This window comes from Pygocentrus nattereri, chromosome 12 (genome assembly GCF_015220715.1).
Source record: "Pygocentrus nattereri isolate fPygNat1 chromosome 12, fPygNat1.pri, whole genome shotgun sequence".
NCBI lineage: Eukaryota > Metazoa > Chordata > Actinopteri > Characiformes > Serrasalmidae > Pygocentrus > Pygocentrus nattereri.
The window spans coordinates 14,093,044-14,237,222 of NC_051222.1; the positions used below are offsets into that span (position 1 = coordinate 14,093,044).

At 38.9% G+C, this 144,179-nt stretch overlaps 5 protein-coding genes and 1 long non-coding RNA gene across 12 annotated transcripts; 3 read left to right on the forward strand and 3 right to left on the reverse strand.

Annotated features, from left to right (window-relative positions):
* Positions 1–508: 508 nt before the first annotated feature.
* Positions 509–1,720, reverse strand: LOC119264658 (keratin-associated protein 16-1). The gene has a single exon (XM_037543273.1). It carries the CDS (start codon positions 1,718–1,720, stop codon positions 509–511), a length of 1,212 nt encoding a protein of 403 aa, XP_037399170.1.
* Positions 1,721–9,105: 7,385 nt separating this feature from the next.
* LOC108429792 (DNA replication fork stabilization factor DONSON) lies at positions 9,106–15,419 on the forward strand. Its single transcript, XM_017701805.2, has 10 exons — positions 9,106–9,923; positions 10,284–10,361; positions 10,448–10,651; positions 11,297–11,475; positions 11,633–11,811; positions 12,346–12,451; positions 12,593–12,721; positions 13,053–13,251; positions 13,896–14,111; positions 14,613–15,419. The coding sequence occupies exons 1-10, from the start codon at positions 9,495–9,497 to the stop codon at positions 14,748–14,750; spliced, it is 1,857 nt and encodes a 618-aa protein (XP_017557294.1). The 5' UTR covers positions 9,106–9,494; the 3' UTR covers positions 14,751–15,419.
* A 1,381-nt stretch (positions 15,420–16,800) lies between these two features.
* On the forward strand, positions 16,801–28,465 carry LOC108429784. The gene is made up of 11 exons (XM_017701796.2): positions 16,801–17,033; positions 19,287–19,353; positions 19,470–19,811; positions 20,495–20,839; positions 22,658–22,795; positions 23,199–23,300; positions 23,390–23,491; positions 26,725–26,826; positions 26,916–27,017; positions 27,458–27,559; positions 28,338–28,465. Exons 2-11 carry the CDS (start codon positions 19,308–19,310, stop codon positions 28,463–28,465), a joined length of 1,509 nt encoding a protein of 502 aa, XP_017557285.1. The 5' UTR covers positions 16,801–17,033; positions 19,287–19,307.
* A 1,078-nt stretch (positions 28,466–29,543) lies between these two features.
* Positions 29,544–48,863, reverse strand: LOC108429860 (SON DNA and RNA binding protein). Of its 3 annotated transcripts, XM_017701914.2 has the most exons (13): positions 48,684–48,861; positions 47,297–47,400; positions 47,040–47,205; positions 45,086–46,719; positions 43,582–43,994; positions 43,337–43,471; positions 42,672–42,893; positions 42,475–42,585; positions 41,291–41,407; positions 36,803–36,950; positions 36,080–36,145; positions 31,795–31,910; positions 29,544–30,419 (listed from the first exon to the last, which is right to left on the reverse strand). In XM_017701914.2, the coding sequence occupies exons 1-13, from the start codon at positions 48,764–48,766 to the stop codon at positions 30,261–30,263; spliced, it is 3,474 nt and encodes a 1,157-aa protein (XP_017557403.1). In that variant the 5' UTR covers positions 48,767–48,861; the 3' UTR covers positions 29,544–30,260. The 3 variants fall into 3 exon arrangements, 2 of the variants coding, with proteins under 2 accessions (XP_017557403.1, XP_017557404.1); XR_001858041.2 differs by lacking the exons at positions 29,544–30,419; positions 31,795–31,910; positions 36,080–36,145 and adding an exon at positions 37,581–37,668 and having other exon boundaries at positions 36,813–36,950; positions 48,684–48,863; XM_017701915.2 differs by lacking the exons at positions 29,544–30,419; positions 31,795–31,910; positions 36,080–36,145 and having other exon boundaries at positions 36,922–37,668; positions 48,684–48,863.
* Positions 48,219–92,387, forward strand: LOC119264596. Of its 5 annotated transcripts, none has more exons than XR_005131147.1 (5): positions 48,219–48,452; positions 48,735–48,869; positions 58,169–58,224; positions 81,045–81,098; positions 92,112–92,387. It is a non-coding gene; the product is annotated as an uncharacterized LOC119264596 (long non-coding RNA). The 5 variants fall into 5 exon arrangements; XR_005131145.1 differs by lacking the exon at positions 92,112–92,387 and adding an exon at positions 82,742–83,352; XR_005131146.1 differs by lacking the exons at positions 81,045–81,098; positions 92,112–92,387 and adding exons at positions 58,751–58,834; positions 59,249–59,608.
* wu:fa56d06 (uncharacterized protein LOC795664 homolog) lies at positions 52,286–62,341 on the reverse strand. The gene is made up of 16 exons (XM_037543161.1): positions 62,227–62,341; positions 61,736–61,773; positions 60,814–61,032; positions 60,012–60,200; positions 59,339–59,464; positions 58,954–59,118; positions 58,350–58,475; positions 57,263–57,514; positions 56,608–56,733; positions 56,419–56,505; positions 56,272–56,331; positions 56,089–56,187; positions 55,275–55,363; positions 54,991–55,125; positions 52,937–53,048; positions 52,286–52,537 (listed from the first exon to the last, which is right to left on the reverse strand). Exons 2-16 carry the CDS (start codon positions 61,770–61,772, stop codon positions 52,464–52,466), a joined length of 1,896 nt encoding a protein of 631 aa, XP_037399058.1. The 5' UTR covers position 61,773; positions 62,227–62,341; the 3' UTR covers positions 52,286–52,463.
* Positions 92,388–144,179: the final 51,792 nt, after the last annotated feature.

The following is a 144,179-nucleotide window of genomic DNA, read 5'->3' on the forward strand; positions in this document are numbered from 1 at the left end:
TGATACTATTTCTCACCTGTCCTTACGCAAATAATATATCTTTAAATGAGCACATGAATACTGGATGTATTATGGGTATAATATGCATTTTGCATATCTCTATTTTGAGTGAGGGAAAAAAAAAACAGCGATTAGCACAGCCTGGCTGCAACTTCACTGTATCCACACTTCATTCACATGCTGGATATACAGTACACAGTATTTGTAGATGATGACAGGCTGATTGGCTCAAAAATCTCCCTATAACTTCTCTCCCTCATCAAACACAAACAGGAGTTTCGAAAACTGGAGATACAGAGAAAATGGGACTCCCAACAACAAGCTTTTATCTAAGAGAGATAGAAGAAAGTCAAGAGGAGGAAGGAGGAAGAATACAGCAGATGAGTAAAAGAGAAGAAAGAGGAGCACACAGCAGGAAAAAAGAAGGTGGAGAAGAAGAGTTGGAGAGAAGCAGGAGGAAGATTACAGTGGAAGAGCAGCAGAGTAGGAGGAGCACACAGCAGAGGAGTTATAGAGAAGCAGGAGGAGCACACAGAGGAGCATTAGAGAAGCATGAGGCATACAAAGCAGATGAGCAAAAGAGAAGAAGGAGGAGCACACAGCAGAGGAGCAGTAGAGAAGCAGGTGGAGCACACAGCAGTGGAGCAGTAGAGAAGTGGGAGGGGTACAAAGCAGAGGAGCAAAAGAGAAGAAGGAGGAGCACACAGCAGTGGAGCAGTAGAGAAGCAGGTGGAGAACACAGCAGTGGAGCAGTAGAGAAGCAGGTGGAGCACACAGCAGAGGAGCAGTAGAGAAGCAGGTGGAGCACACAGCAGTGGAGCAGTAGAGAAGCAGGTGGAGAACACAGCAGTGGAGCAGTAGAGAAGCAGGTGGAGAACACAGCAGAGGAGCAGTAGAGAAGCAGGTGGAGAACACAGCAGAGGAGCAGTAGAGAAGCAGGTGGAGAACACAGCAGTGGAGCAGTAGAGAAGCAGGTGGAGAACACAGCAGTGGAGCAGTAGAGAAGCAGGTGGAGCACACAGCAGTGGAGCAGTAGAGAAGCAGGTGGAGCACACAGCAGAGGAGCAGTAGAGAAGCAGGTGGAGCACACAGCAGAGGAGCAGTAGAGAAGCAGGTGGAGAACACAGCAGAGGAGCAGTAGAGAAGCAGGTGGAGAACACAGCAGAGGAGCAGTAGAGAAGCAGGTGGAGCACACAGCGGTGGAGCACACAGCAGAGGAGCAGTAGAGAAGCAGGTGGAGAACACAGCAGAGGAGCAGTAGAGAAGCAGGTGGAGAACACAGCAGTGGAGCAGTAGAGAAGCAGGTGGAGCACACAGCAGTGGAGCAGTAGAGAAGCAGGTGGAGCACACAGCAGAGGAGCAGTAGAGAAGCAGGTGGAGCACACAGCAGAGGAGCAGTAGAGAAGCAGGTGGAGAACACAGCAGAGGAGCAGTAGAGAAGCAGGTGGAGAACACAGCAGAGGAGCAGTAGAGAAGCAGGTGGAGCACACAGCGGTGGAGCACACAGCAGAGGAGCAGTAGAGAAGCAGGTGGAGAACACAGCAGTGGAGCAGTAGAGAAGCAGGTGGAGCACACAGCAGTGGAGCAGTAGAGAAGCAGGTGGAGCACACAGCAGAGGAGCAGTAGAGAAGCAGGTGGAGCACACAGCAGAGGAGCAGTAGAGAAGCAGGTGGAGAACACAGCAGAGGAGCAGTAGAGAAGCAGGTGGAGCACACAGCATTCTATGTGATATGTAGGGAGTTCATTAAGACCTCCGGCAGTGCTAAGTAAAACAACTTCTATTGTTAAAAACTAGAAGAGGGCACTTGCCACTTTCAGAAAAGAAGACAAACTGGACACACACAGAGACTTCATGACAGGATGCACCTCTTTTAAAGTTAGCAAGGTACAAGAATTTACCAAATTCTTCAGAAGCACCATATGCACTCAAATGGTACTTACTAGGACTATCAGATGGGATGAAATAATAGTAGATTCTTCGTATTTCTGTGATAATTTTTTGTTTATATGGGGAAATAATTCAACAGTAACAGTTTACAATCTGGAGGAAAAAGGGGTGGGAGTAGGGGGTAGCCTAAAGTTACAAATATATATACACTCACCAGCCACTTTAAGATAAAGATAAAGAAGGTCAAGATAAACCGAGCATCAGAACGGGGAAGAAAGGTGATCTATGTGACTCTGAGTGTGGCGTGGTTGTTGGTGCCAGACGGGCTGGTCTGAGTATTTCAGAAACTGCTGATCTGCTGGGATTTTTATACACAACCATCTCTAGGGTTCACAGAGAACGGTCTGAAAAAGAGAAAATATCCAGTGAGCGGTCAGGTGTGTGGATGAAAATGCCTTGTTGATGCGAGAGGTCAGAGGAGAATGGGCAGACTGGTTCCAGATGATAGAAAGGCAACAGTAACTCAAATAACCACTTGTTACAACCAAGGAATGCAGAATACCATCTCTGAATGCACAACACGTCGAACCTTGAAGAAGATGGGCTACAGCAGCAGAAGACCACACCGGGTGCCACTCCTGTCAGCTAAGAACAGGAAACTGAGATTACAATTCGCACAGGCTCACTGAAATTGGACAATAGAAGGCGGGAAAAATATTGTCTGGTTTGACGAGTCTCGATTTCAGCTGTGAGAGTCAGATGGTCAGAATTTGGCATAAACAACATGAAAGCATGGATCCATCCTGTGTTGTATCAGCGGTTCAGGCTGGTGGTTGTGGTGTGATGGTGTGGGGGATATTTTCTTGGCACACTTTGGGCCCCTTAGTACCAATTGAGCATAGTTTAAATGCCGCATCCTACCTGAGTATTGTTGCTGACCATGTCCATCCCTTTATGACCACAGTGTACCCATCTTCTGATGGCTACTTCTAGCAGGATAATGCACCATGTCACAAAGCTCATATCATCTCAAACTGGTTTCTTGAACATGACAATGAGTTCACTGTACTCCAGTGGCCTCCACAGTCACCAGATCTCAATCCAATAGAGCACCTTTGGGATGTGGTGGAACAGGAGATTCGCATCATAGATGTGCAGCCGACAAATCTGCAGCAACTGCGTGACGCTATCATGTCAATATGGACCAAAATCTCTGAGGAATGTTTCCAACACCTTGTTGAAAATATGCCACAAAGAATTAAGGCAATTCTCATGGCAAAAGGGGGTCCAGCCTTTTACGTGTGTGTGTGTATGTGTGTATATATATATATATATATATACACACATATACACACATATACATGTTGGTCGAGAAGGCCTGCCTCACAATTGTTGTTTCAGTGTATCGTAAACATGTTCAGTGCAGTTAAGGTCAGGGCTCTGTGCAGGCCACTACGGTTCTCACTACACCAAACTCGTCAAATATTTTCTTGACGGACTTTGCTTTGTGCACAGGAGCACAGTCATGCTGGAACAGGAAAAGGCCTTCCTCAAACCCTTGCTATAGTATTAACATTACCCTTTACTGGAACTAAGGGACCCAAACCCTTAAAAAACAGCTTAACTCTAGCCCCAGACCATTATCCCTCCTCCACCAAACCTTATGTTTGGCACAAAATATTCCAAAAGGTAGTGTTCTTCTGGCATCTGCAAACCCCAGGGTGTCCATCAAACTGCATCTTAGGCTTGTGTGCAGCTACTCAGCCATGGAAACCCACATTATGAAGCTCACAATACACAGTTCCTGTGCTGATGTTGCTTCCAGAGGCAATTTGGAACTGTATAGTGAGTGATGCAATAGATAATAGCCGATTTATACTATGTGCTTCAGCACTCGGCGGCCCAATTCTGTGAGAGTGTCATTTAAAGACACTGTGCTTTATTGGCAGTGTTTTTGCAAAGAAAATAAGTAAGCCAATTTACAAGCCACCTAAAAAAGAAAAGTAATTCTCAGCCTATTCTAACGTATCTCTGAGAAGGCCAGTAATATCTTATTGTCATTATAAGCTAAAGAGAGTGGTTTCTGTAAGTGGCGCAAGTGTCAACATCCAGAGTGTTGGCTTGTCAGAAAAGTCTACCGTCTGATGCAGCTCATTTGGTTACCTAACATGAGAACCTGCATGTTGTTTCAGCTTTTATCACTGGCTTTCTAGTATTTTATGTATGAATGTTTAGAGACTTCTTGTTAATTTGTACAGTGTAGTATTCTTCAACTTCTTACTTTGAGTCAAAGGTCTGTCAAACTTGTTAGCTGTCTGCAGAAACAAGCACTAAACCTTAGCCAACTCACTGTGTTCTGTCACTAAACTAGCATGGACTTTTGTGAGCAAAGCTAGAAGAGAAAAGATATCTACTGAATGTCACATAGTGTGCTGTAAAACTACACTGCTGTAATGTTCTCTGCAAGAATCAACAAAAAGGCAGACACCCTGAAGTCAGTGCTCAACTGCAACTCAGTACAACTGAGAAATCCATAGATTTGGCCCTCACAGAAGTTGAAACTGTGAAAAAAGTATAGCCGTTATCAAAACTACCAAAAGAGCTCAGTAGTTAATGTGGCTGACAGATGCCAATGCAGGTGAATCCTCAGAATACTTGGTGTCCCCAATAAAGCTATTATGTTCATACTGAAAATATTAATGTAACTAGCTAACATTACATCTTTCAGAAGTAAAGATGGGGAAGGGTTCACCACTTTGTGAAGGAATGCACAGGTTAAAGTGCAGCAATTTAAGAATAATTAAAAGATCACTATCATTAAAAGACTCTATGTAAGCAAAAGACAAGGCCAAAAACCAATATTGGCTGGCTGTGATCTTTGGGCCCTCAGACAGCACTGCATTAAAAAACAATTATGTAGTGGAAATCACTACATGGGCTCAGAAACTCTTCAGAAAAACCACTGTCTGTAAACGCGGTTAGTCACTGCATCCACAAATGCAAGTTAGAACTCTACCATCGTATCTGTTTAGTCCAAAGAAAGAAGCATAGAGAGACTAAAACAAGTTAAAAGCTACCGTACCCTGGAGTCTCTCCAGTACAGTGTAGCACAGAGTACAGTGCGCAGCTATAGCACATAGGAAGCATTGCAGAAAAGCATCACTATACATGAAGCTCAAGTTTAGGTGGCAAGGAGCTTAGGGGGTGTGTCCATACATACTGTGGGAGTGCGCCATATTTCTGGATGAAATGGTACTGCTGCTGCTGTTGTTGTTGTAGTTGTGTTTATCAGAGTAATTGTGTCTGAGGAGAGCAGGCATTGCCACTAGTGGTCAAAAATGTCTACCCTCCTCGGATCATGGCATGTCCCCCTGCGTTACCCTCTCCACTTGTTACATGTTGTGTTAGCGCTAGGCTGGGTATTTCGTGCTGTCTGTTGAAGTGCCACATTGTCTGAGTCAATGCTACATTATTTTACACCCTTCACTTATAAATCTAATGGAACAAAACATTCAGCATCATTTAGTGAATTTAATTTGGTGTCAGCTAAAAAAGTCTACACAAACTCATTCTTTTCCTGCTGAAAGGTATGAAGTGAAAGATGATGTGGCTAGGCTGATAAGATTCATTGAGGTGAAGACAGATGACCAAAATTTGCCTGTTTTAAAGACTTGACAGTTTTCTCTCTGTTGTTTCAAGCAGCCTGGGTCTTTAATACAGTAGAGTAATAATAAGGTGCTGAGTGGTGTCACTGTCTCTGGTCACTGTTTACTGACATGTCCATTGGTACAATAGCATGCAGCCTTTCTTATATAGTTTTTTGTTTTGTTTGTTTGTTTTGGGAGGGGGTTTATTACAAATTTTAATATCTAATTTCACTGAATTGCTAATGCCTGTTCAGAACATCTTAAGCTTCCAGTTCAAAGGTAACTGCTGCTGCAGCAAGCTGCATCCTTCCTTGAATATTTTATTGTATTTTCCTTTTACATGGTCTTTATATGTTGTCTTTCTTAGTGGCTGGGATTGAAGACAGCAGGTTAAACAAAACAACAACAAAAATCTTTTGTTTCTTTTAAGTATCACATTCAGCCTTAAATGACGCTGTTTGTTGGAAAGCACAATGGGGCAATGATGTGTTTTTTGCCCAATGGCTCAGGGAAAGCAGCTGGACCTGCCATATTAAATAGCTCAGTTAAAGCTCTGATACAGAACACAGTTTTGGCAGTAGTTGGGATCTTTTAGATATGACTGCTTAAGAAGAAGCTGAAGCTGAAGGAGCTTCTGTAAGATCAAGGAGAAGATGGTTGGAGGAAGGCAAGCAAAACGTATAAGCTCTTTTCTTTCTCTTGGAAAGATCCCAAACTAAAACCAATACATTTAGATGAAACACTGATGGAAAAGCTCCTGATGACTCAAAAAATTATAGCTAGTTATTCACATAAATATCCCAGAATGCAGTCCATTTGTCAATTTTTATAGCTTCCTCACAAAAACAAATTCAGAGAAAAGCTAAAATTAATTTATTCCAAAGCCTAAAAAGGTGGTGGCGGTGTAATTCTGTTTTTTCATTAAAAATTTGCACCCAATTTACCTTTAAAATAATGTAGTTCTTATTTTTCATGCATTAAAGGGATTACGCCTTGGTGAATATTTTTGTGGGCCGTATGGTGGTGCAGTAAGTAGCCCTGTCACTTCACAGGGCTGGGGTGTATGGAGTTTGCATGTTCTCCCTGTGCCTGTGTGGGTTTCTTCTGGGTGCTCCAGTTTCCTCCCACAGTCCAAAGACATGCCGTCAGGCCAACTGGAGACTCTAAATTGCCCCTAGGTGTGAGTGTGCGTGTATGTGAATGTATATGTCTGTGTTTACCCATGTGATGGACTGGCGACCTGTCCAGGGTTTTTCCTGCCTTCTGCCCAATGATCGCTGGGATAGGCTCCAGCTCCCGCTGTGTTCCATAAGGATAAGTGGCTTAGAAGATGGATGAATGAAAATTACTTCACTAAGACACGATTGTCCTATCTTACCATACCTTTCTTACTTGGCACTCGGTTGTTAACTGCCTTTGTAAAGCTTATAGATGCCACACTGTTTATAAAGGATGCCTGTCAGGTCTCTGTGGCTACTGATTTAATCCAGAAATGATTTAATGCATTCCAGCTGCATTTACTTGAATTGTTTGCTTAAAAAACAACACGTGAGATCTGTTTGCAGTGTACTGGTGAAAGACTCAAGTATGTTCCTGGGATTTCTTATTACTAAAGATACAGATATTAGATGTTTGGAAAATTTGAATCCTATAAAAGCCCCAGTATATTGCTGCAGTGGCTGTGAGGAAGGATTCTTTTGACTAAAACAGAGAGTTGGCTTATTTAAAGGTTTTGTCCCTTGATGTAAATAAGCAAATTTAAAAATACTATTAGACTAATATTCTGCTCTTGTATTTGTACAAATAGGCATCATTATATTAAGAAATCTGTGTTAATGGGGCAGTCGTGGGCTCGAGGTTAGGGAGCTGGCCCTGTGACCAGAAGGTTGCTGGTTCGCTCCCCAGGGCTGACAGTCCATGACTGAGGTGTCCTTGAGCAAGACACCTAACCCCCAACTGCTCCCCGGGTGCCGTGGATAGGGCTGCCCACCGCTCCGTGCAAGTGTGCTCACTGCCCCCTAGTGTGTGTGTTCACTAGTGTGTATGTGGTGTTTCACTTCACAGATGGGTTAAATGCGGAGGTGGAATTTCACCCGGTTGTGGGATCAAAAAAGTATCACTTAATCTTAATGAGCTCCTGTGAAAAGGGTGGCTTTCATTTCTTTGATTTTTCTACTTTCAGTAATGTTTTAAAATAAACAAGAGAAGACAGTTTTTTTTTTAAAAACCCAATCTCAATCTGGATCCCCCCCCCCCAAATTGGGAGGCCTTTTATTTCCTAAGTAACTATAACATTGAGAACATTCTGTTGAAATATTTGCATATATATTATATGTGGAATAATAGATGTAAATTTTATAAAAAGAACTCCTCATATTTTGAGAACAGGTTTTCCCAAAGTATTTGTCTAGCAGTTATTTAATTATAATGATTTCATAATGACATACTCATATGTTTTTAGGGATGTATAGTTAAAGGTGGGTGGTGTGGCAAAAACATCACAATACTTCAATACATTTTCATGCTACACAATATGAATCACAATATTTAGTTTTTCTTCTGGTGCTTGATAACAGACAATAGAGAAATAATAGTGCCATTGTTGTCAAAAACTTAGTAAACAATGATTTTTATTCAAGGTTTTACATATGGTGCCGCACAAAATTCAGTAAAACAGGACTAACTATGCTCTCTTTGTCATGAAACATGCAGCTGGCCAGTGCATTATGTTGCAACTGCATTGCAACATAATGCAACATAATTTATCACAATAGCAATAAATATTGTCATATTGCCCACCCCCACATGTAGTGTAGCGGTCGCTCCAACAGAGTTTGCTGTAGTTATTTGATGCATTCCCATCAGATGTTACTTTTTTTTCTCTTTTTTTTGTGACAGGAATCCGGCCTTAGAGACTTTAGCCTCTTGAATATGGACGTTATTCTAGAATAATGTAGTTTCTTATCTGTTAGAATAACTTTGTACGTGGCCTTAACTGGGAAAAAATTCTGAAATTTACCCTCAAAATACTTACTTGTCAACAAAATGAAGGATGTAAATACTGCAAAAGTTTTAGGCACCTGACAAAAATAGATTTAAAAGCTATTTATTTGATTTCTTTCATTTTAGCAAAATCCCAATTTATTATGCCTTATGGTGTTGGCCTGTAATATGATGCTCTCTCTATATGTGTGATTGTTGTTGTTAAGCTATAATAAAATAAAATTAAAAATACAAACTAACGTTTTCAATTTCTCACCTACTGTTGTCCGCATTCTCAGTTTCATTCAATTCATATTGAGGCGACAGGTTTTTGAATTATTATATCAGGGCGCCCCCTGCTGTTTGCATTCAAACGTAGACAGTTGTCAGTGCTACACATCTCAGGTTGTGCTACATAACCAGCCGTGTATTCCGTTATAGCTGACGGTATATTAATGTGATTAGATGTCATTAATAATTAAATTATAGTAAATGACAGAAACAAAGTTTTTACTAGTCTTTTTCCTAAACGGACTACAAAGGTTGTCGCGCTAATGATGTCACTATCACACATCTCAGGAAGCGTAACCGGCAAAGGCTCTTGGGATTTGTAGTTCAACTGTATTTAAGTCTCTGCAGTTATACTGCTTAGCCAAATGTTAATGGTAATACGTTCTGTAATATGCACTGTGCTTTTATGGTCGCACAGTGGCTCTTTCACAAATCTTTTTTTAAACCGTTGTCAAAATGTCTCTGCGTCGAAACAAATGGTGGTTCCAAAAAGTGTTGACCGTAACTTGCAGATGACGTATGTTTGCACGTCTGTCCCTCCACAGTCGACTGACGTACCGGCGTCGCGCGCGAAATTGGAACACGGACGAAACAAAACAAGAGGCTGTCGGTGTGTCTGAACCGCCATTTGACTCATTTAACCCATATATTTTGATAGCTGTAAATACTGTTTACGGGTTTTAACGATGTCGGAACAAGGCTGCTACTCCCCGAGCTTTAAGAAGCCGTCGGATGTTCTTCGCATGAGAAGGAAAAGGGTCCGGAGTGAGGGGGTTTGTGCGGGAACCTCGAGCCCCGCTTCTGGATCCTCTAACGCTAACGCAGCGTTAGCGGGGGTTCGGCCTTTTTCACCGGGTCCGCTGCTGAAGGGCCAGGGACGGTCAGGTGGAGTGAAGCGTAGAAATCCTTTCGCTAACATAGAAAATACATATAACAGCCCAAAGAAGAGAGCCGCGTCGTCCGCAGACGATGCTTCCGAGTGTAGGACGGCGTTAGCTGTACCGTTACTGTGCGACGGAGGAAGTTCGGCAGAACTAAACGCCAACCTTCGCGCTTCGTTCGGCGAACGTCTTCCCCACAACCTTAACGGGAAACAGAGCGACGACCAAAATAAGGTAAATTTAACTTTACTTAAAACTACATTGTGACTCCAGACGTGTTTGGCTTCAGTTAAAGCTCATCTTCGTTAGGTAGCTACCATAGCTAAGCTAACTACATAGCCAAGCTAGCTGTCAACATAGCTCGCTAACTAACCGTTAGCGTATTTGGCGCTGGCTGTTGTTTGCATGTTCACCGGTGCTGGTCTGTGACGTTCTAACGTTAATAGAGGTGAATATTATTTACCCAGTTCACAAGATCTCAAGAAAAACTGCTACGGCAGCATAATATTGCACTGTGTTTACTTATTAAAGGCGTCGTTTTTTCATCATACGTAGTGGAGTGAAATTGACTTTCTGTTCTACTCGAAACTATAGAAAGCGTCTTTTTCTGAAGAAGACTCTTTATTCGAAGAGGATTTATTTGCTACAGGAGAGGTCACCCCTATTTTGAAGGTAAAGGAACGTTTTGTTTGTGTTCTGTCCTTATTCAATTGTGTCAGGCTACAAAATCTTAATAGACGGCTTCTTTTTCTAACTAGAGTCCAGAGGCTCCTCAGATTTGTGGTGCACCTCCTACAGAAGTATGCAGAGAATATCCAGCAGACTGGAGTCTGAAGACCCGACTGCTCTTCACCTCTCCTCATTCTTTCTCCTGGGCTGAGCATCTGAAGGCTCAAGAAGAAGCGCAGGGGCTGAGTTTGCACTGTAGGGCAGAGTATGCTAGTCTGCCGCAAAATATCCAGGTAATTTTATAGTCTGCCATTGAATTGTGTTCGTTTTGCTTCGTTTGCTGTCGTGTGGTGATAATTGTACAAAACACTGTACAGCTTTACACCATATACACTCCTATAAAAATAACAAAAAAGCTCTTTTTCCTTTCTGATGATGATTTTGGCCTGATCAGCATCTAGATTTAAACCCCTTGTCTGGACTTGCATTTTAAATGCAAACTAACCTGGCAGTGTTTTGCGACTGTTTGAAGCCATCAGTGCTGAGTGGAAAAATATGGACTCTTCTTTCTGTAAAAGGTTGTTTGCAGGTTTACGTACAACACAACACTTCATCATTTGAAGAAATCAAAAGCAAAATCTCTCCCGAACTCTAGTTACTTTATTTAATCTTTTATATACATTTATTTGTTGGATAGTTTAAGACTGTTAAAAGATTGCTTTTCATGTTAGATAACCTGAAGAAGAGAAATCATGACAACACACATCAATCTTTGGAGCAAAGGCTCGATTTAAACTGGAATATATTCAGTAGTAATTAAATGCAGTGGTGGGTTTTGTTTTATACACCCTGACTTAGAAGACGGTTGCTGATGGTATTGCTCATTGGAGGACGATGTTGCTGACGTCAGTTTTCCCTATATTTCTCTTCTTTTCCAGGACCCTCGAAGCTGTACAGAGCTGCGCTGTGGTTTTCAGCAGTGTCTGCAGTACTGGCAGTATCCTTCTCTGCCCTGGCTGTCCCTGTTCCCCAGGATTGGAGCCGAGCGCAAGTTTGCAGGCAAGAACACACCATGGGCACAGGATGCTGCACTTCAGCAGAGCCTGATGAGCGAGTGGTGAGTGAGGAAGATAACTGTGAGCATGTTGCTGTACATGTAAGACTTACTACTATCAGTGTATCACAGATTTTTCTCTTTATGTTTGTGTGTAAAGTGTAATACATATTATGTGTATGTGTATATAAATAGAATTTTTTTTCTCCCAATTTCACAGGTCAGTGAGCCTCACCTCTCTGTACAGCCTGCTAAAAGCCAGACTCTGTCCGTACTTCTATGTTTGTTCATACCAGTTCACGGTGCTATTCAGAGCAGCAGGGCTAAGTGGAGCGAAAGGCATTACTGCACTACTTTCTCCCACCACCAGGGGTCTACGGGAGGCCATGAAGGCTGATGGTAAGAACAGCCCACTAAATACAATTGCATATGCCAGGCCTTGAGTGTTGGACTCATGCTGGCATATGTATGCAAAGATGAGCACTTGGCAAATAGGCCTGTCATCATTATTACATAATTGTCTCATCACTATTATTTTCCACAGTTCTTTTTCACAGAATGTGAAGTAGATACATTTTCATGCACTGTGTTAAGATCTAAATTATAAAAGGCAGAAACCACACACACATCACCTTACAAAAGCAGCAGAAGTTCTAACTTGATTTGGTGTTAAAACACATATTTAATGTCAATAGTGAGTAATGTTTATTTATTTCAGCTTGAGCTTTTTGTGTCATCATTGGGCACTATGGAGTATTGATGGCTAACAATCAGCTAATTTGGCTGCTTCATGGTAGAATTCTTATGCACCTGTTGTGTACTGCATAGTGTATTTTCCACCATATCACTGCGTCATGTTTATCTGTGTTACAGACTTCAAAGTTAGTTTTTCAGAGTATCCTTCACTTTCTTCGGATGTTGTGTTTGCTGTAGGGATAGAGTTCTCGCTCCCTCTACTGGAAGAGAAGAGGAAGAGCAAGGAGAGCTGCTCCCTTCAACTCAATGACAACTCTCAACTGACAGACCCAAGCGGTGCTGTGTGAGTACTTGGCTATTGTATGTGGTGCTACATGTACAGTACTGTGTTAGCTGCATGCACAGTAGCACAATATTTTAACTTGTGAGATTTTGGCATAACTGTACAACTGTACTACACTTTTCTCTCCTCCTTACACTCCAGGACTTCACAACTTTGTGATAAGGAAGATGATGAATATGATGATGAGGATGATGATGGTGGTTTGTCTTGGCTGCAAGACATGGGAATACAGGACAAGATTAAGAAGCCTGATGCCATCTCTATCAAGCTGTATGTTAAGAGTGCTTCTCTACTTTTGAAATAAGCTTAAAATGGGGCTTCATGGTTTTGTCAGTGTGAATTCATGAAACAGAATAATTCTAGGGAATATGCTGATCTTTAAATAATTATTTCCCTTTTTTTTAACTTATTGGTGTGTCTGCTGTTGAAGTTCTCTTTAAATACCTCAAGTAGACATACCAACTATGACATGCCTGATCCAAAGTTTGTTGGTTGTTCTATCTAATCCTTTGTTTATGCACTTAGACCTCCATCTCCTTCCTTCAACATTATAGCAGTCCAGTATATGTTTGTTATTGTAACATAAGTGCATTTCTACCAGGCGTAAAGAGCACAACGAGGTACGGCTGGATCACAGGCCAGAATCAGTGGTACTGGTGGAAGGCTCCAACACCTTCACCTTGATCAACTTCCTTATCAACTGTAAGAGTCTGGTGGCTGGTGCTGGCTCTCAGGCGGGGCTACCCCCAACCCTGCTTGCTCCCACTGCGTTCAGAGGAGCTACACTGCAGATGCTGAAGGTGAGCAGCGGCTCTGTGTGGTACCACAGCAACTTGTTCTATGTCTGACAGTAGTACACCTGCAAATCATGAATATTCCTGTAAAGCAGAATAATAGTACTCTGTAGATCAAACCATGTTTCCTTCTGTTGTTTCATTGTACTTTGTCCCCGCCACAGCGGCATCATGATTCACAGTTGCATCTCTGCAACAAGTGATTTCTTTTGTTACGGTGATGGGAAGTTCTACAAGAAAATGTGCAGTTTGTGGCCATCACTATAGCTGAAAGAAGAGAAATGTAGGAATGTTACGATAACACAGCTCTCTAAACAGCACAGTGCTCCTCTCCCATCTACTTCTCCCTCCATTCTACTGCTGAAGAGTACAAGCAAGTGTGCTGGATGTGTGAAAAGTGCAGTTGTTAAAATCTGTAGACATAAAATGCAGCCAGATGATAAAAATTAAGTGCTGGTTGATGTAAACAGGCTCTTTTAACTGGTTTACATTTCTGGCCATTTTGTAAACGAAGTAACATGACGTGTAGGAATAAAGGAAATAAAGTTAAGTGCAAAATGGCTGGTTGCTGTAGAATTTTTTTAAGTAGATTCTCCTGTGTGGTCTACATAACTGCTTGTGTGTAATGAGTGCGCTGATGTTTGCTGCAGGCACGAAGTGTGAATGTGAAGACCCAGGTGAGGACAGGCTATCAAGATGTGTGCAGTCTGGAGGTGACTGGCCCTATCATGCCCCATGCGCTACATGCACTCACTCAGCTCCTGAAACCGGCCCAGAAAGGAGGCTTCTCTGTGTCCCTGTACACACACGAGCCCAGCGTAGTTCTAAATGTACCTGTCACCAAGCTGTCCGAATCTGATCAGCAGGTATGTTGTAAACAGTACTGTAAAGGATAGATTAGTCTAAAGACGGTTTGCATTATTGCAAGTACTGTTTCTTCAGTTTTATTCATTTAATCATACATGGAAAAAACAGACTACAGTGACGCAGTGAAGTATCATAACACTGTAGAGAAGTGTAATTCTGTCATTATATCACTGTGAACCAGGCATTGGAGAAGGACATTGTATTAGAGTGGGAGCCATCAGGGATGTAAAAATTCTTGATTCAGCCGTCTGAACGTGCTATTTCAATTGCATCAATTTTGCAGTATTAGAATTGATGCACTGGCTTCTTAACTAAAATGTTAAATGTTGGAGAAAAAGCACTTCTTGTATTGTTTTTGTGTATTATAATACACATTATAATATTCTGTAAATAGTTTTCTCTTAGTTTCACCAGTCATGTTTCTGAATCGTTGTAAAGTCAAAGATTTACACCCTCTGTATTTATATTATCCATCATCACTTCACTTCTTTGTTCCCCAGAGCAACATACAGCAGGACCTGGTCAGGTGCGGTCTGCAGCAGAGCACAATACAGCAGCTGGTGGAGCCGGCTACACTGGGCAAGTCTGCTCTAAGGCAGCTCCACATGAGGGCCTTTTCCTACAGCTGGAGCTCATGAGAACCACCTGCTTCCTTTCAGCTCACCACAGTGCGCTACATATCTGGAAAAAAATGCTCTGTAAGTTCAGACATTTCTTTAGAAATTCACCCTGACAGTGACATTTAGTAATGGACATGTTCTATGTGGCCAGAGTTTGCCATGCCGAGGTTGTTTTATGCTGTCTTTTATAAGAACGACTGCATGAATTCGACAGCACATGGATATTTTCAGCCATGCACTGTGAATTATTTTACCTGCTGTGTTTAATTTGTTTTATTTATCTTCACTGTCCGTAGGTTTTAAACTAACTTTATATGATGCTGACATGAACAGTTCTTAAAAAAACAAAAATAAACAAATAGGCAGATTTTATTCAGGAATCTTCTGTTTAACACTACTTGAAGGACTTAAGTCCCATCGGTATTTGTCTAACAATATGCATGTGTATATATCTGCTTTTAGCTCAGTGTAAGAGTTTGGTGAAATGACATTTCTGTAATGCAGACATTTTAAAGGAGAAAGTTGTGGCACAAAACGTTGCTTTATATTGAGGGAGTGCATATTTCAAGCTTGATATTTTAACTTTTTGTATGAAATGTTATGACATTAAATGAATTGTTTGATGTGCCACTGTCTCTCACATGTTTCCTTCACAGAGTAGCAGTAAAAATAAATCTGGTGCAAATATTTATATCCATCAAGTTCATCAAAATGTGATATCAAATGTGTTTGAAATAACTTGGGTTTGAGATAAAGACATGGCTGGAAACTCCTCCCCCTCCTGCCTAACTTCCTATATATTTCTATCTACCTTCTATTTCCTGTGATGGAGATTTTTTGCCACCCAAGTTCTTTGAGTTTTGTCCTTTTACAACTGTACACTTTTCCCTCCCACTAGAACTGTATATTTAGGCTTATATTTGGCTTTCGGGGGAAATTTCAGGATGGACCTAAAATGCACTCTAACCTTTACAGGTGGTGAACTTAATGCGACCTTCTCTAAACTTCTGAATGTCCAGCTGTTCAGTGTTTCAGTACTTTTTGCAAAACTTGCTGTTCTCTAACAAGGAGCTTAACAGCAAGGTGGTGGTGTTACAGGGCAGGTGTGTCCAGTCAATACAGAACTGCCCTACACTTTGTGAATGGTACAGTGACAAGCCCATACTACTGGAATAACATCATTAATCCAGTCATTGTGCCTCGGCATGAACAACACAGGCCTAATTTCATCTTCATGGATGACAATGCTCCAGCTCATCGAGGCCGCGTCATTAGGGAACGGCTGCTGGAGACTGGGTACCTCAAATGGAGCGGCCTGCACTTTCTCCAGACCTGAATCCCATAGAAAACCAATGGGATCAGCTGATTCGCTGTGTAGAGGCTTGTAACTCTGTACCCCAGAACCTCAATGACCTGAGGGCAGCCCTTCATTAAGAGTGAGATGCCATGCCTCAGCAGACAATAAGTCGACTTGTGAACCGCATGAGACATCGCTGTCAAGCTGTAATTGATGCTCAAGGGCACATGAGTTATTGAGACGTTGACATTTTTTGTTGGGGTATACCCCACCACGGTCCTTGGATTTTCTTTCAATAAACCGTTGGAGATGAGGAAATCACCATCCCATGCTTCTACTCAAATGCCCTACTTCCATGATATATCATCACAGTAGCGTGAACTTTTTACGTTTTCCATTAATTTCACCCGAAAGCCAAATATCCCTAACTTTGTAGTTTATTTCCCTAAAGGATGTGATGCGCCAGAACCAACCATATGAATGATGAAGTAGCTCTGTGGAGGAGCGAAGATTGACAGTGATGTAATATGAGTGGTTGCCCACTACATTTCAGCTACTTGCCCGCTGGAACACCAAGAAGTGAAGTGGTCGAGAGTTCACAGAACCCTGCGCAGCTCTGCTGCCGCCGCCGTCTTGTGTTTCCGAGAAGCTGATCTGCCCAGCTAATATTAATAAGTATGATCTGCGCGTTACACACGTGCAAACAGATACACATGACAGACGAGGGAGAGAAATAGCACACACGCTGTCAGCAGGTCCAGACCTATACAATAACCGCTCAGTGTTTACAGCCGAACCTGTCCGCACAGTCCGGGGCCCACGGGCGATCTACATCTGCAGCACACTGGGCGCTCGCTGCAGCTCCAGGGTCTCATCACTGTAATTCAATGCGTTAGAATGAAAGGCGAGAGGTCACCAGACTGAGGGAGAACAGCTAAAAACAGCGGGTGTTCGACTAACCGGAGGAGCCTTCGGGCTGCGGATTCAGGAGCGACCGACCTCCGGTAAGTACCTCCGGCTTCCCGCTCACTGGGTTCCGAGTGACCGCCGCCGTCAGGACCTGTGGAGGCCCAAATCTGTTTATTTATTTTTTTTAATCGATTTTCTTTTGTATTTTAAATAAATTTGCCTTCAAGCCCGGAAATGAAACATGTTTTTTTATTTAATTATTTTTTGCTTGGCTGTTTCGAATATTTGAATGAATGAATGTGTGTTTGTTATTAGAAATGAACCTTTCTTACAAACAATGAATCCACCATTTTTTATGAATAGTCATGTACAACCAAAATATAAAGGGACACTCCGGCCGAAATTAAAAATATAGAGTGCCTAAGGGGCCGAGGTTAAAAAAACGAATGCCATTGCGTTCCCTCGCAGAAAATATGCGTTCCCTCGCAAATGTTTTACATTACGATCCAAATTGCAATCGCTTGTAAAAGCTGTGCTTTGCTTAAACTCAGAGCAGCTAATTGAATTTACGCTGATCTTGGATTGAAATATAAAGACATAGTGTTGCTTCTCAAGGCCAGACGTGACCACGCTGTTAGGGACTCGAACCTGAGACCCAGCGTCCTCCTTCAGCGCTGAATAAACTCAGCAGAGACAGAGAATGTTTTCTTAGCTTTTTTAGTGAAATACATCCTTCTTCTTTCTAAAATTAAACGAAGGTTCTGGACAAATGATTAGCTATTTTAACTTTTCGTTTTACCCGTTGAGCTCCATTTACTCTCAGTCCTGTTTTTGATATAAGAGAGGAAATAAGAAGTGGCCAGGCTCCTCATAAACAGCCTGCCTTTGTGTTACTGTTTGAACAATGCATGCTGGGTATTGTAGTGAGAGAATACTGATGGCTGAAAACACATTAAAGAGCTAAAAATGTTCAATTTTGTCAATGAGGCATATTAAACTAGTTTTTGGCCAGAATGCTCCTTTAATGCTTCAAGCAGCATTTGTTACTGATTTCAAACTGAACAAAAAAAAGTGCAAATGGATGTTGGGACTACGCTGATTGTTCATCCAGATGTCTCAAAACTCCAAAAATCTGTCAATTATATCTGAGAATACATAAAGAAAAAAAAACTTTAAAAAAGTCTAAAACCCTAAAACCAGCATTTTAAACATACTTTGCTTTTCTGCATGCATTTTAAATCATAGCCTGTGCTTTAATATTTATGATGACATTTAAACACCAATCTGGGCTACTTTGAGCTCAGTAATTATGTGAATGAGCCCACAGCAGTATGAGACAACGTGCTTCATACCTTTGATATGTGCATGGGCTACATGCCTATATGCTCAGAGTAATGTGGAAACTGCTGAATGTAGTTCAGTGGGGTGGTTCAGGCAGTGATCCAGTCCAACCAGCTGTTTTGCATCTCTAGTAATGAAGCTCATAGTAAAGGTCACATTACAAATCATTTGATACACACTGCACTGCTGCCATTCTATTAGGGTGTGTGGCCTCACGTGTCCTCAACATAGTGCCATCACTATGCCTCTTAAAGGGGCTGGACACTCAGGCTGGACTGCAAATATTAACACCACCTCTATGGTTTTACAGATTTGTAGATTAAAGATCATTAACCAATGTTAGATTTAAAAAAGCTCACCTAAATCATTTTTCAAATGGAGCAAAAGCTATAATAGTGTAACTGATCTCTGCCTGGTCAGGACTGTGTGGACTGCTCAGTGACTGAAAGAGCAAAGCAGAGATGAATGTTACTAACAGAAGTAGGAATCTGGCCAATCATCCCAACAGTATTAGCATTTTCTGCCTATGATAGAAAATGAATCATTAGAGCAATGTAATTGGTTGACAAGCTGCTTCCCAATGCTGGTTTAACTTGTCTGATATTAAGTATTTAGTCTTTCCTATTAAATACATGCGCTGCAGTAATTTCAACACATTTAAGGGATGTTTTTAAAACGGTCGCTACCTCAGTAGTAGTCAGTTTGGCTAGAGTGACTGGTTTATGTGTGAGGCAGAGCTGTAGAAAGGAGCTGCTGAAGAACAATCTGCCCATATTCTAACTAATGCCCTGATTAGTTTGAGGTGACATCGGCAGTGTCAGTGTAGTCTCAGTCAACAATGTGTACTTTCATGCAGCATTCAACCAACAAAATTAGTTGACGGCACATTAAATATGCAATTGAAGTGCAGCTGACAAAACTGTAATATCTCTCTGCTTTTTAGTTATTCTGGATATTTCTGTAGAATTCATTGTTTTACAGCTTTCTTCCTTGCTGTCTTATTGCAGTGAGAGACATTTCCTTGCAACATGCACATGCTTGGTCTTGCAGTAATCTTAGCATCAGTTCTAAAAGGTGAGTCAATCCAGATTGTGTAGCAAAGTAATGGCTGAAATATTGCATACGAACTACTTACATCACAGCAACCTTTCTTCTTCCAATCATTGTGCATCACCGGTACCACCTACAAGCCTGTCTCAGCACCAGTACCCCCTACAGACCACATGCTCAGATCGGCGAGATACAGGTGCAGATTGGGGGGACGGTGATCCTGCCCTGCAACAGCTCAGCCTACAGCAGAGGGGAACTGGATGTCCACTGGGAGGCTATGGGCAAAGACGTGGTCTTCTTCCAGAATGGCCAGCTTGGGGCTGGACAGGGGTATGAGGGCCGTGTAGAGCTCCAGTTATCAAAGGCTTTGGAGGGGGACTTCTCCTTGACTCTAACAAATGCAGTGATGAGCGACACAGACCTGTATGAATGTCTGTGGCAGGGCAAGAGGAGCATATCCACTGTTATACTGAATGTCTTACGTAAGTATTGCTGAAAAAACTGATTTTGATGATTGACAACTAAGAATGTGTTCTTTCCTCACTACTTTTGTGAGGTTGGGCTAGAATGCTGGCAAAAAAATCAACCAATCAACCTGAAGAAAAATTCACATTGTGCTATAATGGGAGCCACGATAATGACATCAAATCAAATAAAATGTGTTTGTATAGTGCTGCAACTGATGTTTGCAGTTCCAGGATGGAATACTTTTCTTGAGATTTCAAGGTAATAAAACTTTGTATTCTCGAAATAATGCTATAATTTTTTAAAAATCTCAGTAAAACGAATTACATACATGGTAACTGTACAAATGTAATACACTATACAAAAAACGGTGCATCTTGGTAGGAAAAACATTTCTTCTGAGATCTAAAATGAATTACGTCATTATCCTGTGAAAACAACATTTCGTTGTAGAGATCTTGAGAACATTATCATCAGGAAATTTGTCACATGATAATCACAAGCACCTTTTCAAGGAGATGTTCTCAAGGAAACAGAGTAAACCAGAGTAAATGACTGAATCCAGCACAGGATTAAAAACAGAAAACTCAAACGTTGTGTCTATCGCGTTTCATTTAGTTTACAGCAACTCAATGGTCAACAAGATGTTCAAAAAAAGCTAACAATGTTACATTAAGTCTCATTTTCTCTCTCCTTTTAGCCCCACCGTTTCCTGACCTGCATACCTCTGTGACAGAGGGTGAGGACGTCACGCTGTCCTGCTATGGTAGAATACCAAAAAATAAACCTTGGGAGAAAATGTTCATTCAGTGGTTGAAGGATGAAGAGGAAGTCCTGTTATTCAGCTCTGGCAAGATCACCACAAACACTGTCTACAGGGGCCTGTCATTACCACCCCAAGAGGAAATTAGTAAGGGCATCTATTCACTGACTATTGAGTCAGTAAGAGCCTCGTACCAGGGTATCTACAAATGCCGCTACAAGGCCAATGATTATGAAGCTCCACGAAGCGGATTTCCTGAAACATATAGCCTCAGCGTTTTAGGTAGAGTACACTGCTGTGGTCCGCAGTCCAGGTGATCGCATGCACAGCTTTGACTTTCCCTTGCTCTAACATGTATGACTCCACTCATGAAGGGCATATAAACTGGTGAGCTGGATAACACATGAAGCTTGCAGATCTCTGGTTAGCCATCTGTAAAATGAGCCACTTTGCATGGATGCTTAGTTTGGTGCAGATGCTCTCTTCAAGCCTATTATTTCTAGGCACTTCATAAACTGATAAACTTTTCCATAAACTAATGATATAACTGAAGCAATGTTCAAGATATGAATGTATTTTGAGTGTTGAGGTTTATTACTTTTGTAACACAATATTGTGTGTCAGATTTAGGATTAGACAAAACTGAACAATTACTTAGGTCTCCATGCAGTTACAACTGATGCGAATTGATTAGAAACATATATTTCACTCTTTTACAAATTGGAGCAAAATTCAGAGTATGCTGAATCTCCGTAGTCAAGTATTTGAAAATTTGAATGCTTAAAGATATTTTTAAGGTTTTGTATAATCACTTTTCACTGTCATTTATTGATTCATTCTATTGCACTTGGCTGTCTTACTATTTTTTTGCTGCATAGTTATTATTATTATTGCAGGATTGCTCTGCAAAATCAATGGAACTGAAAAAAAAAAACAATGAGCTCAGTAGGACATCCCAGATCACATAACTAAGACATTTTCTAGTTGCATACTATAAATTAATGGTAATTCTATTCTAACTGGAACAGATGGCGTATGTCATTTTCCTGGTTTGCATTATTTAAAAAAAGTCAGAATTTTATAATTGTCCAAAATTACTTGGAAAAGTTGTTACTAGGGATATTGAAACAATAAGCTGGTGCTTATTTCCAGCATTTTCCATGCTTTGTTCTGATAGCAGCATTTTTTAAAACAAATGTAGCAAGTCCTATATATAAAGTATGACAAATCATGGTAAATTAGGTCAGACTAGACACAGGACTAGGCAGAGGGAGAGTAACTGAGATGTAATTGGATCCCACAACCATGAAACAAAGAATGATAAGAGGTAATTAAAGCATCAACTAGAATACTGGCTGGAAAGATCATGAGTAACATAAACATACCAGCAGGACATCTCTTCTCTCATCAGCCCTTCTCAGCAATTGTATCCTTCTTGTACCCTTACATCATGCTTGGCATGCCCTTGTATCCCCACTCAGCAAGATCAGGTTCAGGGAGCCCCAGCTGTACCTTGGTGTGTGGAATGGGTCCTGATACACAGGCGAGCTAGGTATGTTAGCACAAATGTGAGCTCAAATGCTTTTTGCTCCCTTTCCATTAAAAAAACCTTATTAGGTTAGGGCTAGGGATTATCTATAGCCTATAGATCATTTCACTTTATTTATTTATTTGTTTATTTACTTTATTTTCCAGATCACTTTCACAATTAATTATTATTATTTTTTATTATTCTGTTGATGGAAATTTAGAAAATGGATCTGTTTGATGGCATAATTCAGAAGAGTCTTCAATCCAGGAGGTCTTACAGTTATTTAATGCACAGTGTATAGCACTAATAGGCTCCAGCACTGCCGCCACCCCCCCCACCGGGAACCTGAGGGAGAATCGGCTTAGAAAATGAGTGTGTGTGTGTGTGTGTGTGTGTGTGTATAGCACTATTGAGTTGTTTTGGGTGACTAGAGCTTTGCCATGCTAGAACTCTGCCTTGATATGCACCTGCATGACTTGAGTTCTAATCCCCCAGCATTATTTTTATAAGCATAGTTATATGTTAATTAATTGAAGCCTCTAAAAAGTGTGTTAATTTTTTTTGTCCAGTTTCCAAAGAACCTGATGCTACAGTGGAAGAAGCCAGTGATGTTACTGAGATGGCCAGTTTTAGTACAAGTACAGAACTTACTGGATTAATTGTTGGTGCCAGTGAAGACATCACTACAATGCAGGACACCACAAGAGGTATTTCATAACATTAAGAATAGCAGGGGTCAGAGGGCTGGCTCCAGACCAGGAACCTGAGCTTCAGTGGTACTGAATGGTTCCTGGCTTGCTGCATGTCTACAACAGCGCTTGTTTGATGAAATCTACAACGCTTGTTTGATGAAATCTACAACGCTTGTTTGATGAAATCTACAACGCTTGTTTGATGAAATCTACAACGCTTGTTTGATGAAATCTACAACGCTTGTTTGATGCTAGTGTCTAGCTCTTAAGACAAGTGAAGAATGGTACCACTTAGAATTATCCAAAAATTATCATATTTTTATTTGGAAAATGATGCCTGGGTATAGCATTGCATCTAGGTGTTGTTTTCATATGATGTTTTTGTTAACTGATATAAGTCAAATGTGTTTGCTTCTAGTGATCCCAGAGCTACTGCCACAGCCGAACACCACTACTGACACTACAGTGTTAATTGCTGATGCCAGTGCTGACAGCACTACTGTGCAAGATCCAGTGGGAGGTACTGCAATATGTACTTCACAGTTGCTGGATCGTACACAGATTTTGTGTTTTTGTTAAATGATCTAAGTACAATGTGTTTCCTTCCAGGAGTCTTACTGATGCAGCCACAGCCGAGCACGACTACTGACCTTTTTGGGTTACTTGCCAAATCAAGTGCCGAAAGTACTACTGGGCAGGACACCATGGAAGGTATAATAATGGATCACACCCAGTTGTTGACCTCAAACTAAATCCCAACTCCAAAAATGTTGGGATGCTGTGGCAAAGTAAACGTTAGGCTGGAAAAGTACAACCCCAATTCCAATGAAGTTGGGACATTGTGTTTAACATAAATAAAAACCGAATACAATGATTTGCAAATTCTTTTCAACATAAAACCCAATTGAATACACTACAAAGACAAGATATTTAATGTTCAAACGGATAAACTTTGTTTTTTGCAAATATTCACTCATTTTGAATTTGATGCCTGCAACACGTTCCAAAGAAGTTGGGACAGGGGCAACAAAAAACTGGGAAAGTTGAGGAATGCTCAAAAAAACACCTGTTTGGAACATTCGAACATTCCACAGGTGAACAGGTTAATTAGAAACAGGTGAGTGTCATGATTGGGTATAAAGGGAGCATCTCTGAAAGTCGTTCACAAGCAAGGATGGAGTGAGGTTCACCACTTTGCGAACAACTGCATGAGCAAATAGTCCAACGGTTTAAGAACAATGTTTCCCAACGTGCAATTGCAAGGAATTTAGGGATTTCATCATCTACAGTCCATAATATCATCAAAAGATTCAGAGAATCTGGAGAAATCTCTGCAAGTACGCAGCAAGAGAGAAGCCAGTTGAGGTGGTTTGGGCATCTGATCTGGATGCCCCCTGGACGCCTCCCGGTGGGGGTGTTCCAGGCACGGCCTACCGGGACAAGACCCCGGGGTCGCCCTAGGACCCGCTGGAGGGATTATGTCTCCAAGTTGGCCTGGGAGCGGCTTGGGGTCCCCGGGAATGAGCTGGAGGAAGTTGCGGGGGGACAGGGTCATCTGGGATTCTCTGCTCTCCCAACTGCTACCGCGACCCTGTTTGGACTAGGGGGCAATGACGATGAGTTCCCAAACGCTTATTGAGTGTTGTTAAAAGGAAAGGTGATGAAACACAGTGGTAAACATGCCCCTGTCCCAACTTCTTTGGAACGTGTTGCAGGCATCAAATTCAAAATGAGTGAATATTTGCAAAAAACAAAGTTTATCCGTTTGAACATTAAATATCTTGTCTTTGTAGTGTATTCAATTGAATATAGGTTGAAAAGGATTTGCAAATCATCGTATTCTGTTTTTATTTATGTTTTACACGTCCCAACTTCACTGGAATTGGGGTTGTAAGTGGTAAAAACAGCTGGAGGAGCAAATTGCAACTAACTCACATGACTGGGTATAAAAAGAACATTTTAGAGAGGCAGTTTCTCTCAGAAGCAAAGATGGGTAGAGGTTCACCAATCTGTGAAAATCTGACTACAGTACATAATATCATCAAAAGATTCAGAGAACCTGGAGAAATCCCTGTATGCCAGGGACAAGGCTGATGGTCAATATAGGATGCTATATAGGTCAATATAGGTGATCTTTGGGCCCTCAGGCAGCACTACATTGTAAATGATGATTCTGTACTAGAAATCAGTACATGGGCTCAGGAACACTTCCAGAAATCATTGTCTGTGAACACAGTTTGCTGTGCAATCCACAAATGCATGTTAAAGCTGTATCATGCAAAGATTGCCATATTTCAACATGATCCAGAAATGCTGCCATCTTCTCCGGGCCAAAGCTCATTTAAAATGGACTGAGGCAAAATGGAAAACACAATGTTCTGTGGTCAGATGAATCAAAATGTACATTTTTTTGGGAAACCATGGATGCCGTGTCCTGTGGCCTCGGGAAGAGGGACCATCCAGCTTGTTATCAGCGCACAGTACAAAAGCCTGTATCTTTGATGGTATGGAGTTCCATTAGTGCCTATGGGGTGGGCAGCTATCAAATCTGGAAAGGCACTATCAATGCTGAACAGCATACAGAGAACAACATATGCTACAATCCAAACAGCGTCTCTTTCAGGGAAGGCCTGCATCTTACTGCATCCATCATAACAGCATGGCTATGCAGAAGAAGAGCCCATTTGCTGAACTGGCCTGCCGGAAGTCCAGATCTACACCAACAGAAAACATTTGGTGTGTCATATAACGAAAAATCTGGCAAAGAAGACCCAGGACTGTTGAGCAGCTAGCATCTTACATCAGACAAGAATGGGACAACATTCCTCTCCCAAAACTCCAGCATTTGGTCTCCTCACTATCTAGACATTTACAGACTGTTGTTAAAAGAAGAGGAGATGCCACACAATGGTAGACGTGGCCCTGTCCCAACTTTTTTGAGATGCATCGCAGCCATCAAGGTCTAAGTGAGTTAATATTTTTCATGAAATATTAAAACGTCTCACTTTCAACATCTGATATGCGTTCTATGTTCTAATGTGAATAAAATATGGATCTATGAGATTTGCAAATCCATGCATTCTGTTTTACATTTATTTACATTTTGCACAGCATCCCAACTTTTTTGGAATTGGGGTACATTTTTTCAAAGCTATCACACTGCATGTCCTTATGGACATCTTTCCCAGTACATGGATCAAGGAACAATTTCCAGTGGTTTGTGCAGGTCTAGTGTCTATCACATAGCTCTCACTGCACAAGTCATGTTCCAGTTTATCTAAAGTCTGCCTGTGTTCCATCTCTCTTTAAGAACTAATCTTGCTACCTCTGTTTTAAATAACCATGGATTAATATGTCTAAGTTACGTTTTAGGTATAAAATGTTAGAGTATTCCAATATTTTATGAATGAAGGTGATCTTATGTCCTTATTTTCCAGAACTTGTCCAAGACCAAAAATGTGTCCAATTCTTTTTTTCAATTTGTCCAGAATTTCTGGGATGTGGCTTTGCTTTCTTGTTGACAATTGCTTGTCTGCCCTGTGCTGCCCTTCTGCCTATGGTGTTCTTTTTTTTGAAAACCAAATAAAGAGCCTATTTGAAGAGAATTCCAATCTGGAAACTCAAGCCAGAGCCAAAGATTCATGATAGATTGTTGTACGACAAATCTACAATTCTTGTTTGATGCTAGTGTCTAACTCTTAAGACCAAGTGAAGAATTGTACCACATTTAATTTTTGGTAATGATGGTAGATGTTTTATCAGGACTAAATCATTCTGGACTAAGAATATGGAAATGCGGCTATTGCATGTCCCATGTCTTCTGACCTTTGCCTGAGCAGAACAACAGGTTGTTCAAAGGTTGCTGCACAATGCTACCTGAGTATAGTGTTGCTTTCATATGATGTTTTTGTTAACTGATATAAGTCAAATGTGTTTGCTTCTAGTGATCCCAGAGCTACTGCCACAGCCGAACACCACTACTGACACTACAGTGTTAATTGCTGATGCCAGTGCTGACAGCACTACTGTGCAAGATCCAGTGGGAGGTACTGCAATATGTACTTCACAGTTGCTGGATCGTACACAGATTTTGTGTTTTTGTTAAATGATCTAAGTACAATGTGTTTCCTTCCAGGAGTCTTACTGATGCAGCCACAGCCGAGCACGACTACTGACCTTTTTGGGTTACTTGCCAAATCCAGTGCTGACAGTACTACTGGGCAGGACACCATGGAAGGTACTGTAATAGATAACACCCAGTTGCTGACCTTAATCCATTCAATTCTTTTAAAGCTGTCACACTTAAAATGGACAAAATAGAAATTCTGATTACCAGGCCTCAATCTTTTTCTGATTGTGCCTCAATTGGGTCTAATATAAGCTAATATAAGCTGTTAAAAGCTTGGCTTTAATGACTAAATTAAAAAACTAATATACTTGTGGACAACAATAAAAGAACTAATCTTATTTTCATCTGAGGAGGACTGCAAAGATTAGACTTTAATCTTTGGTGTCATGCTTTTATTTCATACCCGCTGGGGTATCACAATGCATTGTTTTCATGCTTGAGCCGTCACACTGCCGTCACTCTCCAGGTGGTACAAAACTCACGCTTAGTTACAGGGACCTAAATGCTGTTTTTGTTAAGTGACCTAAATACAGTGTGTTTCTTTCTAGTGATCCCAGAGCTACTGTGGCAGCCAAGCACAACTGCTGACTTCATTAAGTTCATTGCTGATTCCAGTGGCGACAGCACTACCGTGCAGGATGCTCTGGGAGGTACTGTAGTGGGTTCTAATGAAAACCTAAGAATGGGCCAGCCACTGCTGTATGTTGCTTAATGAATTCCACATCTGGAAACGGAAAATGAAAAACTAACGATTCTTAATATTAAGCCAGATTACATCAATTTATATAGACAAAAAGCAAGAAAGAACCTTTTTAAAAAAAAGATATATTTATATCAGTTCCTTGTTTTCACCCCTTGTGTTAGATTGTCACCTGTTAGGTTTTAGACTTTCACTTCGTGTATTGCTAGACAAAGTCTAGAAAGTGCAAGCTGCAATGCCTTCCTTCACTGCTCTTAAAGTGGTTCTAAATGGCATGAAGTATTATACGTACTGATTTGGTGTTTGTGATCTAGTTAAAATTTCTTTCCAGTGTTGAACAAAGTGGACAAATGTTATTTGACTAGTTGATCGAAGTGTCACTAATATTGTTACTTAAAATTGCACACAAGCAGGTCTAAGGTATGGTAAGTTATACTATCTTAAAGTCAGGTTACAGTTTCTTGCTTAAGTTTCCAACTGGTAATTATAACTCAGAGTGACACTTGAATCCACACTGCCAGTTGGAAGCTCTTAATTAGGCTATGGAAATTCTGGGGTGATCTAAACATGGCATGAGGCCAAATAAACACCTTTACAGTGTGACGTTCTAATCTAATATGCAAATACAGCAAAAAGAAAAAAAAAAGAGGCCATAGTGACATAATTCACAATAAGAAATTTGAGTTTGTCTTTGGATCCACAGTCATAACTTTTTTCCCCCCTGTCAGGTGAAGAAGATCCATTTGAATACCTTTGGGCTGAGGAGGTACCGTGGGTTCGCATTGGGATGATCAGTGTAGTACTGCTGGTCACTGCAGCATTCTTGGGCACACTAGTGGCACTAGGGAAGCTTTGACTGAGGCAGAACCTCAGTTCTTTCTAAATTATTTACATATATTTTATTCATCTTGTTTTGCAACAGTTCTATTTTCAAAGTATGTCTGCATGTATTGCACACCTCACAGACCTTGTTAATGACTTAAGCTGAAACGGCCAAATCACTTCCGTAATCAGAACAGTTGACCTACATTCTGAAGTTGGTGCTACATTCATTTTATCTCAGGTAATTTCGTGCAATATGGACCCAAAAAAAAATCAATTAGCAGTATTTTTTTTAATCAATGCATTTAGGGTCAACTGTGCCATCACCTATTTTTATCTGAATTATAACATGTAGCAGATATGTATATAACTTATGGACAGAATATCATACATTTATTTAGGTTTATGACCATCGCTAATGGCAATGGTAGTGTAAATTAGAATGAATAGAATTGTTCCGTCATGAAAAGTAAATTGCATGTGCTTCATAATTTATTACAAATATCCATCTTCATATCAAAACCTGAAGGTTGTTGGGATTTAGGTCCCAGTGAGTACTTTTTTCCACTATGTATAACTGAAAAAAGTTAACTGAGATCATCCAATGTGTTATAAAAAGGGGTTTGAACGCTCCACGTTCTTGCTTGAGAGTCAAGGTTTAAAAGGGATAGTGGAGCCATCAACATACAGGCCAAAAATGTAATGCAAGTTCAGTAATGATGAGAGAACAGCTTTAAAAACTGGGCTTCTTTCCTCACCAAAGCATTACAAGGGGGTATTTATTCTAGAGTAGTGGTAAAGGAGTAGTGAGAAGAGTCTTGAAAGGTTAAATATTTACATTCACAGTTAACCTATAATTTTATAGTTTCATTCTTATAACTGTCATTTTAGTACATATATGAAAGCCTGTGCTTTCATGTTCGAGGGAGACGATCTCATGTCACTGCACATTTTGACTCATATTTTCATACATGGCAAGCACGCTTTTTGGGCAGAGTATATATACTTATGCGTGAAACTTGGCAAAAAGGCTTAGCATTTCAGTCTACTCCTGCACTGCCCAGTGAAAGTGAAAACGTGTCTCTTCCATTCAAATAAAGTCATACAATGTGTTCTAGAGAGAAGTCATCCATTTATTTAATTGTACTACATAAAATCTCTCTTCTGTTAGCAACTCAAAACATGCTTTCAAAAGGAAGTAGTGCTTCAGTGGCGATGTTGGGAGTAGTCCAAACGACATAATGTGCAAAAAATACAAACCATATCAGACATAAGAGCAATCTTTGTTTAAGGAAAAGATAAAAGAGCACATCCTTTAACCAGTATTTATGCATGCACAAGCTTAAAACATCAAAAAGCAACAGGGGGACAATGTGCAATTTAAAAGAACAGTTCAGTCAAAATACAAAAGGCTTTAAGAACAGACACACAGGATTCTCACTTAGCTGGATGCTTAAGGCTGACTAGCTCTCTGTACATTTCTCACTTTTGGCTTAAGTTCTGTGGCTAACTGAAAAAATGTACCTTGTCTATGCCCTCCAGCTTACTACAAAATTGTATTCATTTTTTTCAGTCTTCTTATGCCCATGTTGCGAGGGCATATTTTAGCTTATTAGGTTAAAGTTTGTGATCTACCATGCTTACAGAAACAACCAAATGAAAGCCCAAAAAAATAAAAACTGTAAAAAGATGTGAAGCAATATACACACCCAGTTTACATATTACATATCCAGTCAGCTTCCCCTTTATCTACAAATTCCATAAAGAAATGATTTAGACTGAGGTGCAGTATGGGTTTCCCCACAATTAAGATGCTTTACGTGTGGTTATCAGGTGCTGGTGGCTGCTGTGAACACAGGTCCTGAATGGACTCCGTCCCCTGCTACCTCACCCATCGCCTGTAGAGCCACTGTGGCTGCCATGGCTTTGGCATGCTTTTTATTGGGACTGGCTGTCTGGGGCTGGTAATCACACCCATTCACCACCACCTGTAAACAGGGCAGAAGAAAAGAGAAAGAAAACATATTAGCCACGTTCCTACAGCTAAAAACCTGGAATCAAAAAACATAAACTCAACAGTTACCAAAGCCCAAAACCTATAGATGCGTAACCTATTATAATGTCTGCATTCAGCCATAGATTTAGCACTACAATAAGATTTAATATCTAATTCAGTTTAAGCAGACAAAATCATGTCAAATTCAATCAACCTTTATAGAGATTAGTTTCTTTTAACAGAAAGGGCAAAATGCTCCAGGAAAACTATAGTTTTATATTTTGAAAAGTACATTTGTTATTAATTTACCATGCATAAAAAATATTTAAGAAGGAACAGAAGCAAAAATCAAAACTGTGGAAAAAAATAAATACATAAAATAAGATGATAACATCTTAATTCTGTCCATTCATAAGCTCCACTTATGATTCAGTTGTAGTTCTACAATTTCAGACAGCAGTCCATCTGTTTCTCTGCAAACTTGGTAAGGACTTTTACCTTGTTCTTCTATGGTTAGGACCACCCAAGAGCAGGTATTACATTTACATTTACGGCATTTGGCTGACGCTCTTATCCAGAGCGACTTACAATTTGATCATTTTTTACGGTGTTAGGAGTCTTGCCCAAGGACTCTTATTGGTATAGTGTAGGGTGCTTACCCAGGTGGGGATTGAACCCCAGTCTACAGTGTAGAAGGCAGAGGTGTTACCCACTACACTAACCAACCACAACCGTGTTATTTGGGTAGAGGATCATTCTCAGCACTGCAGTGACCCTGAGGTTGTGGTGGTGTATTGGTGTGTGTTGGGTTGATTTAAACGGACCAGACAGCAGTTTTTAAAACACTGTGTCCACTCACTGTCCACTCTATTAGACACACCTGCCTCGTTGGTCCAACTTGTAGATGTAAACTTAAAGACATTAGCTCATTTGTTGCCGCACAGTTGGTCATCCTCTAGTCCTTCACCAGTGGTCACAGGACACTGTTGCCTGGATATTTTTGGTTGGTGGACTGTTCTCAATGACCCTGAGATGTTTAAAAATTCCAGCAACACTGCTTTGTCTGATCCGCTCGCACCCGCACAAAACACCAACGCCACCACCACATCAGTGTCACTGCAGTGCTAGGAATGATCAACCACCCAAATAATACCTGCTTTGCAGTGGTCCTGTGGGGGTCCTGACCACCCTGAAGAACAGGGTGAAAGGGGGCTAACAAAGTAGGCAGAGAAACAGATGGACAGTGGTGTGTAATTGCTGAATTACAAAGTGTACCTTCTAATAAGACTTTTGTATTAAAGTATTAATTTCATCCATTTCTTCAAAAGAAAAAAAAATACACATATACATAAAATTTGTTTACAAACCTTAAAGAGGAAGTTCTTCCGGTGGTCAGGGCCAGTGTGCAGCACCATGACAAACTCTGGCTGTGCCCACTTCTTCTTATTACACAGTTCCATTAAAGCAGACACTGGATGTTTCCCTGCAACACACGTGTGTTAGGATCAGGAGCCAAAGCAGACAAGGAGAAAACAAAGCTATTATTACAGAAAATCAAAAACACGTGGATACAGTCATGTGAAGAAATAAGTGCACCCCATGAAAAGTTTAGCATATTTGAAACACAGATATTCAGTCCTCATTTAAACAGTGTTGATAAAAGAGCGCAACCTATACAGGATTTTTAAGACAGATACTCATTTCAATATTTATGTATTTATGTATATAAAAGCTGATATTTCTTTTCTTTTCATTCTTGAGGAAAACTTAATATGAACAAAGATTTTACGATAACATTTGTTATGTGTAGTTATTTAAGAGTCCTCTCCAGGACATCACGACATAATACAGTTTAAAAATAAATTTGCCACTGCAACTTCAGTGCGATTACATGTTCTAATGTTACAAACATCCGTTTAAAGAATTTACTAATTAACCCGAATTACATGCATGCTACTCATACTAGAATTTTTCTTTGAGATGTGAATAACATCTGATAACACTCATGTTAACAAAATAGAACACACACACACACACACACACACACACACACACACACACACACACACACACACACACACACACACACAATTGAAAGCAAAGTTAGATAACTTTGTTTGGCTGCCAAATCATGTTAGATACTTGTTCATTTACAGGTTTCCCCTCTGGTTTAATCATCCCCAATGCACTGACTGTAATTACAGACCTGTGAGTTGCAAGTATATTAACCATTGCTTCATTTAGGTACAGGGCTCAAGTCAGCTTCCTATTCGCAAGCTTCTTAGTCAGATTTTCCCAGTTCACCTTAAATGGTGCAGCCATCACATTGTGGTTATTTCTGTAACCAGAACATAATTCTGATACTTCTTCTGTAACTGCTGCACTTAGCCAGAATAAGTTAAATGCCACACTTTGACCGCCCATTAGTTAACTGTTAGTTAGTTAATCAGTTAGTTAACTGATAAACACAGCATTAGCTAGCTTATCCAACTTTGTGGATAACATAATTTACTGCATTATAAGCTGCTCTAAGCTACTTTGCCGGAGAACAGTGAAGAGTAACAAGCTAGGAAGACAGAACCATTGTTTACTTACTAGAACTGCCACCCTGTTTCATAAATAAATCTATAATAAGTTTGTCAACAGCTTAGCCTACATCACTTAACTACTGTAACGTTAAATGTAGGCTAATTATGATTTCTGCCTTCATGTTACTGCTGTTGCTAGGCTTATTTAGGTTAAGGAGAGAAGTGATGGGCATATTTTATTGTTATTATTATTTTATTATTATTTATTATTTATGTATTTCACATGACAAATATCAACTTACTACGAATGCAGGCAAACCTTTTTGTGGAGTACTCTGCTCTACTCTGCTTGGGTCTGCTAATTGTGATTTGTGATATTCCAAACCCAGGAAGTTGCGCCAGAGCGCCCTCTGATGGACAAACTACACAATGACAGCACTCATAGTTTTTGCACTCCAGCATGTTTTCCTTCTCTGCTTCTTTCTGAATAGTCAATTATTGATCTTTATGAAAGGCGACACCGATTTATTTACAACTATCTTATATCAGCATGCCAATTTAATAGGCTTAGGCTCTTGTTGATAGATGTATTTGAACAAATTAAAATTTTTTGTCATCCTTCATGTAACCGAAATAAAGAGAAATGCAACCTCCTTATGTGCTCAGCCTTGGAAACTTTGAGCTAATCTGAAGGTCACATGAATTGTCTATATTGGTCTATATTGACTGACTCTGCAGAAAGTCATTTCATGTGGCCTGAATTGCTGTCATTCCCAATCGCTTCCACTCTGTTATAATACCACTGACTGTGGAATATTTAGTAGCGAGGAAATTTCACAACTGGACTTGTTGCACAGGTGGCATCCTATCACAGTACCGCACTGGAACTCACTGAGCTCCTGAGAGTGACCCATTCTTTCACTAATGTGTGTAGAAGCAGTCTGCAGGCCTAAGTGCTTGGTTTTATACACCTGTGGCCATGGAAGTGATTGGAACACCTGGATTCAATGATTTGGATGGCTGAGTGAATACTTTTAGAAATACAGTGTATATTACACACCACACAAGCTGATTGGTTGAGAAGCCTTCTAACCGTGCTGTTATTTCACGTTGAGAATGTTCTCTGTACTGGCCCCCAAGTGGTGGAATGAACTCCCACTGGCTGTCCGTACAGCAGAGTCTCTTGCTGTCTTCAAATGCAGACTGAAGACTCATCTCTTTACACAGCACTTAAATGAGCATTGAACTATAAGCTGCACTTATTTTATTGTACTGCACTCTGTATTGTAGTTTATTGTACTGTATCTTATTGTTATTGTATTGCATTGAATGGCACAGAGTTCTGCGTTCAACTCTGTTTCTTTTTCTCTCTGTATCTACAGTGACTTTGTTTCTAGCAGTATCTGAGCTCAGGACTGTCTTTTTCTCTAAGCTATTGGTAACTAGCAAAGGTACTTTCTCTAGATAGACAAAGCACTTCTTGTAAGTCGCTCTGGATAAGAGCATCTGCTAAATGCTGTAAATGTAAATTTCACCATAACATTTTTTCACAAACACTGCATCACAAGCACGACTCTGACAGCTGTAGGAGACGCTCGTGCCATCTGAATGTTTTTACTTTTACTTTGCGCACAAACAGAAAATGGATACTTTTAAGATCACATTTGACTGACGGTCGATTTGGTCAGACTCTGAAGATGAGACTACACTAAATTCCGAAACTGTTATTACCACTGAGCAGCTTTTCAGTCAGCAGCTGTGACAGAAGAACACCTAAACACCCTGGAATTAGCCAGAAATGAATCGCATACCATTCACCAAACAAAATGGGCTGTAAAATGATTTACAGACTGGATGGAACAAAAAACATTAATATTGATCTAGCGAAAAAGATAAGACTGAGTTATGGCTCAGTCCAAAGATGAGGCTTACAGCAGACTGTAAAGCGAGTGAACAGAGTTCATTACTCTGACGTAGCAACAAGTTGCTTGTTACAAAACTATAATTTGCTGGAAGGAACTGCTAACATTGAAATATATTAAATGCCATGTTCAGGGCCCAATTGATTTATTTCTTACTTTATTTAACTGTTGTATAAAAGCAATAGAACACTAGAGGTTGTGTGTTTTCGCAAAGAACGTCACAGTTATATCTTCTTCAAATGTGTCAAACAGATATCAGGTGTACCTGATCGGGTGCTACCAATTACACACCACTGTTAAAAACTTGTCTTATTTAAACATCAATATCTGGTCTGGTTCGCTCTTTGTTACTGGAGTTTAGGTTAATCAAAGCTCTCTAAAGCTTTCAAAAAGAAGACTGTAGATGCCTATGAGTCTGGAAAGGGGTTTGAGGTTTGTTTTCAAATAACAGAAATTAATCCTTCAACTGTTCAGAAGATCATCTACAAGTAGAGAACATTTAAAACCACTGCCAAAATCTGTAGGCCAGGCCACACCACACCAACAAATTTAAACAGATAACAGACTATAAGATGCTAAAAGAATTCTTTAAGAACCCCAAAATTTCACTGCAGGGTCTGCAAGCAGCACTCTGGGTGTTAAAGTGCATTTACCACTAGAATGAGAAAAACACAAAAAGTCTGGCCAACTTGCAATCATAGAGCCGACAATGAATTCTCTTTCATACCAGAAAGTGCTTGAAGAGAATGTGAGATCATTTTCCAACATGTTAAAGCTGAAGAAGTGAACCTTCCAAGAGGATAAATTTCCTAAACATACAAGTAAATCCACCAAGGACTGGCTCAAAAACAGGAAATGGAGAGTTGTGAAATGGCCTTGTCAAAGCCCAGGTCGTAATTCCATTGAAATTGTGTGATGGGATTTTAAATGGCCTGTTCATACGAGAAGCCCCTCTTTGTGCCGATGAAATAATTCTGCATGAAATACTGGGCAATAATGTCTCCCAGTAGATGCCCGAAACTGCTAGGACGTTTTTTAGAAACACCTACATAAAGTTGTTTCAATGCCAGTTACTGAAGCCAGAGGTGTTTTTGTTAAGTTTTCTATAGTTATTACACTGTTTAGCTGATGAATACAAACTGATATGCATCACATTTCATGGAGTGTTTTTCACATGACTCTAAACAAACAAATGAACTCACCTAGAAGATCCTTCATCACCACCAAGTTGCCAGACTTCTGGGTCTTCTCACCCTCTGCTACCAATCCTTCATAGACAAACCAAATGCATGATCTATTACATGCAAACCAACCAACTTGTTCAACATTAACTATTGTCCGACTGCCCTGGGAAAGTAAGATGCCCAGTTCAGACAGCAGTGGTGAAAATCACTTGCCAGGTCAGGCAAGCTGACGTTTGGACGTTTTCATGTGAGACACTGTACTTGATACAGTCCTAAGCAGTTGTACTTCAAATTAAATGTTGCCAGTTTGTTTGTTGTTTGCAATTGTTTGCCGTTTGAGGAATCATTCAAAATTCCAGCAAAGCAGAAATATGCATGCATGTATGAAGTGGTTAGGAAACTTTATCCCCTCAAGCAAAAATGAGTTTTACACACTGCCATTTAAGCCATAAAAAGTTGCTAGACTTTTAGGAAATAATCTTGCTTGCAGTGGTGCTCATAGAAACCAGATGCTCAAAATATTTAAAACCTTTAAAATATTTTAACAATAAATTGACTGCCCTAAAAAAAGTTATTTATTTAAAGCTTATTTCTATTTAAAACATAGGTTAAAAAGAAAAATGTTCAGGACAGTCTTTTCATGACATTATTATTATTTATTTTTATTAAAAATAAAAACTGAACCCTATCGTTAAGTGAAAATTTGTTTTAAAAGACAAAAAATAGATGTGATGGGCTCACCCTTGCGGTCAGTTTTAAAGTCAATCACAATGGGCTCCACTGTGCCTTCCCTGTGTTTGCCAAGGCCTTCGCCAGCACGCCAACCCATCTTCCTCATCAGCAACTCTCCCATGCCCCCAGAGACTGGTGCAGCACGAAGGAATTGGTCCTGAATGGAGAGGGTACAGACATGGGCAGAAGGAGACAGAGAGAGAAAAAAGGCAGACAAGCAAAGAGGAAATAGTAAGAACTCACAGACCAACAGTAAGTAAGTATAAGTAACTTGTAACCCACATCAAACTTACAGATCTGGACAATTCTACTGGCCATGAGCGTACCAAAACATACTAAAATTTCAAAGACTTTTCAATGAAATGAAATGAAAAATCAAAGGTCCTTAAATATTTAACTGAGTAATTTGTACCTCCTAATTCACCTGTAGATTGCGACAGCAATTACCAATGTATTGTGTATTGTTCAAATAACTGAACAAGAGGCCATATTTTAAGTGCTGCAAATATTAACCATATATTAAAATGGTAGCATTACTTTGTAACATAGGAATTTATCATACCCAGGTCCTAATTCACCTATAAATGTATAGTTTAAGAAGCAATATTTTAAATGCTCCAAAAATTAAGTATATACTGAAATGTTTTCCTCTAAAAGGTATCAATACCACCTTTGATAAGGTATCGATACCCTCGGTTCAGCTGAAACACAAAAAGGCATGGCAGATTTCATCAGAGTGGACACAAATCCAAATGAAAAGAAATAGGGTGCTGTATGACATACGTACCTAGGCCCCCATCATCGGCTCTGCATCTGACGTGAATAGAAGGGGCCTGACAGTGACCATGGCAACAAGGCAGCTACAAGGACTGACCCTGCAACAAGTTTCCATATAGAGGGGTGAGAGTTCACAGGTAATACTGTGAACCCCCACCCCTCTTGCGTTTGTGCCCCATCCCAACACCTCCACAAGCAGGGCAAAACAGCTCAGTGGTTTGGAACCCTGCACCCAGACATGTTGATATTGACAACATATGCCAAACCCCAATCCAAAAAAGGCATCACACATTCTTTAGAACACTGGTTCTCAAACTGTTCCTCAGGGCCTTCAGATGGCCCACATTTTTGTTCTATCCCTATGTGTTGACAGTTGGGATCGAGTGAAAATATGGACTGTTTGGGGGGCCCTGAGGACCAGTTTGAGAACAACTGCTTGAAATCATAATCATTACAAGTAAAATAAGGGTGTTGTGCAAATGTTAGTGTCTATATAGGCTACAGCTATATGAAACAAGAGGAAGTACATTATTGTGATTACACATCATAACATACTGGAATATATCTAGCAATATATGATGCTGATATGAAGAGGTTCAACATTATTTTGATCAAATGATTTACATTTGTTGGATTATTTGATTCACCAAAACAGTGAGAGAACATTTGTGATTGGACAAGACATTCTTTTCTATATTGTAGACTTTCTTGTCATCAGCATTGTGATGACTGATATTGCAGTAAGAATTAAAAGGGAATTTCACAGATTTTTCAAAATGTCTACATAATTCAATGTCATTTATGACGATTTGATGAAACATGCTGCATTGTAGAAAAATGATGATGAGAGGAACCAGGGGTTGCAATGTCTACAATGCACATATACCATTTTATTTACTATCCAAAATGTCCAGTGAAACTACACATCAGAGTTTTTATATATAACGTTGACAATGATTAAAATAACGGTAAATGTTTTTTGGGTGCTATTTTGGCATACAGATTAAAAAAAGCCAAAAATTGGCAGTTTTAGTCCAATCAACAATGTTGCAGGCATCTGGCAGCATATTCATCAGAAGATTTTATGTAATAGCATGTGAGGTAGCTTGTAAAGGTATTTAAGGCTTCTGACATCTGGTTACAATGACTGCCACTATGAACAACTCATTTTTTTCCTCCCACATCAAACCAATTTGTTCATTTACATTTTAAACATTGAATTATGCAGAAATAAAAAAAAAGGGAAATTCCTGTATACCAAATGAGATATCATGAACCCCTAGCACAGGTTTACACTCACTAATGTAGGCATGTTTTGTCCTGTCCAGCTAAACACGTACTAAACATTTGATCAGTTTAGATCACACTTGCAAATAAAGTGTCAAACAACTGTTATAACTGGTGGTAGGCGACATCACAGGACAGCAATATACAGACCTTTTGATAAACTGGCTGGTCCAGAATCTCATGACTACAGTCTAAAGTTTGTGTGGTAACTAAGTGAAGTTGGCTGTCACACCACTGATCAAACAGACTGTGTGCCCTCTCTGGGTGTGTGAATGCCATGGCATCTCTTAGTGGCGGGTATGGCATTTCTCCACTGTTTATTTAGCTCAAAAGGACTCTATATATATTAAAAAAAACGTGGGATTACCACACCCAAATATAAAGCTCAGAATCGTTAAACAGTAACCAGCATCCAAAGTCTTCAGGACAATACATCTTTTACTTAAAACAGGAAACATCATGCATGGCAGGGTTGGAGTAACTGATATTCCTGGTGGCATACATTATCTTTTGGAATAAAAATGGAATGTGTCATTTTAAAGTGGTATGAGAGAACTTTGAATCTGGCTAGAAGGACCTTTCAGAATTGTTTCTTTCTTTTTTACCCATTTTGAGTTTCCAGTCTCAATCAAGAAGAGTGTGCCAGGAGACTTGCTTCAAGTCCTCTTCCTTCCTCCCCTCTTTCAAAGAAGACTTTCTAAGTAGGCTATAGTCAACCCCTGAAGTCTGATGCCCCTCCTGCAATGCACCTGCTACAATAGAATTTCACACAAAATAAAACACATCTGCACGACTCTGCTGTAAAGGTGTACCCACTCCACAAAGAGCCAATTCAATTAGTGAGATTTGTTAAGATAGCCGCACACTGGACACGTGCAAAAAATCTAGTTGTTTTTAATGAAAGGGCACACATTGCTGCCAACCTTCGCAGTTGATCCGTGTCTCTTTCAGCATTGTGCTTTTATGGCACTAAATGAAACAGAACCAGAGCTAAAAAGCCATAGTTGACAACCTGAGGTTTAAAATTCCACTAAGAATGCAGCCAATCTAAAGCACTTCTGTATTATCTGCTACATGTTGTTATGCATCACTGTATGGTGCAGCCAGTGCACGGTAGACCTAACAATTCTGAGATATGAACAGATATGTATATACACATTACAGTTGCGCATTGAAAATCCTTGTATAAACTTTTTCACTTCTACTACGATCAAAACACTGTACATTTTGATTCCTCACACTGACTCCTTTCTGACTAATGTCAAAGCATACAAATGATCCTTATTGCAACTCCAATAAAACACTTACTGTGAATCAGTTGTACCTTACATTTATCCTTCAATGCACTTTAACAAACCTTTACAAACAGATTAGTCCAATTATTATATTTTCTACTCAAATGTCGCTATTTGCTTTGTTGGGAATATATATCTCCCAAAAACTGTTTGCATCAATGTTTTATTGAAATTAACGGTTAATGATAAACATATTGATGACTCCAGAGCTCCAAAATAAGCAGGGAGCTCCTTGCCACTGGCTTGCCCATGGGGGCTTTAACTTGGATTTCTCTGTAAAACTACTTTGTGACACTGCCTGTTGTAAAAGCCGTATATATATATATAAATAAACCTTAAGTTGACAAACATGTAAAGCTGTATGTTTAACTGGAAGGCACAGCTAAGTGAACGTCAATTTGAACATTTTCTTAAAACTTGAATGGTGTGGAATGACGTGTTTCGCTCTCGCTTCTCAGGCATTTTATATGCAAAAACCCTCATCTTTTTGTTGAATTCACAGATGGAAACCTGACTACTCTGACGTCCTGGCTACTTTGATGTCAGTTTCCTCGTTTACTTTACCAGTTTCCTGGGTTACTTTGACGTCACCTCATTGAAAAGTTAATTCTGGCTGCATCTTGGTCGTCAGCATGGAACAACAAAGATTGGGCCTCAAGTAATGTTTGAGATGAGAGTCAAATAAGTGGCTCTTTGAACTGCGGACTGGGTACAGCAATTAGCAAAGACAAAACAGATGACGATATTCATGTATCTCTGATGAGATGCATGAGAGGTGGGATGTCATTTCATTTTCCATGTTGTTGTATGTTACATGTATGTTTGTGGGCAAAGTCAATAGAACATGTACTGCCCTTAAAATCTGTTACAGGAAAAAGAAAACATCTAATTCAAGCTGCCAATGGTAAGAATGGAGAAAATGAATTTTGTTGGGGCATGACTGACTGCTTTGTATGCCTTATTACATACACCATAAGTCAGAGTCTCTCCTGTGCCAAACAAATTTAAACACACACAGACACACAGACACAGACACACACACACACACACACACACACACACACACACACACACACTTCCAACCATCATATAGATCCAGTGTCCTGATCAATATGGCAGAAATGGGACATTGCTTTACCTTCTTGATCCAAGCCTGTGGGCCACTGTTGGACAGTTCTTCAGATGAGAGCACTTGAGCACCTGTGGAACCAGTGAAGAGACCTGGGATTGTGTTGGACTGGGCCCAAGCATCCACCTAAAAAACAGACCATGTTTAATGAAAAAAAGAACTAAGTTACATTCAGACTGCGAGACTATAATTATTCACTTATTACAATTCTTTTTTTTTGTACTCCTGAAATGTTACATCCTCCATTTGCAGTCCAAATTCACAGTGACTACAGCTTGGATCTTGCTGAACCTGCCGGTGTCCAAATATTCATGCTGGGTTCAGGCATCATTTCTGTAATAGTCTCCTTTAATGCCTCTGCATATTTTTTTTATTATTATTATATTTTAACATTTTGAAACTTGCATGCTGGAGTCGCATGTTGTTGCAGCAAGATCCATGACTCCAACATGAAAACAACACATCACCCAGCCTAAAACTTTTGGGATAAAAACCAAACGAACAAACAAACAAAAATAATATAAAACAAAAACAGATGGAGTGCAATTCAAGCTTAATTCTGAATAACTGAAAATAAGGCTATTTTTGTTTATCAGTGATCTGACACTGACTGTGACTTGTCAACTAACAACGTTTTCCACAGCCTTAACGGACAGAATTCACAATTTTGTATCTTTTTTATTCACCCATGTTCTCTTACTACAATACCTAACATACATTTTGCAAATACATCATACAACATTGGGAATCTCTGTGGTGTAAACCAATCTTGACTTATCTAAAAGCTGGTAAACACAACCAAGCAAGCATAACACTTACCTCAGTTATCAAACAAATAAGAAAACACCATTTCTATTTTTATTAGGCACAAAATCAATGGCGAAAGTGGTTTATATAGCCTTAAACTAGGAAAATCTCATTCCAGAAGTGACTGCATCACTGCATAAAACTCCACATTCCTAATGCGAATGTCTGCTAAATGCCTTTGCATCATTGTTAAAGGAATGCTCCAGCCAAAATCTGTTGTAAACATGACGTGGACAGAGATGTTTACAACAGCTCTAGCGATGGATACATATTTAATTTTGGCAGGAGCATCCCATTAACAGTGACGCTAAGGTAATTTAGCAGGTGCCATCATTAGTATATAACCTTTATTATATATAACTTGTGCTGCAGTGAATGAAACGTACCTGCTCCTGAGCACGATTAAGCATACACATGGCATTGATGTCAAATGGGTTCTCTGCCAGTCTCTTCTGGGCCACTGCCCTTTCACTGACCGCCAGGGTGATGTCCACCGGCTAAAGACACAGAAGAACAAAGGTTAAAGTTTGTATAGAACTTACTGATTTAACAAAACAGTTTTATACTAGCAGTGAGACCTAACCTGTGAAGGTGCCTCAGGAAAAACACTGTCATTATCTTTGTTCTGATCCTCAGCCCCAGCAGAAGTTGATGAAGACCCTGCCTTGTCATTCTTTTTGTCCACCGGCACCCATTCCCCATACGCTCCATCTCCTTCCTTCTTGCGGTGCTGTGAACCTGAAGACACTGGAAACTCCTTGGCAAAGGCGGCCTCTGATCTCACAGCTGGTTTCACTGAGGGGTTCTGAAGGAGGGGGACAGGATATGGCAGCACAGGAGAGGAAGGGAGTTACAGGAGATTTAGGTTTAGGTGAAATGCTTGAAGAATAACTGTTTAATGGTTTACATATTTTAAACAAAAAGACTAAATAATCAACATAATTCTTACATAGCCTGTAACAGTTTATCTTTAACCAAAGGAAGTTGCGTACATTTTCACTTCTACACCTCAAACCACAAAATGATCAGCTAAGTACCAGTGTTTGATTTCAGACAATTGGAAAATATCAGCAGTTAACCACAAAGACTGATACAACTGTACTGCATCAAAGAGCTTTTCCTATCCAAAGGCCAAGAGTAACATTATTCATATAATTATTTGCACATTTTTAAAAATCTCATTGACTACCTCAGATTATGCCACACATATATTCTATCCATTTATCTACAATTGAGTGACATACATACACTGAGACTGAAAGTGATGCTCTTATTCTCCTTCAAGGCAAGTCCTCCAAAAGGCTTCTCATCTTCCTCATCATCTGACACATGAGGTTTTGCAATGGCCATCTCCTCTTTACTCTCTGCAATCTTTTTGCATTTCTGAGGAGAAAGACAAAATTGATATATTTCAATGTTACCGGGTGTGAAAAAAGAAGTATGCAAAATGACGGCTGCAAATCAGATAATCATTCAAGAACATTAGCACGTACTTCTGTTAGCTCCTTGATTGTATAGCTGTTTGCTTGCTTTGTCACTTTTCTTTTAGCTTCCTCAATAGAAGCCAGATTTGGTGTGGCTGAAGGTGGAGGCTTGTTGGTGATTGTGGGCAATGGGGCCAACTGTGGCATGGCGGCAAGGGCTCCCATGCTGGACAAAGCAGCAGTCATAGTGGCAGCAGTCATGCTAGCCATAGCAGCACTCATGGTCATGCTTGACATCCCTTGTACACCCATTGGGAGATTAACAGGTAAGGGCAGGGGTAAGGATAAAGGAGTGGGATTTGGGGTTGGTAAAGGTAGCTGAAGAATGGCTTTGGGCCTAAGGCTCTCTGGAACTGGCATCCCAGCCTTAGCACACATAGCAGCTGCATTAGCCTTGGCAATTTCAAGCAACTGGTCTTTATCTGTAAAGAGAGGGAAACAACACACATAAGACATCAAAGACTAAACATGCTTTTAGAGACTTTCAGAAACTTTAAAATACAAAATATTAGGGCTGTAATAAATTTTAGATGAAATGAAAAAAGATAATTATTTCAAAACTAATAATTTGAATAGCAGTGTTAGCATTTTAGACAAGTGCTGCTGTCAGGCAACAGCATCAGTTTTAACACTAAACACAACCCTAATAAATTTTCTATTGTTCCAGACTGCTAGCTAGCCTCAGCAGTGCTTATTACTGAGAATAAATGAAAGCATACATGTTCACATACATACCAGACGGTTAATTAAAAAAATACAACCTCACTGTTCAGATGATTTCTAATACTTACAACAATCACACAAAAAGAAAAAATGGAGGTCCAGAGAATATGTAGTTTTCATTTAGGACTGAACTATTGATCATTTTTATATCAAAGTCACAGTTTGAGTTAAATTGTTTAATAGCGTGGGATGCCATTTTAATTATAAGTCGTTCACTGTTGTCTTAAATTTTAAATGGAAAAATTTTCACAACACATAACTTGTGAACTGCTATTCTGTCACACTACATTCAGGCCTGAAGTATGAAAAATAATCGCAACTATTTACATAACAATACAATTAGACATCTTGATTTTCCACAAATTGTTCAGGTTAAAATTGGATTTTTTTCCATTTTTCACTCGTGGAAATGGTGAAAAGTCTAATCTGGTATACATATTTTATCATCTAGAAATAAAAAATTTGTGGCCTGTTCACATTCTCTTACATCTCGAATATTAGAACCAAAGTATGACTTACTTCTTATACCCTGTTGAAACTGATCAATGCTAGTCAATTATAGCAGATATATAGACTTTTTCAACAGAACTTTCTACTCTCATCCACTCAGCTGTTCTACCATGATAAGTTAATGATTAGTGCTACCCTAAATGCACACTACTCACGACAGACCTGTTATTTCACTGCGACATGTAGTTTCAAACTGACAGTAAGCATATAGGCATATGTTGCAACACCAAAATCTTTATTATTAATAACTGACGACATTAAGGTTAATTTTTTTTCTTACCAAGCTCAGTAAGGCGTGGGGGTGTCTTGCTGGAGCTACGACAAGTTCGAGAAGTTGATCTTTTCTTACGCAAAATGAGGACAGGAGAATGACTTGGTTCTCTCTTCCACCGATCACGTTGACTAAACATTCGGCTCCTGAAACCTCCTCTTCTTCGGCGAGAGCCAGATCTAGATCTTCTTGATCGTGAGCGTGATCTACGTCTTGATCTTGACCGCCTACTTCTGTCTGGGGTCCTAGACCTCTTCCTTCGATCTGGCGAGTGGGACTTTGATTTTTTCCTTTCTGGCGACCTGGATTCAGAATGCCTATTCCGTGTTCTGGATTTAGATCCTTTCCTACATGAAGGAGATGACTTGGATGTCTTCTTGCTGCTCTTGGAGGATGATCTAGACTGTCTTCTTTTTCTAGAAGATCTGGATCTTGATCTTTTTCTTGAGACTGATTTTGACCGCCTTTGCGAAGCTGGAGATGTGGACTTCGATCTTGATTTGGAATGTTTAACTATATGAGTGTCTTTAAGTTGTACATTAGTAATTTCTTCTTTCTTCACAGTCCTAAGAACATCACTCAGATCTTTGGATCTATCTGAGGAATCTTCAGAAATATCTTTCACATCCAAAGGCAGCTCAGGTGTAATGCACTCCACTGAAGGCTTGGTCTCAGAAGAACCAGAAATAACAACAGAAGAGCTGTTATCCAAGAAAGGAACCGGTCGCCATGATCCCTTAACTTGGCCATCACTAACAGTGCCATCTTTGACAGTGCTGGCAGAATTCGCTGCCAGTGTCTGACTTCCATCTTTGTCTATATTTTTTGTTCCAGCTTTTGCAGAGCTAACCTCGTTCTTTAAGTCTGGAACCATGTCGTTCTTTTGTATCTCAGTCTTAATTTGGTTATCTTTTGAAAAAGTCTTAGATTTTGACCGGGACCTTGATGTAGAATGTCCTGCCTGTAGTCGAGACCTAGACCTTGAACACCTGGAGCGGTGACGTGAAACAGACCTTGATTTTGATCGAGATCTCCTGCTCTTCTTTAAGATTACAGAAGACCTTGATCTACTTCGTGTAGACCTTGATCTTGAATGTCTGCTTCTTTTGGCTGAATGAGATCTGGACCGCCTGTTGTACCTTTGTGATCTTGACCTTGATCTACTTCTGTGTCTCTGCTGTGGAGACTTCCTTTTGGGACTTCTCCTTGAACGAGATTTTGATTTTGATCTCTGGGATTGTCGGAGTGACTGAGATCTGGATCTACGCCTTGATTTCCGTTTGCTTGATCTGGAAGTGGAGCGCCGTGCTCTCAAACTCCTCTCTTGTCTGGATGTCCTAGAGCGACTAGAGCTTCTTTTTCTTTCACTGCCTCCTTCAATTTTTCTGTTTTTGTCAGCAGCAGTGTCCAGCTTAGGAACAATGTCAGGCAGTTCTTGAGAAATCTTGAAATTACCCCCATCACAGAGTTCAGACTTTGACAACACCTTGCCAGTTGAAGATTTGGCAGTTTCACTGAGAGGTTTTAATTCATACTCAGACTCTGATTCAGATACTGAAGAGCTCTCAGATCGTGAGCCAGACCTTTTTAATTTGTCTCCTTCTTTCTGTTTCTTCTTTTTCTTTCTTTTCTTCTTCTTTACACTGTAGAATTTACAATATATTTTACAAACAAAGTGGAACATTTAAGAATTAAGACACTAACAGCTAAATATCTGTTCAAAAAAAGACAAACTTGAGGCAACATTAGCGACTACTAGTCGCTAGCCATTTGCTGGTGTGAATGTACAGTCAGAGTTTGAAGCCTTATTTGCGAAAATTGTCTGAACTTTTGGACAATGTGATAAAATTCAAAACACACTGATAATTAGATGTAGTCCATGTACAAACTTTAAGCAGACAAGGAAGTAAATATTTATAACGGTACAACTGAAGTATCAGTAGTGGTTATAAATGTGTCTTACCTTCTTTGAGTTTCTCCATCTGATTCTGTCTCTGAGCTGCTCTCCTTCTCCTCCTTGCGCTTCTTCCTCTTCTTTTTGCTTTTGTGTTTTTTGTGCTTTTTAGTTTTCTTGTGTTTAGTATTGAATTTATCTTTGGCACTGTTGTCCTGGCAGCTAGGATTTGGAACTTTATCAAAGGGGAGAATGGGAAAAACAGGTTATCTTATATCAGAGTTTTTGCTGGGTAGAGCTGTCTGACAAATGCACTGCTGACTCACCTGACAATTTATTAACTGTTTCCACAGGAGGTGCTTCTTTATTTATTCCTGTCCCTTGGTCAGACAGCGACTCTCTATCATTAGAATCCAGCTGGCCTGTACAACTAAAAAAAAACAAAAAAAAAAAACAATAATAACAGCTTTAATTATTCACACACTGAAGTTTACATATTTTACAACTTTGTATTACTATCCAGTGGGGTATGCTGACTAAATATTTAACATCTACTCATAGCACTCTGCCCGAAGTTCAGATGATGGAACTGTACACTTAGATAGTTGCAGTGTTCAACAACCCTGTTAAGAAAAAGATTGGCTGTATTTCTTCACTGTAATATCAAACAACTGCATATAAACAGTAGGCCTGTGTAGGTGTTCTCATATAATCCTATTACATGTGTCAAATCCCATCAGGCAATACTATGCTGTGTGTGCAGTTGTGTTCGCAAGTACACAAGTAATCAAATAAAAACTAGTCTTAATAACTGCAGTGCACTTGCATGTTTGTCATCATTAAAATGGCATCATCAAAATAGAGGTAGTCATTCACACTGAAAGGAAACCTCTGGATGCCTCTTTGCTGCAATGTTGACACTTAAACTGGTCTTGGACCGTAAGGCACTCATTTTATTTTATTTTATTGTTTGTAATTAATCCAACCAATTTGACCTCAGCAGTCTGCAAACTATAACCTTGTAAATGATTCGTCGACCTACACAGCTAACAAGCTGCAGTGACTTTCTAACTAAAGAAATTACGTTAAACCAGCATCATGCCTCATTCATGCCCATAAAAGTTGATTTTCAGCTAAGTTACATCAGGTGTGCCGTTAAATTCGTCATTAACTAGTGAACCAGCTCAGTAAAGGTTTTTTTATCTCAGGCTAAGCAAAACAACGCCAGGCAACCTGGGTTAGGTTAGCGATTTTACAGTCTACGTTCAGCTCGGCGTTACACTAAATGCTATTCGTACTGTAACAGTTAGTTAGTTAGTTAGTTATACTGGTGCCACCGTGAGCTTCGTGTCCCTCTCAGGCTGCAGTTGGGGCGATGAATCCTGTGGTCTGGTGTCTAGTTAAGATAATGCTAACCTAGCTACCCTTAGCCATCGAAACAAGCTGTGGTGCAGGAACAGGGCGATTATTCAATATTCAGATGTAAGAAACATTATTTAATAGCAGTGTCCATGCTCATACACGCCTCCGTAGCACCAGTACTGGTTAAAAGTTATTTTTATCTTGCTGCAAAACGAGAATGTAGCTTAAATTACATTGGGTTTGTTAGCTGGCTCGCTAACAAGCTAAGGCTAGTTGTTTAGCCTGGACAGCCAGCCTACAGTGAGTAATAAGACAGCTACAACTGATACAGTTAAAAGCACCCGAAATCACCTCTTATCTTGGCTTTCGTCCTCTATTTCTTTTATTTTATTCATAACGAAGTCCCGGAAAATCTGTTCAATGTTGGTCGCCATCACAGTCAGAGAGGCTGGGACAGCTAATACTCCACAACATCCGTATAGCAACACCAGCCTGGGTCGGAGGGGCTGGAGAGCACAGCCGTCCGCAGATTCAACGGTGGGTTTTTTATTATTCTTATTTCAATAAATTCACAAGAAAGAAGGAAATACATTTACAGTACAATACAGGAAACACCAACTGGCATTAATAAGAATGCATAGGTTAGAAAGATTTTTAAATGTTCAATTAAAAGAATAAGAACTCGTAAATACAGCACATATAAATATAAGCACTGGAGCTAGAATAGAAAAGTTGTTGTAGCACATGAGAAAAATGTCCACCTGGCCTTTCTAAAAAAGTTAATCGCAGTGACTGGAACAGTTTCGGAATGCATCATTTATCATTTTTACTTTGGAGAAACTCGGCCACGCCGTCTAAAACGTTCAAATTCTGCACATGTTTTGTCTTTGATAGTAGTAGTATCTGATTTAATAGTAATATCTGATTTAGCCATTTAAACATTGCTTCCAATTAAAGCTGGTATCACAAGCCAAGCGGTAAAATCCTAAATCATTGCTGGGATTACAAACGTACTTTTTGGCCTTTTGTACATGGCAAAACCCTTTGTCTTCAAAGAGGGATTCGTTTTACAAACTCATTTCCAAAAAAGTTGGGGCGGTATGTGAAAGGCAAAACAGAAAGCAGTGATTGATAACTTCTTTGTCCTTTATGAATTTGAAAATAGTACCAAAACACACTGATTCACGTTTTACCTTATGGACGTCAATGTAAATATCAGCTCATTGCAAATTTAATGCCTACAATATGTTTCAAAAAAGGTGGGACAGGAGCCTGATTGCCACTATGTTCCACCCCACATCCTTATATCAACACTTTCTTCTGTTATATGGGTCAGTATCAATATAATGTGCCTCTGATGTCCCCGGCATAGATATTTAAATTGCATACAAACATTGTGAGCCAATTCCTTTTCAAATTGAACACATTATTACAAATTAATGTTAAACTTCACTGTAAAATACATTTTGTAAATTGGATACTATTGTCTTTGATGCAGAGATGTGACATGTTTTTGGTGCTGCATGGTTAAATTTAAGGACTCTTTTGTGGTTAACTAAATTTCTATATGTTCTTAAAGTTTTAAAGGCTTGTGATAAAAGTTTAGATTGTGATGATTAAATTTGCAATTATAAATAAATGATCAAGCTATTTCAATATGTTTAAGAATTGCTGTCAAATCCTGCCATCTTGTAATAAATAAAGATACCATCAGTGGCATCACAACTTTCAAAGGACTAAACACACCTGCTGTATGTTCAGTAATTACAAGTTAATTTTACATAATATTTCATGGTAAAATATTGATTTAATTGTAATCATTTTAATACATCTAAATACACAGATCAGGCATAACATTATGACCACCTCCTTGTTTCTACAGTCATTGTCCTTTTTATCAGCCATAGTCCATTTTATCAGTTCCACATACTAGTGGACTTGCTGCTGGAGTTTTTAAACACTGTGTCCACTCACTGTCCACTCTATTAGACACTCCTACCTTGTCAGTCCACCTTGTGGATGTAAAGTCAGAGACGACAGCTCATCTGCTGCTGCACAGTTTGTGTTGGTCATCCTCTGGTCCTTCATCAGTGGTCACAGGACGCTGCCCACAGGACGCTGTTGGCTTGATATTTTTGTTTGGTGGACTATTCTCAGTCCAGCAGTGACACTGAGGTGTTTAAAAACTCCAGCAGCACTGCTGTGTCTGATCCACTCAGACCAGCCCAACACACGCTAACACATAACCAACACGTCAGAATACTGCAGTGATGAGAATGATCTATCACCCAAATAGTACCTGCTCTGTGAGGGTGTATTGGCTTCCTGACCACTGAGGAACAGGGTAAAAGGGGGCTAACAAAGTATCAGAGAAACAGATGGACTACAGTCTGAAACTGTAGAACTACAAAGTGCACCTATATACTAAGTGGAGCTGATAGAATGGACAATTGGCGTAGAAACAAGGAGGTGGTCATAATCATATGCCTGACTGGTGTATATGAAGTGATCAAACAAAGTAATCTTGAACATTCAGCATGTCTGCAACTGTTCATCAAATGTTAACTTCAGCTGAAATTGTCCGCCTGTCCATGCCCACCCTATTATGCATATTGCCATAACAGGATGGGCGCAAGCATAATACGGTGAATATACACTATATGGACAAAAGTATTGGGGCACCTACACATCATAGCTACAGGAGCTTTTATTACCTCCCATTCTAAATCCATAGCCATTAATATGGAGTTAGTTCCACTCTTCTGGGAAACTTTCTGCAAGATAGTGTCGGTTGGAATTTTTGCTCATTCATTCAGAAGAGCATTTGCGAGGTCAGACACTGATGTTGGATGAGAGGGCCTGGCTCGCAATCTCTGTTCTAGTTCATCCCAAAGGTAGCTGATGGGGTGGAGGTCAGGGTTCTGCGAGGACCAGTCAAGTTCTTCCACACCAAACTCACCCTTTGTGCACTGGTGCACAGTCATGCTGGAACAGAAAAGGGCCTTCCCCAAACTGTTCCCAATTATCCAAAATGTCTTGGTATGTTGAAGCATTTTTGTTGTAACCATATATTTCTCAGTACTCTTTTACTAACTGCTGACAGCACAGCCAATTAAGGTTCATCTGTTTGTCCTAAATCAGGGAGAACATAACTGAAATACACTACTTTACTATTCATAGGCATATTCATTTTAAATATGCTGAATAGCTGAATAGCTCCCATTATCTCCTCAAAGTATTGGATGCTTGGACATTCCAAAAATATGTGATAGTGATTTGCATTTTTGGCACCCACAGTTGGAGTCATGAGCTGGAGATTAGGGAACTGGCCTTGTGACCGGAAGGTCGCCAGTTCGATCCCCAGAGCCGACAATACATGACCGAGGTGCCCTTGAGCAAAACACCTAACCCCCAATTACTAGGGTTGTCCATGACTCTGGGCAAGTGTGCTCACTGTTCACTTGTGTGTATGTGGTGTGTCACTTCACAAATGGGTTAAATGCGGAGGTTAAATTTCCCTGTTGTGGGACTAATAAGGGTCACTTAATCTAATAATCTTAATCCAGCATACTGGGACAGCATAAACCATGTAGGTTTCCTATGTACGAGTGGTAGTTGTAATAATAATAATCATATACATATATTTTTTTTTGGCAGAATTCCTTACATTTTATAGACTTTTTGCTTTTTCACTGAACTTTCCATATATGGCTGATGTCTCCTCTATCATGGTATATAGCTGTAATTCTCTGTACATAAATCATGGTAATACAATTCAATGATTATTATTTGATTACTTTTATAACTATGAGCGAATTCACAGCATGTTTCTTGAAGAAATCCACCACATTTCAGTAATATATCCTTGTGACCCAGTCATTGTTAATGTATTTATATTACAATTCTAAATAAAATGGATCATGATGGATCATGATTTAATGCCATATAGGAAGATGAGACAGAGCCTCTTTCTAATCAGGCAGGCAAATGCATTTATTACACCAGCAAAAACATATATATTTTTCTCATGCTGGCCCTAGCCAACTTATTTTACCTGCAGTCTGCTTTATAAGAACGTATTCAATACATTTTATGATAAGTGGATTCTATAGAGACTACTGAGATGGATCATTATGGCATTACAGGGTATGAGCAAATTGATGCTCTCTTCAGGCCACAGTCTGCAGCTGTCCACCAGCTCTCATCTATTGTGTATTGAGGAAGAGAAACAGAGGAGAAAGACGGAAATGAAACATTAAAATCATTATTATTTAAGTTTTTATGTAATCTAAACCTTTCTTTCTAGTACAACTGTAGATAGATTTTTTTTTTCTACATCACATCAGAGCACATTGTTCAAAGTTGAAATTTCACATTACTGATAAGATAAAGACAGTTAGGTAATCTGCTATACAATCTCTTTTATCTATGGCCTACTTATTATCTCATTATCTGGTCTTTTTGAAGGGTTCGGTAAATTACCAGATACAGACCTAATTGATAAGAGTGTCTGGAGATGGTCGTTGCTGAAAGATCTTTGGGTCAATTCTGTAATACCACACATTATATTTCAAGAATGGAGGATCCAGCATTAAAAATCTTACCAATTCTGAACATCTCCATGCAAAACGTCTTCTGTTTCAGTAATCTTGGGTGACCTGGCATCCAGTCACTATACCCCCAGCTGGACCCATCAATCCACTCAAACTGGCTATTCTGAGATTAAAATGAAGCACAGGTTATAAATGTTTATTTTTAATATTAAGGAACGGTATCATCAGTCTATCAGTAGGTCAATACACTACAGGAGTGGGCAATGTGATGATATTTTTTGTTATTACGGTAAATTACATTACAATGTGGTTTTCATGTTGTGATTAAAACAGCACTTAATGAACACTGACCAACTGCATGTTTCATTACAAAGACAACATAATTAATCCTGTTTAATTGGATTCAGTGCAATGTAAGTATGGAAACCTTGAACAAAATCTGTAGTTTTTGATAGTGTTTTAAAGTCACAATATATATGTTCTGGGAATTTGGAGATTTAGAGACTTCTCTGGCAGAAATGTGTAGTTGCACACAACATGTGGAAGAATTTTTTGGAAGTAGCTGTGCACAAGTCTATTACTAGATTACTAAACTCTAGATTGCTATTAAGAATGCCAAGTATTAGCTAAAATAGTATATATCATGGTACCCCTGGACTATGCTTCCAACATAGGGGCAACAGTAGGCCACCAGTGAGCACCATTAAGACATGAGTTTGGTGTGCAGGAACTCACACAGCCTGAACAGAGCCCTGAGCCCAAAAGAACATGTTCCACTTCATCCCAAAGGTAAACACCTTTGGGATGAATTGGAACATGTTCTTTTGACTGAGTCGACACAAATTCCCACAGACACACTCCAAAACCTCATGGAAAGCCTTTCCAGAAAAGTGAAGGCTGTTTTAGCTACAAAGAGGGTGACATTTCTTTATCAATGCCCATGATTTTTCCTGGTTTTTCAACGGAATGTCCAACAAGTTCATATAATATGATGCTCTGGTGTCCACATACTTTTAGCCACATAGGGTATGTTCTGTTTTCAGGATATGTTCATTAGTAAAATGTTGAGACCTAAACATTGAGCCGGACCTTCTTTTTGAGCCAGTGTGCGTGATGTCAATATGAAAAGCCGTATGATGTGGTTAACCTCCTGGATAATCTAAGCCAACCCCTCTGTCTTGTTGCTTCTAAATTGTTATTTCAGGTTTTACAAAGTGACTTGCTGCAACAATATTTTCATAATGCCTTTTAATTCTAACAAAAACGTGCATAGAGCAGCTTTAAATGTGCCAGTAATGGTGCTGTAATCTGTCTGTTTTGTGAAAATATCTTGATATTATGTCTGCCCTATCACCTACACATACACTCATTTTGTTGAAGATTCATGTATAAAAAATTGTAATATGATACTGGTGCTGTACAGTACCTCACAGTTTCAAATAATTTGTGGGAGCTGTAATAATTTAAGAAATTGAAAACACGTCCAGAATGATGAACAGCGTTGTAGATAATTCCTTAATGCCAGGGAAAGCTGTACAACATCAAGTATGAAGTTATAATAAAATTACCATCCAGAATGCCTTTAGAAAATTGGGATAACATTGAAATAAAATTAGGGTAAACAGATAATTCTAGTATTTATCATGTACCAACGTCTTGGTGTTCCCAAAAAAACCTGAATAAAACATTTCTGTTAACAGCTGTCCTAACAAAAGGTCTTCACTATAATGTATGTTAATGTAACAAGATTTCATTATAAGGAATTTGGGACTGTATCTGTTGGTGTATTCATCATGAAATGTTCACACCATGTAAAGGGTAGCTGGTATTCCTAAAAATGTGTAAAAATGGTTTGTGATTCCTCAGTGGGGTTATACTATATTATACTGATATTATACGAAATACTGCTTGTTGTGTCAACTACAGAATCGGATATAGAAATGTCAGAAACAGATAATCTCCCCACCGATACCTCAGATTTCCACATGAAACAGCAGCTGATTCATTTCGTTAGGTTAGACAAAAGACATACTACATAAAAAATATTATTTTATGTGTTTAAATATGTCATTCTCACTGTCTCAGCTGCTAACATTAACATTCACCTTCATGATGCCTCCCAGCCATGTCAAAACTCTGTCGCTCTTGGCCCTGGTCACCATAGTGACAAGGTGTGCATGTAGGTCAGCGCTTGTTACAGAGGCCAGGTGTCCGAGGGAAGAGAGTCGTTTACAGGAAGCCTAGAAAGACACATATAATGAATGGCATACAGATAATAATGGTTGTGTCAGTACTGATCCTTGATTGACGGTCTAATATGAGAATATGTTGAGATTGCTGCCTAGTCTATTTCCGCCAGCAGTCTGGCTCATGAAGAACAGTGATTTACCTCTGCTTCACTGAAGGTCAGTAAATCTGGGTTGAAAAGATAGCACTTGCCATCAATGACCTCCCCTTGGCACAGAGCAGTTCCCTTAGCTTGCAAAAACAGAGACACAGAATATATTCAACTCTGACTGATCCAACCTTTAGATGATACAGTTATGACCAAGGATGATAACAGAATGGTATAATTCAGTATTAATTATTTCTTACTCATTACATAATTACATTTGAATACAATAGCAGAACGTAATAACTGTTGACTTTAAAAGGTTCAAGCCTTTTGTTTGACATCAAAGAAATGTTAAAATAACCTCTTCCTACCAAACTCCCAAAAATAAAGGTGACAAAAAGTGGTCTTTGCATGATTCCATAGAAGAACTATTTTTGTTTGATTCATGTTCTATTCATGTTTGAAAAGAGATTTATGAAGGGAAAGAACCTTTTTCTAAAGAACTGTCCATTGAAAGGTTCTTTCAGGAACCAAAAGTGGCTCTTCTATGACATCATGCAAAGAAAACCTTTTGTCACCTTTATTTTTGTGAGTTTAGTAAAAAGAGGTTATTTTAATGTTTGAAAATAAATCACATTTTTTCTATTATTTTTTCCTAATATTACTTTTTTTTAAAAGAGTGGCTTTAAGGGCAACACAAATGCAACAGAATTCACTGAGCAGCCCGTATGTTTTTAGTAAAGCAAAATAATTTAGCACTTCCTCAGCCATTCTGTTTAAATTCTACCTAGGACAGAGCTTGAAATTTCAGAGAAGTATTAATACTAATCTAAGTATTGCACTAAACATAGAGTTGTATGCTACTCACTTTTCTTCACCTTAGAAGTCTCCATGATGCGATTATCAATTATGTTAGCATGGCTATATTCCATGCCGTGCCTGAACTCCTCCATAACAGACACATCCACTGGACAAAAAAAGCATTTGATTAGTCAAAACTTTAAAAAAATCTTACATTTTGATGATGCAGACAACTAAAACCTCTTTTTACCTTCGTTCACTTCCAGAACTTTGTGTAACTCAGTGGTTTGAGGATGTTCAGGAACCTTTACTGTGGGGATAATGAAATGAGTCAGAGGTAATCAAATCAGAGGCTCATACTGTACACGGTGAAATATGGTTATTCAAAACTACATGCCTTCATTGGATTGAAGGTTCTGTACAATGTAGTTGTTCTGCAGCTTCTTTAAAATCTCTTGAGAGTATTCGGTACCTTGCTCAGACACTGGTGAGACATGAATAGACCTTTAGTTAATCCCAAAGCTAGCACATTCCAAATGCAGACAACTGTCCATCTCTATTACCCATCTGACATGAACAAACTTACACACTGCTGTTCTTCTCTGCATCTCTGAAAGTGGAGCCAAAGGTTGTCCAGTCTTCATGTCCACCAGTGTAGCCTGAGAGTTCTCAGTACCCTGTCTGAACTTGTAATTGGATGGATAGTTGTAGACTGTAGACAGAGTTTCCCATAATAAGCCATCACACAAGCACAGGTTGAGTATAAAAATCTAAACATTCTACACCACTGTGCAAAAGTCTGATGCTTACAGTTTTGGTGGTCTCACAGGTCTCGCATGGTTGTTAGGAGTCCTACCTTCCGTATATGCTCAAGCATTTTTTAACTATAGTTTGGAAACTCCTGGTTTTCATTTACTTTGACTCCCCCCAATGTTATGCAAGTGGATACCTATAATCTATCTAACGCTCTAGAATCCTAATATCATCTAAAGCATTCTGAATGAAATATAATACTTGTATTTTTCTGTACATTTCTTTATATACATACATTCCATATATTCTTATACATTACATACATTCTTGTAATGTCATAGAAGGACAGTTTTTGCTTCCACCATTTCTGCAAATGTGGAGAACCTTTTAAATTTAACAAACCTGCATAATGTAAAGGTTCTGTACAAGTCAAGCTAAGAACCATTTAGGAATTCCTATTGAAGATAGGTTTTGAAAGCCATACATACAGCCTGCAACTCTTCTGTCCATCTCACTGGTATGTTCCTTTAGCATGCCAGTATTGAGGTCCATGAGGAAACGTCTAGAAGGTTCAGTGCCCTGCCTACGGAGCTCAGGTGGAACTGCTTTATCGGAGGAGTCTTGGGCATCAGTTTCATCTTTGCTAACGCCAGCTCTCTGCATACCCATCATCATCTGTGCTTTTCTCAGCTCCATCAAGGTTGCTGGGCTGTACTCGGTGCCTTGACTGAATTCATACACTGTAGGAATAATGGCACAAAACATTCGTTCAAGCCAAAGAACAATAATAATATAGATAATAATAATATAGGTGACAGAAGTGCAAAAGCTAAGCTAATGGCGTAGTCAGAATTTCTAGGCTAGAGGCAGCCAGGAATCACTATGTCTCAAAGGCGTTGCTATAGTGAGGTTGGCAACCACTAACTAGTCACCAATGTGTAAACACAGATTGTCTTCAAGTGACAAAGATGATCTTTGGTCCTCACAAAGGAGGCAAAAAGTGCCACTGTGTTTTCCATTTTGGAAAAGCGAAAGAATTGTGCAGTGCCGGCTTTGCCTATTAGGCGGCTGCTTGGGGCTCTGCTGCCAACAGAAGGCCCCTCTAACAACTTTTGGGTTATTACTGTAATAGTAGGTTATCTTATGGGTGGTGGATCACCTGTCCCTTTGCCTGTAATGAATAATAATTTAATGCAAGAACGGTGCTAAAATGACATGGATTGAATTTTAACAAACCATTTCTACCATTTTCCACCATTTCTATGCGCCATTTGTTCAATCAAGTCTTCAGTTCAGTAAGTGTGCCAGGTTTTGGGTGTATAACTCAAGATATGTTGATAAAATGTGTCTTTACCAGTCTAAGGAACTGAAAGTTTCTATTTTCTATATCTTAGGATTAATCTGTGCGGTTATCACTGCCACATCAATGAATGACACTGTCTGCTCAAAGGTGAGTCATTTTTTTTGCTACTTTGTTGGTTATATAAGCTATATAAGCTACTTTGACTGAATAATAATTCATATTAACAAAAATACTTCTGTAAAAAGTCTGTTAGAAGTCTTTTAGAGACTCACATGGTGCTGTTCTCCTCTGCATCTCTGAAAGCTGAGCCAGCTGCAGGCCAGTGCGAATGTCCACCAGAGTTCTCTGAGAGTTCTCAGTTCCTTGCCTAAACTCATAATTGGTTGGAGGGTTATAGTCTGTGGAGGATAGACACAGAGTAAATTCTTCACACAACACTTAAAGCGGAATTCCACCAGTTTTTCAGAATTGTTTACAGAAACTCAGTCAGAATTGTTCACTGTGGTGGTTAATACTTTGGATTAATTGTTGTACGATAGAGTTCAGGCCCAAAACCTGTTTATTTTCCCAGGAACTATCTCAGCCAGTCTCACTGGCTGAATTATGCAGAAATTTTAAACATTAAACCTTGTCACCTGATTGATTTGGCTCATTTTCTCACTCTTCGATAAAGATGACAAAAAAGGTTCTTTGGATCAACCCCACCTTTGATTCCCTAAAGAGCCTTTCAATGGATGAACCTTCACGTAATATGAAGGTATGACCAAGCCAAGAAGCATTTAGTAACCTTTAGTTTTAAGACAGTCTACTGAAATTAGAGTTTAAGAATTGTTAGAATTTGTAAAGAAAAAAAAATGCAATTTTTAAAATACGTACAGCCTGAAACTCGTCTGTTCATCTCACTGACGTGTTCTTTGAGCAAGCCTGTGTTCAGATCCACCAGGAGGCGTCTAGAAGGTTCTGTGCCCTGTCTACGGAACTCAACAGGGACTGCTTTTTGGCTTTCCAGTTTCTCTTCTACACCGTTTCCTTGAGCTTTACCTAAAGTGACAGGACAAATCAAACAAAATGAATACATCAATTGAGAACAAACTTGCTACTCATAAGCTTGCATTAGGATATTGTTTAAGATGTTCTAACTGCAAATTGATCTTGTTCTATCTGACTCTAGATCCCCAATTACAAGACAGCAAAAGAACAGTGGGGATGGTCCCTCTATACTTAACATTACATTTAATTAAAACAGCAAGTCCTCTCTCACCTGGTGCTGCTCTCCTCTGCATTTCTGAGAATGGCCCCAGGAGCTGTCCAGTCCTGATGTCCACCAAAGTAGCCTGAGAGTTCTGAGTGCCCTGTCTGAACTCATAGTTGGATGGATAATTGTAGACTGTGGAAAAAGCAGTAGTGTAGTTCAATACAGCACAAACATTGATGGGTAAACATGTGAAGTGGCCTAGAGTTGGCTGATGTTTATCGCTGATATCTCTTTTCAAAATATCCCAATATTATTGACAATATGAAAAAAACAGATGGTAATTATATTTTTATATATATATATATATATATATATATATATATATATATATAATATTACAGATATATTGTCCCCAGAGGGGTGGGTTTGATTCTGCAAGTGAGATGTAATCAAACCTCTCTAAAATTTTTACACCTTAAAGTTTGGTTCATTGTTATGCTTCACATAAGTTGTACTGTTTCTTAAACCAAGTCTGTGTGACCTTAATAAATGCGGTTGGAACCAGCTGAGAGAAGTTATAGAGGTGTAATTATGGAAAAGATGGCTGGGTATTGACTTCTTGTATTTGTTAGCAATGTTAGTTTTTTGTTGGACTCTTCCTACCGGCCTTCTAAATGCAAAAATAATAATGTTGCCCAAGCCTAGAGTGGCCTGTAGCAGAAAATCATGTGATACATACACCCTGCAACTCTCCTGTCCATCTCGCTGACGTGTTTCTTTAGCGTGCCAGTGTTCACATCCATGAGAAAGCGCCTAGAAGGTTCTGTGCCTTGTCTGCGGTCCTCAACAGGGGTGGCCTTCTGCTTTGAATCGTCCTGCACTTTTACTTCATTGTCAGCAGCAAGTACAACCTCCCACTGAGGTTCAGCTACAAAGGGCAAAGTAAAAACTTTACATAAGCTGGAGCATACACTTACTTCCCGCTTCATTATATACACCTACCTTGTTGATACAGCAGTTAGAGACTGTAGCTTATCTTTTTTAATGCAAAATTTGTGTTATCCTCTAGGTCTACATCAGTGGTCAGTTTATGAGGGTAGGACCACTGTTGGCTGGATATTTTTGGTTGGCAGACTATTTTCAGTCTATCAGTGAAAATGCTCAAGCAATGCTGTTCTATCTGATAAATGCATACCAGCACCACACTTAGTAATATGCCACTGAGAATAATCCACCATCCACCAACATCTGGTCAGTGGTGAGGTCTGCAAGAAATGGTACAGTGTGTAATTGTAAATTGTAAAGGTACAAAGTGCACCTATATGGTAGGTGTTTTGTGTAGATACAAGGTAGATGTACCTAATAAACCATCTACTCAAGTTAATTATATCCTCTACAAGACAAAGCATTTTTTTATTTCAGAAAAGAACGTAGACAATCAAAGTAAACTGCATGCCGGGAAGAAAACACTTCCCTTAAATAAGGTCAGATTTAGAGTCAAACAAAATTACCATCTACATGTAATTTTAAATTGTGCTTACGTTCTCCAACCCTCTTCCCCATTTCACTGCTGTGTTTCTTGAGAAGGCCATTATTCAGATTCATTAGGAAATTTGTAGAGGGTGCCGTGTCCAGTCTGCGGTGTTCCGAATGGACAGGGTTGTCCATGTATTCATCTTGGACCAACTGTGGGGCTCTAATTACCCAGCCACCATTTTGGAAGCGAAGAGCATCGTTTTGCAAAGGTTTGGCTTGAAGGCCTGCAAATATATAGGATGTGGTAGTTAAAAAGTATATTAGCATATCCCTTTTGACTTTTTTTGAAGTTTTTACTATATGTATTTTACTCCCAGTAGCTGTTGTCTCCCTGGATTACCTGAATTTGCTTATTACATTCTGTGTTAAAAATAAGAGCTAAAAACATCAGGTGGAGTTTTTATCAAGTACTGGAACATTTCAGAAATTCACACTGAATACTGCTTGTGATCTCTTATCCCTGAATGGAAAATATTATCCTAAATGAGGATATTCCCAGCATGTAATACAATAAATTTGTCCAATAAATTAGCAGTTCAAAAAAACTTAGATTTGATTAGCATATGTTTGCCTGTGCAGGCACTGCAAGGGGATTTGAGGTAGGAGTTTCAAATACAAGTGAAGATTTTCTACTAAAGGAAATAATCAATTAATGTCTGATTATTGTCTTCCTCTAAAGAATTTAGCAATGCAATTGCACCAGTTATCAGTTTCAGTTTTCACAGAAAGCAAGACTGCAGCTTTTATCAGAGTGTTATCAATGCTAGAGCATTTGTGAGATGTCTTGCTGGCAGTGGTCAAAGTTCAGAGTCTTGACCTTGAAAAATATTGCCATTATTATACCTTCAAAAAGCCTATAATGAATAGCCACAGCTCATTTCTTTAAAACTGCATTAGGAACCCAGATAAAATATAGAGAATTCTTACCAGCCAAAGCAAAAAAGAGCAACACAGCCTTGAACATGCTGCACAGAAAGATAACAGTGTCAAATAATGTAAATAGCAGAAGAGATCAAGTCTTCAAAATCTACACGTTCAAATGTATTAGTCCAAACTTATCATTACGTTTAACCTATTAATTACAATCTCAAATGTTTACGTATATCTAACCAACCAATGATGTTTTCAAATGTTTAATTACATCTAACTTTTTGCGAAGTTTTGCAGCGTCTAATTTAATTACGTTTTCTTTCTTGCATTAGTTGCATATAACTTGCTAATTACATTTTCAAATGCTACGAATATGGAAAATATATCATCAAATGTTCCGTTATGACAAATGTAGTAAATACATTTTCAATACATTTCATGTTTAGTTATACATAGTTTAACAGTTAGTCTTTTAAATATAGAGTAATGGCTAACTTGTCAATCACATTTTCAGATGTTTAGTAACACATCCACAGTGCTGTACTTGCCTTCAGTCAGTGTGTCAGTCTTCACAATATCCTTGCACTCAGCAGACTGGGATGGCTTGACATGCAGTCTGGCTTAAATATTAAGTTCTTGCGCTCTGTTAAATTACAATAGAAATATGTTTAAAGGACGACACGTACAACAAATCTGGCCCACGGTCTTAGACTTTGAACTTAATCTTATCACTATCAGAACATACACTGAGGCTTCTCATATCCCAAGAGTCATAAAATTGCCCCACTGCTAATTTGTGTTAAATGATCATCAATTATTAATTGTGCTATGATGGTTCACCTTAGCAAAGTTGGCCAGCGACTGGTTGGTAGTGACATGTACTGAAAAACAGTTTTGCCGGGTTGCTTGTACTTTAGTATTTTTAAATGATTACTAAACTATACTTATAAAGAAACCAATCTACTTTTTACACAATCCCACTGAAAACATTCATGTTTGGGTTTAATTTTATTCTGTACTCCTGGGTCAGCTTCTGGACTGCTGGGACACACTTTACTTTGGAGCTTTAGTTTTTTATTTTATACCAAGCAGAGAACACTTCGCCTAACAAAGAGTGTGTATACTGATAGAGGTTGCATATAATAAGCAGTGACTGCAGCTCTTTAAGTTACTTAGTCCTTCAGGTATGTTTAAGTTCTTAGGTTTTCACTCTTACTCAGTGTGTTTGTTTGTTTGATTTTGGTTATTTAGAAACACATATTAGCAGCACTGTGCACTGTATTAAACAAAAACAGCAGGAACCCAGTATTTTCAAAAATAAGAGCAGTGATCGATTTACAAATTGCTTAGCTTCAACAAAATGACACTGTAGCTCAGTTTTAAAGCGAATATATCCTGCATTTTTCTTGTATTTAAATTTTCCCTTGAGGTCCACTTTTGCAAGGTTTAAGTTACCAAAAGTGATTGAAATTCATTTTTACATAGTTAATTTTTACTATTTATCCAACATTTCCCTTAATTAAACAGGCTAGTTTTGTTACTGTGCCTAATGGAGCAGTCATGGGCTGAAGGTTAAGGAATTACCCTGTGATGGGAATGTTGCAGGTTTGATCCCCAGATCCAACAGTAAGTGACTGAAGTGCCCTTGAGCAAGGCATCTAACCCCCAGCTGCGCCGTGGATAGGGCTGCCCACCACTCTGGACAAGTGTGCTCAATGCCCTTTAGTGTGTGTGCATTCACTAATGTGGTGCCTCATTCAATAAGCATGCATAGTTGAAACACTCCTCATACCTTCAGGGTAAACAGGCAGAGCTAAACTGCTGCAGGCTGAATAGGTGGACAGAAACCGTCCATTCAAAATGAACCATTTTTGCAGCATGTATATAGACTGTAAGGCCTGGTGAGTGAAAAACACAGCCCATTAATCTCAGCCTTAATGTGTGACAGTAAAAATCTCCAAAAGCAACACAACACTGACTACTTCTACTATTAACACATACAAGAGATTAGGCATACTCCATGCAATAAACTGCATTATGTGTTAAAAGCATTTTCTCCTTCTGATAAGAGGCGGTGGAATTGTTTTTGACAGTAACTGTAAGGAAGTCAGATTTGTGTCAGTTTGCTGGCCAGAACAATCGCTATGCGATGTGTTTATGATAAATCATGTGTTGATTTGACACGCATTTTGTCATATAGTCCGTCTGAAGCTTAGCCTATGTTTTGTACAGATAAAAGAATGTACATGCAGTAATAAAACCCAACAAAGAAAGAGGTCCAGAAAAGAAAAAGGGGGGAAAATACAGGTTGTGAAAGAGTTTGATAGAACATGTCGGCAGCTGAAAGGGTAAACTCCCACTGATGTATTATAATCTAAGCCCTTTACAGTCTATTTATTTGTTGAGCACTGTGGCACATTGAAGTGTCATTTAAACGTACTTGCCCACACAAACAGACAGATACAAATGGGGAGAAGAATGTGTCTGCATAATGCAAGCGACATTCTTTGACATAAGCACTTGGGAGCTTATTTCTGTCATCCGCTGACACACATATAAGCTCTATTTCTCTTTCTCTTTCACACACACGCACGCACACACGCATACCCACACAAAACTAAGGCATATAAAGCCATAAATACAGTCATATGTAAAGGATTCACATCCCTGGTCAGCTATGTTTTATTGATTTTCTAAGTGAAAATAATTGACCACAAACTCTATAGGCAACAAATTGAAATATGGCATTTTAGTCTATGGTTTCTGTTTATTTGGTGAGTATTATATATTGGAAAAAAATAGAACATAATGTAAAAAAATATGTCATAACATTTACACAGGTTACACTTTATGTCCAAGTCAATAAGGGGGCCCACAAGCATAAACAGTTTAGACATATACACTCATCAAGCACTTTATTAGACAAACTGCTGATACTGGGTAAGGTCTCCCTTTACTCTCAAAACAGCCTCAATTCTTTGTGGTACAGACTCTACAAAATGTTGGAAACATTGCTTTTTTCTGGTGTACTTTCATGCTGTGAACATCAACTCACTTAGAATGTAGTTGATTGTGAGAAAAGATGTACATCGTCATCGGTAAGACTAAAAAATTCTGTGGAATTCAAGTGATGAACACCTCCTTCACCAGCCTGGACTGTTGACACAAGGCAGGTTGAGTCCATGAATTTCTGCTGTTGGTGCCAAATTCTAACCCAACCATCTGTGTGCCTCAGTAAAAATCAAGACCAAGTTGTTTTTCCATTCTTCAACTGTCCAGTTTTACCCACTGCAGCCTCAGCTTTCTGTTCTTGGCTGGCAGAAGCAAAACCTGACGTGGTCTTCTGCAGTTGTAGCCCATCCACTTCAAGGTCTCATGTGTTTGTACATTCTGAGATGCTTTTCTGCTAACCACAATTGTACAGAGTGGTCATCTGAGTTACTATAGTCTTTGAGCTTGAACTGGTCTTGTCATTCTCTGTTGATCTCACTAATCAACAAGGAGTTTCTGTCCACAGAACTGCCACTCGCTAGTTTTTAAGCCACTGCTCAAACTGTCTTTGTGGACATCTATAACTCCTCTTTCAGCTAGAAAAAGATCTCATTTGTTTTTTCTTTATTGCACCACTCTGAGCAAACTCTAGAGGCTGTTGCGTGTTAAAATCCCAAGTCAGCAATTAAATAAATACTCAAACGATACAGGGCAGTCATGGGCTGGAGGTTAGGGATCCAGCCTTGTGACCGGAAGGTTCGATCCCCAGAGCCGACAGCACATGACTGAGGTGTCCTTGAGCAAGACACCTAACCCCCAACTGCTCCCCGGGTGCTGCGGATTGGGCTGCCCACCGCTCCGGGCAAGTGTGCTCACTGCCCCCTAGTGTGTGTGTGTGCTCACTAGTGTGTATGTGGTGTTTCACTTCACGGATGGGTTAAATGCAGAGGTGAAATTTCCCCGTTGTGGGACTAATAAGGGTCACTTAATCTTAATCTTAAATACAAGACCCGTCACCAAGAATCTCGCAACAACAATCATGCCGTGGTTAAACTGATTGAGATCACGTCTTTCCCTGTTCTGATGATTCATGCGAACATCAAGCTGGCCTACACTTGGCTGATTAGACAATTGCATCATTGAATAGGTGTAGCAGTGCTCCTAATAATGTGCTTGGTGAGCGTATATTGGCTGAAAATACCAAGGCATCATGACTTTGTTTCCAAAAAATCAAGAAACCAGAGTTGTCACTTAAAAACATTGTAATAAAATGATATATGGAAAATTTGTGATTCAACATGTGTTTATTCAGTTTATTACTTATTGATTTATGTAATCAATTCACTTCATTCTGGCCTTGAACTAAAGTTTAATATTGATTAATAAAGTTTAATATTTACTGATTTGCGATTGTCGTCTATTCACTGATCTACAGGTTAATGAATACAACCAAACTAGCATTAGTGTAACATTTATGTTGATTAATCACAAAGTGCATGCCAGGGACATTTTAACTAACTAAGTTCTTAGTAAGTTAGTTATAGTCACTGAAATAAGTTATAGTCAGATAACATGCTAACATTAGCATTTAGCTTGTACACCTCATTTGGAAAGTCATTTCTGCCATTTTTCCAAGGATAAGTTAAAGACCGTTGTTACAGTTATATGGGTGCAATAAGATATTACTAGCAGTAATGTTAACTGCCAAAAAAAGGCTGCCCCCAAAACATTCCTCCCTGAAGCAGTGCAGCAGTTTCATAATGGTTTCAGATGGTTAAATGTTTCATTTTGGCTGAAGTTTCCTTTTAAGGTTTAGTACTTTTCTTCCTCCACATACAATCATTTATTGCAATTTATTTATTACAAAAAGCTTTTTTTCCTGAAAGTAATATTAAGCATTAATTCTTTTCCAATCATTCTTGCTTTGAAAATAACACAATTAGGATGTGGAGAAGGGGCAAAGAGAATGCTGCTTAGGTCAAAAAGATGACCCATTAAAATGGCCCTGCATGAACTGAACATGCTTTAATAACTTGCTTCATTAATACAGAATTGAATAATGTGTTTGGTCATAAACGCTAACATTGCATGTTTCACAACACAGTTCAGCCAATCATATTTAAAACTGGAACTATGCATTTTATAATACAAAAATCACATATTTATTGAACCTCCTTTAGCTGGTTCTTTCTGTTGAAGAGACACACACATGCCAGCCTCCACTATACTAAATCCCCTCTGTTTACCTCCATATATCAGGCTTACAATATACTCCTCCTCAGAGACTCTGTATGTGTGGGGGTGTGTGAATGCTCACACATTCCGATCCCAGTAGGGATTTGCAGTCACCACGGATTCTACCCTCAAGCATCCGTCACTTCTTGACACATTCCTGGAAAAGAACCACCATCAAAAGACCACTATATGTTTGACAATTACAGCTGTTCTACACCAGAGGGCAGTATGAGCCCAAGATTTTCAAAATGTTCTGAACCTGATGCTGCACTGAGTAGCTGGATGACACTGGATTAAGATGTTTCTACTGGGTATATACATCAAACCCTTCATGCATTGCCTTCATTCCTCAACTGACTGCTATACTTCAACATCATCATTACATCATGTCAGATGGATCTGCTGCTTAGGTGTTACTCTGTAGCGAATCTAAGCAGGGAGATGACCTAGAGCACCATGTGCAGTAGGTTCCAATATTACTGTACAAATCTTTTACAATGGCAGAAAGAACCAATAAAACAATAAATACATTATTATTATTATTATTATTATTATTATTATCTGTATATATATATTAACTCTCTGTCATATGACAACAATAAACCCTGGTTCTCATGCTATCTAACTGGATTGTGAAAAACGAAAAACACTGAATTCATAAATGGGAGCATGGAAAATTGCAAGGCAACGAAGTATGAATTCATATCTGCAACAAGGAAAGTGGGGAAAAAAAATCTTTTGCCAAAAAACTGAAAGACAATTTATTTTTTTTACAAACAACCCCAAGGCAATATGGAAAAGACCTCTAACCAGTTACAAAAAAAGCCTACCCCTATTAATGCAGGCCCTGAACTAGTAGACTGCTGCCTTTTGGGCCTAGTTTGAAAAGCCTACAACAAATACATTCACATGGCCATTCCCAACTTCTCACATATCACCACCTTTGATAATGGAAGCAAATACAAGTAAACTGGGCAAAAACAAAGAAGCAAGCCCAGAACAATCCACCCCCAGCCTGGCTTAGTTAATGCTCAGATCTAGATTTTCGCAGACATCTATAACTATCAGCCAACAAAAGGTCTCAGCTCCCTGCAAAAACTCCAGAACCATCTCTATTCCCAAAACAGTAACATATCTGGTCTCAATGGCAACATGCAAGTCCCCTGATATCAATGGCTATGAAGTTGTTTGAGCACACATATTAAATCAGTCACATCCCCCTGATGGACCCACTGCAACTTGCATATCATCAAATCTGTCTACACATCATGCAGTCGACCTGGCACTGCACTTCACCCTCCAACATCTGGAGTCCAAATACACGTATGCAAGAATTCTGTTCATCAATTTCAGTTCTCACTGTGCCTCTGGATTATGAGGACCCAAGCTGTCAGATTCAAGTTTCTGTTTGGTTAACTTAATTTCCTTATCAACTGCTACCAATGCTACAGCACAGTAGAGCTTTAACCAGACCTGAAATTTTGGTTCAAACTTCATCAGGTTCCAAGTCTAAAACTGACCAAAGTATAACAAAATTCTGCCTGAATCTGAAATGAACTGGCCCATCATCAACCAAAGTGCAGGATAAAACCTAACAGGGTAGCAACAATTACCAAGCAATGTCAATAATAGAGTCACAGATAAATAAAACATAAAACAATATAGAATTACATGCTACACTAAAATAATCAGCTGTGCAAAATGAAGTTTAGATTTTGCTTTAACAATTGTAAACAGAGTCTTTTAAACAGCATCGTAAACATTAAGTGTGGATGAACTTTCCATACTGCTCTGCTCTCATGCTGTGCGGTGCTCATATAGCGAGATGTTAATACCAAATAATACCAATACCAAAACACTGTTACATGGAAAATACCGAACTGCACTTTTCTGTATTGATTTTAGAGCAGGAAGTGAGACTGCATCCTTGGCCCTCATGGTGAACAGTTAGATCACGTTGTTTTAATGAAGAATATTATGATTTTATATGTGCGCAATGGTAACAACTGTGTTTGCCAGTTAAGCACTGGCTAGCAATTTGAGTTATGCTCATTCGGCAAAGTTTCAGCTGTCACATGATTGCTTTGGTAGTCACAAAATGGAATGTTAAATGATTTATTTTAATAAAATAAGCATAATAAAAAGGTATAGGGTCACTCACAGCAAAAGGATTTTAGTCTAAAGCCCAAGTCAACAGTCCAAAATGTGTTCTTGACTCTGAATCACTTTGGACTAATTCGCTGGAATGGTCCTTAAGTATCAAAGACTTTATTTGACCATTTACAAGTGCAAGGCATGTTTATAATGATCTGAGGGCAAAAACAACATTATTTTTACGAGAAAACACAAGAGCGGACTGATTAATGAGCTTCTCTTATATGACACTGTTTTACTCCTGGTTTAAAACTGGTTTCAAAAACTCTGCTGGAGGAGGTTATTGTAGATACTCCTGGAAACTAATAGTAACAGTGAAGATTATGCAGTGAGCACTGTGTTTGACTGTGAGCTGTGGCACAATTAGGTATTTTAAGCGATGCATCAAAAAACATGCACAATTTTACTCCAGTCATATCATCAGATTTGGTAACTGCCTGATGCTGGTATCACTTATGCAGCATGTGCCTTCATCCAAGGGAGATTTTTCATATACAAGGGCCACAGAATTGCTTAGTCCAGGCCTGGCTAGCAGTACAGGCACATCCATCTATGGTAAACGCGTTTACAAAAACAGACATGATAATTTAGCAGTTGGTAAAGCAGTAAAGCGAATGAAGAATGAAAATCTCTGCCGTATTCCTCCCGCACTGAGGTACACGACATTTGACCCAACTCTCTGGTTCAGTGTTCCCCAATGCCATCTATTCTTCCAGCCTCCAAACACAAAGCTCTTTTAACTTTTCACCATTTCTATTACCTCTCTGCACTTGCACACTATAGGTTTGTGGGGCAATGACTGTACAGCTGGAGGCGAGGCTTGTTGGTCTCATGTGGCCTCAGTCAGTCAACTCAGGCAAAACTCCCACATCTATCTAGATTGAGCCTGCAAGGTCTGGGTTCAAATTGTATCCTGCATCATGATAATAAAAACCACTGGCTCTCTGGAAAGGAAACACTATGGGACTCCCTGTTCATGCCACTGTGGCACAACACACACACTCAGCTTTAGTGTTGAGTTTGACTTGAAAAAAGAGAGTGAATTACCTAAGGGAGGCAGGAAAGTCTTAGTGTTTACTATAAGAAATGCACTTCTGCTTCTTTGGGTACACATGCAACTACAAGCAGTATGGTGCAAGAAGGCAGTGAGGAGAAATCATGTGACCTACTGAACCTGAAGGAATCCAGTTGAAGCCCCACCATGTTGTGAGCTGAATGAAAATGTCCTCTGCATGGCAGCTTGCTAGTCTTGCTCATCACTCGTGGCTAAACCATTTGATCTGAGGTCATACTGATGTACTACTGGCAGTTATCGCTGAGATACACTGTAGCCTATGAACTGCAACCTTAAGTTGGTATGAAATGTTTTCTGAGCAAACACTTTCTGTATCATGCTTCAAAGACCAGTAAGAAAAAAGAAGTCAAATAGCATTATCACTTCTGCAAATTTGCCGTAGACTTCAGACTTCACAGTACCTGTGAAAACGCTCTGAAAGAGTTCCTCTAAAAACACTTGAGGAACAAATAGTCTTAGTAAGGTAGGTATGTTAGGTTTGTTTTGATGTACCTGCACTTAGAGTCTACAAGTCTCTGCAAGTGTACTGGAGGGATGAAACACCATTCTGCCAAAAGATATTCCTTCAGGTCGGTCTTTTAATGGTGGTAGTGGAGAGGCTGTCTACCACATCAGGCCAAAATCTCCCAAAAGTGTTGTGTTAGGTTGAGATCTGGTGATTATGAAAACCAAAGCATATGATTTACATCATTTTCATACCCATCAATCCATTTAGTGACCCCTCTTGCCCTGTGCACGGAGACCATTCTCATCAGGGTAGAAATGTTTCATCATAGAAGAAATTGATCAGTCACAATAACTTTGTATTGATTTGCAGTGATCCTTCCCTTTAAGGGGACAAATGGATCTAATCCATGGCAGCAAAATAGCCCCCACAGAATAACACCAGTTACCGGCCCCCCCTCATTGTAGGGGTCAAGGATTCGGGCCTGTACCATTTGTCTCTATATATGCCGCTACATCAGTGACACTGTTGTGTATGAAGAGAAGCCCTTTGCTGCCATTATAGAATAAACCTTATTGAACTAGCTAGAAGACATGGCTGTATCATAGACAAGTGCATTTTGGTCATTTTAGTGTTTTACATAAGAGTAAAAGTCATTATTTGAGTCTAATTTGTGTCTTCTGAAATGGGTTTAACCCCTTTTGGCAGCGGCTATGGTCTCTGCTGTCAGTTATAAACATTACAGTTCACAGTTACTGTCCTGCAGAGCATATAAAAAAACATCTGGTATGCTCACATATAGCGAAAAGCCTCAGCAGTGTATCTAAATGGTCTTCTTTACACTACTAACTAGGCGCCAGGTTAAAACTGATGCAGGCCATCTATTTTATAAATAAGTAGTATAAATAATAATAAGTATATAATCAGTATATTATATGGTTTCACAGGGGAAAAATACATCACTCGTGCTCAAAGACATAATGACATAAATTAAGCCTGTGAACAAAAAGGCTTAAGGTTATTAATATTTGTATATAACTGACAGAGCTACATAATCTTGTAAATGAAAAATTATTATGACATATTACATTTTAAGTAAATCCAACATTGCATGTTCATCAGCGCAGTTAATTAGACTTTACTCAGTTCACTTTAGTGTGATTTACTCAATAAATGTTATTTAATCAAGTACCTCTGAAGCTACTTAACACTTATATGGAACCACTTCATATTTTTAAGTAAATCCTTTAAGTTTTTGAGTGTAGCTAGTAGTGCATTACTGTTTTTTCCACTCTTAGACATGAAATTTCATAGACTTTCATGTCACAGCAGAGAATCTGGCAAATAAATAATGAATACAACACATGTTGTTCCAGACAAGCATAGGTGGAATAACAGTGTGTTCTGTCTATGGTTCCACACTGTTTACCAAATCTGAAGGGATAAGAATGAGTACACATGTAGACATTGACTTTTTCTTTTCTATTATGTGAGACATGTCGAACATCCTTAACCCACCCCTATTCATAAATAAGTGAGGGCACTTTTTTTTATGAACTGTGACTGTTATTTTTGGACAGCACCTCATTCCACTCCTCTTCTATTGTTACGGTGCTGGCATGTTCTGTTTTCTCATTATTTTTTAATGGACTGCCAAATGTCATCGTGAGGATACTGTTTGGGTAAACTTGGCCGAAAGCAATGTTGTACAACATTCTCTTAGAAGAAAGTCGATCAGTTATGTCTACCCTTTTTCAAAATGCCCTCTTTTACGCGATGAAACTGAAATTATGCAATAATCAAATTCACACACATACACACTTCCTTAAATCTAGACCAATCATTGGATGATAATGACTAATTAGCAGACAGGTTGGAAAATTAGTTCATGGAAGCCAAGGGATATAATTACAGGAGCTGTCAGCCGCCCGAATGCACGGGATTGAGGTGCATAAATAATTGTGCTGGCTGTGGCCAAGTGATTAGATTCGAAACACGCTCTAGGTTCAGCCACTAGCTTCCTGATCTCAACACGATTCCCATGCTGCACAAGGAGGATGCCTGAGACTCTAGCCTTACTTCATTATCAGTGACATCTGTCATTTACTTCATTAAGCAAACATTGTATTCAGCGTTAAAGGAGCAGAGACACTGACCATTGCTCTCTGGTCTCTGAATACACCATCTGCTCAAGGAGTTGGCAAGATGCCCTTTGCCTCATTCTAAATTATAGTCTGGGATAACGCAATATTTAATAGATTAATCTGAAATACTTTCAGGACACTACAACCTTGAAGATGCCAGGTCAGTCTGTCGCAATGGACTCTCAGAGCTGAGTTCAGCCCATTCAAAACAGTTTACTGTATATTTTACAGTAGGTTCCTGTAAAAACAAATCCCAGAAATCTCTACAAAAGGAAAAATGGGAAATGAACATTGAATATTAATGAAAAAAAAATGTAAAGTTGTTTTGGGGTTGTTCTTCACTTGTGCTAAGTTAATTATCTTGAGTCAATTATCTTGTGATCTCAGCATAACAAAATTGTTATCTTGAGATAATGGGTTAATTATCTTGTGATCTCAACATAACAAAATTGGTATTTGAAATAGAATTATGTATATTGTTATCTCAGGACAATGACATTATCTTGCAATAACAAGTTATTTATTTTGTTGTCTCAAGATAACATTCCAGAAAATTCTAGCAACACCTGGCCTAAGTCTTACACTGGCCTACGTGAACTAATGTACAATGAAATGACCTATAGCAATGTTCATGCCCTAAGGCTATTCCCCATGCCAGTGTACAAGAACCAGCAGTTCCCTGCTGTGCAAACAATTACCCTCACAGGTCACTGAACATCACCACCAAAAGCCCATTCTATCCACTCATCAATTGCTTTTTCCAGCTCCACCCCTCCATCCTGTCCTCACTCATTCCTTCTGTAGATCTCTGCAGCAATTGTCAAGGGACATCTGACCACTAGCACTGCTACTCTGATGCCAGTTTTTCATCAGTAGTTAGCTAACCTGTTAATGAAGATCTACCCTAATTAAAATTAATCATAAAGAGTTGTGGTGTCAAGACTGTGTGAATGGTAGGGCATCCAATCATAGATTTCCTCATTTGAATATGCCCTAGTGAAAAAAGATGGTACCTACTGGTGGAATTTATAGCTTTGCTTGGGGTGCCTGGTTGGCAAGAGCCAGCCCTGGCTCCAAGTCTTATTAATCAATTTATCAGTTCATTATAACTGATCTCAGGTGTGCCCTTCCCCACCCAGATCTAAACCTTAATAACATAACAGAAACTCCAAAACTAAACTCTGTTTTTAGATCTGTTCAAACGTTTTAGATCTGGCTAATGCAGCAGTTCCACCCAGTGCTGGGCTCTGTGGACAACTCCAGCCTTCTAATGACTGCCAAGAGCGTGTCAGTTCACCTTGGAGGGCAGGGTGTCCGTGGGAATCTCAGGAAATGGAACATTGTTTCATGGTCCAGTACCTCGGAGGCTATTTTTCCATACCAATAAATGTCTGAGGAACACCCTGAGAGATTTTCGCAGTGGACACCTTTATTACTTTTTGATGATGTGCTGAATGGGAAAATGCAATGAAAACTTTGAAAGGTGTGGAAGTACTAAAAAAAACTTTTTGTGCAAAAATAAACGGTTATCTGTTATAAGCATCACAGTATGTTGCTTATGTGTAAATCTAAGGTATTCCTGTCTAGTTCTTGTGTATTATAACCCAAATGAAGAATATCAAAGAACATTGGTTTTCAATGCCATCTGTACATTCCATGAACATTTTATGACAATTTAACCAACGAAATGTCCCAACAACTACTTAAAATTGTCTTGTTACATGAACCTACATTAAAGTTAAGAAATATTTTCCCTTCTTTTATAAAATTACTATTCCAGAGATACAAGGATTTGTGATGACAGTCGTTATTCAATAGGCTGTGCAATTGCCGGACCTAAAATTGTTCTGCCAGTTGCAATTTCTGACACTTTCAGGCACTTTAATTTAATCTTCAGCAATATCAGATGATTAGTCTGTCAGAGATACTAAGGTAGTTTATACTTTGGTCTCAAAAAAAAGGAGTTAGTTGTGCTACAGAGTAATTTCTCTCCAGCATGAGATTTCTTGTCCTCCTCAAACTCTCCCCATCATTCAAGCACTAGCCACTTGGGACTGAAATAAGTCAGAAGCATAACTATTTGTAGTTCTTTTTTTTAAATCTGCACTCTATTTTCAGTCTCTTGGCACTGACTTGCCAGTGCCTTTCAGGTCCATTTCGGTGGAGCAGATGCCGAATCTGTGTGCAGACGGGTGACTTTGGCTGGTTAATGTTTGCAGGGTAAGAAGAGAAAGAGTGGAAGATTGGTATCTCACCTTCAAGGACCCCAAAGAAAATTACATTTGAATTTGAGATTGGTAACCCATCCCTCCTTTGGCACATTGAGAGAATTAAATTAATGGCCTATGGGTAGGACTCCGGGGGTTAAGAGGGATGAGTGACAGGGAGCCACGGGCAGAAAGATTAACAAGGGGAAAAGTGGGGAAGAAGAGCAGAAGGAACTGAAAAAGAGACAGACTTTTGCACAGAAGAAGAGCAACCAAATACACTCTTTAAAATAAAGATTCTAAAGATTCCTAAATGGGCTTGAAGGTAAGGATCTAGGAAGTAACCTTTAATTGGCATAGGATACTTGCATCTTGAAGAGCCACTTTAAACTTCTTTAAGGTCCATAATCAGACATCTCTTTTAAAATATCATTCTTTAAAAGGCTTTCCAAACTGTAACTAGCATTTAAAATGTTGACATGTTATGTAGCAGTGACGTTGGCTTACTTCTGCCTGGGGGGTGTTCAAACAGCCCACCCACAAGTATTTCTCCCAAACTTCAAGATACTTCATCATAAGGGGGATTTTTAGTCTTTATACTTGGGGCTTGTTCTAGAGACAATAAGGAATAAGGAAGTGAGCAGGCATGTTCATCACACATGAAGCAATGGTTATATTTTTAATTTTGACCAGGGTGCCCCTTTAAGGAACCATTCACTAAGGTTCTTTAAGGAGTCAAAGGCGGTTCTTCTGTGGCATCTTTTCAAAGAACTCTGTTTGGCATCTTTATTTTTAAGAGTAAAGGTGACTTTGTGGACATCTTAGAGGTACACAAACCATCAAAAGGAGGTATAAAGCAAAAGAAGAGGTGAAAAGAGAAAAAAGGGAGCAAGAGGAATGGGGGGAGTCTCCGGTTCTTTGGACTTTCCCCCCCTCCAGCTGTAATTAACACCAGCAAACTCAGTCCATAAATCAGGGCCTGTCTAGCTTTCAGTGGAGGTTCACAAAGCCAAGACTCCAGAGAGTTTAACTGCACTGGACACACTTAGCAGCAGGAAGACTACAAAAGTGTTGCCGCCAATTCATCCACAAAGGGTGTTCATTATCACTGCTAATTGTATTGTTGTTCTGGTGTCAGAAATGTGGTTTAGGAAATACTGCATGCTGAAAGAGATGAGTTACAGCATTCTCTGCTTTGCATAACTATTATGGCTGCTGGCAATATGCAGGTAACAAAGGCAAAACATAGATGTTTATTTAGGGTTGCCCAGTTTGTGTATGATAAATCTGATGCCTATAGAATAAGGTGGCTGTGTCTAAACCATAGTATCTGTCAACTTAGTAAATAAATGTGTGGGCTAATTGGCAAATAAAGAACCAAAACACAAAAAGATACTAGTAATACTCTAGTAGTTATTGCTATTGTCTTGTCATCATTATTATCATAATACATGTAATTATAATTAATCATGCATTTATGAGCAAATATGAACGTAAATATTTAAGGCACTGTAGATAAAAAAAAGCCCAAATGAACACCTACAACCTGTAAACTAAATACAATTAAGGACAGATAAAAAAGGAAATGTTATGAATGTGAAATGATTTTGCTGCCTGAAAACAATGCCTCTTCACCACCTTAACAGTTTTATGTTATCATTTGTAATTCCCTAGAATAATTTCGTAGTATAGTATTTCATGGTAAGCCTTATTTTACAAGTCATATATCTGGTGTTTAGTTTAGCATATCTGCATCAGACATGTATATGTTTAGGCAACATCTGACATCTTTAGAAAGTCAGCAAAAAAGCTGAAATTGCATTTTCCGAAATCGTAACATTCTATTAATAACAAGATTGTACAGTCAAGGGCAGCTATGCTAAATAGTAGGTGAGTGTTAAAAAATGTTCTTTTTTTTTTGCAAAGAAAGTGAACTTTGACACACATTTCTGTGGTACAGCATTGCTGTTATAATACACTCTCAATGATAAAAAAAAATCAAAACGTTCTTTTGAAAGATGCTACATATGCACAGCACCACACAACACCAGACCATTCATTTCTACACGAAAAGTTAATTAAAAGTTCATTTTTCACTGTCAGGAAAAAAGCAGGAGACATACAACCCCATTTCCAAAAAGGTTGTGCAGAATATAAATAAAAATAGAATGCAATGATATGCAAATCATGTAAACCTGAGAAAACGTGATGCCAACAATACTTTCCAAAAAACTTGGAACGCATGTTCACCACTGTGTTTCATCACCTCTTTTTTTAACAACACTCTGTAAGTGTTTGGAAACTGAGACCAATTGCTGTAGTTTTGGAAGTGAAATGTTTTCCCATTCTTGCTTAACATAGAATTTCAGCTGCTCATTAGTTCGGGGTCTCCTCTTTCATATTTTTAATTTCATGATGCGTCAAATGTTATCAGTGGTGACAGGTCTGGACTGCAGGCAGGCCAGTTTAGCACTTTAGCTCTTTTAATACGGAGGCATGCTGTTTTAACACATGCAGAATGTGGTTTGGCATCGTGTTGCTGAAATAAACCTTCCCTCAAAAAGATGTCGTCTGGATGGCAGCACATGTTGTCAAAACATGTATGTATCATTCAGCATTAATGGTGCCTTCACAGTTGGGTAAGTCACCCATGCCAAATGCACTAATGCATCCCTGTACCATCATTAATACTGGCTTTTGAACTGTGTGCTGATAACAAGCTGAGTGGTCTTTAGCCCAGAGGACACAGTTTCCTTAATTTCCAAAAATAATTTCAAATGTTGATTCGTCAGACCACAGGACTCTTTTCCACTTTCCCTCAGTCTATTTTAAATGAGCTTTGGCCCAGAGAGGGTGGCAGTGTTTCTGGATCCTGTTTATGTACAGTTTCTTTTTTGCATTTTAGAGTATTTTTTGCATTTGTGGATGCAGCGACAAACTGTTTTCATATACAATGTTTTTCAGAAGTATTCCTGAGATCATGCAATAATTTTCTCTACAAAATCATGTTTTTAATGCAGTGATGTCAGTGGGCCCAACGATCATGGCCAGCAAATACTGTTTTTTGGCCTCGTCCCTTGCAGACAGAAATTTCTCCAGATTCTCTGAATCTTTTAATGATATTATATTATTAGTTATATTATAGTTTTAATGGTATTATATTATTAATGTGTCCACACTTTGCCCTTTTTATGCCTTGTATTCTTCGACATTCTCCATTCTCCATCTAATCTAATCTCTTATCTAATTTTTTCAGAAGTATCTTCTGAAAAATGAGTACCTTGATGATCATTTTGACTGTAAATCAATAAATGAATGGTGGTCTCTGACTGTGGTCTAGTAATGTAGGTGAAGGTCAAAAAAGGACACTCTGATGGCCTCAGCAAAGTGGATCAGCCCTTCATTGCACCAAGAATTCCACAGATCAACACCAACCATCTTTAACAAAACTCCACAAATTAATTCTTTGAGGTTTTTAGCTGTTGTGCATGTATGTTTCATGAAAAAGCAGGTGTCACTATTCCTCAGTGTCAGTAGTGTAACTGTCATTTCCGAAGATTATGATGGAGAGCTTGCTTTCTCTCTCCAGATAAGCTTCAAATGCCATCAATCACAACACACTTTAAACCACATTTTGCCTGTCTCTCAGACAGCATCGATCACGCTCACACTCAAAAGCCCTTCTCCTCTGGTCTGGCTCTGAGCTGTGGCTCATATCTGTGAGTGTGAAACTCCTTTTTCAGACACCCATGCTCAAAAGCCATTGATTGGAGAACCTCTGTCCTCATCGATCGTTCACCATTACTGCTGGGATTTGGCAAACAAACCCAGCTTTCAAGAAATTCGACGAGAGCAGCTAATCTTTACTCCTATAGGATTCAGAGGTGAAAAAAGGAACATTCTCAAAATCTCTATTTAAATAGAGTATATAGAGTATTGATAATTAGTGTCATGCTAAGTAATAATACTGTAGTGATATTTTATTCGAATGCAGTTGTAAGTATTAGAAAAGAACATTTCACTTCACTTGTTTATTCAATTAGTTTTATTTTGGTTAATGAAAAGTAATTCAGATAAAACATTCAGATGCTTAAAGTTGCACTCTGTAAGAATTTTACATTGAAATAAGTAGCGTTACTAAGTCTGGAGGCATAACAGGATAAAATGTGATGTTTGTGCACTGCTGCAAATCACCCTGCAATAATAATTAAAAAGTTGTGTCAGGTCAGATTTTAGGTAGGATAATACCGTCACATGCCCAGACTCAAATAGAAGCTAAGGGTCAGTGTTTGGTGTTTAATGCAAAATCATCATCATGCTGATAAAGATATGATGACAAGAGTAAATAATACACTTGCCTTCTTGGAAGAATCTTTCAGTTCTCTTTGAATACGCTGTCAATGTGCTCACAATCATCAGATTTATGCATTCTGTTAAGGGGTCCAAAGCAAAACCTCCCATACAAAATATCCTTCTACATGTTCTGTGCACAGTGCAGCAATAAGTCAGCGTTCCTCTCGTAGAATGTCCAGGTCCAGTGCTCACAGTTTCAAGCTTTACTGGCTGTCTGCTGCCCATTAGCTCAACTCAAACATTATTAAGATAACCATAAAAGAAGCTCTGGGTTTAAGCTATTCTGTCGATCTTGTGGAAGCATGTGAAAATGTTGGTCAATAAATTTTTTCCTACATGTATGTTATCTGGAACTGGATCCTTCAAATTACAAGGAGTTTAAGGAGTCAAAATAATATTATTGCAAGCTACTGGTGTGCTGTGAATTAACACCAGCCGTCAACCTCCCTAAAACAGGCCAACAAGTGTTGCCAAAGGCGGTGGTAAAGCTGCTTTGGCAGAAATAGATTATACTTTGAGCTGCTAGTGTTTTTATAGCATAGAGTTGAAGTACAGTATTAGCCTTCTTTCAAGCAATGTCATTTCAATGTGCAGGAGTGGTAACATGCTTGTAGTATGTATAGTAATATTCATATTTTGACTATTTAACAACCTCGCAATTCAGAGGCTCCAGTTACACTTCAGGGAAATGCATGTGCAGGAAAAAGCGTATCAGCTTTTTAATACTTTAGGACAGGGAAGCAACTTCAGCAATTTCTGGAATGTCCAGCTTCTGCTTAGACCTCAAATTCCTAATTGTGGCATGCCATTGACTACAAAATGACACAACTTTAAGATCTATTGAACATTTGACTGAAACTTCAAGAATGAATTATAGGCTGTAATTCTTGTGTTTCTAAAATAAGAAAAAATGGAAATCAGTAAAAGAATACAGTGGCTATTTAGGTTTAGCTTAGTGTTTCCTTGGGTTGGGAGTGTTTTTATAATGGTAATAACTTGATAATAGTTTTTAAAAGTACTCCAAAAAATACTGATACAAGGAAAAATGTCCTCAAATACTATACAATTACATATCACCTCTGATGTTACATAATACACACATATGGTTGCATGGTGGACAGTGGACAGAATTTCTGTACTCACAGAGGTTAGAGAAGACTGGGTGCCATAGACCTAAAAATGTTCTCATTGCAATTTGAACTTGAAGCTTTGGATCTTTGAGGAGTTGGTTCTGATCTTCATAGACATTAATAATGCATAGCATGCAGATTGAGCGAGGCATTACTGGCCAATTTAACTTGAAGTATGCACGTTATGTCTCTATGTCATGTAGACTTCTAGGACCTAACGCATACATTTGAAGCTTTCACTTGGAAAACAACCACCAATACAACATGCGTTGATAGAGTAAGCTCGGCAAAAGAAGTAGTTGTGAATGAATGAAGAGTGGCATGAAAGGAAAGAAAATGTGAGAAGGGTGGAATGAGAGCAGTGTTTTCTGTTGTTGTTATTATGTCGCGATGCTGCACGGTTGAGATGGAAGGATGGAGTCCTAGTGCTTTCAGTGGGCTCAGGCAATAAATCATGTGTCTGTGGATGACAGTTCTAAATGAGCGCTCTCATTGGGCTAGACAAGTACATCACTTTGTGTGTTACTTACTTGAGGCTCCGCCACACCATCTGTGCACATTAAAAGGGGCCCGTTGCTCAGTCTTTCTCTCTTTTTCTCTCTCTCTCTCTCTCTCTCTCTGGCATGTTAAAGAGGGGTTCGGTAGCTTTGAGGGATTTCCTCTGCCCACTGCTGACCATTTTAACTGTAAGTATGTTCTTCTCATTCTCTCGTTTTGCTTCTCTCATTCATTTCAAAAAGGCATTCTAAAATCATCATCTCCCTCAATTTGATGCAGTTGACCTGTCCATGCTCTGCCCACAAATGCCTTCTTTCACAGCAAATGTTGTGAAGTTGGATAAGCTTTATAGAACACAGACAAAAATCCTATTCAACCTAATGATAAATTACAGTGCAGAATTCAACTTTTGTCAAAACACAGAAATGTACAGTATGTTCATTAAAATGGCATTTATTACATATATGTGAAAGGTCATATATTCGAAACTGATTTTTGCTGTATATTTCGGCTAACAGCAGCATGGTCACAAATTCAGTGTCATTTACAACCTGCCTGGTTTTGATTAGCTCAATATTGTGTAGGATATCTAAATTCCAACTTAAATTCCAGGCACATGAACCAATAGACCCCAGAAACGGCTTGAACCCCTGCTCTTTTGCCTATATACTCTAGTCTTCTTGGTCAACATGCAGTAATTGTGTTCTATGTTGCCATCCTCAGTGTGCTCAGCAGAAAACTAGACAGGAATTGTTTTTTTTATCTGCTATCTAAGCAAATATAAGTAAGTAATTTCTCTTATGGATTATGACTTAAAGAGCTGAAGAGAAATCCTGTCATGTTAGATCAATCTTCAGCATGATCATGAAGTGACAGTGGAATCAACCATCGTGTTTTAATTTCCAACAGCCGAGATCAACTTTTGAGAAAAATCGTCGTCTAGAAGTCCTAGATACTTCACTGACTATGAATATGAGTGGCAGCCTAGAAATGGACTGTCAGAAATGAAAAACAGTGGCAGCAGTTCTATGTCAGGGCTCCTTACTTAGAGTCGTGAAACTGCTATAAGGTAAAATATATGCAATTATGTCTGTCATAACTTTCAACTAAGCATGTAATGCCTTTTAGAAGCTTCAGATATCGAAGTTTACTCTACAATTGCCAGAAATGTGAATGGCTGTTAACTCTTAATATCCCACAGGGACACAAGCAGAAGTTGGCGTTATTGTAGTTTTGACATTGATGGCCAGTATTGAAGGCCTAGCTCGATTAGTCACAGTGTGCCTTTGGGCAATAATGCTGTTGTTTTAGGCTGCATTGTGAAGAACTCAAACTAAATTTGGTTACCTCTTAAAAAAGATAGCTGTCTCCCTTAATAAGAGTGTTTGCAATATAGTACCATTCTGGAGGCCCTGCCCCCTCAAATATGTGTGCAATGGCCTGCTAAATCTGGCTGAATGTAATTTTTTTAGTGTTCTGTAAAGCTTGTCCAGCCTTGCAACAGCAGTGATGAAAAACACTTCAATTCAACATATTTTTTTTTTTTTTGGCTTGACTGTAGGTGATCTAACAATAGTAAGTGTTTATAGTAAATCTAAAATCAAATTACCTTGTTGGTTAATTTCCTTGGCTATATTGAGTACAATGTGTTATGTATTTGATCATTTTATTATATCAGAATTTTATCAAGATGACACTTGACATTTGCTTGTTTCTAAAAAATAACACATTATCTAAGGCGCTTATCCCTCTGGGTCATGGGGCATGCTGGAGCCTATTTCAGTGGTCATTGTGTGACTTAATATGTTTTATTTTGCCTCCCACCACCCAGGAGAAAATGCTCAGCTAGGTCGGAGACCCTCTCCAAGACAATGTTTTACTGCTAAAAGTCATGGTACCAGGCCAAATGGCAGGATTAATTAGGCAAGGAGGCTGAAAGGAATGACTGTGAGGGTATGACTGTCCTTACCCAATGAAACACAGGCAACAGGTTTCTCTGTTTGTAATAACTATCAACGCAAGATTGTTGATTTTTTTCAGCATTGCCAATACAAAACAACACCATAGAATCATGCCCCTTTGTGGAGTGGGGCCTGCATGGTACAGAGAGAAAATGCATGTGATTTCTGCTAAATGTTCACTACTTTAGTATTGACATTAATCAAGTAAGCAGCCAAAAACAATCTTTGTCTCTCTCTCTCTGTCTCTCACACATATTCTTTGATATTTAACTATTCTGATTCTCATCCAGCCTGGCCATCTGAAAACGGCTATTGGGAAATGAATTCATTTGTCATGCTTGGGGAAGTTCTGCATTCGAAATGAAAGCTGGGGGCTGTGATGGTCACTGCTAGTTGATCAGAAGGGATCCCACAAATCCTCTGAAGCTTTCTGAGATAGGCCTTTGTACTGTACGTCATGCTAACTGCCAAAAATAATTAGAGTAATTAGAAGACACCAATAAAATATTGCAAATCTTTTTGTCTTATATGTTCTTGTATTTTCTGGACCTAATTCATGCTTCAAGTCATCCAGTAGAGGACAGCAGATACATATCAAACGTCATAATGAATGACCAGTGAGAAATTACTGACCTCTGCTGAAACAGAGCAAAGCATACCAAAGATGTATATCATAAAAAAAAGACATTTACACTATATAAAGGGGCAGCAGGAGGACACATGACAAATCAGACGTACAATAAGGACAGGATGTTGGCTGACCAGATGAACTAAAAGGTCGTCCATATTGTGCACCCCAAGGCAACTTTGCTGATTTTCAAGCTGAATACACAGTGCTAATGAGTTCGTTCTCCATCTGTGACTGCCTGTCCCAGTACCTAGTTATCTCATTATCCTCTATTTCACATTTCTGCCTTGAATACCATCTTCTCATTGAAACACTTCTTGTCTGCTGAAGGATGAGTAGGGAGGTAAATGTATTACAAAAAAATATCATTAGTTCACACATAGAATTTTTATCTCATATGCCTTGGTTCAAAAGACTAAGCTTATTATACGACTAGTTTGACTGGTCTAATTAGTTACTGTTTTCATTTAAAGGACCCAAACGTAACTAGGGGTCCTACCTTAGCATAAATTCCTAGTAACAGATGCTGTGAGTCCCTCAATCTTCCAACAGAATGGAAAATAACCATATCTGGGCCTGCATTCACAAAACGTCTGAGAATAGGAGCACTGATCTAGGACCAGATTCCTGTCTTTATTATACAACTTTATTAAGATCAAATCTCAGATCAGCAGTCTAGACCGGCCATCATCATGAGATTTTAAGTGGTCAATTGCCAGATAAATAACGACTGACAGTGTAATTGGCCTTTTTCATATAATATATGAAGCTATTAAAGCACAAGTCTCAAGTGGCCAAATTAGCGATTATGGCTAAAGTGGCCTGATTTGCTATCTTCCTTTCTAGCTATCAATATTTAGTACCTCCCTACTGACAAAAGACACAGCTCAAGCTCGAATAAACAAACATTACTCACCACCACCATCTAAAGGTTTTATAGCAAGAGTCGGAAACAGGTTGCTGTTTTCATAAGACGTTTTCTGCGTTCACTTATTTTCAAGCATTTGCCTCAAGCCAACAGATGGAAATTCACCCAACACGCCCCTTTTTGAAAGCTAACAACTGTTGAAAACAGTTATGGTTTGCTAAAATAACTGCAATCAGCTTGAATAACTGCAATCAGATGATTATGTAATAACTGTAACAGGCCTACCATCTGGCCATTAGGTTTGCCCTGTAATAAAAAGACCTGTGGCAATTATAATAAGTATGTAAAAATGCATCAATACATCACAAAACATTGATCTGAAGGTGGTGATTCAACTACTTCAATTTTTTTCAATTAAATCAAATCTTTCTCACATATACGACTGAGATTCACATCTGCATTAGCGTTTAGCAGTGCCATTTTAGATATGAAATGTAGGCCTAAAAGAAGATATGACAGAGTATCATCTTTGTAGTCTTATTCTAAAAAAGCCCTCTGTCATCATTACAGGTCATGTTAAAGTCCTTATGATCCCAGCTAATGTCATATTTCACATAATAGTGTTTTTGGAGGCCTGTCTGTGAACTACAGAAGGATGTAATAATTAAGCCTGTCTCCAGCTACAATGGTTCATTGCCTGAATTCCTTTTCACCCTGACAAGAAGGCCATGTTGCTTTGTGGAAACATGAAAGCTGACCGCTCCATGACATAAGGAGCAGCACCTCCTGTCTGAGGCAGTACGAAGGGTCAGGGCAGAGAAATCTTCATTGTGTCAGGCATAATGACACTTGCTTGAGAGGCTGTGTGTGTGTTGAGACTTTTTTCGGTATAATCAGTGATTGACCTGTAAGGTATGCGCAGGATAATGGCTACATCCTCTTGGCCATAATGCTGATGAACCTGGACAAGATAATTAGTATACAATAGACCACTGAGGTTGTGCATCTTTTCATAGTCAGCCACGTGCCCAAATCCACATTTCAAATCTGGTTTTGTCTATGGGAAAAAGAAATGAGCACACACACACACACACACACACACACACACACACACACACACACACACACACACACACACACACACACACACACACACACACACACACACACACACACACACACAGGCCACTTTATTAGGTACACCTTACTAGTAAACGGTTGGACCCCCTTTTGCCTTCAGAACTGCCTTAATTCTTCGTGTCATACTTTCAACAAGGTGTTAGAAACGTTCCTCAGAGATTTTGGTTGGTTATTTGAGTTACTGTTGCCTTTCTATCATCTCGAACCAGTCTGCCCATTCTCCTCTGACCTCTCACATCAACAAGGCATTTTCGTCCACACAACTGACCGCTGACTGGGTATTTTCTCTTTTTTAGACCGTTCTCTGAGAACCCTAGAGATGGTTGTGCGTGAAAATCCCAGTAGATCAGCAGTTTCTGAGATACTCAGACCAGCTCGTCTGGCACCAACAACCACGCCACCTTCAAAGTCACTTAAATCCCCTTTCTTCCCCATTCTGATGCTCGGTCTGCACTTCAGCAAGTTGTCTTGACCACCTCTACATGCCTAAATGCATTGAGTTATGGCCATGTGATTGGCTGATTAGCTATTTGTGTTAACAAGCAATTGAACAGGTGTAGCTAATAAAGTGGTTGGTGAGTGTGTATATATATATATATATATATATATATATATATATATATATATATATATTCAATTGAAAAGACAAAACACAAATACTACTGTCTCTGTGCAAATAATCATATATTTTTAACATACCTACCATATGATCATCATCATCATCATCACCATCATCTTAAACCACTTAATGCAGATAGGATTGCAGGGTCTGGGCGATGCCAAAGAAAAACAGTTTTGGTAGTTTCAAAAAACGTTACAGTGTACATTTCTTTAGAGATCCATTTCTGTAAATGGAAACCTTTTTAAAGTTAGACGTAATGTAAAGGTTGTAGGCCATTTAAAGATTTTTACTAGAATCCCATATTTGAGTCTTTGCTTTATGAGCGTTCTCTCCTACGTATTTAGTCACAGATCTGTATTTCTGTTGGAGTATTTCGTAGCTTCCATCCTCATGTCTCAATCACCCATCACCACTTTTTGTCTGCCAATTCAAATGAAGGCTCTTCAAGGAAAAGAAAACGAGATAAGCTGACATTGATCCACTGATTAGCACTTGCTTTATAGGCAGATATTCACGCAGATAAATGTTACTGATGAGGAGTGCTCGTCAGTTGGCTAACAGCTTGTCTGATCAAGCCGCTATTGAGGGATGACATCCTGCCACAGCCATTAGCAATCTGGGTATTTTGAACAAGACTGGAAAAGTGAAGATTAAGTCCATGTTAGGAGGCAGTACTACATTTTTCATATTTCACAGCATCGCATACAAATTTATCAAAATAAGAAGAGGAGGTTTTGTGATGCTTACGCCAGTTTTCCCTCTTCTTGCAGTTTTTTTTCTCCACTCTAATCTTGAAGGCATGAAACTCATTCATTTCTCATGCACTGTCAGCAAACAAACACACGTTCACATGATGATGGATAGACAAGTGTTGACTGAACATCCTTTAACTTCACACAACGGTGCCCTTGGCTTATCCTACTTCCTTATGCTTGATGAAACTTTCAAGCAGTTTCATCAAAATCACATATACCTTGACAAACCATTGATGATAAAAACATTTATGATAAAAGTCAATGGGCAGTTGCTGAAACAGTATAATTATCATACTGTCAGCTTCTTGTTTTAATTGTGGAATTGTGGCCTATTAAGCAGAGAAAGGAAGTTTGGTGTCTGTTGTTTGCCTGTTGGAAAGAACATTAGTAAAGGGATGTAAACCCTGTGCCAAAGGACAATATATACTGGATAAGGAGACTTGATCTGTGTGAGGATCTTTTAAAAAAAAAAAGTTTACTTGTTTACTCTGCCTGTACTTGTCTTGCTCATCCTCCAAAACCAGAGACATAAAGCCTAACCATAGCAACAAGGTTTTTGATGACGATGCCAAAAGGGGCTATTCCTGTGTATGTGACTCAATTGAGTAGGATTTCCCAGAAGTCACATGCATTCCGATCTGACTGTTCAGACAATAGTTACACAGCCATGTGTCAGATTTCGGTGCTTCATATGAAAGTGGCCCTAATCACAACTGAAAACATCAGATTTAATGGCTGAATCTCAAATGGCTCCCAGCTCAGCTCCCTATGTACTGCACTATGTAAGTGATGAAATAATGGCCTCTTCACTCAAAAGAGTGCATTTTTGCCTTAAAGAAAGCTTTTTACATTCAGCCATAAACAATACAACTCCCTTCCTAATATTTAGTGCACTGTTTGGATGTAGAAGTCATAGTTTCATTACCAATACAGTGCTTTATGTAGGGAGTATGGACCCATTTCAAATTCAGTCAATGTGTTTTTTGCTGTTTACACTGCCACACGAAAAACAAATCTGATTGCATTTAGGTTACTTTTACCTGGAGTGAGAACATAGCCTAGGGAGTGCCAGTGGCAAAGCACTGGTAGGAGCTGGCTACCTGACTGATGTTGCCCACTGAGCCACTAGGTGGCACTAGGGAGCCGGGCGTTGGCCTGCTGTTGCCATCCAGGGCAATAGGCAACACTAGAGACAGTCCTTATTGCCACACCAACCTAATATAGCTCATCATTGTACTCTGCTTGGGCTACTTCAAAGAATAAAGCCATTTTCAAAATGTTGTTCCCAATTTTCTGTCCACCTCCACATGCTTGTTTCTGATGAACAGCACTGATTTGGACACTGGCCTGTTGTTGCCCTCTGGGCATTAGGTGACACTAAACAGCTAGAGACTGGCCAACTGGTGCCCTTTGTTAAAAAAAGCTGGTGCTCAGGAGCTATGTGCTGGTCTATAGTTGCCTTCTGGGGCACCAGGCACTGCTAGGGAGCTGAGTGCCAGCCTACTGGTGCCCTCCAGGGTGCGAAGTAGCATTAAAGAGCTGGGCAGTGGTCTATTGTTGCCCTGTGGGGCACTAGACAGCATTTCCTACCTCCCCAGCCTAACATAGCTCATCTTTGTACGTGTTTTTTAAATTGTTATTTAGTTACTGCAAAGTTTAAAGCCCTTTTTTGTGTGTTGTTTCCAATATTTTGTCCACATTGATCTGCACGTCAACATTTGACAGGACGGTAAGAAAGTTTACCCTGTGTGCCTGCATGAGTGTACGGATTTGTGAAATCGATTATATGCTACTGAAGCAACAGACAAGATTACTTGTCTGAAAAATGCTGGATTATTCCATCGACATTCACTGAAAACAGGTCGGTAAATTCCGTTCATTCCATAATCTCTCTGCTTTCATCTTAGCTGTGCAAAATGTACTCAATTAAGTCAGACCAGGATTATCAAGTCATCAGCTCCTGGGAACAAATGCTTCACAGGTGTTGACAGGTGTTGACCTGGTGTTGGTTGCACATTTTCTTCTTTTTTTGAAGTTTGTTTTTTTTTTACATTAATATCAAGCTGCATAATTTTGAGTGAAATATATATGACAAGTAAAATTTTTTGTTATTTATTTGTCATTTATCCCTGGTTGCATAAAGACTGCAGGAAGTTCTCAAGCAATTTCTAAATGTGCTGTGTTCCGCTATGGCATGGTATGAGGTTATCGCAGTGCAGTCTTCATCCAACATATTTTAGCGCAACGCAGTGAAACAAACCAACAAAGCAATACTAAGATTACACATACAACCAATCCCCAATAATCCAACAACCTATACATCACTTTCTTTAAGGCTTCACATGCCCAAATTTCTCCCAATGGAAACAACATTAATTTGAACATTTTAAGCTAAAGCATACTGCCATGCCACTTAATGCCTTTATGTGCACATTTCACAGACCACAGTAAATTAACGGTAAATTTTTTTAACTTGGTTTGACTTTTTTTTTTAATTTGTATTTGACTTTGGACCTGGGCAGCTGCAATTTTACAGATCATTTTTTGCTAATTTGCTAACTCACTGCTAAAAAACTGAAAGCTTGACCAAGATAATGGCTGTAATAAAGGCAAAAATACTGAATAATACAAATTTTGCTATTATATTTCTTCTGCTTCTACTACTATTTGGCTTCTGACTACTGACTAATTTACTGTTAAATTCTGTTAAATTATCTCCTAAATGGTTTTAAAAAGCTCTCAGTAGAGGACAAAAACATTCTTTATTTTCAGTGTAAGCTAATGTAAAAAAAAAAATTATTCCAAGCAATTCTGGAGCAAAAAAAAAGATGCATGGTTTTCTTCAGACAGGTGCAATATGTTTTCTGTTTTTTTCCTGATGTTGAAAAAGTTCATGATTAAATGACCATTTTATAGATAGATAGATACATACATACATACATACATACATACATAGATACTTTATTCATCCTGAAGAAAATGTAGCAAATTTAGCATTTTGACTTGAAATTTTATAAATGAAAGGCGGTCCCTGACTTTTGCACACTACTCTTCAACCAGGCAGTATAAGCTTACATTAAGTGGTTTATCATTGGATTCTTAGTTGCCAGACTGTGTTAACACATGGCACAGCTTCAGTGGAAATGTTTGTTTCATTTGACATAAATTGTCATGATTTTCAAGACTTTTTTTCACCCACACATTCAGTAGTTATGCAGTTTTACTGGTAATTTGCATTTGAACCACTTTTGTGACTCACACTAAAAAAGAAATAAAAAAAACTCCCATCAAAATGCTGATTAAATCACTCTTTTATAACTGACACTGCTAATGCTTATTGGTATTCAACCTAATATGGCTAATTAGAGTAGCCACCTTTGTAAATGTGACTTTGTTACTTTCAAAGTCATAGCCCTTTTTCATGTGGTGTTTCTTTTATTTTGTCCACTCTGCATGCCTTTTAATGACTTTCATTTTCACTCCCACACTTGCAAACCCTGTTTTTATGATTTATGAGTCTTGTACCCTACTTTCACCCGCTAGTCAGTATGTGACAGGACACTGAAGGAGTTTAACATGTGTGTGTGTGTGTGTGTGTGTGTGTGCAGGCATGAGTGTGTGCAAAATGTATGTACATACACACTCTCACAAAAGTGATAAAGTAAAAATAAAAGGCTGCTGACCACCATATCAGACACACTGTTCCGTGCCCCCGCATACTGTGGTCAGTTGGTGAGGTAGTCCAGGATTCAGATTGAGGAAAACATTTATAGAAACATTTTGTGTTCTTTGGGCCAAAGAAGAAAAGCACCATCCAGATTGTTAATCACTTTTTTTCTGTTTCTGTTTTTTTGGTATTTCCCTGAACAATGTGATTCACGTGTAACCTGTAAACCAGTAAAGCCGGCTTAATACTATAAACCTTTAGTTTTTGAAAACAAACAAACAAACAACACATTAGTAATCTAGGCTCAACAAAAACAACATATTGTGAGTAACACAAAATCTACATTGTGAGCTACACAAAGCTAGTATTTTGTGTCAGACTGCCTTATAGAAACCTTATATATATTTCTTTCTGAGGCCAAAGACACGTAAGCTAATGTAAGGAGCACAAAACCTGAACCCAACAGGAAAGAAGTAACATAGCTTTGTGCTACTTTCTCTTTCACCATTTCTCCTGAATGTGAATGTGCATTTTGAGAAGGCCAAAGGATGCCTTTAATTCACAATGTCCAATGTAAAGTGTATATATATGATGGATTTTCTATAGGGCGGCGTGGTGGGTAGCGCTGTCGCCTCACAGCGAGGAGGGCCTGGGTTCGATTCCCCGGCCGGGTGATCAGGGTCCTCTCTGTGTGAAGTTTGCATGTTCTCCCCGTGTCTGCGTGGGTTTCCTCTGGGTTCTCCGGTTTCCTCCCACAGTCCAAAGACATGCAGTCAGGCCAATTGGACATGCTAAACTGCCCCTAGGTGTGAGTTTGTGAGTGACTGTCTGTGTCTGTCTGTCTGCCCTGCGATGGACTGGCGACCCATCCAGGATGTATCCTGCCTTCCGCCCGAAGACTGCTGGGATAGGCTCCAGCATCCCCCCGCGACCCTGACGGAGAAGCGGCTTAGAAAATGGATGGATGGATTTTCTATAATATGGACACCCATTTGTGGCAGTTATTGGGTCCAGTCATTGCTTATATTGGACATATAAAGGGGTATGACACAATTTTACAAGACTTGCTGCGTCCTACGACACAAACACTGTTCCCTCATGAAATGCTAAAGATGTCCTTTGGGAAACTAGCATTGCCCCACCTCCCCATGGAAAACTAATAGGGCATCAGATCTATTGCTCATTGTTGTTCTATGGGAATTTCTGCAGTATAATGAAGAATTACACCTCCTTTATCTTGAAAAAAATCTTTTTTTTTCCTTCAAGAATGATTTAAAATCTAGAATGACGGCACTATAAGAGGGACTGAAGCTATAACTTAATCATCACCTGCACCCTGAATGCCATTCATGCATCCAACAGGTGTTCACCAACTGTTCTAGTGAGACAGTCTAGTCAAATAATTCATTACTTTGGATGTAAGTGTGCTTTTGCTCTTATGTGGTTTCACTCTTATATTAGTCTTATTTTGATTCCCTCTAGACTTTGACGAGTAATTAATTTTGACTTCTCTCAGAAAGAACATCGAAATGATATAATGTTTCTCCTTTTCCCTCCCAGGTGGCATTTGAGAGGTGTAAATACTGCCAGTTGGCTTAAAATGGATCCCGTCAGCACAGGAAGGTCACTGAGAGGATAGTGTACCATTACTACATCTGCAATAATTTGAGCGTTCAAGAAAAGCAGAAACTCAATTAGCAGCTTAACACTGCAGGATTCATTTCCAGTATGATTGGCTGCTGTCTGTAGGCACTAAGAATGGGAGTTTTTCCACATCATTATTCAAGGTGAAGGACATTAGACAAAGAGGGTTTGGGGGAAATGGTGAATGTCAGAACGATCCTGTTGACTGCGTCTTATACGGTTAGCTTTAAATTAAGGACTTTAACCATTGCTACATCTATCGTTATTATAGTAGTGCCACAATAGTCCCGAGAGTGAGATTTTCAAGTTTGAATGCTAAGAAACCCCCTTCAGATGATGTATCTTGAAGTTGGGAGGAGCTTGTGAGGAAAATCTTTGGGGTGCATATGTGAATGCAGAATGTCTGAAATGTTTATTTTTGTCACAAGTGTATTTATCAGCCTCTACATCTTTATTGCTGTTAGAGTGATTACAAGTGGTTGTTTGACACATTTATGCAATGCATGCTTGGTGGTGTACCCACCTTGACATCTAGACACACAGGGCCAGTTTTCTTGGTGATGTGCAGGAGTGAAGGTTAATAAGTTGGTGTGAGCAGAAGCAGCACAGTGTACACAGTGTACACTCTACATGTGTGTACATATATTCATATATCACTAAATAGTGAATAGTAAATAGCATATCTAAATAATATAAATAGACATGTAACAGAATGAACTCATTCTATATATTTGTAAAAGAGCTTTTAATAAAGTATAAAATAATAATACATGACAATGAAGCTGACTAACAGCAAGTCTGCCAGAGAACTGCCTTTTTTCACCAGGCAGGTCTTGGAAACCAGCTAGCTGATGGAACCAGATGGAAACCAGCTAGATGCAGGACTGTGAGCAGGATCAGGACAAATGGTTCTAACCTGTGGGAATGGAATGAAATCCAGTGGTAGATGAAGTACACAAATCATGTACTTGAGTTAAAGTAGAGATCCACAAGGTAAAATTTTACTCTAGTAAAAGTAGAAGTTCCTCCCTTTAGGCCTCCACTTGAGTAAAAGTACAAAAGTATTTGCCATCAAATGTACTTAAGAATTAAAATTAAAAGTACTAAAAGATTAATTATCGCTCTGATGTCCTGTTATCATTTTTTAAACCAGACTCGCTTCATCAACTCATTTTAGGTGAAAATACTCCAGTGTCTCTCTTGGTAAACCAGTCTTTTAATAGAACGTCATTAATTAGTGACACTGACGTCTATTAAAATGATCATAAGCACAAAACACTGAAGGCAAACTATTCTAGTTAATAGTTAACTATTAAGGTAGATTTAAGATTTATTTGCAACTTAAAGTTTAAGTTTAATAAAAACGTGCTTTAAATCACAGATTCACAAATGAATTTTCCTTTACTGTATTGATCTGTAGGTCTCTGTTCTGTTCATAAACCTAAACTAGCAAAAACAAATTTATTATAAAATGAAAGTGTTTGTATAAATTCAGAAAAAAAGACGCGCCAGTCACGACTGCATATGTGGACATATTTCTATATTGTGGTCTATTTACACAAAGTTAGGTTAGTTCATCATTTATGTTGAAAAGACTCTTTTACGCTGCTGCACTGACGTTGAACCGTGTGCTGCACTGGGTGGGTATGACCAACAGGTCAAAACCAGCTCAAAACAAAGTGACCGCTGTGCCCTGATTGGTGTTCTTGCTTTGCCCTTCTTTCATTTCAACATGTTATGTTTTTATATACACATAAACCAGGGATGACAGATTTCTCAAAATGTAGTGGAGTAAAAAGTCAGATTTTAAACTTAAATGGAAATTAAATGGACAGTAAAGTACAGATACAGAGAAAAACTACTTAAGTACAGTACAGTAACGAATTACATTTTGTCATGATTGGCCCCTCCCAGTTGTCCATGTGTCTTTGTTTACTTGTCCATGTGCTTTTTGTTTTGATTCTTCCCTGTCCTGCCCCTTGTTTCTAGACTCCACCCTTGATTGTAACCACCTGTGTTTGCCACCTGTGTCTTGTTGTCCCTCAATATCCCTGTTGTATTTAAGCCCTGTGTTTTCCCATGTTAGGTGGCTGGTCTTTGTTTGAGGTGTATTGTATTGTTTGTAGTGTATGCTTTGGATTTTGTTGTTTAGCGTCATTGTTCCAGCCTCCGTAGTCTGTTTATCCTGTGTTCATTCTTGGTTATGTCTGTCCCTGTCTGGATTTGCCCGTAATAAATCTCTGTGAATGTTGTCTAACTGATCAGAATGAGGGATGCAAAGCTGTGCTGTACAATACAATATTAAACCCATCACATATTGAATGCTACTCTTAGGCTGGATTGCCCTTTTAAATAAGGCATTTTGATAAAATATCTGAAAACTATGATCTCCGTAAATTACACCTTAATTAAAAAGAACTGCATGAGACAAAACTATTTCTGTCTATTTAAAAGGCCTTGCTTTGATTAACATTCTTATTTATACATGCTGTAACTCCTTATCTAGCAACCTTTGGAGAAAAGCTCAACAGCATGGAATAGAATGTGTTTTGTTGTTTATTCTTCCTCATTTGTAACATTGCTGACTTTGATGTGAAAATGCATTAAGTCTACTAGTGACAGCGTTTGTGTTCTATAATTTGTAATTGGCTTTTATCAAAATATGTACTTTGGAAACTCTAAGGAGCCTTTTCATTCACTTGGTAGCCTATGCTAATACACTCTTCACACAGAAATGAAAACATTTTGTTTTCCCTATGTGGGACATGGAATGCTAACACATCCAAGAAGCGTCATATATTTGCATAAGACACCTAGTGTCTCACACAGCTGTAGAATGTTAAACATTTTGTTGGAGGGACTTTTGCTAAACGGAAATCCGTCACTAGAAAATCTGTTAAACTCACAATATAACACTTTTCAAGTTTTATTTCACAAGCCAGTCCTTAGAGCCCACTTACAGTTTTACACTTTTGCTCTAATCCAGTGGAATCTGGAATAAATGTGAAGCAAAATTAATGAAACTGTGAGGGAGCACTGAATTGGGATATTGGTGTAGGGCACATATAACATAAAAATATGAGATTAGAATAATATAATTTTGCATATTATAGTACTATACACACACACACACACACACACATCACACATATCATGTTATTATAGTCATTTAGACCTGAAAAATTATTACACCATAATGGACCTTTCTACTAACAATTTGTAATACAATAAACAACTACTATGTCATATTTTTTATGGAATGCACATTACACTACATGCCGTAACAGGCATCGTTTCTAAGATCTTTATTTGATAGTTTGTGGTTACACTGTACTTTATAATGTAATAAGGTCACTGTTAAATTAGGTGTTACCATACCTTAGTTTTTAAGAGAAATTTTTAGTTTTTCTATTTTTATTTTTAGACTGTACCTTTTGGTTCAATGGAAGGTAGCATTCAGTTGAGCAGAACATATTTACACTGGTTTAAGGTCAGCCTTAGTCTTGAATGAAACCGTAGCTGATAAACTAATCAATGAATGGAGATGCACTGTTGCTCAACAGTGCTTAAGGTATTCCATACGTAGTGAGATGGTGGCTTTCCTTGGGCTTGCAGATTTCCCATATGCTTCAACAAAGTACTTAAGTTTCTTACCTTTAACTCTACATTGCGTTAATCCTCAGTTTGTGTTTCAGCTTAAACTGAAGGTTATAGCTGCCTGGTTTTGCAAGGCATCCACAGAGTTATAAGAAGCCGCAGACTCAAATTTCAGCAAAAGAGGTGTACATAAATCCCACCAAATGTTCTTGATCGTAGGAACTGCATATTAAGTTGAAAAATGTAGTCGTCCTTTATATTGTCTCACTACGCTGACATCAAACTGACACAAAAAAACACAATGATATGTTGTAACTGTCTTCAGTTTCTGCTCCGAAGATTGCTCCACATGGTTTTGATGTAGTAATACAAAGGTGTCATTACAGAAAGTATATTCTCATCCGAATGGTTGGAGGAACTTTATAGAACTTTATAAAAAGTGTTTTTTTAACTACAGTGTACTTTAATGTAATCTACATAGTTTTTTTTTGTCATTCTGATCGAGATTAGCATGCTGCTACTATCATTTGTATTACCTTGGGTAATTCTTATGGTATGGAATGTACCTTTAGTACTTGTATGTCATTTCTAGTGCTACAGAACCATCCTCAACACATATGAACATGAAGCAGAGTGATTTCTGTAGCAGTCCTGTAACAGGCTGGCTCTACACATTGAAACCTTCATTCAGCTAGTTGCATGTTGTGACTTAGCAGCAACATAATTTCTGTGCAAGTGAATGAAACACATTTACATTTACAATTACGGCATTTGGCTGACGCTCTTATCCAGAGCGACTTACAATTTGATTATTTTTACACAGGTAGGCGGAGGTGGTGTTAGGAGTCTTGCCCAAGAACTCTTATTGGTATAGTGTAGGGGGCTTACCCAGGTGGGGATTGAACCCCAGTCTACAGCGTAGAAGGCAGAGATGTTACCCACTACACTACACCAACATTCAATTACTCCACAAATTAGCCAACTGAGCAGCTTGTATTTTTTGATACACCATATTGTTGTTGCTATAAAGTCACCGTCAAGGTGTAATTTACATATTTGCAGCAATTTATCATCTCACCACCTCTTTGGTCATTGCTTTTATTGATTTATATAGCATTTTTTACTATGCACTTGACATTTTTTTGTCTGTTCTGTGTACATTAAGCATTTTAAAATGTTTAAACAGCCATTATGGTTTTAGCCTACTTGATCTTTCACTCATCTGTCCTATAAGCATATATGTCTCTGCTTCTGTATTAATTTTGTTTCATGGAACATTTAAGCAACTAAAGTTGCATGAAACTTGCCTGCAAGTTTCATTGCATAAAGCTAGCTGTACAGTTTATCCCTTCTGGTGCATTTATATAATCGACTTGGCAGAAGGCAGTTCAACAGAAACTACAGGGCAAGGTATCAGGTCATAAAGCAAATAATTTACATATTGTAGCAGATTTTTAAATTTAATTACCATATCTGTCTGATTAGTGAAGCAGCAGCATGGCTAGATGATGTTGTAAAAATGAGTGAACACAGAACCAAGTTTTTTTCTTGCCATTTCAGGTTAAAAACCAATGTGTCTCATCTGTTCATACTGGTCAAAGGTAGAAAATCCAGAAAAAGAAGAAGAAGAAATCCACATAAAGCATTACAGGTTAACCAGAGTGGTTATCTATTCTCTGACAGTGCTACAGTGTGAAGTACTCAAAGCATATCCATGACTATTTTTTATTTAAATAAAATTTTTATTTTAATGCATTTAATTTATTGTACTTTATGAATAGACCAGAAAGATTTTTTCTTCGAAAACCATTTTCTATTTATTTCTTTATTGATTTATTTTCCTACAAACAATAACTAATGGTCACGGTATTTGTCTTACTTTATTAGTTGCATAGACTAATCAATAATATGATTAAAATGGAAATATGCTGTTCATTTATGTTAGTTTGTTCATCCAGATCTTTTTAAGTGAGATATTTGTTGTCACAATTGGCCCCACCCAGTCCTGTCCATGTGTTTGTGTTGTGTTTTGGTCTAGTCCACGTGCTTTTTGTTTTGATCCCTTGTCCGGTCCCTTGTTTTGTGACTCCGCCCCTGATTATTCCCAATCTGTGTTTTCACCTGAGTCCTGTTATCCCTTGTTAGCCTTCTTGTATTTAGCCCTGTGTTTGCCCTTGTGTTGTTGCTGGTCTTTCTTTGAGATGTTGTTTGTTGTATGTTGTTTTTCTTCTGGCCCTGTTGTTTGTGTACCTATTTATTCACATTATATCTGCCCTTCCTGCTCTATGTATTGGTCACTTGAACCTGGACTGTCTCGACCATGACCCTGGATTTGCCCTTAAAAAAAGTCGCTTATCTCCGCACATCCGTCCGCCTCCTCGTTCCGCATTACATTTGTAAACTTTATTTTAAGGAACACCTATTGAAAGTTTATTAATGTCTTAATGTTTGTTCACTAAAGCCTAAATTAGAAACTTTTAAATGGTTTATTCACTACTGATTTTATTCACTGGCCCCTCCCAGTCCTCCATGTGCTTTTGTTTTGTTTTGGTCTTGTCCATGTGATTCCTTGTTTTGTTTCTTCCCGGTCCTAACCCCTTGTTTCCAGACCCTGCCCCTGATTGTAACCACCTGTGTTAACCACCTGTATCTTGTTAACCCTGTTGTATTTAAGCCCTGTGTTTTCCCCTGTTAGGCTGCTGGTCTTTGTTTGATCTTTGCATTATATTGTTTGGTCTTGTTTCTTCTGACTTCCGTTTTGTGTTTATCCTTGCGTTCCTTTTGTCATGTCTGTTCCCTGATCTATCCGTGTTGGCTCTCTGACCCAGGACCATTTTTACCCTGAATCTGGATTTGCCCCTAATAAATCTCGCTTCTCTCAGCATGTGGCTTCCGCCTCATCATCGCTCCCCCCATGTTACAACTACAAAATAAGTTAAATTCATTATGATGGCTATTAGTACATAACAGACCTGCATTATTAGTTGTAATGATGCACAAATAACACTTTTTCATGTTATTACAAATTATTAAGTATGAATGAATTAACTAACTTTAAATCTTATTGCTGTACAATTGGCAACATTTATTTCTAGAAGTTCTAAGTAGCATTAGCTAATGTCTATAGTTCACTGCTTAAGCACTTAAAAGAGTTTAATGAGTCACCAATACTTCAAGATGATTATAGGCATGACTAATTAGAAGCTAAAATATGCTAAACAAGTCCATTTGCATCCTATATTCTGAGGTAAACATCACTGTAATGCTTTATGGTAGCTTGCTGTGAGGCTACACTGTGCTGCCTCAAAAACAATCAAGCTGTGAATATTTAATATTTTAATATTTTTTTCAACCACATACAGATAAATTGAACTTTTGTATGGAATTAAAATATTGTGAATAGGTACTGGAATTGGAATGCAAATTAAGTTTGATTCAATAAACGCTATCTAGAATGGATCATTTGTTGCCAGTTATGCACTAAGAAGATGTATTATTACAATTTCAGTATTAATGCAACAGTCATTTTTACACAACAGACCTTTAACTATTTACTAATACAGGCCATTTTGAAGCTTAGCAAACACATGAAAAATAAAAACACAAATTTTGAGGTTAGCATGCTGCTGATCCATCATTCTTTGCAACCGATTTGGGTAACTCTAGTAATATGGACAGGAGGTATTGTACTTCTCCCTTGTATGGTATTCAATATATGTGTGGTAGCTTGCTGGCCTAAGCTCATGTAGATCAATGAATTATTAATTCATATGGGAACAGTAGCTGAGACCTCACCCCACAACTCGCTCACTCAGCCAGAGTGAGCTCTGAAATAGACTAGTGATGGCATAAGGAAAGAATGATAATTTCCCACATGAATAAATAATATAAACAAACACAGTGGCCAGCAAGGAAAGAGAAAAAAAGAGGAAGAAAAAGACCCACAGCAATTAACTCCAGGAAAGTGAGAGGGCAATTAAATTTGTTTATCAGGAATGAACAAGTTCTAAAGGGGCCTATGAGGTCCAAAAAACACTTCCTGTATCTGATTACGATCATTATTATGCATGTTTGTCATGATATCTTGCTTGCTCTATTTCTCCTTAGCACACTACATTTATTATAAATAGGTGAATGCAAATTTTCCATAAATATGTATTCCATAAATGATGATGATAAAATTGTAGTACATTGCTGCGTGTAACTGTTATCTTTTACAAGAGCTCCCGCCATTCACAAGAGAGTTATGACATGAATGGGCTCCTCTAAGACTGCCTTTCTTAGTGAGCTCACCATCCATTCAGAATGAAAATGCACTGTAAATGTCAAGGAAGATCCTTAAAAAGATGAACTTATACAGATACGAACGCAATGAGCTCAACAGACTTCAAATGTGCTTTACAGGATTACAGAGAGATTTAGGGCGTTTTCACACTTTTCTTGGACCCAGGTCAGTTGCCTGAAAATTTGCTACAGTTGGCCGAGTATGAAAGTGTTTTTTAAGACTGGGAGTGGTCCATTGGGTTGGATGGCACCATTAGGGGTCTGTTGGCACTCATTGTTTATTTATTTTTTTTAAACTGCAAATCTTCATTATACTACACTGACAACCAAACCAAAAAATGACAATATCACAAATGTAATTGTTGTGCTACTTATTTGTATTTTTTAAATAGAATTATTTACATCAAAAATATCTAAATATCTAAAAATCTATTAGGAGATATAGTGATAGGAGCACTATTGGTCTCGCTTTCTTTGGGTGGGATCTCTCTGCATGATACTAGCCAAAGGTGATGTCTGTCAGCTGATGTAACAGAACTGGCAGTTAGTGTTCTCCTCCAAGTGTGTTGAGCTGTGCACTGCCGTTTTGTTAGTGGCAGTTTGAAAAGATTTGGTGGCTTCACATGACTCTCACAGCGCCTTGGGGCCCTAAGCAAAATTATACAAAAGGGCTCAGTCACACCTGACACTGCAGTAATCTACTACAATCCTTTGTCCTTTAAAACAGTTTGCTCCATCCTTTACTATAGTGAAGGCATTGCAAAATCTCAAAAGACTGATGAAGAATAACAGCTAATTAAGAGAAATCAACAAAACAGTTGAAAAGTGGAAGTAATATCAGTCAGTAAAGCACTCTCTAATTACAACTACTGGAGTTTCTAGGCCTACCATATTTATAATATAGTTGCCTGATCCAATCATTCTCATTAAAGCTGATCACAATTATTTTCCACAGTGGTGAGAAATGTTTGTTTATTTGCTGTTTGTTAATAACACTTTTAGAGGGCAGCAGTGAGTAATGTTTGTTTATGTGATGTTTCTTAACATGTTTAGAGGCCAGCAATGAGTATTGTTGGTATATTTGATGTTAATAACATTCTAGAGCTATTTTAATATTTGTTTTTTTGATGTTTGTTTGACATCTCTAGAAAGTAGCAATAAGTAATGTTTGCTTATCTGATGTTTGTTAAAACACATTTAGAAGGCACCAGTGCACAATGCTTGTTTATTAGATATTGTTTCCTTCATCAGTTGGGAGCTACTAGTATCAATACTTGGGAAGCAAGACAGCTAATGAACTACTTTAGTCACTTTAGTCTTATAGTTTAATAGCTACATGCTAAGAACAAAAAAGACAACTATTTATCTATTTATTAAGACAACTATTTTCATCGCAACTATTTATTTAACAATTAACTGACAGCTAAAACAGGCCTAGGAGTTTAATAGTTGACCATATAAATGTCTTAATAGTGGAGTTTTAGCTCCTCAACATTGATATCAACCAAAAAAGTGTTGTATCTGTAAAATACAAAGTTATTTTTGCCACCAAACATTACCTTTAGTTTAAGAATAGGATTAAAACAGGTAATATTTTACTTCATTTTGCTCTTAACAGATCTGAATTTTGTGTATTGTGGTTTTTGTTTTAATTTATAACTATATATGCAACGGTAAGCTTTCTATTGCGCAATACGTCTGTAGACATTTAACATATTTCTATTTAATGCCTCCATACCTCTCAAGAGACACAGAATTTTCAGTAATTAATCAAGAATCCAATCACAGTGAATGTACTGAGTAATCTAATTCTGAGTAATCTAATAAAACTCTAATAAGTGAAAGCAGGCAGCATGGGGTCACACAGTCCATAGAAAAGTGTCTCCCAAAGCATCACAACTGAATTTCTTCAAGTGTTTGTGCAGACAGCCTTATTCTTCCGTATCACCAGAGCAAGCTTAGGGAGTTTCCGAATGGATTTGCCACTAGATGAGTTTCCATTAATAGCAGGTAGAAGACAATGAGGAGAGCTGTGGAGGTTGCCTGGGGACACACTCACCACGCAATGCCACAGAATTGATCACACATCTTTGTCTGCTTTTCTAGGAAATGCTTTTTTGAGTGAACACTGCTCTCCATCTCTTCTAAGATTGCTAGAGTTCCCAGAGGGCGGATGGTTTCTTGTTGTTTTAAGACTGTTATTTTTGGCACATGCTTTTCCTAACATGTGCTTGCCCAGCAATAGAAGATTATGAATTAATTCCTCTAATGGCTGCTGGTGGCGTGGTCATTTTTTCCTCTTTGGTATTTGCCTTTGAGTTTGTTACACAATGTGAAAGGCTGGAAGGCATTTTTTAAACATCATTCCACCATTTTCACCTGTAACCTAGCAACAGCCTGCAGCATATGAACCGTTCTATGAAATACTTTTTGTCCATCCATTCATTTATCCATTGTCATCTGCTTATCTGAGTCTGGGTCATGCGGGCAGCAGCCTAAGCAAAGAGGCCCAGGCCTCCCTCTCCCCCACCACCTTCTCCAGCTCTTCCGGAGGGATACCGAGGCAGTTCCCAAAACAGTCGAGAGATATAATCCCTCCAACGTGTCCTGTGTCTTTCCCAGGGTCTCCTCCCCATCGGACATGTCTGGAACACCTCCTATCCTTACCAGATGTCCGAACCACCTCAACTGGCTTCTCTCAATGTGGAGGAGCAGCAGCTCTACTCCGAGCCTCTCCCGAATCGCTGAGCTTCTCATCCTGTCTCTAAGGGAGAGCCCGGCAACCCTGCCGAGAAAGCTCATTTCGGCCACTTGTATCTGCAATCTCTCTCTTTCGGTCACTACCCAAAGCTAATGACCATAGGTGGGAGTAGATTGACCAGTAAATTGACAGCTTTGCCTTCTGGCTCAACTCTCTCTTCACAATGACGGACTGGTATAGGGTCCGCATTACTGCAGACGCTGCACCAATCCGCCTGTCAACCTCTCGCCTCCATCCTTCCTTCACTTGTGAACAAAATCCAGAGATATTTAAACTTCTCCACTTGGGGCAAGAATTCACTCCTGACCTGCACAGAACATTCCACCCTTTTCCGACTGAGGATCATGATCTCAGATTTAGAGGTGCTGATTTTCATCCCAGCCGCTTCACACTTGGCTACAAATTGGTCCAGAGAGAGCTGGAGGTCCCGGCCTGATGACGCCAACAGGAAAACATCATCCGCAAAATGCAGACATGAAATCCTGAGGCCACCATACCGGACACCCTCCGCCACTTGGTTGTTCCGAGAAATTCTGTCCATAAAAGTTATGAACAGAATTGGTGACAATGGACAGCCCTGGCAAAGTCCAACCCTAACTGGAAACCAATCTGACTTACTGCTGGCTATATGAACCAAGCTCCTGCTCCATTTGTACAGGGACTGAATGGCCCGTAACAACGAGCCCCTCACCACGTACTCCTGCAGCACTCCCCACAGGATCCCCCGAGGGACGCGGTCGAATGCCTTCTCCAAATCCACAAAACACATGTGGACTGGTTGGGTGAACTCCCACGCACCCTCCAGGATGCTGGTGAGGATAAAAAGCTGGTCCAGTGTTCCACGACCAGGGCGAAACCCGCATTGTTCCTCTTGTAGTTGAGATTCGACTATCAGTCAGACTCTCTTCTCTAGTACCCCTACATAGACCTTCCGGGTAGGCTGAGAAGTACGATCCCCCGATAGTTGGAACACACCCTCTGGTCCCCTTTCTTAAAAAGAGGGACCACCACCCGGGTCTGCCCTTCCAGGGGGACTGCCCCAGATGTCCATGTGATGTTGCAGAGGCGTGTCAGCCAAGACAGCCCTACAACATCCAGAGCCCTCAGGAATTCCGGGCGGATCTCATCCATCCCCGGTGCTCTGCCAACTCTCCAAGGTGGAATTTTTCAAACCACCTTGGCTACCTCATCCCGAGTGATGGACAGACCCTCCATCACTCCAAGGATGTCCAAGCTCTGCCTCCTCTAGGGAAGGATCTTTGGTGGGATTGAGAAGATCCTTGAAGTATTCCTTCCACCGTCCAATGACGTCCAAAGTCAGCAGCCCTCCAGCCCCACTGTATACGGTGTTGGTCGGGAACCGCTTTCCTCTCTTCACCTAATGGTTTGTCAGAACTTTTTGTCATAGAATGTAAACTTTCTTTATCAGTTTTTGCATCATTGTTGCATCAAACCTGTGATTTAATCAGATTTGATGCAACAATGATGCAAAAACTGCTAAACAAAAACATTGCAAGGACTATTACTTTGTAAATGTTACAACCTCACATTAAAAAAAACATTTTCTTGGATCTGCTACACACTTCCTGAGCAGGACACACTAATGTTTACTCCTGAGGGCTACTCAGGAAACCAACACCATAAGAGTATAGAGAGAATGGGGTTGGTTGGCATAGTGTTAAAGGGAAATTTGGTCCCACATTAGAAGTAATGTAATCACACATGTAACAAGGTGAATTGCTATTTTTTGAAGAAGACTTTTGTTTGTAACAGGTGGTGTGTAATTACATGCATTATGAGTGTTCTTACAGTCAGTGTCAGAGAGAATTAGTATAACATGAGGAGGTTTCTCAATGACTTTAGCCCCATCCTAATTTACCAGGTCAGTCATTTTTTCACACTCTGGAAACAGTGAAGACTTTACTTCATTAAAAATTAGCCAGAGAAATCATATGGAAAAGGAGTTTCTTAAGTATGGAGGCTTGAAGAGTCTTGAGTTCTGTGTTGCTAAAATCAAGTTGATATCTGCTGTGACACTTCACACGTAGAACATTAAAACATCAGAATTTCATTTCATTGTATGCTGTAATGTTGACTCTTAGCTCTGAATTCCCAAGCTAATGAAAATGCTGGTGACACAGTGCTTTCTCTTGAGACAGCAGGACAGATAATGGAACATCGAGCTATTATCGAGTTATTATATCTACTGTGGTCAACTAAACATAAGATATTTACGTTTATATTCAATTGAGTACATTTAGTAACTGCATTTTAGATGCCAAAATTTCACTCTAACAGAGCAACATTACATTAGTTCATCTCTTCATTAAAGTAAAGGATTTATGTACTTTTCCCACAATGGAGCTTTAGAGGTAAGCATTTGTTTTTGAAAACATTTTACAGTAATAAATAGCATGTCTTGAGCTGTCAGCTCAGATTTAAAAGAAGAGGCTTCTTCAGGTGACAAGTTATATTGTTAGCTGCTTGCTTTGTTCTGTCAGAGAGCAATCATCAAAGGAGAAAAAAATGTCTTTTTTGAGCTCTGATTGCACCACAGCACATCGCAGGTTTGAACCACAGCTCTTAAATAGCTCCCCTATCTATGATCCCTATCTCAATCCCTTTCCAAATTATAGAAGACACTATTGCCTTCCCAGAGGACTTCTGTCACCATTGATAACCAATTAACCCCTCCAAGATTCCATGACCATAAAGTCAACACTTTGGCCTCTTGATATTTGATGTGGATCTGGCCTTCTACGGTGTCTTCTTCAAGGTTTCTAGCAATTTCAGAGCCCTCCACAGAATGTCAGAGGTGGATGGCCAGCAGGAACATTGCAGTAAATAAGGTCATCATAATTTGCTGTAAACATATTTACAAGCTTCTACAGAGGGCATTCAGTTAAGCATGTTTTACATGTATTGGTCAAGTGAAATAATGCCTTCTGTTGTTTTAATTCCCAGGGAACACATTACTAAAAATGTTATTATCACTGAAATAATCACTAAAGATGATCACTTTCAATAGTTGGTTCTTTGAAGAATCAGTTTGTAAATGAGATGTGTGAGTATGAAGAACTGGTGCTGTGCAGTGACAGAGTATGGCGCAAAGAGGAATAAATTCTGTGTGAACAAAGAAGACAAAAGTAGTCACAGTTGCATGCGTGTGAAAGAACTTTCTCCAAATCATCCCGTTAGTGTAGTCGTGCAACTGATTTTAATTTAATTTTGCATTTAATTTTGTGGTAGTTGAAAAAAAACTACTTACAAGTTTAAGATATTGTTATATGAATATTTTAAGATGAGCTTATTTCTAGACGTTATTCCTTGTGACATGATTTCACCATACTGGCAGTGAATTTAGCTTGTTTTAAGAAATAATCCAAGAAACAAACGAATGTATCAGCCAACATAGTGAGATAACCTGGTACACATGTAAAAGTAATGAGTAGAAAGATGATTTTTTCCAGGAAGTAATGAGTAACATAATCACATTACATTTTGTACATATTACATTGGAAGAAATAATTAGTAACATGTGATGAATTACTTTTTGGAGTAATTACCTCCACATTGAAGCCATTTATACTAACATTAACATTAAGAGCCTGCTGCAGCGCTCTGTTCTGACTGAAAAACTCATTTATCTTCAGAAGTGCAGGAATAAACATTTTGCTTCCCTCCTTCTTTTTGCATTTTTCTGCTGTATTTGGATAATTTTGTTTGATTTTCTCTCTCAAACGTCCTGAGAATTTCTAACACCAGCACTATCAAGTCAAAAATCCATGTACAGCCCTAAAATGAGAGGGTTTTAGCCTAACATATATTTTTCAAAGCAGTGAGGAGAGGTATGTGCAGGGCCTCGTAAGGTAAAACCCAAAGAAAACATCCCATCACCACCACTGTGAATTAAATCTGAGCTGGTATATTTCTTTACAACACACCCAAACTACCCTGAATGACTTTGTTTACATCTCATGGGTTGAATTATGCAGCATTTAAAAAACAAGTGCTGATTAGCCTAGTGATTAGTGAGGGTGAAGCTTCTGTAAGATTTACTTAAGATTAGATAGGTGTCCAATTTATAGCGACCAACAAGAAGTGCTCAAAGGACCAGCATTAACCTAATTAGAAAGCAATTACTGATTTCAGTTCCCTGAGGCTTTAATGCAGATGATGGGAATTGGGTAGTGAGGTAAAGCCACTTTACTGACTGGAAGTTCAGATCAGGGATTAATAGAAAGTCATCATATGGGTGCATGTTAGAGAGGGGCTGTAGTGGAGTGTGGCAAACTATGCGAGGCTGTGGATGGTGAAGTAAATGGTTTATTGAGCTGTTTGGGAAATTATCATGAAGGATTTGCAAAAGTATTTATCCATTAGTGAACCTAATGGATATGTTTTCGCACAGTGACAATGATTGCATGCGGTTCAATGCAGAATGTTATTAACCCTGTCTTATAGTCAGCGATACATTCAGAGACATTGGCTTTGCCTCCTTTAAAGCCCCTGTGCCCATTTTCTTCTTACTATACTGCTAAAAAAAATAAAGGGAACACTTAAACAACACAATATAACTCCAAGTAAATCAAACTTCTGTGAAATCAAACTGTCCACTTAGGAAGCAACACTGACTGACAATCAATTTCACAGCTGTTGTGCAAATGGAACAGACAACAGGTGGAAATTATTGGCAATTAGCAAGACACACTCAATAAAGGAGTGGTTCTGCAGGTGGGGACCACAGACCACTTCTCAGTACCTTTATGCTTTCTGGCTGATGTTTTGGTCACTTTTGAATGTTGGTGGTGCTTTGAATGAATGAATGAATGAATGAATGAAGCCTTTATTGTCACATAGTCACCAAAGTAACCAGCGAAATTATGATCAACCCGTCCGAGCATATACAATATGACAAGGGGGGAGACAGGACAGGAAGACAGGAATAATGGAAAAACAGAGAAACAGAATACATTGGGTGAGGGAGGAAACAAAAAAGACATGCTTTCACACTCGTGGTAGCATGAGATGGACTCTACAACCCACACAAGTAGGTCAGGTAGTGCAGCTCATCCAGGATGGCACATCAATGCGAGCTGTGGCAAGAAGGTTTGCTGTGTCTGTCAGCGTAGTGTCCAGAGGCTGGAGGTGCTACCAGGAGACAGGCCAGTACACCAGGAGATGTGGAGGAGGCCGTAGGAGGGCAACAACCCAGCAGCAGGACCGCTACCTCCGCCTTTGTGCAAGGAGGAACAGGAGGAGCACTGCCAGAGCCCTGCAAAATGACCTCCAGCAGGCCACAAATGTGCATGTGCCTGCACAAACGATTAGAAACCGACTCCATGAGGATGGTATGAGGGCCCGACGTCCACAGATGGGGGTTGTGCTCACAGTGTGTGACTCCAAATCCAGGCCTCCATTGGTTAATAAATTTGATTTCCATTGATGATTTTTGTGTGATTTTGTTGTCGGCACATTCAACTTTGTACAGAACAAAGTATTCAATGAGAATATTTCATTCATTAAGATCTAGGATGTGTTATTTGAGTGTTCCCTTTATTTTTTTGAGCAGTGTATATGTGTTTTTTGTGGTTTAGTTTTGTGAAAAGACAGAGAACGAATAATGTTAGGAGGTTTCTGAAAGTAATTTTTCCTGAGATTTTTTTCCGTTTGATTTGAGTTGAGTGGGACTGAATTTAAGTGACATCAGATCTGCCAAAGTACTAACCAAGAGTTAACAATAGGTATACATCAGCTACTCGTGAACCTCTTCTTCGCATAATGTGACTGTTCTCCTGCTGCTCCGAATCTTAACCGAAACTCCCAGCAAGTATGTTATTTGTAGCATAGCTAAAAGCTGTTTCTTCTAACTTTATTTCCAATAGTGTGATAGTGGTCCACTTTAACTGTAGGAATATTAAACCTGATATTATGTATTATGTGAGCTACCCCAACATACAAAGATCACAGTGTTTTCCCATAACTGCACTTTACAGATGTGTCACACCACAAGACATTTCTCCTCAAAACTCATATATGTATATGTTGTTATTGTCTTTGTTTTTTTTTTCAATATATCACTGATAAATGCCTATTCTTCAGCATATTAAAACAAAACATTTGAGAGCATATGGACAGAAGATTTGGAGCTTTCTGTGTGCTAAACATGAAATCTGGCCTGTGCAAATATTATGACACATTTTGCAATTCATGCTTTATCCACTATGTGTTCTCTGTAGAGGATGTATTGACCGGGGATGTTCACACTTTGCACATGACTGTATCAGTTTTTGCCTTCATTATGTCACGTTCTTTTCCCATCAAGACTACTGTGACAGCAGTACTGGGAAATCATGCAAAGAAAGAAGAGCAGATTAAAAGCAGCAATAGATGCTTTTTTGGCCTTAGCATTAGAAGCTTAACTAGAAATGCAGCACTGCATCCCAATCTGCTTTCATGCTGTGCGATACTAAGTTTGGAAGCTGGATACTTCCAAGCCGGTATACTCCCAACCTCCAAACTAAATGCATCCCAGTGCTTCTGCTCAGAAAAAAAAACATGAATACCCACAGAAAACTGATGTTTGTCTGAGAAACAGTGGAATTTGATGAGCAGATACATGCAAATTACAGGAAAAAACAGAATAAATGAGTGGAGAAACACACTGAGTGCATATGCTTGATGCTGCATGATACAGTAATTAAGCAATCAACATTCTACCACTCTCTGTGGCATGTACATAAATAGTGAGCAACCCCAGTTAACTTAGACTTTGGATGAAGATGGCAAAAGGAAAAGATTAAAGTGACTCTACATTCTGTTCTTACTAAGGCCTTGGTCAGACTGGCAGCTCAAATCTGAATTTTTGGCATATCCAATTTGAGCAGAACAGATTTTTTGAGACAAGTCAGTGCTGTATATTCACACATTACAGCTTACACACAGAGTAGAAGCTTTTAACAGATGTTTAGGTAAAGGGTTTTTTTAACCTTACATGCTGGAGTTTACAGTGACTGCTTCATTAAAAGATTTGTGCTCAAAGTCATTTTGCTGACGCTCTTATCCAGAGCGACTTACAATTTGATCATTTTACACAGGTAGGCCAAGGTAGTGTTAGGAGTCTTGCCCAAGGACTCTTATTGGTATAGTGTAGGGTGCTTGCCCTGGTCGGGGATTGAACCCCAGTCTACAGCGTAGAAGGCAAAGGTATTAACCACTACACTAACCAACTACCAAGTCTGCCTCTGTTTGTCTGCTTGTTTCTCTGCTGTCACCAGGTCAACCTACTATATACTATATATATATATACTATAGTCATGTTCTGTTCATCCTGTAATAATAATAAGTAAAATGCTGTTGTGCAATATGGTATGAGGAAGGAACATGGTCGTCCTATTAACTAGTTATCATAGATTTTCCCCAGCTGGTCATCATACATTTATCTGTATGTTAATGCTGCATTTGTCAGAATGGATATCAGAAAACAACCACATGTTTTTTTAAAGATCATTTCGACTTAGGTGACTGTTCTATTACACATTTTGAGTCCAAGGTCATATTTTCCCAAGTTCCATTTACAATGGAATGCAGCATTATCCCAATCTGATCTTAGGAAATGATGTCACTTCATTAGCTACTTCTGCTCTTTGTACAGAGATTATGAGAAATAAATCACTCTTCATGGTCTAACAAAACCATCAGAGGCTTAAAAAAAGCAGTAATTATAACTAATGAGGCTAATTTAGTGTGAAAACATATTACAGACAGTTTGGCAATGCACTGTGAGAGATAACCATGTACTGTTCCGTCAGTGATAAAGTATTATGGTGGTGGATATGATACGTGTTGACCTTACAGATAAATCTACAGTGCCTTGATTAGACTTGATCTCTTGTGTGGCCTAGTCTATCAGGCTAATTAACAATCTCTTATGGATTCTTGTAGGGAAGTACTTTGTGTAAGTAATTTGTCATGCTGGAGAGAATCTACTTTCCATTTTTCTTGACTAATGGAAAAAAATGAGCCCGGAAACAGTAGGCTCTTTATTGGAGAAGTTATTAAGCTGTAATAGCAATGTTCTAGACAAGTGGAAGTACTAATATCTAAAACACTGTCTAACAGTAACTATTACTAATGGTCAAAAAGTTTTATCTAGGACAGTACAGGTTGAGATAGTGTAGTAGATAACATCACTGTCCTGTGCGTTTGATGCTGGGTTTGATTTCTAAGCAAAACAGAAATTCGCATAATATTTTCAGTAGTTATTCATTTGGCAGTCAGGGCTTTGTGCGCTTAATTTAGAGAGTTTAAGTCAGTAAGTATGATTTGAGTATGTTTGTGTATTTCGAATGTTTATTGCGTTTTTGTACTTCTTCACATCGCTTTTTGTTGCAATTAAAATTAAAATAATGCAAGTCATTTGGACACAATTTTTTTACATACATACAGTGGGGTCCCAAAGTCTGAGACAACTCCTGAAAGCGCTTCTATTTTGCTTTCTTTTCTAATTTAACAGAATGATTTTCATTACAGTTTCTATCATCAGCACAACAATTTGATTGAACAGTAGAATCATTGAAATTTTAACATGAATTTCAAAATGTCATGGTTTTTGATATGCCATTCTTTCATTTTAATGACACTGTGCACTCAAGCTGGCATGGACTTCACAAGTTTGTGCAGGTTTCTAATGAGTAGATCAAATCCTCCTTAAAGTCATCTGAACATGGACATTACTAGAAGAGATAAGACTGAAAAAAAGACTTTTTGTACAAAGGCCTTAATATGGTCTAATTCATAAATTTCCTTAAATTTGAATAGTGACCTAGAAATAAAGAAAAATCTCAAATATATTTTTCTTCATTTCATTTGTCATAACTTTTCTTTGTTTTTAATATTTTTATTGTAAATTAAATTTTAAAAATTTAATTAAAGTTTTTATTGTATATTCTCAAGTTTAAATAATAATAAAAAACAGCAGCACTGCTGTATCTGATCTAGTCATACCAGCACAACACACACTAACACACCACCACCACATCAGCGTTACTGCAGTGCTGAGAATGATCCAGCACCCAAATAGTACCAGCTCTGTGCGGATCCATTGGGGGTCCTGACCACTGAAGAACAGAGAAACAGATGGACTAAAGTCTGTAATTGTAGAACTACAAAGTGCACCTATATAGTAAGTGGAGCTATTAAAATGGACAATGAGCGTAGAAACAAAGATAATGTTATGCCTGATCGGAGAGTATCCTGGTACTCTCACAGGGCACCATGCTCTCTTTTGTATAATACAATGTATAATATATAATGTATTATACATTATACAAATGAATAGTAAGAGTGGTTTGAGTTAGTCTGGATTATGGATTGTTTCTGATCACATGTGCGTTTTCTTACTGACATTTGTGTGAAAGCTTTCTCTGCAAAGCTATTATGAGTTAAGAAGCCTAGTATAAGAACTGGGGCAACATAACTTCAAGTTAACTACTTTTCAGCTTAGAAGTTTCACTGAAAACTGAGCCTTCATCTCCATGCAGTACTTTACCAGACCTTTCTGTAGTCATTTTCTGCTCTTGTTTGTGTTGAGAGGTTTCTGACTTCACTTTTCATTTCCTTGAAAATGTGCTCTCCTGGACATAAATTGGGCATTCGGCTTTATAGGCTCAAAACTATCCACTTTCCTCCTTTGATAAGGTTCTTTGGCAATGTATTTTTATCTGTGGTAGAGGAAAAAACAGGATAAGAATCTTCAAAGAACAGTTTTATCTTTAAACTTTAAACAATGTGAGACCTGTAAAGACTGCTAAAGCACTCTGCTAGAGGTATAATTTACAATAGCTATTGGCCATTTCTGTAAAAAGACTGCAGACCATGTAGTCACTGGTTTGCTTACATAATACATGGTCTACATCTACTGAACAATATAGTATCATTCAAAGTATTTTTCAAAATTCCCAGCCACATTGCTGTACCTTTGCAACACACGCTAGCATGTCAGCGTAACTGCTGTGCTGAGAACCACAATGCAAATTATATCTAGTCAACAGTGGTTCTACACAGGAACTTTTACATACATAACCTAAACAGTTATGTAAAAAGCAAAAAGTACTTTATTTTCAATGAGAGCTGCTCCTTTTACCATATATGCAACCATTTGTAACACAGTTTGTTTAGTTGAATGACTGTTTACTAAGTCTCCTAGTCTTTTTTTAACTTTTTAAAACTTTTTGTCTGAAGTATTCAAATGCAAGTATGTAAATATTTCTGTAATTACACAGTAATTATAATGTGAGCTTTGCTGTGAATTGCATCATATTCAATATACATTCTGTATCAACAGCTACAAGTCTGCACTTTCTTCATAGGTACAATTTTATTCATCAAGGTCTATACTAAAGGTACTGAGATGTACCCTTGAGGGAACCACCCCAGTGACGAGACAATATGAAAGACCTAAACAGAAAGGGTAAAGAGAATGATGGGCTACCAACTGCTGCTACTGAGTCAATTCATTAGTTACAGTGCTGGTTCAGTATCCATAAGTTATTAAGTTCAATTGCCATAGCATGTGGTCATCTTTACCAGCACAACATTGCAATGGGACTACGAGGACTGCCTTGTTTGCACATCACCACTACAATCATATTTCCGGGAAAAAAAAACACACTGCAGGACTGTGGTGCACAAACTAAAAACACATCATCACACATAACTTATTCATTCAAACACTGGAGCCTGAGAGTACCACTGTGAGAAGCAAGGTTTAATTGATTTTCACCACATAGAATTACTGCAAACTATTTCTCTCTTAAAAGGGTGATGGGACTGCTTTGAGCATCACTACAGTAATTTGTAGTGAAAAGCAAAGTGCATGCAGAGTAGAAGGCTAGTCTAAAGGCCGTGGGATGTACCACATCACAATTTCCAAAAATTCAAAACTACTGCCTTTAATGTAGGTGCTCACACCGCTGCCAACATTTCGCTTCAACGGGCATGTGCAGTCGAGTGACTCTGAGCATTCGGTTTCTCGGTGTATCACAGTGCAACACCTCACGTTTTGCCATGAATATGTTAAAATCTAACCAGAATGAGAACATAGAAAGGCATAGCAGATCATACGTGGCTTGAAATTTACACAGAGAAAGGCCGTTTACATAAACAGACAAATGATTACGTTACTCTCCTCTCTCCTAATCATTTTTCCCACCTCGTTCACCCATCATTTATCTTTAAGGTCCAAACAGTGAGCCTGTGAAGACATACTAAACTGATCAAAGTGTGATAAATAATGTTTTTTTATTTAACAACATTTAGTAAAAAGTACAGCGCAAAAATTTACTTGAAGTTGACATTTTCGTGGCTCTCATTACATGCATTCCACAGTAGCAGTCTGCTACGTGATGCTACAAGATCCTGTGTGATGCAGTGCCTATGGTGTTCAGTGGCCTTAACTTCTGATGAAATGCCTGCGACAGCAAGCCTTAGATGTCATATCAAATCTTCTCATCACTGATTTCAGCATGTAGCAAGATAATGGGTTGGTGACAGTAACGCTCGTGTTGAAATGTTTCCACTGCAACAGCCATAGTTATAGAACCTCCTTCAAACCGTTCAGCACCTCTGTTAATAAATTCTGGCACCACAAGTGTGGTCATAGCACTGTCAGGGATCGAGCTCATGAACAACCCACAACAGGGCATGACTGGTGTAGTCAGGAGCCCACAAACTGCTTTTGTAAACTCCAAAGTGCATGAATTGAAATACTGTCATTTTTTGTCGTTATTCTGATTAAACAATCAATAATAAGCACTTTACTGACCAGAACTGTATTCTGAATGACCTCACATGCTCACTTAGAATGCAGAGCCTTCAACAATAAAGGAAGCTTTGTGAATCTCTTAAACAAGGGTAGAAAACAGCACAGACAAATCTTCAATTCCATATGCTGATCCTTTTGCCTATGCCCAACATGGATATGTATGTGCACCAACTCCTGTGCAGATTTTCATGAGAGGACTTATGTGAATGCATCACCAGCAAGACATTTAGTTTGAAGGAGTCAAGCTAAGGCTGCCTTTCTCTTTTAAAACAAAGAAACCAACCACACTTTCTCATGCGTCTTAATCACAGTGGCTCATCAAAGGGAAAAAGCTAATTGTGTGTTTGGAGAATTCTAACAAGCCCTGTTAATGAGGGCCATTGATGGAGAGCACAGGGGGCTAAGCTGTGTTGCACGAACAAGATTTTGCATTTCCTTTGAGTGGATACTTTGTGGCTACTTCAAGATGCGTCCCTTCAATCTTACTGTGATTTTAAGCTGTTTATAGAGAAGATGATTTTATGTAGAGCACTTTCTGCACAGTAATTCCTTATCATTTCTTACGTGGACTGAATTCATGTTGGCAAACAAGCACTTGCACATGAGACCAGATATGCCGGCACACTGGGAATATTACACAGTTGCCTTTTTTAAATGTTCACTTAACAGCATAACTTGGTTCTCAAACCTCAACATTTTGTCTGAGAGTTGCGCCTGGTTCATGTCCAAATGATTTGCAAATAAAAATGTTTTTTTTTTTTTACCATTCTAAACCACAAACCAGCCATTAGGGGTGTACTTTGTGTACTTCTGGTGCCGGTCCCAAGATAAATGGTGAGGGTTGCGTCAGGAAGGGCATCCGGCGTAAAACTTGTGCCAAAACTATCATGCGGATCACAAATATGATTGCCATACCGGATCGGTCGAGGCCCGGGTTAACAACGACTGCCTCCGGTGCTGTTGACCAGCAGGGTGCGGGTGGAAATTGGACTACTGTAGGTCGAAGACCATCAAAGAGGAGAGGAGGAAGGCAGGTTAGAAGGCTGTGAGAGAGAAGGAAAGGCAGGAGTATGGAGGTTAGAGTAGGTACTCTGAACATAGGGACAATGACTGGTAAAGGCAGAGAGCTTGCAGACATGATGGAGAGAAGGAAGGTAGATATTCTGTGTGTCCAGGAGACCAGATGGAAAGGAAGCAAGGCCAGGAACATTGGAGGTGGATTCAAACTGTTCTATCATGGTGTAGAGAGGAAGAGAAATGGAGAAGGGATAATCCTAAAGGAACAGCTTGGGAAAAGTGTTCTGGATGTAAAGAGAGTGTCAGACAGGATCATGAGCCTGAAGTTGGAGGTTGATGGTGTAATTTTGAATGTGGTCAGTTCATATGCACCACAGGTTGGTTGTCAGGTAGAGGAGAAAGAGGAATTTTGGAGTAAGATGGATGAAGTGGTAGATGGTGTCCCTAGAGAGGAGAGATTGGTGATTGGTGCAGACTTCAGTGGACATGTTGGTGAAGGAAACAGAGGGGATGAAGAGGTGCTGGGTATGTATGGTGTGAAAGACAGAAATGCGGAAGGTCAGATGGTTGTAGATTTTGCAAAGAGAATGGAAATGGCTGTGGTGAACACGTATTTTCAGAAGAGGGAAGAACACAGGGAGTGAGTGAACAGAGAGTGTTGAGTAGATGGAAGGAGTATTTTGAAGAATTAATGAATGAGGAAAACGAGAGAGAGAGGAGGACAACGGGGGGAGAGATAGTGGATCAGGAAGTGCAGAGAATTAGTAAGGTGGAAGTGAGGGCAGCTTTTAAAAAGTTGTTGCTTTGTTGAAGCAAGGCTAAGGTGAGAGGTTCAGATCAGTGAGCAGCAGTTTGGTTTCATGCCCAGAAAGAGTACCACAGATGCAATTTTTGCGTTGAGAGTGTTGGTAGAGAAGTACAGAGAAGGTCAGAAGGAGCTACATTGTGTCTTTGTGGATCTAGAGAAGGCATATGATAGGGTGACAAGACAGGAACTGTGGTACTGTATGAGGAAGTCAGGTGTAGCTGAAAAGTATGTTAGGGTGGTGCAGGACATGTATGAGGATAGTGAGACAGTGGTGAGGTGTGCAGTTGGAGTGACAAATGGTTTCAAGGTGAAGGTAGGGTTACATCAGGGATCAGCTTTGAGCCCCTTCTTGTTTGCAATGGTGATGGAAAGGTTGACTGATGAGGTCAGGCAGGAGGCTCCATGGACCATGATGTTTGCAGATGACATTGTAATCTGTGGTGAGAGTAGAGAGCAGGCGGAAGAGAATCTGGAGAGGTGGAGGTTTGCACTGGAGAGGAGAGGAATGAAGGTTAGACAAGACGGAATACAGGTATGTGAACGAGAGGGAGGCAGGTGGAAAGGTGAAGATGCAAGGAGTAGAGGTCGTAAAGGTGGATGACTTCAAATATCTTGGGTCAACCATCCAGAGCAATGGACAGTGTAGAAAAGAGGTGAAGAAGAGGGTGCAGGCAGGATGGAGTGGGTGGAGACAGGTGTCAGGGCTGATGTGTGACAGAAGGATAGCAGCCCGAGTGAAAGGGAAGGTTTACAAGACAGTAGTGCGTCCTGCTATGATGTATGGTTTGGAGACTGTGGCTCTGTCTAAAAGACAGGAGGCTGAGCTGGAGGTGGCGGAGATGAAGATGCTGAGATTTTTGTTGGGAGTGACAAGGATGGACTAGATTAGAAATGAGCAGATCAGAGGGACAGTGAAGGTGGAGCAGTTTGGAGATAAAGCCAGGGAGGCCAGGTTGAGATGGTTTGGACATGTGTTGAGGAGGAATAGTAGATATATTGGGCAAAGAATGTTGGAGATGGAGCTGCTGGGCAGAAGGAGAAGAGGTAGACCTCAGAGAAGGTTTATGGATGTAGTGAAGGTGGACATGGAGATGGTTGGTGTGAGGCAGTGGATAGGGCAAGATGGAGGCAGATGATCTGCTGTGGCGACCCCTAAAGGGAGCAGCTGAAAGAAGAAGAAGAAGACCATTCTAAACCACATTGCCCTGAAGGTTATTTGAGGCTGTTGAATTAATATGAAAACATATAATTCACTAAAAAATGCTAAAATCTAGTCATAGGAATACTGAATTCCAATGAAGTTGATATGGGCTGCCAGAAAAAGCACTCAAAAATGTTATCCAGCAACTACTTTGAAAGCCAATGCACAGGCCCATTTCAATTCTTTTTAAAAAGGCCCTTGCCCATTTGAAGTCATCACCCAGATCTGCGTCACACTTACATTACACAAATGGCCACTCACGGCAGAAATGGAGGCAGAGACAGTGAAGAGAGGACTATTCAAACAGAAGTCATTTACCCTTGGCAGGTTAGCTTTAGTGAGCTAATCTGCTAGCCATGTAAACTTTACAATGCAAAATATTTTGGGACATTTGCGGAAAACATGCACACAGCTTGTGAAGAAATGCTCTGTCTGGCTGTTAACTTGGTTTTGAACCATGGCATAGTGCCTTTCTTTTTGCTGTTGTGAGCCATGTAGCCTTTAGCATGCTAACTGGCCAGCTAGCTGAGGAAAGGAATTAAACTGTATCAGCAGTCAGAAAAAAACAGATGGGATAGTTTAAGATGGGGTTACTTTATGGCAGACTAACTTAAAGTCTGGCAAATCAACTTGACTTTACAGGTGGCAAAACTGTCCTGCCTAAAGACTGAGCATAGTTAGACAGCAAAATTATACATTTTGACTTTTGTAGGATAAATAAAAAACTCTTGCACTTGAGCTATGAAGCTAATATAGCTAACAAGTAATGTACACTTACAATCAGTTAGCAATACACACTGCATGGTGCTTGTGCTTCATTAAACGATAAAGCTGTCCAGTAGTCTTCCACTCGGACATCAGTTATTAAAACAAAAAGACAATGTACACTCACCGGCCACTTTATTAGGTACACTAGTAAAAGGTTGGACCCCATTTTGCCTTCAGAACTGCCTTAATTCTTCGTGGCATACCTTCAACAAGGTGTTGCAAACATTCCTCAGAGATTCTGTTTATTTATTTGAGTTACTGTTGCCTTTCTATCATCTTGAACCAGTCTGCCCATTCTCCTCTGACCTCTCACATCAACAAGGCATTTTCATCCACACAACTGACCGCTCACTGGATATTTCCTCTTTTTCAGACCGTTCTCTGTAAACCCTAGAGATGGTTGTGCGTGAAAATCCCAGTAGATCAGCAGTTTCTGAAATACTCAGACCAGCCCGTCTGGCACCAACAACCATGTCACGTTCAAAGTCACTTAAATCACCTTTCTTCCTGATTCTGATGCTCGGTTTGCACTTCAAGTAGTTGTCTTGACCACCTCTACATGCTTAAATGCATTGAATTGCGGCCATGTGATTGGCTGATTAGCTATTTGTGTTAACAAGCAACTGTAACTAATAAAGTGGCCGGTGTGTGTATAGCTAGAGTGACTGTGGGTTCTAGGCTACTTCATATGGTTTTTAGTCATTTTATCTTTTTTGAGAGGACTTTGTAGGCTGTAAACATGTGACACATTAAACCTATAGCAAAGTTAGCTTTGCAGTTCTTGACCAAAAAACATGTTTATTTTTTCTGTGGTACAGGAGGTAATGAGGTTAACACATGAGGTTAACACATTACCTGCTGTGCTGAAGTGGGTTACTGGAGGAAAGCTCCACAGATATTGAATAAGAGGATCCTCAGTCTGTCTGTGTAAGGAGTGGCCTGCAGTCTTAATTTATGGCTTAAAAAAGCTCAGATTGTGTGCCCAGTAAAGTGGAGCTTTTTTCCCCAAAGCAGTCTTTTCTTTTTTGGTTTGTTCATGTAATGGCATGAAATAGTCCATTGCAGTTGCAAATAACAGTTATTTTCAAAATGTCTGTACATTTTAGAGCCAGGTAATTCAACATAACACACGCAGTACATCTAATTAGTATATTAATGGCCCTCGACAGTTTCCTACAGTTTCCTAATGCAACGAACCAAGTTAATCAGTCTACATTACAGATAAAATCAAAAACTTTGAATACAATGATTTGTATTCAACAGTTTACATACCACTCTGCGCTAAATCCAGTTAAATGGGACTCATCATGCTCTTTGTAATCAAACATACTTTGGAAAGGATTGAGTACTGACAATATGCTCAGAAAAGCATATTGTGACAGTTTCCAGCCACAGGCGTTGTACTTAACTGCAAATAATGAGACCAAACTAAAAACTTAGTGAATGTGTCTTGGACTCTTGTTGCCAACTTCATGCACAACCTATTACAAGCTGAACTGACAAAAATAAAGCATGTGACATTATCTTGAAGATGTGCCAGCCACTGCTTTCATTGAAGAGCTTTTATTTATATGATTAGCATAATTCAAATATTCTGCTAGCACTTATATGGACTTTATATGGACTTTAGCATCAGTGTTGGTAATGGTTGTTTGATCACTTTCCCACATAGGGCTTAAAACTTCATATGGTAGCTTTTATCTGCCCTTAAAAGCTGCTAAGATATGCATGTAATAATTTTACTTCACATTTTGAAGTATGTTGGCAAAATATATGTTAAAGTGAGTGAACCAGCTATATTTATTATACCAGAGTGTTCTATACATACTGACATATGCACAAGTTCATTTTCCTCCAATATGTCAAATTTAACTAACAAACAGTAATTATGCATTAACACGTCATTTGACAAGAGGCACCAACATTTTTGGATACAACTATATTTCTCCATACATATCAGTTAAAATGCTAAATCCATTGACTTCCTTTGTTACTGAGCTTATCGGTTGTCTGTACCTGTCTTACAAAAGCACCCAACCTCACCATGTTTTCATTCCCATCATATTTCAGTATTTGAATTCCTCTACACTCGATTTGTTCAAATGACTTGTCATCTCCATCTTTTAATCTTGTCCAGATGCTCCGCAAATCACAACAGCAAGCCAGGATTTATGTCTATTTTGACTGACAGAACTCTGATTTATTATGCTTCCTTTTGAACTATTTTGGCCCAACTACCGATTACTCTCTTTAATAACTGTTTAACTGATGGAGTGATTGAATACATTAATACTAATACTTTTATTACAGTCAGTGATGAAAAATGTTCACAAGTTATACATCTGTTGTAAAAAATGACTCCATTTCATTCAACTGCTCATCGTTACACTTAGATTGATGAGGTTGTAATGGCATTGTGCTGTTTATTCTTATTTGAACGTGCCTAAATATTTCTTTACCTGCTAAAAAACATACACAAAGTGTATGCTAAGTCTGCCCCGGTCAACTGTAAGTGCTATTAATGTGAAATGGAAGTGTTTTTGAGCAAGGTAAACTCAGTCACGAAGCAGTAGACCATGCACACTTTCAGAGCATAGTCGCAAAATACTGAAGTGCATTAGTAAAAATGGCCTATCCTCTGTTGAATCACTGTAGAGTTCCAATGCCAAGCATCAGCTGAAGTGGTATAAAGCATGCTGCTGCTGGAGTCTGGAGCAATGAAAACATGGAGTGATGAACAACTTACTATCTGGCGGTCTAAAAACAAATCTGGTTTCGGGAAATGCCAGGGGAATGCTGCCTACTGGAATGCACAGTGCCAAAAGTAAAGTTTGGTGGAGGAGGGATAATGGGCCGGGACTGTTTTTCAAGGTTTGGGCTCAGGCCAAAACCTTCCAGTGAAGGGTAATGCTATATCAATATTAATTCTATACCATACAAAGACATTTTAGGCAGCTAGGTGCTTTCAACTTTGTGGCAACAGTTTGAGGAAGGCCCTTTCTTGTCCCAGCTTGACTGTGCCGCTGTACACAAAGTGAGGTCCATAAAGACGTGGTTTGAGTTTATTATGGAGGGAAAAAAAAGACTGTTGAACTCCACTGAACACCTTTAAAATGAACTGAAACACTGATTGTGAGCCAGGCCAAAATCAATGCCTTACCTCACAAATGCTCTTTTGACTCTTTTTGAGCAGACACAAACTTCTACTGACACACTCCACAATCTTGTGGAAAGTTGTCTGATAAGAGTGGAGGCTTTCACGGCTACAAAGGGACTCATTTGAGTATGAGGGTCAGGTGTCTACTTTTTGTCATATAGTGTATTATTATATGTGCTTCTTCACTGACTGTCATAAAAAGGCACACTCTTAAAAATAAAGATTCTTAAATAGTTCTTGGCTTAGATGTACAGTTCTACACGTTTATGAACACTGCACATGGTTAAGCTCTGCATACCACAAATACAAGCAAACCAATAGCTGGCAAATATATTACCATACACTCACTGGCCACTTTATTAGGTACAGTACGTAGGTATGTTCAGTTGCTTGTTAACACAAATAGCTAATCAGCCAATCACATGGCCGCAACTCAATGCATTTAGGCATGTAGAGGTGGTTGAGACAACTTGCTGAAGTGCAAACTGAGCATCAGAACGGGGAAGAAAGGGAATTTAAGTGACTTTGAACATAGCAACGCTGTTGGTGCCAGACAGGCTGGTATTTCAGAAACTGCTGATCTACTGGGATTTTCATGCACAACCATCTCTAGGGTTTACAGAGAACGGTCCGAAAAAGAGGAAATATCCAGTGAGCGGTCAGTTGTGTGGACGAAAATGCCTTGTTGATGTGAGAGGTCAGAGGAGAATGGGCAGACTGGTTCGAGATGATAGAAAGGCAACAGTAACTTAAATAACCAACCAAAATCTCTGAGGAATGTTTCCAACACCTTGTTGAAAGTATCCTCTGAAGAATTAAGGCAGTTCTAAAGGCAAAAGGAGGTCCAACCTTTTACTAGCAACGTCTACCTAAAGTGGCCATTGAGTGTATATATTATCATAGGTGGTACAATTTTAGCACCATGTTAATAGTACTAATTAATAAGGAATGAATTACTTTACTAGCAAAAAGATACTGAGTTGTAGGTACACAATAGGTACTTACACCACTGTCACCTGTACCTTCAATTTACTCTTGCCTATCACATGGACTTGTATTTACTCAAGCAGCTCAGTAGTACTTGCCGTTACAATGTAACTTCTAAGTATGTAACGTTTAAATCGACCTCATATTTCTCACATTATTTACTGTAATTACATATTAAACTAGTAAAGTATACACTAAGGATTTATCTTGTAAACACTACATACAGCATTTATCTCAGTAAACACTGCTGCACATATCTGGCACATACCAATTATTTAAGAAAATTTCTTGAAAGAAATACATATTTATCAGATACTAGATACTTACCATACCACAAAATAAAGTGGTAGGCTGGAGTTTTCTGGATGTTTTTTCCCCCTGACCACTGTATCTCCTGCTTGAGGTGCGTCCAGGAATTGAGTCCTCAGCATGTACCTTGACTATCCCTGTAACGTAATCCGTTACAGTGCCACATATCAGTGAACTAAGTCATTGCTACCCAGTTAGTTTGTATAAAGTTTGTCTGGAAGGAAAGGGAGAAGAGTGTGCACACTGCACATCAGCAGTCTGATGATTTGGTAATGTGTGTATATTGTTCCTTTACATGACTATTGTGGAGCGAGGAGGTGGATGCACGTGCTGAGATAAGCGATTTTTATTAAGGGCGAATCCAGGGTCATGGTCACGACAGACCAGGTTCACATAGCCAGCATAGATAGATTGAGGGACAGACATGACAAAATACAAACAAACCCAAACTATACAAACAGCACATCAGAACTGGCTTACAAGCAACTCAAATATCAAACAAACATCCCAAACAAACATCCAACAAAGACCAGCCAACACACAGGGGAAAACACAGGGCTTAAATACAACAGGGTTAACGATTGCTCACAAGACACAGGTGGAAAACAGGTGGAACAAATCAGGGGCGGAGTCAAGAAAAAAGGGGGCCAGACTGGGAGCAAACCAAACAAAGAAGCACATGGACATGTAAACAGATGCACATGCAAGGCCAAAACACAAAGCACATGGAGGAGCCAACAACTCAAAGCACTTTTCCATGTACCTGGGATCACAGATTTATCAGTTACAAGCAAATTCCACATAACAGGTGGTGATACACAGACAAGAAGAGATTTAAAGGCCCCCAGTATGAAGAATATGTTAGCACTGAATTTAAAAGCAAGTCAGCGTGCCTCGTATCTAAGGAAACCATTGAAATATTTAAAGACTACAGTTTCTCCATATATACTAGCAATGTTTGAAAATGAAAGGTTAACAAGTTGCTATTTAGGTTCTTGGACTTTTATAAAAGATTCTTCACGCTTGTACATCTCATCTACAAAAAGCCTAATCCTTTTTTATGGTAGCCATGACAATTGTCACCCGTTTAGTCCCAGTTGAACTGTGCGTTTTTTTTTTTTAAATAAGATTGACTGAAAATGTTTCGATGGAGATTTTTTTGTGTTGTGCTGTATTTTTATTTTGACAATCAAGCAAGCTGTCCAGCCAACTTTGTGGAAAGGGGCTTTCTCCCATCTCACCCCTTAATGCTCACTATTAGATTAATGCTGAGACATGACAGTATCATTGTATTAAACCAAAACAGTCCATTTCCATTGAATGGCCACTATGGGGCCTGCAGAAAGAGGTTAAAGGTCCATCCACTGAACAGTTCATTAGGGAACCAAAAGTGTCTTGCCTATGGCACGGCTCCAAAGAATTCAGCATCTTTATTCTCATTTTATTTTATTATTGTTTTATTAATTTTATTTTATGGCATTCGGATCTAGTAAATCGCACCCCATAATCCACTATATGACCTTTCATCTCTCTCTCGCTCAACCTCTACCCTATACAAGTCCTCTCGACATGGGATGACATGTAGACATGAGTAATGGAGATGGATGGGAGGCTTTTGCTCGTTTGCTGTTGCGCAGACACGCTCCTCCCTAAATGCCTGCCTGCCAAGAGTCATCAGTCTCCCTCTGATGGGCACCAAGATTGTGCCTAGCCTTGTGTGAGTGTCTGCCATGTGTGCACACATGCAACATGGTTCTCAGGCTCTTTGTCTCACTATATATAGTATAGGTGAGAAAGTAATAGATGGAAAGAGAGTGAGATAGAGAGAGACAGAGAGGAGTTATGCTCGCCTGCATGCACTTGCTACTTAACTGAATAGGATCTTAGTGCTAGCAGAAGAGTGAGAAGTGTCTTGCTTAATTAAGCCTGTGGATCAATACTCTCTCTTAGTTCCCCTCCATTTACGCATTGAATTCACAGCCTCTCAGGGTGGTCGATGCCAGTTCCTAGCCAACGAGAACATTCTTTTCCCTGCAACTACCTATATATAGGTACTCAGAGTTAAAATTACTTTTATTAATTTTATTCACTATATTACTTTGGCAGATTTGTATTTAAGTGTTATTGACATGAAACAGTTGCACTCTTAATTACATTTCCAAGAGGAAAACTGTGATATACATTTATTTCTTATATTTCCATTTATTTATTTACAAAATACTACTTTATTTTCTTGTTTTCATTAAAACATCTTGTCAAAATTGTATCAGTGTAAAATAAACTATCATAACTATGCTTGTCTTTGTGTAAGGACCAGTATTGCTCACTAGTCAATGCATCATTCACCACTAAAAAAAAGCGCATCTAATTTACTTGTTTAAAAACAAATAAATCAAGAAGGGCCTGGGTTTCATTCCCCGACTCTGTGTGGAGTTTGCATGCTTTCCCTGTGTCTGCATGGGTTTCCTCCCACAGTCCAAAGACATGCAGTCAGGCCAACTGAACACAATAAATTGCCACTAGGTGTTGGTGTGAATGTATATGTCTGTCTGTCTGCTCTGCGATGGACTGATGACCCGCTCAGGGTGTATCCTGCCTTCTACCCAATGACTGCTTGGATAGGATCTGATTCTCTGCATAATCTGTTACCCCACTTTATCCTGTTCTTCAGTGGTTAGAATCCCCACAGGACCACCACAGAGCAGGTATTATTTAGATGACTGATCATTCTCAACACTGCAAAGACACTGATGTGGTGCTGGTGTGTTAGTGTGTGTTGCGCTGGTTGAGTGGATCAGACACAGCACTGCTGCTGAAGTTTTTAAACATCTTAAACAGTCACTTCTGGACTGAGAATAGTCCTGCAAAAAAATCCTTTCAACAGTGTCCTCTGGTCAGAATTTTACCACTGATGAAGCACTAGAGCAGGGGTTTGAAACTACCAGCCAGACAGCTTAATGGGGTCCATCACTTGTTTAATATTTATATTTAAATAATTTTTCATTTTTTTCTAAGATATGTTACATCTGGCAGGTAGATTTGCGTTCCTAACAGACACTGAAGCTGGTTACCTAATATAACATAAATAAAACTAGCTCTAACTTTACGCTGTTAAAAGCAAACAATAGAGCATTGCACTCATAAAGAACCATTCAAACGAAATTTTACTGTAGCATGAATGCTGCACACCGATCAGAGATGGATGTATTTTAGCTGTAACTAAATTACCTATTATACTATTTAAACTGATAGTTAGTCAAATCTGCCTTCGCGGATTCATTCATGATGCAGAAATAATCAGTGAATAGAAATATCAAACAAATTGACTGAGATTGTAGAACTCATTACTTTGCTGGCGCTCCACCCGCAGTAACACCATTCTATCACAATTAGCGTCCAATATAATTCTATGGTTTATTGTAGGTTAATATTTAAGTGAACACTACACCATTCATTACACAATATTTATATTACTACTGCTACCAATAGTACTACTGCTACTACTACTACCAATAATAAAAATAATAACAACAACAATAACAACAAAATAGTTCACTTTTTGACCTGCTTTTTTTCAACCGGCTCGGCCTGGGAGTAGACCCAGGTAACTTGAGTTTCAGACTCCCATACTAACAAGATAGGTGTCTCTAATGGAGTGGATAGGAAATGTACACAATGTTTCAAAACTCCATGTAATTCATTTAAATTTGCCCTTGGTGTTGTGCATACAGCACAAAGAGGTCCCATATAAAGGCACTACATATTTAATCATCTGAACACTGTTCTACTGAGCGTTGAAAGAACTTTCTGCCCAAATCAGAGAAACCAAGAAATGTGGGGATTTTCAGTGCACCTGTGGTTGCTCATCATAGCAGCTCCACCTATTGGAATAAGGCTTTCACAAAAATACAGCAAGTCAGCCTGATGGGAGGCTTTGTTGAAAATGGCTGAACTATGCAATTTACCTTAAACCCATGCTGTGCTCAGGACGTTTACTATAATTTTGGAGGATTTCTTCATGGGTTTTAGCACTCGTTTTTCAATTGAATACATTCCTAGTGTGAGTAAAAAAAAGGACAAAAAGTTGAAGCAAAGCAGAGAAAAAATAGATTAACTCTGAATTATTTCCCAGTATGAACAGTTATTGATTCCTGGATTTGATTATTCAAACGTGTTGCCTGTATCTCACCTTATTTGAAAAGCAGCTTAATTCCCAGTTCCCAGAAGAGCTAAGTCACAAATATTGGTCAAATTACAGTCATGATTACAACAGTAACATTTAAGAAAATGCACTTTATTAGGAATACTATACCAATACTGGGCAGGGACTCATTTTGTTCTCACAACATCCTCGGTTTTTCATGCAATGAATTACATAAGACATTGGAAACTTTCCTTTTGACATTCTGATTCATGTTGAGATGATTGTGTCATGCAGATTTTTCAGGTGTACTTTCATGCTACCGCTCTCCCATACAACCACATCTCAAAGATGTCCCATTCTGATCTGGTGACTGGAAAGACCGCTGAAGAATGATGAACTCATTGTTACGTTCATGAAACCAGTTTGAGACGACTTTTGCTTTGTGACATGGTGCATGGCCAAGAAGGGATGCACATGGTCAGCAACAACACTCAGAGGCTGTGGCATTCAAGTGATGATTGATTGGTATTAATGGGCCTAAAGTGCACCCAGAAAACATTCTCTGCCAGTCCCACCAAACTTGACTGTTGACACAAAGCAGGTTTATTTCATGGATTTATACTGTTAGTGCCAGTTTCTGACCCCATCATCTGAGTGCCTCAGCAGAAATCAAGATTCATCAGACCAGCCTACATTTTTCCAGTCTGTAAATGTCCAGATTTGCAGCCTCAGCTTTCTGTTCTTGACTGACAGAAGTGGAAACCAGCACGGTCTTCTGCTGTTGTAGCCCATCCACCTCAAAGATCAATGTGTTGTGCTCAACACAGTTGTACAGTGTAGTTATCTGTGCTGCCATAGCCTTTATGTCAACTCAGTCTGGCCATTTTCTGTTCTCCTCTCTCATCAATAAGGCAATTCTGTCTGCAGAACTGCCTCTCACTGGATGTTTTTTCTTTATTGTACTACTCTGAATAAGCTCTAGAGACTGCTGTGCAGGAAACTCTCAAGAGATTAGATACTTAAACCAGCCCATCTGACACTAACAATCATGCCACAATCCAAATCACAGAGATCACATTTTTCCTTAGTAAATCTTTTGGCTTATCACACAATTCTAATCCTCCTTCAGGTTTCTGACCACATAATCGCTATTGGCTGGATGTTTTGGGGGGCTGGTAGACCACTGTCAATCCAGCAGAGACACTGACATGTGTACAAATCCCAGTAACATTACTATGCCTCATGCACTCATACCAGCGCCACACACACTACATTTACAGCATTTGGCTTATCCAGAGGAACTAACAATTTAATCATGTTAATTTAATCAATTTAATCAGAGGTATGTGGATGTAGAATTATGAGTCTTGCCAAGTTATATGACTGGTGTAGTCTTTTTACCCAAACAGGGAAGTCTAGTCTGCCACCTGGAGGTTATCCCTACCCACAATACCAATGTACCATACCTCAACCATATCAGTATTGCTGCCAGTGCTGGGGCAATGTGGTACAAAGTAAAACATGAAAGTAATGTGATTACTTTTTCCTGTACCAAAGTAGTGTAACAGTGTAAAATTAGAGCAGTGTAACGTTACAGATTCACTGAATCGCATTACAGTTACTGAGTTTATAAGAATGTTTTTCTTATATGTCCTTGACAGAACAATATCAAAGTGTGATGCAATTATATCTTTTGTACAAAAAGGATTTAAGTTCCTTTGTACAGATTATCCATGCTTATCATTGAATACAATTTTAGCATGTGTATGTTATGTGACTTCAAGTGTGAGTATGACCAGTGCCACAAACTCAATGAGTAATCTGTCAAAGCATGAAATTATGCTAATCTGAAAGTGATGGATAAAGATTATTTCAAGGCATCTGTTTCTGAACAGTGTCTGTGGGCTAGTTTCTTGGTACTCAAACAGCATCAATACAGCATATGAGTAATTACATTTACATTTACAGCATTTAGCAGACGCTCTTATCCAGAGCGACTTACAAGAAGTGCTGTCTAGACAGACAGTCCTGAGCTCAGATACTGCTAGAAACAAAAGTCATTGTTGATACCCAGAAAAAAAGGAACAGAGTTGAACACAGAACAGTGCAATAATTACCCCAACATTGATCACTGCTGTGCAGAGAATGGTCCACTATCCTAATATTCTGGTAAATAGTGGTTCTGTTACCAATTATAAATGGGGTAGAGGGCAACTGACAAACCGTGCATGACAACAGATGTACAAAAGTGCTATGTACATCCAAAATAGTGGACTTATGATGGTGGCCTTCATAAAGTTGACATCATGGAGGGCCAGATGAATTTAATGTTTACCCTTATCTCACACACCCATATACATTGCAAAAGCATTTTCATAGCTTAAAATAAATGTGTGATACTGCATAGGTAAATGTACTACTACTACTACTACTACTACTACTACTACTACTACTACTACTACTACTACTATTAATAATAATAATAATAATAATAATAATAAAAGTAAATGACACTCAAAGCTCAAAGTTTCAAAGCTGAATGATTTCATGTTTAGACAAATGCTTCAATACATTAATCAAATGAGTCAATTTATTAACATTAAACATTTTTTTAAAGTGAAATACTGTTGTTTTATTCCCAATTAAAATGTCAGCTCTGCAAAAGTTTAAGAGATATTACTGTATTGGTAAGTATTGATAAATATTTTTCAGCACTTTAGAGACTCTTGTTTAACCATCTATGCTTTCATAAAGCAAATTTATGCCAGATTTTTAAAGGCAGCTGTAACACTGTGGAGCAATGAGGCGGACACATACGCTGAGATAAGTGAGATTTATTATGGGCAAATCCATACTCAAGGTCAAGACGGTCCAGGGTCAGGTAGCCAACACTGAAAGATTGGGGTACAGACATGACAAAAAAAAAAACACAGGATAAACAAACAATGGAGGTCAGAATAAACAAACACCAAACACTTCAAACAATACAATACACCTCAAACAAAGACCAGCAACAAACCAGGACAAATATGGAACTTAAATACAACAGGGATAACGAGGGACAGGTGGATAAGAGGTGGTAACAATCAGGGGCAGGGTCTGGAAACAAGGGGGCTGGACCAGGACGAAACAAAACTAGATTCAAAAATAGAATTGTTGCTCTCCACAAAGATGGCCTAGGTTATAAGAAGATCGCTAACTCCCTGAAATTTAGCTATAGCACTGTGATGTAAGGACATACAGTGGTTTTCCAGGACAGGTTCCACTTGGAAGAGGCCTTGCCAGGGTCGACCAAAGAAGTCCACATGTTCAGCGTCATATCAAGAGGTTGGCTTCAAAAAATAGACACATGAATGCTGCCAGCATTGTTGCAGAGGTTGAAAAAGTGGGAGGTCAGCCTGCCAGTGCTCAGACCGTATGTCGCATAATGCATCAATTCATCTGCATGGCTGTTGTCCAAGAAGGAAGTCTCTTCTGAAGCTGATGCACAAATAAATCACACAAACAGTTTGCTGAAGACAGTCAGTCCAAGCACATGGATTACTGGAACCATGTCCTGTGGTCTGACAAGACCAAGATAAACTTCTTTGGCCCAGATTTTGTCCAGCATGTGTGGTGGCGCCCTGGTGAGGAGTACCAAGACAACTGTCTCTTGCCTACAGTCAAGCATGGTGGACCATCATGGTCTGGAGCTGCATGAGTGCTGCCGGCACGAGGGAGCTGCGGTTCATTGAGGGAAACATGAATTCCAGCATGTGAAATTCTGAAGCAGAGCATTATCCCCTCCCTTTAGAAATGGCGTGACATGGCTCAGTTTTCCAACTCGATAACAACCCCAAACACACCTCTAAGATGACAACTGCTTTGCTGAAGCTAAAGGTGATGGACTGGCCAAGTATGTCTCCAGATCTAAATCCAATTGAGCACCTGTGGGGCATCCTCACGTGGAAGGAGGAGCGCAAGGGGTATAACATCCACCAGCTCCATGATGTCATTATGGAGGAGTGGAAGAGGATTCCAGTAGCAACCTGTGCAGCTCTGGTGAAGTCCATGCCCAAGAGGGTTCAGGCAGTGCTAGATAATAATGATGGTCACACAAAATATTGACACTTTGAGCACAATCTGGACATGTTCACTGTGAGATGTACTCACTTGTGTTGCCTGCTATTTAGACATTAATGGCTGTGTGTTGAGTTCTTTTCAGAGGACAGTAAATCTATACTGCTATACAAGCTGCACACTGACCTCTTTAAGTTATATCAAAGTTTAACTTCTATAATGTTGTCCCATGAAAAGATATAATAAAATATTAGCAGAAATGTGAGGGGTGTACTCACTTTTGTGAGATAGTGTGTATGGGCACAGATACACTAAGGCATTTCACCATTTCTGTTTTTATTTATTTATTTACACACTTTTTAAAACTCTGTTTTAATTTAGCTTTTTTTTACTTTAGTGTGCTAGACTCTAAAACAGCCATGCTTCCCTAATCATGATGCCTTTAGTTCATTAATGCAATTTAATTGTGTCTTATATGATACTGCAGTCAATACAATGAGCAAGTAGATGGCAAAATGCAAAGAGTTTCGTGTTGAATTCAATAAAAAATATTGAAAACAAAATGTTCTTTTTGCATTTCCCCCAGTGACTATGCCGTATTGTCACGCTTTTGGATTGGACCAGAGAAGAGAAGAGGTAAACATGCAGCCTACTCATCTTCACTGTGAGTATTTTTTGACCATTCTGTTACCATAAAGAGGTTTTTTTCCCTTCTATCTCTTTCTATTTCTAACTTCAAAAGGACATGCTGACATTTTCGGACAAAAGAGGCTGGCAAGCTCACTGGGAAGAATGCTGCCATCTCTGCCTGGTGAACAGACACAAACAAAAAATCTAAAGCAACCCTCTAACCAACCCTTGTTCATTCCTCGTGTCACCGATTCCTTTTCTCTGGGAAAAAAAAAATAAAAAATACGCAAACCCAAAGCGAACAAGTTAACAAAGTGAAGTATGTGTACGTTGATGTTCCATATTTCAGAATCAGAAAAACAGCGTGGCAGGAAACCCTGCTGACGAAACATATTTATCAAAGCAGCAAGCCTTGTTTATTTTATGCTGCTCAGTTTGATTGGCAGTTCGAGGTCAGCAAGAAATTCTTGACAGGATATTCACAAAACAGGGAGATAAGGAAATATATATGACATGTGTTCACTGGAAAGCCGTTCCTCTACCAAATCCTACATCATTTTTTGTTTTGAATGAATTTGGAGGATTCAGTACTATGCAAAGAAAGCAGGCTATTAAATAGGGGAGGATATGTGTGTATGTTGCGATAAGGCAGATGAGAGCAGTGTGGTACACGTTCAAAGCTTATTAAAATTAAGCAGGCCGCCAAAGGCAGCAAGCTTTCTGGAATTTGGAAAAGCTTGAAGTGAAAACTTTCAGAAGAAAAAATGTAGTACATTCAAAATGGATTAGAAAATATTCCAATTTTAATTTTGCATGCATCATAGGGGTGAAAAATCATCATCTGATCAATCATGCTTTGATTGGCATTTGAGCTGAACTAAGAGTGAACTAAATAAGCAAATGGCAACATAAAATTCAGGATATTTTTACACCAGAGTAAAAATGTGGTGTTCCTTTGTTTACTGTGTTAAAAACATTATTTATTAATACTGCACCACAATGAAAATTTAGGACATACTCGGCTAAAAAAACAAAACTGTGAACCAAAAAACTGACAGTATGGCCACAGTATTACAAAATCAAAAATTCTAGATAACAGAGAAGGGTACTTAATCCAAAGCAATGATTTGTTTTGTATATAATATTGTTTTGTTATACTTTGCAATGTCATTTGTGATGATGTTCTATTTTTTATGCTATAGCTTGTGAATTTATCATCATGTCAAACAGTCTGGCTAGAGAAAGCACTTCTGTGGTAGAAGAGCCCTAGCTTTCTTTTTCTTTTCTTATCTTTTCTTTTCTGTATTTCTGTATTTTTCAAATCATGTGGAATGCTGTTTTTGACTGGTATTAAACCTGTAGTGGAGGAGGTCTGGATTGTTGTACCCCTTCTTCATAGTGAGAATGAACAATGATTACAAATTGCCTGTCACATATGACATTTTTACTGTTTATCTGCTGCTGCTCAGATGGTTTAAATGAAGAAAATAGCATTTTAATCACTATTTCTCATTTTCATTAGTGGCAAATGATTTGGACAGACTTGGATTTTGACAGTTCATTTTAGGCCTATTTAATCTTTGATATGTGTTTTTATATATTTATTAATCATTTTCAGTACAAAACCTAGCAACGCAAACAAACGGACATACACAAAGATGCACAATTAATTAAAATATAATTCAACTAGACAAGGTCCTGTCCCAAACTTTTTTGACAAAGTCAGTTGCTGCAGACCACCACAGTATCATACTTTGCTTTCAATCTGGCAGTGGCCCACTCCAGTACCATGACATCCGTAAAACAGAACAAAAATGTAGATCTTAAGTGCTCACTCGGTTCTGCAGAAAACTTCAAGACTGCTCTTTTCACTGCAGTCAGAGAAACCATTTCTATGAGTTTCAAGTTAAGTATTGGAATATCTCCAAGCACAAAGCCCCCCCCCCTATATTGGCCATCTCTTATTTGGATTTGATCTACTCCTCAGAGGCTTTTGCACAAACTTGTGGGGTCCAAGCCAGCTTGAGAGCACAAAGCCATTAAAGTAAAAGGGAGACAAACCAAACACTATGAAATTTTTAGTTATGCTAATTATGGAATTTGTAATGAAAAACTAGGGCCGGCAAAATAGAAGCATTTTCACTAGTTGACACACATATTTTGCATATCGTCGCTATCCAATGAAAAACAAATATCTCCAAAATGTTAACTTTACAGGAGAAGGCAAAAACATTTTTAATGTAAGTGAGTGTAAAGAGATTTTGTTCAATGTGATTTTAGAGCATTTCTATTGGTCCATTTATCTTGAAATTACACAATGTAAAGGACAACTGGTATGTTGAAATGATATAGAAAACAAAAAAATCAACAAAAATTGAGATACATGATTTTCATTGCACAGCAACGATATCAACTAATTAATCAATCAGCCTTAAACTTCAAATACACTGAGAGAGACCTTCATTTACAATATAGCTGAGCCAATACAGAAATCAGAGATTGAGAAGTTGGATAGTAAAAACAAATAAAACATGTAAAGAAAAAAAGTAAGAATAATCATAGTAGTAAAAATAGATAAAAATCTATAAACCATTAAAATTACAACAATATAACTTAATACATAACAGATAAAACAGTTGCAGACTGAGTGCAGTTAAATGCAGATTTTCCCAGTTCGTTATGAGCTCTCGGCACCTGAAGGGTGATCTAGTCACTTGGAACATGTCAGGTATAAGGTGCGTTATTTACACTGAGCATTTTTGTGATGTAGAGCGTCATACGGCCAGTAAGTAGAAGACTTACTGCACCTCTAGACGCACAAACTGAGATGACCTGCTAACCTATTCATATAGGACACTGTGTGCTGTGTGGGTCACCAGTAATGAATCATAAAGCAAATTGGTATATAGTGATGCTTTTCTGTATATCACATTGCCACAATCCAGGGTAGACTATAGTGTTGTTTCAATCATCTTTTTCCTTGTGTGGATTGGGAAACGTACTTTCTTTCATTATGTGAAGCCAAGTTTGTGCCTGAGTTTGCATGCAAGTTTGAAAAGATGGTTTTAAAAGTGAATTTATAGTCTATGCCAAGGGATTTGTACTCAATACCGTTTAATGTCAGATCCAGCATAAATTTAGTTTTCTCAATATTTAAGACTAGGTTATGATTCTAAAAAGCCAACTGTAGGGCATAAAAAGAATGCTGCAGTGTATACACCGCAGTGACAATACAGTCAGCCAAGCAGTGCAAGATGTTATCATCGCCGTATAAAAGTAATTTGCAATCAACAATTAAGATAGCAGGGTGACTAAAGTAAATATTAAACAATACTGGTCCAAGGATCGAACCTTAAGGGACCCCCTTAATTGTTGGTAACAAGCTTTTCACTAAAACCAGCTTGGTAGTTTGATTTCTATGAAGAAGGTTGATCATTCACTAAAGTTTCTAAGATTTTTGCTAATTTTGAGAAATTTTGAGATGGATCTGTAGTTATTAAGATAAGAGGTTTCACCTCCTTTGTAAAGTGGAATTACATCATTTTCCACATACTCAGAATTCTGCTTGATAAACTACAACCCCAATTCCAATGAAGTTGTGATGTGTAAAATATAAATAAAAACAGAATACAGTGATTTGCTAATCCCTTTCAACCTATATTCAACTGAATACACTTCAAAGACAATATATTTAATGTTCAAACGGATAAACTATGGTTTTTTGCAAATATTCACTCATTTTGAATTTGATGTCTGCAACACATTCCAAAGAAGTTGGGACAGGGGCATGTTTACCACTGTGTTACATCACCTTTCCTTTTAACAACGCTCAATAAGCGTTTGGGAGCTGAGGACACTAATTGTTGAAGCTTTGTAGGTGGAATTCTTTCCCATTCTTGCTTGATGTACAACTTCAGTTGTTCAACAGTCCGGGGTCTCCGTTGTCGTATTTTGCACTTCATAGTGCGCCACACATTTTCAATGGGAGACAGGTCTGGACTGCAGGCAGGCCAGTCTAGTACCCGCACTCTTTTACTATGAAGCCACGCTGTTGTAACACGTGCAGGATGCGGCTTGGCATTGTCTTGCTGAAATAAGCAGGACGTCCCTGAAAAAGACGTTGCTTGTTGTTGATACATGTCTTTCGCTTTGCATGGCAGAGTTTTAACTTGCACTTGTAGATGGAGCGACGAACTGTGTTCACTGACAGTGGTTTTCTGAAGTGTGCCTGAGCCCATGTGGTTAATATCCGTTACAGAGTGATGTCGGTTTTTAATGCAGTGCCGCCTGAGGGACTGAAGAGCACAGGCATCCAATGATGGTTTTCTGCCTTGCCGCTTACTTGCAGAGATTTCTCCAGATTCTCTGAATCTTTTGATGATATTATGGACTGTAGATGATGAAATCCCTAAATTCCTTGCAATTGAACGTTGAGAAACATTGTTCTTCAACTGTTGGACTATTTGCTCACGCAGCTGTTCACAAAGTGGAGAACCTCGCTCCATCCTTGCTTGTGAATGACTGAGCTTTTCAGAGGTGCCCCCTTTATACCCAATCATGACACTCACCTGTTTCCAATTAACCTGTTCACCTGTGGAATGTTCCAAAGTTGCATTCCTTAACTTTCCTAGTTTTTTGTTGCCCCTGTCCCAACTTATTTGAAACATGTTGCAGGCATCAAATTCAAAATGAGTGAATATTTGCAAAAAACAATAAAGTTTATCCGTTTGAACATTAAATATCTTGTCTTCAATTGAATATAGGTTGAAAAGGATTTGCAAATCACCATATTCTGTTTTTATTTATGTTTTACACAACGTCCCAACTTCATTGGAATTGGGGTTGTACATAAATTCAAGCTATACTGTACATAATATCTTCTAAATTGCCATTGCGAGCCTCAGAAATAAAGGTGTCCAAACTGTCCTCTCCTGTACTTTTTTTAGTGTTGATGGTACAGCTCTCTCTGATCAATAATCTGTTTAACATGAATTGCAGTATGGGTTGGAAAAAGGCACTGTTTTGTTATTGAGCACATTAACTGATTCAGAATTCAGTTTAGCTAGAGTTTGTAGCTAAGTTTGTGTTGATGTAGGAAGTACTTATATTCCATAGCCGCCTTAAAGTAAGCCAATGGTCTCTGTCGCCATTTCTTCTATTAAGAGCCTATGCTTAATTTCTTGCATTCAGCAGGGAAGATATTTCAAAGGTAATTTTTATATGGGGGCATTGTTTGCCACTGCCAGTATATTTAGCTAAAACTGTCTAGTGCTAAATCAGTATCTGGTATTTCAGAAGTGTAGTGGAGGTCACTGATCGCCAGGTCATTTGAGAAGGCTTGGTAATTAAAATATTTCTTTTAACCAATTTATTATGCTAATGTGCATACACTGTCCATGCACCAAAACACATCTGTGTCTCTACTTTATTCTGCATGTATTGTCTATTTACTGTTTTGCCTATTTAATGTTTATTGTACTTATTTTGTGTATACATATTGTCTCTCTACTAACTAGTACATGTGCACTCATGTGCAAACAGCCCAAACATGTTTTGTTATACAACCCCTGGCAAAAAGTATGGAATCACCAGTCTGGGATGAGCACTCATTCAGACATTTTATTCTGTAGAACAAACTCAGATCAAAAACATGATGCAATAATAAGGTCATTCCAAAGTGCAACTTGTTGGCTTTCAGAAACACTAAAAGAAATTAAAAAAAAAACATTGTGGAAACAAAGTAAACGTTACTTTTATTGAGCAAGCACGGGGAAAAAAATATGGAATCACTCAAATTGGAGATTTGGAGAAAATAAGGACACACCCAGTCAATTTCCTTTCCCTAAATGGACACCTGCCTCAGATTAGATCTGCTCGTTAGTCTGCAGTTAAAAACACCTGCAGTCATGAGACCTTGGAGGGCTGCTGGACGAAGTGGAGTGGCAAGAACCATGGTTCCAACAAGAGAAATGTCTCTTGAAACAAAAGAGAGGATTGTGAAACTTCTTGAAGAAGGTAGCTCTTCACGCGTGGTTGCTAAAGATGTGGGCTGTTGGCTGTTGTTAAAGCCAAGCGTACTGATAGACCAAGAAAGACAAAGAACTTAAGGCCATTTGTCTTGAAAACCGAAAAAGTACAACTAAACAGATGAAGCATAAATGGGAGGAAGCTGGAGCCAATGTATGTGACCGAACCGTAAGAAATCGCCTAAAGGAAATGGGATTTCAATACAGGAAAGCTAAAAGAAAACCATCATTGACACCTAAACAGAAAAGAAGAAGACTGCAATGGGCTAAGGAGAGGCAATCATGGACTGTGGATGACTGGATGAAAGTTATCTTCAGTGATGAGTCAAGAATCTGCATTGGACAAGGTGATGATGCTGGAACTTTTGTTTGGTGCCGTTCCAGTGAGATTTATGAAGAGGACTGCCTGAAGAAAACAACCAAATTTCCACAGTCCTTGATGATATGGGGCTGCATGTCAGGCAAAGGCACTGGGGAGATGACTGTGGTTAATTCTTCTATCAGTGCACAAGTTTACATTGACATTTTGGACAGTTTTCTCATCCCTTCAATTGAACAGATGTTTGGAGATGATGAAATAATTTTCCAAGATGACAATGCATCGTGCCATAGGGCAAAAACAGTGAAGGCATTCCTTGGAGACAAGGAATTCAGTCGATGTCATGGCCTGCAAATAGTCCAGATCTCAACCCAATTGAAAACCTGTGGTGGAAATGGGAAAAAAAATGGTCCACAAGAAGGCTCCGACCTGCAAAGCTGTACTGTACCTCCAATATGTCTGTAATGAATTGAAGTTAAATTGAATTGAATAGTGGCCTCAGACTTTTTGACCACACTCTATATGTTAGCTCCATACTTCCACTTTTAATCAAGAAAGATTTAGGTAAAGATCTCATACTTTCACTTAAGCATATTTCTCTGTACCATCCACACTTGAATATTCTTTTTAAAAATAAAAAAACAATCTTACCGAAGTATATTACTGATTTAATAATTTGCTAACGCAATGCACTCAAACATTTCCTGAAGAATTGTAATCATAGTTATGCTGTGTTAGTACACTGTGGTAATGATACATCAACATTCAATAAGCACCATTCAGTCCTTCCCAATTAAAGGTCCCCAACCGAAAGGCCATAACTGACTGGAGACAAGAGTACTTGTGGCACACCTGTGGCTGAAAAACGTTACTGAACCTGCAGTCCATTATAAATGCAGCTGAAACGCCACTTACCTCTAAACGAATGAACCTGCTGCTCACTCTACAGATCATTTAGCCTCTTTCAGTATGACTAATCACACAAGAGTTTTTCTTTAGGAGGTCAAAGATACATCATTTTGCAGGGCTTGTATTTGAAAAGCCTGGTAGAACACTTGGGCAGCAGCAAGCAACCTCTTTGTTCACCCCTTCTGGAAGGTGGAAGGTCGAATCCAGCATTGTCCCTCACCACAAGTAGGTGAGAATTATAATCAAGCAATACAGCGGCACTCAGCCCCAGCTCTATACTGCTTTAACTATGGGAACAGTGCAATGTAATGAGTGGGAATGACTTTAACGTAGTTAGAGCTTGATTATGAAAAGCAAACCTCAACTTACATTTAATAATACTTCTAACATTTTAATAATAAATACAGTAGCAGTATGAGAAATTGCTTGAAGAAGTGGCAAGTTACACATCTGTTTAGGGTATTAAGACAGGTTTACAGTGTATGATTCTCACTACGATGTTGTCATAGATAAAAATCTCAAATTGTGAAGAATTCTTTTGTCATGTGTCAAATTCAGTGGTCTTTGAACGTTTATTGTGGCTCTGTGTTGCCCAAGTTACCAGCTTTGCAACCAAAGACAGTCAAAGGAGATAAACTAGTGTAAAAAAATGTATCGCTTACAATTTATGCACTAGCTTTCATACGTTTGGATACCCAAGCCTTCAGTGCATACTGAGTGACCTGCCCTGAAAGGGCACAGATCACTACTACATAACGGACAGCTCACTTTGGAGAAAGGGCATTCCATGTTCCATGTTTTGTTTGGCTCTTGCAGCATAGACATACTAACAGAAAATCTTTATTGTATAATCTGACCTGCAGTATAACTCAATTTGCATGGCCTGCGTTGGAATTTGGGGAAGATTTGCAGAATTTGTGCAGTAGTGTATGCAGTAAATGCATAAGGCTGCAGTTATTGCACGGTGCACAGCAGGTTCTAGTTCATTTAAATGGAAAGACAGAATGCTGAAAAGGTACAACTTAGGGCTGTCGAATTTAACACAATAATAACGCAATAAAGCAATCTCAATTTAACGTGATTAAAAAATTAGTGCCGTTAACGCAAATTCTATTTGGCCCTGTGAGTCATCTGTAGTTCATGTCGAGACTTGACCGTGCGCAGCATTTAGTTTTTATTTTCTTTTGTTACACATATCTGAACTGAGACACAGTAGTATGTGACTACATGTCTTATATGTGAGACTACAGCTCCCTAATCTATTACAAATCCAATTTTGTGTTTTGTAGGTTCAGTATTACTGCCTAGTATGTGAGTGAATAAAACACGAAGTTTTCTCTTGTGCCAGCACTTTTTAACATAAGTACATTTAGCATAAAATGTGTTCACCATTTTAATTGTAACATTTCACTTAAAAATCCATATTTTCTATAACATTTAGACCGATTAAAAAAAAAAAAAAAGATGCAATCGCATATAATAATAATTCATTTTTAAATCATTTGACAGCCATAGTACAAATACATGCAAGGAGAAGGTGCCTATCCATTGTAAGGTAACATGGCCCCATGAAAAACCAATAAAATTTAGATCGTGTTAAAATCATTCAGGATACCAATTTATTGGGAAGGTGAAGGAGAGAAAAGTTATAGGGAACCTCCATGTGTAACCTTGAAAACTGTGGAAATGAGAAGGGAAGAAAACTAAAAGCCAGGCTGATTAAGGGCGAGAAGGTGTTATGTTTCGCGTCAGTACATCAAAACTGACCAATTTGGTGAGGATGAGTCTCCTTTATATCATTTGTTATCGCTGTTGAGCAGGAGAGAATGCACTGGTAGCAGCTCTAGCCTCTGCACCCGGGTTGGGTGTTAGCTAACTGGCTAGCAGTGCTAGCTAAATAAGCTAGTTAGCTAAATTGTTTGGTGAGGTAGCTTAACATTAGTTAACATTAGCATTAACATTATAATCATAAATGAAAAGGTTAAGGTTGTTTCGCAGTGTAATCCTTCTCAAAGCCTCGGGCATGTTAGCTATTTAGCCAGTTAGCTAATTAGCATGCTAACACACAGCACAACTGCAGTATATCTCTGGGACAATTTCTTTGTTAGAAGTGGGAATCACTAGATGACCAAAAATAAAATCGCATTTTGATAACATTAAAATGGACTTAATACATGTAAACATAAACTCAATGAGATCTTACCATACCTGGGCCTCCATACACAAAACATCTAAATGGTAAAACAGTAATTTAATAAAAGACTTTTGTTCTGATAAATAATTTGTATTGTCTGGAGGCAAAACCATCCGTGTTGTGTATCATTAGAGCTCTGTAGAATATTTTTTTTTTGTGCCATACATTTTTAAAAAATCTAACAAAATCTTGACCAAAGAACCGCAAATCAAATTGAAACTGAAAATACGTGCATCATTATAACACTATTCCATCGAGGGTCAGAAGGAACAGTGAAGGGAAAAAAATCATGTTCATAAGAATCACTTAGGGGGTGTGGGAAGGAATAAAAATACGGGGGGACCCTCCCCATCCCCCTCTGGTGCTGGCCCTGGTTGCACTTGTCCTATTCCTTTCCATTCTGTTCTGTCATTCAAACTGGCTCAACCTCTCTCTCTCTCTCGGATCATTACACATGTCAATATTCCGGCGTAATCAGGACTGAGACAGTTATCATTTGGGACAAGCGCAGTTGTGACCTACATGCTTTTCTCCTCCATTCATTTACATTTAAATGATTCTCTGTTCCTAACCAGAAGAATGACTGTTTTCTCCTTTTCGTTCTTTGCCAAAGCCTTGATCCTTCTGCTGTGGTATGCTGATGCTAGTGCGCTGGGGCTGTAATGTTCCTAATGACACTCCTTTAAATGAAGATTCTTAAATGGTTCTTGGCTTGAACTTTAAAACATTTAATTGGTAGAGAATCAGTGGTGGAACTATTGGGAAGGGGCAATCGAATATTTATTGCTCCCCCTTATTTGCATACTGACCCAATTGTCCAATCATGACAGAATGATAGCTTACACACAATGAAAAAAACAAACTGATGTCTATTTATCTCTCTTATTCATAATTAATCTCATTCATGGTAACCATTTTCACATGGATTCTTCGCACTGTGCGACATAATATATTTGTAAATCTAAAATCTGAAATAGACAGTAATGGATGGAGTGGCATGCCTTTGGAGCATCATCTTGTTTTGATAAATGCTCATGGTGCCCATTGTGTGGACAAGGTAGGAGAAAAATGGTCAACAAATGGTAAAACCTCATGTAATATCTCTGCAGTCCATGTCCTGTTGAAAGATGGTTTCATCTTGTACCACACAACTGTCTGACTTTGATGCTTCAGTACATGTTCATCTGGTTGGTTAACTGCAGAAAAAGCACTTGCTGACAGATCTTGGTCAAGGTTATAGTAGGTTATAAGGACAAACTGCCCATTTTTAGTCATTAAAAAAAAAAATTGCTACAATTTTTCAGCCTTAACATACAATGCTACAGCTGAACCAATTATTTCAGACAAGTCTAGAATTAATTCATCAAAGACACGAGAGTGTGTGTCTGTGTGTCTATGTGTGAATTCCACTCAGTCAGAAGCTGCCTAGCTCCTGCTAATTACCAAGAAAATGATTCTTGGATATTTCATTAATGTTTAATTCTTTGGCTCCGAATCTCTGACATCTAAATTATTCAAGTTAAACTTAACAATAAATTGAGATTTGGCATCATATTTCCCAGACACTCCAACCGAAGCATCTTCACTGACAATGTGGTTTTGAAGTTAAAAGACTAAAAATGGAACTAGTGAGAATTTCAGATCATAAAGCCTTTGCAGAGCCAGACATGAATAGGAACATGTGTGTGACACTCCTCAAACTCCTCACTCCTTTTTGTCTAGAGAAAGGAGGTCATATGTAAAGGGTGCAGTTTTGAGTGTTGGTGAATTTCTCTGTCATTGAAAGACTTCTACCATTTTCCTAAATCGCTTAAAAAACTAAACAAAACAAAGAAACAAACAAAAAAAAAACATCATTCAGAGTCATTCAAACTTCTGTTACAAAGAATTCTAACAACACTAAGCAAACTCTCTATTGCCTTTTTTATTAAGAGGAATAAATCTCAGTAATTCTCTGATCGGTCTCCAAAAGCCTTGAATAATTCAAAGCCCTGCAAAATATGGACAATGAGTCACAACTGTATCATTCCATTAATGCTTAACTGGTAAGGCTGACATTTTAACCAGCACCTATTTCTCTCATATGCTATATATGATCAAGCTCCACTCTGCTTAAAACCTAAAACATCCACAGATGTTTGTCTGCCTTTCCACTGCAAGAAGACAATAATGTGGGTCTGGAAAAATGTGTAGCTGTCAAGAAGCTGTTATTAATAAAAGGAAATAGACTAGGGCTGCGCGATAAATAGAATTTCCGTCGTTATCGTGGTTATGAGTTTTTGCAATAAACGCTCAAGCTGTGATGAGAAAAGGGATCAAATTATCTCATGTGCTGCGGCACAGGGAGAGTGAGTGACTTCACCATTCAGCTAAACAGCCAATATAATATTAGACATGTGTACAGCTCAAATACGAATCTATTGTAGACTAACAGCCTTTAAAATTCCATCAAAGTGATTCATATTCTCAAGCTCAGTGTTCATTACCATAACAAGCTTTTTTGGGGAATCAAATATGTATTTATTAGTCACTTTTGTAGCCTTTATAGAAAATGTTCAGAGATGACTGCACATGCAATAAGAGGCACACCATGTTATATATAACTTAAAGCTTCCCATATTGTCATCATGGTATCCAACAGCTCCAACACGGCACTATACGTCCACCTCTTGCAGCCCTAAAACAGACCAAACATTGGAAAATTTTCAGAACAAACAAATCTTGACCTCCCAACTGATTGTGTCTGGGATTACTTACATCATTAGAAACAGAAAATGCAACCAAATTCTAAGACTGTAGAAAATCATCCCTGCAGATTTCTCTGAAAAACTGAAAGCAAGAATATGAGCCATAAGAAAGGAAAATGGTGGACACACTAAATATGGAAAATTCTGAAAATATTTAGTTTTCAAGGCTTCTGTGTAATCCTCATAAATATGTTATATTGTTTTCCCTGACAATGAAATATCAATAAGTTTTATTTAATGGCA

Bases quoted from the DNA above. Each gene is read 5' to 3' on its own strand.
- LOC119264658 (XM_037543273.1), bottom strand. From the start codon at position 1,720: ATGCTGTGTGCTCCACCTGCTTCTCTACTGCTCCTCTGCTGTGTTCTC.
- LOC108429792 (XM_017701805.2), top strand. From the start codon at position 9,495: ATGTCGGAACAAGGCTGCTACTCCCCGAGCTTTAAGAAGCCGTCGGAT. The intron at 10,362-10,447 runs GTAAAGGAACGT...TTTTCTAACTAG, and splicing joins AGGTCACCCCTATTTTGAAG to AGTCCAGAGGCTCCTCAGAT. The intron at 11,812-12,345 runs GTAAGAACAGCC...TGTTTGCTGTAG, and splicing joins GGAGGCCATGAAGGCTGATG to GGATAGAGTTCTCGCTCCCT.
- LOC108429784 (XM_017701796.2), top strand. From the start codon at position 19,308: ATGCACATGCTTGGTCTTGCAGTAATCTTAGCATCAGTTCTAAAAG. The intron at 19,812-20,494 runs GTAAGTATTGCT...CTCTCCTTTTAG, and splicing joins TGTTATACTGAATGTCTTAC to CCCCACCGTTTCCTGACCTG. The intron at 27,560-28,337 runs GTACTGTAGTGG...CCCCCCTGTCAG, and splicing joins CGTGCAGGATGCTCTGGGAG to GTGAAGAAGATCCATTTGAA.
- LOC108429860 (XM_017701914.2), bottom strand. From the start codon at position 48,766: ATGGCGACCAACATTGAACAGATTTTCCGGGACTTCGTTATGAATAAA. The intron at 43,472-43,581 runs GTACGTGCTAAT...CTTTCTCCTCAG, and splicing joins CAATCAAGGAGCTAACAGAA to AAATGCAAAAAGATTGCAGA. The intron at 31,911-36,079 runs GTGAGTTCATTT...CGTGTGTTGCAG, and splicing joins GGTGATGAAGGATCTTCTAG to GGAAACATCCAGTGTCTGCT.
- wu:fa56d06 (XM_037543161.1), bottom strand. From the start codon at position 61,772: ATGTTCAAGGCTGTGTTGCTCTTTTTTGCTTTGGCTG. The intron at 59,465-60,011 runs GTATGTATCACA...CTTTTTCCACAG, and splicing joins GGACAGGAGAGTTGCAGGGT to TCTACAATTATCCATCCAAC. The intron at 55,126-55,274 runs GTAAATCACTGT...GTGTCTTTCTAG, and splicing joins TGACCTTCAGTGAAGCAGAG to GCTTCCTGTAAACGACTCTC.